Source organism: Oncorhynchus tshawytscha, linkage group LG06 (genome assembly GCF_018296145.1).
Source record: "Oncorhynchus tshawytscha isolate Ot180627B linkage group LG06, Otsh_v2.0, whole genome shotgun sequence".
Lineage (NCBI taxonomy): Eukaryota > Metazoa > Chordata > Actinopteri > Salmoniformes > Salmonidae > Oncorhynchus > Oncorhynchus tshawytscha.
The window spans coordinates 63,566,898-63,667,871 of NC_056434.1; the positions used below are offsets into that span (position 1 = coordinate 63,566,898).

The window sequence follows — 100,974 nt, forward strand, 5'->3', positions numbered from 1 at the left end:
ACAAGTATTATCTAACAATTCCACAACAAATACCTAATACACACAAATCTAAGTAAAGGAATGGAATAAGAATATATAAATATATGGATGAGCAATGTCAGAGCGGCATAGGCTAAGATGCAATAGATAGTATAGAATACAGTATATACACATGAGATGAGTAATGCAAGATATGTAAACATTATTAAAGTGGCATTATTAAAGTGACCAATGATTTCAAGTCTGTTTGTAGGCAGCAGCCTTTATGTGCTAGTGATGACTGTTTAACAATCTGATGGCCTTGAGATAGAAGCTGTTTTTCAGTCTCTTTGTCCCAGCTTTGATGTACTTGTACTGACCTCGCCTTCTGGATGGTAGCGGGGTGAACAGGCAGTGGCTCAGGTGGTTGTTCTCCTAGATTATCTTGTTGGCCTTCCTGTGACACTGTGTACTGTAGGTTTCATGGAGGGCAGGTAGTTTGCCCCCGGTCATGCGTTGTGCAGACCGCACCACCCTGAAGAGCCCTGCGGTTGTCGGCAGTTCAATTGCCTTACCAGGCGGTGATACAGCCCGACAGGATGCTCTCAATTGTGCATCTGTAAAAGTTTGTGAGGGTAAAAGTTTGTGCTTCCTGCCATCCAGGACCTCTATACCATGCGGCATCAGAGGAAGGCCCTAAAAATTGTCAAAGACTCCAGCCACCCAAGTCCTAGACGGTTCTCTCTGCTACTGCACAGCAAGTGGTACCTATGCACCAAGTCTGGAACCAACAAGACCCTGAACAGCTTCTACCACCAAGCCATAAGACTGCTAAATAGTTAGTTAAATAATTAACCAAATAGCTAGCCGGACTGCATTGACCTTTTTAGCACAAACTGTTTTGACTCATCACATAGTTTGCTGCTACTATTTATTATCTATCTTGTTGCCTAGTCACTTTAGTCCTAGTTATATGTACATACAGTATCTACCTCAATTACCTCGTACCCCTGCACATCGACTCGGTACTGGTAACCCGTGTATATAGCCAAGTTATCTTCAAATAATATTTTTGCAGGAATCTCCTTGCGAATGATTTTGCCTAAGATTGTATCTCCGCCGGGTTGGGCAACCTGAGCTTTTGCTATCTCATTCTGTAGTTTGATACCGGAGCTTCGGAGGAATCGTCAAAATCACAAAGCTGATTGTGGGATACTGAAGCCAACGGCTAACCGCTGCGGCACAGTTGTGATGAAAACGGTTTAAAAAACGACCAGCAGATGTCACTAAAGTGCATTGTGAAACTATAATAAAGCTCAGAGTAATGAACCGTTTTTCAAAACTTGAAAATAGGACCATGCCTCAGGACTACTTGGCTGGACTCCTGACTGTCCCCTCTGTTGTTGTGCTGCTGATCCAGTCTCTCTCTCGCTCTCTGATGTAAAAAAAAGGGCTTTATAAAATTGACTGAGGTGTTCTCTCATCTTTGTGTTATCTCCTCAAAGTTAGTTAGACGTTGGCCCCATAGAGATATCAATCATCAAACTAAATTGACCACAGTCAGTGTGCATTCCGAGACAAACAAACACCCATGTGTCAGTGGGCATTACTTGAAATGAAAATCCAACCCTCAAATATGAAATGCAATCGATTCCTTAAATCTCCAACATTCTTGTTTCGGAAAATACTGACTTCATGTTTTAAGTTATCCTACTTACACTTTTTTGTACATTTTGGGACTATGCTATGTTTATGACTACTACCAATGCTACGTTTTCAAGTTGGCTAGATCCAAGTTGGCTAGACTTCAAATTGGGAAATTGTTGAGTTGAATGAATGTTAGTTGAATTTGAAAAACAATGACTTTGCAACAACTAGCTGGGTTGAGCACACAGAGTTAAGTTTGCAGAGACCCGTAATGTAAAATACAGTGTTGGCTATGTGTCTCCTTATTACCGAATGTACCTTTACAACTAAAACATTTATTTCAGAGGATGAAGAATGATTCATTAAACAAATCAAATTTCAAATCAAAATCAAATGTATTTATATAGCCCTTCGTACATCAGCTGATATCTCAAAGTGTTGTACAGAAACCCAGCCGAAAACCCCAAACAGCAAGCAATGCAGGTGTAGAAGCAAAACTCCCTAGAAAGGCCAAAAACCTAGGAAGAAACCTAGAAAGGAACCATGCTATGAGGGGTGGCCAGTCCTCTTCTGGCTGTGCCGGGTGGAGATTATAACAGAACATGGCCAAGATGTTCAAATGTTCATAAATGACCAGCATGGTCAAATCATAATAATCATAATAAACAGGCAGAACAGTTGAAACTGGAGCAGCAGCACGGCCAGGTGGACTGGGGACAGCAAGGAGTCATCATGCCAGGTAGTCCTGAGGCATGGTCCTAGGGCTCAGGTCCTCCGAGAGAGAGAAAGAGAGAATTAGAGAGGGCATACTTAAATTCACACAGGACACCAGATAAGACAGGAGAAGTACTCCAGATATAACAAACTGACCCTAGCCCCCCGACACATAAACTACTGCAGCATAAATACTGGAGGCTGAGACAGGAGGGGTCAGGAGACACTGTGGCCCCATCCGATGATACCCCCGGACAGGGCCAAACAGAAACAGTAAGAGGATTAGTTCTAACCATGAGTAAAATTGTTTTACTTGTTTATCTGATCTGTGGCTAGTCAAATTTAATTGACTAAGAACAACATTATTAACATACTTGTCTCAACCAAAATAAAATAAAAATGTAATTTGTAAATGTCTAAATAATTTCAGACTGGGAGCTATACTGAGAGGAACAGAGTCTCGCACCATCTAAGCCCCAATGCTCCAGGCTAGTGGGTGGCCGAGTGGTACACAGCCCATCAGCAAGGACCTTTGGTGAGGGAAGAGAGCCAGCAGTCACTTAGTTAATACCGAGTCTCCTAGGTAAAAGCACTCTGCAGACCCTACAAAACCCCATTGTCCTGCCAAAAGAATAGGTCAGCTCTGGATACCGGTTAACTCTATGGCATAGACATGTCTCCCTGTCACTAACAAGAGGATTGTGAGTATGTGTGTATGTGTGTGTGTGTGTCTGCCTCTGATGCCGTTGTGGCAGATAGTGTTGTGTTGTTGCGGAGGCTACATCGAGGACAACACTCCTCGGTATCAGACGGATGCAGCTAGTGCAGCACTGGACTGGCCTGAGGCTGCAGGGGAAACCTGCTGCTCTGGACTGTGCTGACCACTCTGTCTCTCATTCCATGTACCAGAATGCTGCCATTGGCGAGGACATTCTAACCTTTACTGTTAAGGCGAAGCTGAAACTTCTACCAACAAAACATAACCTAGCACTCTGGTACCCTACAAACCATGACCCATTTTGTATTCTACAAGAGTCAAATGTCACAGAGTCTGTTGCCCATGTTGTGAATGGTTGCTGTTCATACAAGGATTTATACATTGCAAGACATTACCACCTTGTCGATCTGATAGCCAGCGAGGTGAGACAGGTCGTCTCACCAACAGCACGCATCCATAAACATTATTGTGTAAGAGGAAGCCGGTTTGATGTTGATGATGATGTGTTTTCCTGTGTGCCAAATATGCCAGATGTTGTTGTGGAGGGAAGCGAGAGGGAGGTTCTCATTTTGAATGTGGGCTGCTCATTTGACGGCTACATGGAGCAGGCCTTTGCCGACAAACTTCTAAAATACCAGTATCCTTGAGTGTTCATGCATACAGGGATCTTTAAAATGTTTGGATCCTGACACAAATATGCCAATGAGCATTTACACAGCTATACTATCTGAAGAGAGTCTAAGGTCAAAGGTTGTGTTGACCCTCCTTTGACCGTGGGGGAAGTTGTAGGGGACCTTGTTTTAGAGATAAGTGGTACAGTACCAAACGAATGGGCAGGTCAATAGGCATCGTTTGGTGTACTGTTTGTCCGTGTCCAACAGTGGGGGCAAACGCTACATTGAAATTCATGGAACTAGTACCACAGAATATGATGTTTTTTTTTGTTTTGTTTTTTACATTGCTCATAACTTCATAATACATTTGAACAGTATAAGACAAATAATCCTTTATGTAATGGCATTTGAGAAAATGTTTGAAACAATATTCCGAAAGGATTTAAAGGGTGAAATTATTTAACATAAATACCTTTTCATTTTAGACTTAAAGGGATTCTAGGGTACTTTTGTATACTTTTTAGCCAGTAGTTTTGAAAGTAGCTTTCACAAGAGAAAAGGTCTCTCTCTCTCTCTCTCTCTCTCTGCTGTGGTTGCATCTTGCTAGCTGTCACTCACATGGCGAGGGACTGAAGCTCATTGGCTGAACTCGAATTGCTAGGGGGCTGGCCAACGTGGGGGAAAATGAAAGGAAAATCGACAGAGAGAAAGAGAGGGTGAGGGTGGATGCAGGGATCATATCTCTCTCTCTTTCTCTTTGTTTCTCTCCCTTTCTCTCGGAAGGAGAGTTGCGTGGGAAGCACAACCAGGTTCCCCAATAGTCTTTCCAGGAACAACAGTGGTTGGCCTGCCAAGAGCGCCATCATCAGATAGACAGGGATCTGTGCTGAATGGAACAGAGTCTCCCAGCCATCTAAATCACAAAGCTCCAGGGTAGTGGTTGGCTGTGGGGGAAGAGGGACAGCTTGCCCATGCTCAGTGTTTTAGTTCATGCCCAGTCTCCTAGTTAAAAGCACTCTGCAGACCCTAGAAAACCCCATTGTCTTGCCAAAAGATTAGGCCAGCTCTGGATACCGGTTAACTATTTGGCAGAGACATGCCTCCTTTTCACTAACAAAGGGATTAGGGGTTAAATCTGGTGTGTGTGTGTGTGTGTGTGTGTGTGTGTGTGTGTGTGTGTGTGTGTGTGTGTGTGTGTGTGTGTGTGTGTGTGTGTGTGTGTGTGTGTGTTTGTGTTTTGGTTTTCTGTCCTTGTGGGGACCAGAATTACTGACAAGGAGATTGAAAGAAGGACAATTCTAACAAGTGGGGACAATTAGCTATTTTAGGTTTAGGGGTTATATTTTGGGTAACAATTAAGGTAAGGGGTCAAAGTTATGGTTTTGGTTAGGTTAAGAGTTAATAAACCTAATGTTAGGGTTAGGTTAAGGAAAATAAGATTTTGATTGGGAATCAATTGTTAGGTCCCCACAAGGATAGTAAAACAAACTTGTGTGTGTTTATTTGTGTAGATGGGAGTGGGTATACTGTCTGTGAGAGATACAGAGATCTACTGTGCTCATAAATCAATGGATGATCTTTGACCCTGTTTTTTTATCTCTTCCCTCACTGTTCCTCCTCCTTTCCCACTGATTCCCAGATTCACATATTGAGAACGTCAAATATTACAGTATTTACTAGATAGTATGTTGCTGACTTAATCACACCGAGTGTAATAGTGTCATGAAATGACGAAGATAAAATGATAACAAGGTCTTATTGTTGTACATTCCGCCATGAGAAGGCTTGCTCACACCTTTTTTGTACCAGTGTATTTTTAAGCATTTCACTTACCCTTGTTTGGAGTTTCACGGTTTACTCATAGGAGCATCGCGGTCAACATTGGAGTGTTACGATGGAGGGAATACGGGAGGACACCACTTCGCCAAATTCTCAACCCTTCATGAGAATGCAGGTATCAATAATTCAATGTACATTTCCATTGGCATTTGACCAGATTGAGGTGGGTGTTAAAAGGCCATGGAAGCAACGTGTGCCAGAATGGTTCGGGATGGAGACAAGGAGGACGTTTGTGGAGTGGTTGAAAAATGAGTTTTAATGACTCCAACCTAAGTGTATGTAAACTTCCCGACTTCAGCTGTACCTGCTATTGAGGGCTCACTGACTATTGAAGTTGAAGATTTAAACATTACTGTATCTATTGATTTGAATACTGGACTGTTACTGTTAAGAGGCTCATTCAGATGAGCGGACAGAACTTGAGTAACACGAGGAGCGGCGATGAGAGGAGCAGGCAGGCTACCAGAGTTCCCCCATCCCTTAAAACATTTTCTTTCCTTTTGTGGAGTCGATTCCACCCTAACCCCTTTAATGGGTGGCCTACCTCATTTTTGATACAATTCCAATCTACTTACTAAAGAAATCTTGACTCCTTGTGTTACTGTGATTCCAAACTGGTCACAAGAACTCAAACTTTCTACTGTTAAGCGTCCTGGTGCTCCAAACCTCCACCAGGTGGTGTAGTCAGGTTTTTATGACAATAGTACAGAAATATGCAAATGAGTGAGCTATACAGCTATACTATCTGAAGTAAGTCAAAGGATGTGTTGATCCTCCATTGACTGTGGGGGAAATTGTAGGGGACATCTTCATACAAGTTTAGAAATCAGTGGTGGGGGAACCTTCTACCTTCTATTTCCCGACCAACTAGGATCTGCCTGTTTAGAAAGCCAGTGCTCTCTCGCTCTGAAACACACACACACACACACACACACACACTTTCCCATCTCTATCCAGGCCTGACCGGCCAGTCTCATCTCTGATCCCCCTAGTGTCTTTATTGACTGACTGCCCAAGCCCCCAGATCATTGTTCCCTAGATAAACTGTAAGTCTACATCTATCCCCTTAGAGCGTCTGATTAGTAGCACGTCACAGACCTGGAGGTTTAATCCAGATCTTGGACTAGAAAAGAGCCAAGGGGAGGGAGGGGCCAGGGCTGGAGGCAGGTTGGATTTGAAGGCTGAGTGCCACCAGGCATGTACCCCAGGCTAATCCCGCCTTAAATAGCCCCAGGTAGGGATCTAGGGCAGCGCAGTTAACACCATGGGAGCGCTCTGAGCTGGCACACTGTCCAACACACTCCTGGACGTGCCACACACACAGGAGGAGCAGGGAGAGGACTTTTCGGAACTTATCTAGAGTGGATCCTTGGACTATAGCTGGTCCAGGATGAACTTTGCCGCCCAGTTCATCTACGCCAACTACGCCGGTGATGGATCGCCCAGGAGAGTGGGATTCAACGACAGTGAGAATGACCCCTTCTGGCAGAGGTGGGACACTACAGATTCATCCCCCACCCAGTTTACCCTACTAGACACAGAGGGATTCCCTACCTCAGCACCCCCCTCACCCCGAGGAGCCCCCAAAGCCTCCAGCTGTAGTGACTCCTGTAGTGATTAGTGATTCCTGCTGTGACTCCTGTAGCGCCTCATTCCCCTTCATTCTTCCCCTGCACCGCCTCTTCTCTCTACCCAAGGTCAACCATGCCCGCCAGTCACAACCTTAACCCTCCACCATCTTCCTTCTCCTTCTTCCCGTGCCAAAACAAATCTACCAAGTCATCTACATCCACCAGTAAACCACTGCCTCATCATCCAGCATCTCCTGTCCCCAAATCTAAAGCCTCTAAAGCCCTCTCTGATCCCCATCCTTCTCCACCTGAACCAGCCTCTCCACCCCATCGAGCCTCCCCTGCACCTGCTCTCCCCTGGTCCACAGTACCTGGCGCCACAATGGAAACTTAAAGTGTAGTTCAATTCTACCAGCTGGTTTGAATCATACCATGCAGTCTATCCATTTCAGCAGTGAATATTGTGAGCAAAATGTAGGAGCCTGTTGAGGGATACAAAATGGTCTATTACCTAATGGTTAATGTCAGTCTCTCCTCAACATTATAAAGTAAATTATACTGTCAATTTTCTATGACTGCATGCATTAGGTGTTAAAAATTATTCCTACAGTTGTGTCAAGTTGGCTTGATGTCCTTTGGGTGGTGGATCATTCTTGAAACACACAGGAAACGTATGAGTGTGAAAAACGCAGAAGCGTTGCAATTCTTGACACAAACCGGTGCGCCTGGCAGCTACTACCCTACCCCGTTCAAAGGCACTTAAATCTTTTGTCTTGCCCATTCACCCTCTAAATGGCGCACATACACAATACGTCTCAATTGTCTCAAGGCTTAAAAATCCTTCTTTAACCTGTCTCTTCCCCTTCATCTACACTACGCTATATTTTGATAACATTTTACAGACACCCAGCGTTATAACACGGTCATAACCATGACATTATGTCACAACAGCTGACATTAGTTGTCATAACCTGTCATAATATGGTGATAACACTGTCATGACCCATATATTTAGACCTGTTGTGACATCTATCTACCACCATAGTTATTTTATGGCTGGTTATGACACCTACATAAGAGTGTAAAAACCCACAAAACCGCCTACAAAACCGCCTACAAGGCAAAACATTCCGAAACACCGTAACCTAAAGTACATGTCAACAGTATGTTTGTCAAGTGTGTGTGTATGTATATATATCTCTTAATTTTTTTATTTTTTTATTGACCATATTAAATTAACATTTTAATTGTGCACACGTTAATGTCAGACATGCACCTACCCTAATGCTCTGTTGATGATGACTGGAATGAATGCAGGATAAGATTTCAGGAGCAGGACAAGACACCATCTTTGTACGTGATTGGCCTATCTGGCTTATATGATTACGATGGAAATCTTGACAGTGTCATAAAGTGCATTTTCTTAGTCCAAGTAAAGTGACACAGTATAGTCATGATGCTTCTTGACAGTGTTATAAAGTGTGTTTTCTACAAGTTATTTAAAATAGGATGAAAAACAACAAAGGATTTAAGAAACAAACTTTCAAACGAAAATATACTTCTTGGCAGGGAAAAAGTCATTGGAATTAAATGTGAGTTTTGACACTTATGTAGGTGTCATAACCAACCATTCAACCAATCCTTCCAACCATTCCCTAACCTTAGAGCCCTGTGTGTGTGTGTGTGTGAGAGAGAGAGAGAGAGAGAGAGAGAGCAGGTGTGCGTGCTTGAATGTGTGTGGTTAATAGGCCAAAACTCTGGTAATCATAAGGGACACCCTGGTGTACCTGGACATGGAAGGATCTGTGTAGATGATCTTCTAGTGTACAAAGAACAAGGTCACTGCCATCCCTCCCAGATAATGTAAAGCAGTGGCTTATTCCCACGTGTTCTCACACACACGTACAAACCTTACTCCCAAAACCTCCCCCCAGTCTATCAGAAGGCAAGGTGAACCGATTACCATATTATTTCCTATTAAATTCTTTCAGAAACAGAAATGATAAAGGTTAGGGCTCAATTTGGAATTTAGAAATTCTCTCCTCCTGCTCACTCTCGTCACTCTACACTATTAGAAAAAAAAGGTGCTATCTAGAACCTAAAAGGGTTCTTTGGCTGACCCCATAGTAGAAGAACCCATTTTGGTTCCAGGTAGAACACTTTTGGTTCCAGGTGGAACCCTTATGGCTTCCATCTGGGACCTTTTCCACAGAGGGTTCTAGATGGAACCAAAAAATGGTCCTACCTGGAACCAAAAAGGGTTATCCTACGGGGATAGCCAAAGAACCCTTTTGGAACCCTTTTTTTCTGAGAGATTGCAGCCCATTGCTAAGAGTGTTGACCTGAAATGCATGTGTATAATGGTAAGAGCTTTATCCAACACTACAGAAACCCAACCACTACTCTTCAAGCCCTGTTTCTCTCCCTCTCTCCACCAGCGAGGAGCAGCGTCTTGGGCCAACTAAACAGGGCTGCTCCACCTCCTCCAAGAGTACCTGCAACAAGGACGCCCCCGTCTGTAACGGGGTTGCGGGCTGGCGGCCCACCCTCATCCACCCAGAGCGCCTGAAGGACTTTGGTATTGAGGAGGAGGAGTGCCTCAATGGGGAAGTCAAAACGTTTGAGACCAAGGTGGTAGGCTCCCCTGAGATCCAGCTAATGGACCCACCCAAGACTAACAAGAAGAGAGGCAGCGAGCGCAAAGCAGTCCCACCACCCAAGCCTGAGTACCTCCGCTTCGAGGACATCAGTGCTGCAGCCTTCAAAATCCAGTCAGCGATGCAGAAGACCCCTTGTACGGTATGCCAACTCCAGTTCAGAGCCTTCTGTACACCCTTGGAAATAAGGTACTACCTATAACCATAAAGGGTTCTTTGGAAGTCCCCAGCCTGTAGGAGTCTAGGAGAACCATTTTGTATCCAGGTAAAACCTTTTTACCAAAGGGTTCTTAAAAATTGTTATTTTGTGGGGTTGAAGGTCAAAGAACCTTTTTATTTCTAGGTAGTAGTTTGTTTTCTAAAAGTAAATACTTTAGATGATGGCTCCTGCTTCATGCAGAAGCTTATTCACATTCTGCTTCTTTGTGTTCCCAGTACTCCAGACTGTCCAAACAGTATGGCATGGAGATCTTCCTAAAGAAGGAGCTCCTCCACTACACAGGCTCCGTAAAGGAGAGAGGCGTTTTATACCTACTCACCTCCCTCAACCAGGTATGAATCCCAATGCATTTCCAAAATCATCCCAGCTGGGGAACAGCTCATTTATCAAAACAAGTAACCAACAAGCTAACAAGTAGCTAACACATAGGGTTGCAAAATTCCTGGAACTTTCAATAAATTACCTGTTTTTCTCAAAATCCCAGTTGGACGAGTCCCGGAATCGGGAGGGAATAGGCAGGAAATCCGGAATTTTCCAACTTCCAATTTCTGAAAAACCGGGGAATTTATTGAAGGTTCCAGGAATTCTGCAACCCTGCTAACAAGAAGCCAACAAGAAGCTAACAAGCAAAATAAATAATAATCACTTGATCAGTTAGCTAACTCCTTTCCCTCTCCACAGGAGCAGCAGAAGAAGGGGGTGATCGTAGCTAAAGACTGTAGCTTCTCCATGGCCGTGGCTCACCATGCAGTGGAGTTGAGGATCCCAGTGTTTGTCATCATGCCAGCCAGCTGTGCCCAGCCCCACCTCAGGGTGTACCGAGACTACGGCGCCATGGTCATCTCCTATGGTAGTACCGCCAGGGACTCCCTGAACCACGCCCGCCACCTGGCCAAGGAGAACGGATACCTCTGCCTGGAAGAGTACGTCACCTTGGAGATAGACTGCTTTGGTGGTTACCCCACATAGATGGGTACCAGTCCCATAGCTCTCCTTTGTCTCAAAACATGTACTCTACAGTGGGGACAATGTGGCCCTGGTACATGGACACATGGTTATATTGTATCTCTCTCTGTCTTTCTATTTTCTCTCTTCCTCTTCTATCTCTCTCAGGGATGATAGTGTTGTGTACTTAGCAGGGCTGGGCACAGTAGGCATGGAGATCTATGAGCAGGTGCCCAAACTAGATGCAGTCATTGTGCCCACAGGTGGGCAGTGTAGTCTACTGGTCAGCACAGCAGCAGCCATCAAACACCTCAACTCACGCATCACTGTCATAGTAAGTGTTTCCTCACTTTCAATATTTGTTTAGTGTACTACTATTGTCACAGTGAGTAAGATGTAGCCATGCTCTCCAAAATAATATTGGGATTCATGTACCATGTTCTCTTTGACAGGGAGTTGAACCAGAAGGATTCCCGCTGCTACTACAGTCCCTCAAAACAGGCAGCCCAGTGGCTAGTGAACTTTACAACGTCCCCAACAGGAAGCTTTATGGAGGTGCTGTGCCCTTGTACCCCTGTAGGCTATCTATCTAAACACAAACCTACTCCCTGTGATATGGTCTTTCTTTTTCTTAAATAGATCTCAGTTGTCATGGCACAACTCACTGAACCTAACGCCTACATCCTGCTCTCTATCCCCAGATCTATTTGAGCACTCACTGGGGACCCACACCTTCCAGCTGGCTACGAAATATGTGGACAAAGTCGTTACTGTCAGGTACTACATCTCTATGGAATGGGCGGGTATCTCTCGCCACACATTTGCCATAGTCATAGTTTTCTACATATATGGACATAGACGTACCTCAGTTCCCCAGGGCCGCGAGTGTTTCCAGGACTCTAAATTGGTAGCACTAATGCACCCAACTTTAAAAAGGTTAGAAGCACCAAAGTATTTAGGAACACCAGAAAAGTGATTAGGCCCATATGAATCCTATCTTGGAGGAGCTATCAAAGATCCCCTTTCCTTTCTTTCAGGGCCATCTTACTGGGCAAGTTACCAGGTTGTTAGCCAGCTAGGTAACATGGGTTAGCGGCCCGCTTGACAAGGTTTATGATATTATCAAATGTGACCTGAGAATCTGCAGTAGACAGGGAAAAAATGTAGATCCTGTCATACGAGTTCTACATTTTGAACGGTTTGGGCCAGAGACGAGCAGTTCTATGCGTTGCAAAGGTTCTCACAGGTGGGGTTCTCACAGGTGGGGTGCAAAGGGAAGTGAACACTGCCGCTACCTCGCTCTCCAATCAAGGTGCTTGAACTGAGGCGCAAACAGAGTGTTGAAAAGCAAAAATGTGTGTCTGCCTTAGCCTTTTACAGATAGGAAAGAAGGAAGCTTTTGTATATTTCTACATGGTCTCTAATGGGTTCAGGGACTAATCTCAATGGGAATAAAACTCAAAACGTGATTAGTTGCAATAATCCAACCAATGGCCGGTCATTTTTAAATATTTAAAAGTCTCCTTTATTTTTGTCTTTAAGACCTAGAAAATATATAAGGGCCGATGATGGTTAAACGTCTAGTAATAAACAAGCACTTAAGAGTACCTGAATTTCCTCTCACTCTCACAGATGAGGTGAAATAAAACAATCTATTGACTTTGCTCGCTGCCATATGATACAAATGTAACAACAGCCAGAGCGTAGTGGACAAGAAACACAAATGTAACAACTTTAAAAAAATATATATATATATTTAACCTTTATTTAACTAGGCAAGTCAGTTAAGAACAAATTCTTATTTACAATGACGGCCTAACTTAGCTTGTTGCGTCTAACAACACAAATATAAATTTGCCATTCAATGTATTATCTGGGTAAATATGTTTCCAGACCCACTTCCAGCTCATACAGCTAAATATTTAGGAGCATATGGGAGCAGGATGGTCTCAAATTAGAGCCCAGAGTGCAGTAGAGTGTTTTGATAATATTATTGTCCTTTAGCACTGTTGTTGTTCTCTCTCTCTCTCTCTCTCTGAGACTCCCTGACCTCTATCTATTCTCCTCAGAGAAGAGGACTCTCTGGTAGCCATGCTGAGGTTTCAGGAGTTTGAACGCTCCACAGTGGACACAGAGGGAGCCATGGGACTAGCGGCCATCTTGGCTGGGCAACTACCAGAGCTAAAGGGCAAAAGGTGGGTTTACACACTGTCAGGGTGTTTTTACTGTACTAAAACATAGGAGTGAATCCTAAGACTTTGCCTCCCATTGACATACTGTAAATGCATGACTTAATGAAAATTGGACTTAAGTGGAAACTAGGATTCACACCATAGTGTCCAAAATGTAACCTGTTGATATTCCGATGAACTGATTCTGCATCTATCTCCTTGTCTGCCCGCTGCAGGGTAGCTGTGGTGGTTAGCAGTGCTAACATGGAGTTGGACCTGATCAGACAGTGTGTTGACCGCGCCCTGGTTCTGGATGACCGCGTCAGCAAGTTTACAGTGCAGCTGGGGGACTTTCCGGGGGACATGGCCAAGCTACTGGACATGCTGGCAAGAGAGGACATCAAGTGAGCTAAACACTAACAAAATAACAGATAGTTATGACCTATACTGTACATTTGAATATAAATACCCTATTGTATAAGAGGTTGATTTACTCTCTATTTATCTGGAACACACACGCACACGTCACACATATCAGTGTGTGGTCATACAGACTGACAATAACCCAGTACTGCCAGAGCTTATTGATCAACAAATTCCTGATATCTGTGCTACATATGGATGGAGATGAGTGTGTATAGTTAGATTACGGTGCGCATATTTAGACAACTCTCTCTTAGTGACAGTAATGCCACTGTGACCAATCTGTCCATGTGACCCTGTTCCCCCACATCCAATCACGTCAGAATAAGCCACAGGACAGGGGTAGGCTTTAACTGGCAGGATGATCAGTCTGGACATACAAATCCTCTAACACAAAGAACAATGTGAATTTAGTCTGCTCCTCTCTTCCTTCTCATCCACTGTTTCTTTCTCTTGTTGTTTTCATCCTCCATCTCACTATCTCTCTCAGGCTGTTGGATATTTGCCACCGGAGACACAGTGACAAAGGCAATCTCTTCAAGGCCCAGGTACGACAGCATTAGCCTTCATCCCACCTCCCTCACTTCTTCCCCCCGACATCCACTCAACTGCTTCTCCAATGACTGTACATATGAAGCGCTTCTCACACTGCCGCTGCAAATGAAACCCTGGCTCGTTGCCGCTGTGTTGGCAGTGCAGGGTGGTGTGAGAAAAGTGGTGGATTCCGGGTACAGTGCTGCTAGACAATGTGTCAATATGTGATTGATTTGGAAGTGGTTTATGACTCAGAATTTCTGATTGAGCCGTTGCCTACTAATGTCATGCCTAATATAAAGTTCTAGATGTGTGATGTCAACTGACTGTAAAGTTGGTAGCTGTAAAATAATTTATGTAAAGGTAAAGGTAGAATACTATGTTACCACAATGTAGCAGATTAAGGATAGTCATAGAATTCAGACAGACTGGAGTCAATTGGGATTTCAGGTGTGTTGGGAACGTGTTGGGTTGCAGGTTGACATAAAGTCCAGTCAACTTTGTTCTAAGGGCAGAAAGAATCTGATAGGTTTAGGGCAGCACAAATCTATTTCTTGAACTATATTGTTGGTTAAGGGCTTGTAAATGAGCATTTCACGGTAAGGTCTTCCCCTGTTTTATTCTGCGCATGTGACAAATAAAAATTGATTTGATTTATGTCATCAAAAAAAGCATAACCTTCATAATTTATAAAGGTCATGTTAACTGACTGATATTATCTCATAGAATTTATAAGATCTCCTAAGCCTGTTACCTCAGACCTTATTTTTGGCATTTATCCCAAAAACGCTATTCTTTCCCCCATTATTTTTCCTGTAGGAATGGTTGAAAAAAACAGAAGTAACTAATTTCGTTTTTTTAGGACTACAAGCTGGTGGGCTCTATTAACATTTGATGGGGAATATTTAAACAATGCTATGTAACCTAATGTCTAGAAGTAAAACAATATTCAAAATTCTAAAGGTTGACCTAACTCTAAAGATATGGGTGGAGTTTAACAGATGCACAACTTTTGAAAACATGGCACAGGTTAGAACTCAGAATCTTGTAAATAAAACTTTCATTTACATGTTGAATTGATTTGAAATCATTATTGTGCTACAGTAGTCAGACAAATGTGACAATATCTCTACGGTACAAATCAAATCAAATTTATTTATATAGCCCTTCGTACATCAGCTGATATCTCAAAGTGCTGTACAGAAACCCAGCCTAAAACCCCAAACAGCAAGCAATGCAGGTGTAGAAGCACGGTGGCTAGGAAAAACTCCCTAGAAAGGCCAAAACCTAGGAAGAAACCTAGAGAGGAACCAGGCTATGTGGGGTGGCCAGTCCTCTTCTGGCTGTGCCGGGTGGAGCTTATAACAGAATATGGTGAAGATGTTCAAATGTTCATAAATGACCAGCATGGTCAAATAATAATAATCACAGGCAGAACAGTTGAAACTGGAGCAGCAGCACGACCAGGTGGACTGGGGACAGCAAGGAGTCATCATGCCAGGTAGTCCTGAGGCATGGTCCTAGGGCTCAGGTCCTCCGAGAGAGAGAAAGAAAGAGAGAATTAGAGAGAGCATACTTAAATTCACACAGGACACCGGATAGGACAGGAGAACTACTCCAGATATAACAAACTGACCCTAGCCCCCCCGACACATACACTACTGCAGCATAAATACTGGTTGCTGAGACAGGAGGGGTCAGGAGACACTGTGGCCCCATCTGATGATACCCCCGGACAGGGCCAAACAGAAAGGATATAACCCCACACCACTAGAGGGATATCTTCAACCACCAACTTACCATCCTGAGACAAGGCCGAGTATAGCCCACAAAGATCTCCGCCATGGCACAACCCAAGGGGGGGCGCCAACCCAGACAGGAAGATCACATCAGTGACTCAACCTACTCAAGTGACGCACCCCTCCTAGGGACGACATGAAAGAGCACCAGTAAGCCAGTGACTCAGCCCCTGTAATAGGGTTAGAGGCAGAGAATCCCAGTGGAAAGAGGGGAACCGGCCAGGCAGACAGCAAGGGCGGTTCGTTGCTCCAGAGCCTTTCCGTTCACCTTCACACTCCTGGGCCAGACTACACTCAATCATATGACCCACTGAAGAGATGAGTCTTCAGTAAAGACTTAAAGGTTGAGACCGAGTTTGCGTCTCTCACATGGGTAGGCAGACCATTCCATAAAAATGGAGCTCTATAGGAGAAAGCCCTGCCTACAGCTGTTTGCTTAGAAATTCTACGGACAATTAGGAGGCCTGCGTCTTGTGACCGTAGCGTACGTGTAGGTATGTACGGCAGGACCAAATCAGAGAGATAGGTAGGAGCAAGCCCATGTAATGCTTGCAGGTTAGCAGCAAAACCTTGAAATCAGCCCTTGCCTTGACAGGAAGCCAGTGTAGGGAGGCTAGCACTGGAGTAATATGATCAAATCTTTTGGTTCTAGTCAGGATTCTAGCAGCCGTATTTAGCACTAACTGAAGTTTATTTAGTGCTTTATCCGGGTAGCCAGAAAGTAGAGCATTGCAGTAGTCTAACCTAGAAGCAAAAGCATGGATCACAGTATTATTTGAGACGACTGTACAACCATTAAGATTGTCAGATTCAACAGAAGATCTCTTTGTTTCTTGGGACCAAGAACAAGCATCTCTGTTTTGTCCGAGTTTAAAAGTAGAAACTGGTCTCCTGACTTGAAGCAAACAATAAAATGTAGCAAACTAGTAACATGCTAAGCTTTTCAGAGCAAGCTGGCTAGCTAAGCATTTAGAAACCTCTTAGCTACTCATGTTGACTTAATAAATAGAGCTAATATATAAGAAAGTCAGCTAGCATTTGCTTCATTGAAATGTTAAAGGTGCAATATATAACTTTTTTGGCAATCCGACCAAATTCACAAAGAAATGTGAGTTATAGATCTGTCATTCTCATTGAAAGCAAGTCCAAGAAGCGGTAGCTCTGTTCTATGTGCACTATTCCTATGCTTCCCGTTCTAAAGTTTAGTTTTTGCGTCTTTTACTTTTGGTTTTGTACACTAGCTTCAAACAGCGGAAAATACTATTTTCGTTTATGGAAAAGATATTTCACAGCGATTTCTGCATCTGACATCTTTACATTGAAGAAGCTATATGAACAAAAATGTGGATGGACAGTGAAGCTGCAGCAATGTAAAATGCTAAGCTAAACAGAGCTAGTAGATAGCTATCTCTTACTAACGTTGAGTCATAGAATAGAGCTAGATAACTAGGTCTCAAATATACCAGTAAGTCAACTCCCACTTAAAATATTTACTTGAGTAAGCAAATTATATCAACTTAAAAATTGGAATTAACTGTTATGCTTCCCTGGAGGAAGAAATGTAAAATGCTACGCTAAACTGAACTAACGGGATAAGCAAATTTTAAATCATAAATTAGAGCTAGCTAGCTGGGTCTCAAATATGCCAGTAAATTAGAAAATGATATGGAGCAAAAATAATTGGTAATATTAAGCCTAATAAATTAGAAATTGGAATACTCTGTTTAAATGCTGCTCCTGGGGCAGTAATATTAGTTTGGGTGAAGGTAACTATAGGATATAATTCAGATAAGTCATGGCTGCCTCTAGGGCAGTAAATACTACTTTTTGTGCTTGAAGTCTGCCCTTAGGACACCAAAGTGATCTTAGCCCAAACTAACATTACTGCCCCTGGGATAGCATTTAAACAGTGCATTCCAATGGCTTCAATGAGGGCAGTAAATCATTTTTTAAATTATCTTTAGCACTTCAAGTCTGCCCTTAGGGCACCAAGTGATCTTGACCCAAACTAACATTAATGCCCCTGGGATAGCATTTAAACAGTGCATTCAAATGGCTGCCCTGGGGGCAGTTCAGACTTTTTAAAATTACCTTTTGTGCTTGAAGTCTGTCCTTATGGCCTATAAGTAGTTTGACCCAAACTAACATTTCTGCCCCAATGGCAGCATAAACTGTAACTTGCTAGCTATTTCTATTTTATGATTCAACATTAGGAGATAGCTTAGCATTTTACGTTTCTGCCCCCAGGGAAGCATAACTGTCCATTCACATTTTTCAGTTTAAATGGCTTATTCAGTTAAATATTTTGATAAAGTGTGATCTGATTAACATTAGTAAGAGATAGCTAGCCAACTAGCACTGTTTAGCTTAGATATATTTACTCGGCTGCCCCCGGGGCAGCATCAAAAGCATCAAATCAAATTTTATTTGTCACATACACATGGTTAGCAGATGTTAATAATGCGAGTGTAGCAAAATGCTTGTGCTTCTAGTTCCGACAATGCAGTAATAACCAACGAGTAATCTAGCTAACAATTCCAAAACTACTACCTTATACACACAAGTGTAAAGGTTTTTTTAAAGGTTATATAGCTTATTCAATAAAGCAAATGTTAGCTGACTTACTATATATATTAGCTAGCGCTATCTATTTCATCAGCATGAGTAGTTAAAAAGGTTAGCTAGCAAGCGTGCTCTGATTAGTTTAGCATGTTGCTGCTATCTTGCTACATTTTAGTGTTTGCCTCAAGTCAGGACACAAGTTGCATTTTATAGATATTGTCACGTCTGACTACTGTAATGCAATAATGATTTCAAAATGTTACATGTAAATTAAAGTTTCATTTACAAGATTCTGAGTTCTAACCTGCGCTATACGGGCACAAAGCGAGACCCAAATGCAGACACAGGAGGCAGATGGTAGAGCTTCGATATTTATTATAACAAAGGGAGTAGGCAAAGGCAGGTGGGGGACAGGCGAGAGTTCATATACCAGGTCAGGCAGGTGGGTTCAGAGTCAGGACAGGCAAAGGTCGAAACCAGGAGGACGAGAAACAAACAGACTGGGGAAAAATAGGAGCAAGGAAAAACGCTGGTTGACTTGGCAAACAAGACGAACTCGCGAGAGTTCAGGAAACAGGATTATATATTAAGCGAACACCGGGAGGGGGTAGAGACAATCACAAGGACAGGTGAACCAGATCAGGGTGTGACACTAACCCATTGACCTTTTAGAAACCAATCAGATTATTTCTGCCCTTAGAAATAAATTGACTACATATTATGTCAATCTGCTGTTGGCAGGACAGATGCTACAACCACATAGCAATGATACGTTCTAAACATGTATGAGTGGGTCAATGTATAATTAGTTTAGACACTCCATTGTTTGTATACAGTTAACGGAGAGTCTGTGTATGTAGCACTATCAGTGAAAGATTATTAGGATTAAATCTGTGTTGTGTGCCCACAGGTGGAGTGTGTAGTGGAGACAAGGGATAAGACACAGAGCACTCAGCTCCGCAGGATACTTTCTGAGCGCTACCCCACACTACACTGGCTGGACCGGTGATCAACACTTGTCATGGCTCTCAATCTGACCATCCACACACACACACATGTACAGTACCAGACAAAAGTTTGGACACACCTACTCATTCAAGGGTTTTTATTTATTTGTACTATTTTCTACATTGTAGAATAATAGTGAATACATCAAAACTATGAAGTAACACATGGAATCATGTAGTAACCAAAAAAGTGTTGTGTTGAATGCCAAGAGTGTGCAAAGGGTGTTTACTTAAATAAATCAAAATACATTTTAGATTTTTCAAACACTTTTTTGGTTACTACATGATTCCATAAGTGTTATTTCATAGTTTATGTCTTCACTATTATTCTACAATGTAGAAAATAGTAAAAATAAAGAAAAACCCTTGAATGACTAGGTGTGTCCAAACTTTTGACTGGTACTGTATGTACGCACATGCACGTCACACCCACACTGAAACAGAAACTTTGAATATGTATCCAAACTAACATATAATACATGCAATTGAAATCTTTGCTGCAGAGAGGAGATAAAATTAAATATGGAAATACATGGCATTTACTGCATATTCTGTTATTAGGGAGCTCATGTGGTACTTTTAGGCCAGTATCACGGACACAGATTAAGCTCAGCTAGTCCTGGACTAAAAATCTATTTCAATGGAGATTCTCCATTGAGCATACTTTTTAGTCTGGAACTAGGCTTAATCTGTGCCTCAAACAGGCCCGTTGAGTGTGATAATGATTAACATTGACATTCCAGTGGGTCACGCCAGTGCATAAGCTACTGTCCGACGGTCTACTCATGGTTAGCCCCTAGTTAGGAGCTAGCGTTTTAATGTGGTTTCTCCTTACAAACCACTACTGTTCCATTTGAATTGTTGTACATATCTATATAACAACAGGGGCAGTGTCAATCAATCATCACAATTGTGTTCTGTAAATAAAAGATGATGATAATGATGTATTCAACAATTTGTTTTAGTAATTTTAATATCCAGTAAAGATGATAGGATCAGGTAAGGTCAGCCAATAGGATCAACTGCACAACACGTTATTCATAGCTGTGTTAGAGCATCTGCTTACCATCTACCCATCAATGAATTAGATTGTGGGAACTAAAGAAAGTCGGCCAACGGTTCCTTGTATAGAATCAGACCTGATCCTCTTACTCCCACTCCCTGTTGAGAGAGAGGATGAGAGAGAGAGAGATCTTGAAATTAAAGTTACCTCATAGTTCAGAAGATGACATCTTGTTGATTTAATGATTGGAGACAGCGCCAGAGGAGAGATGGGACGATTAAGACAGGCTAATTCCTAAATTCGTTAGCAGAGAACATTCTGACCCCGCCATGCTACTTTGGCCTGGTCAGTACTAAGAAACTTTGGCTTGGTCAGTACTAAGAAACAGTTTTTCACACACGACAGTGTCCAGGGTTTATCTAGAAAGGTGCAACAAACAAAAAACATCCAGTAGTAGTGGCAGTCCTGTGGGCGAAAACAGCTCGTTGATGAGAGGTCGAAGGAGAATGGTAAGAATCGTGCTAGCTAACAGGCGGGCCACAAATAGGCAAATAACAGCGCATTACAACAGTGGTGTGCAGAACGACATCTCGGAATGCAGAACTCGTCGGTCCTTGTCACAGATGGGCTGTTGCAGCTGATGAACACTCCGGGTTCCACTCCTATCGGCGGAAAAACAAGAAGCCGTCAGGGATTTTAGAACTACTTCAGATAAGGTCTGTGTTTTGTGTAGGCTTACACTGGCATGACATTTTGATAACCGTGCAAATCTCTCTTGGACAAGGTAACTTTTATCAATATGAACTGGTTCTGTAATTATCCCCCCTAAAATGAAATGCTAAATCAGCCACTAATGTGGCTATCATACAGAACTACACATCCTGTTGTCATCCCTAAAGGTACATTTCTCCATGCAAACTCTTATTGGCAAGTAGCAAGTAAACTAGCAAGTAGATATTATAGCCTTTTTAGTTTCTCGTGTAAATAACTTCTATAGTGTACTTCTCATGTGTATTCATGTTTAGCATTTCTCAAATTACCTAGCTAGCTACCTTGGCATTTTTTTATTACTATAATTGTTTTAATTACCCTCTGGCCTTTGTAGTGAACTAGCTAACCTTAGGTATCTCCGATCACAAGCAAGGATGGTTCTGTGCTATGTACCGGATTGTAACCACTACTCTGATAAGCACACAAGTGCATTTTATTGTTTTCCGACCTCTGTAATCGAGAGGTGTCGCTGGAGCTGTGTGATAAGGTAAGCCCTGTTTACTAGCTGCTAACAAGCTATTATGGTTAGGTCAAATATCTGTGGGTAGCTAGGTACTTATCAAATCAAATTTAAATTAATCACATACACATGGTTAGCAGATGTTAATGCGAGTGTAACGAAATGCTTGTGCTTCTAGTTCCGATCATGCAGTAATATCTAATATCTAAGTAATATAACCTAACAATTTTACAACAACTACCTTATACACACACAAGTGTAAAGGAATGAATACAAATATGTACATAAAAAATATATGAATAAGTGATGCCCGAACGGCATAGGCAAGATGCAGTTGATGGTATAGAGTACAGTATATCCATATGTGATGAGTAATGTAGGGTATGAAAACATTATATAAAGTGGCATTGTTTAAAGTGGCTAGTGATACATTTAATTACATCAAGATGGCAAGATGCAGTAGATGGTATAGCGTACAGTATATACACATTGGTTGGCTACATTAACTAACGTTGCATAGTATCTCACCGTGGTGTAGTCTGACTTTCCCGAAAGGCCTAATGTGAGAATGTGCCTGTTGTTAAGGGTTACGTCAATCGAATATGGTATCAGATTAAATATGACATTGAGTCACCGATTGTATACTATGTACTTTTTATTAGCTAAGCAATAAGTGGTAAATGCAATTTTCGTATATACGGGTTCGCTGTAACACCATGCAGGGTAGAACAGAGAACTGACTTGTTCCTGACAAAGTTATTATAATATATTCTGACAGAAGTAGTTCCTGCTTCTGAGCCGGTATGTCACAGAGTAGAGACTGGGCAGGGTTTAAACTCACTCAGCCTATCGTTGATTGTTGGCGCCAGAGCTGGTCCCAGCCCCCTAGGTGCTTCAGCGGTCAGTCGTTGTAGTTGTGTAGAATATCTATGCGCCCATGCTCGATACAGTTATCACACACCTGGCTCTTGTTATCTAACAAAAGACTGTTCTCGCAACACTACGTTCTGAATGTGCCCCCACAACTCATTGCACAGTTCCTGTCTTCATGTTATTCTGTATTTTTCCATCATGAGAAAGGCCCATGGCCCTGAAACTGTTAACAATGTCTCAAGTCAGCTATGTTGCATAACACATACACCCACACAAGCCAACAGCAAATAATATTCCATCACATATATGGTAACGGGCTAGTGTATAACACAAAACCTCACACTGTTGTTAGCGATTAGCACTAACTAGCTAACGTTAAATATCCCCTAGCTAGCATGTCACATCCCGTGGTGTCTGGGTAAAAGTCTGACTACACGAACGATGAGCTAACGTACCTAGCTAGCTAAGTGTTAGCTAAATATCCACGCCCTGGTGGGCTAACATTAGCTAGCATGTCACCACATGGAAAAGTGACTACACAAACAGTAAGGTAACATTAACTAGCTGGCTAGCTAGCTCAGGACTTGTGGGCTCAATGTTTTCCCGTAGAAAAAACAAATGGTTTTGTTCCACAAGTGCATCTGTACATGAATAATCAGATGACCTGTGAAGTCAGTTATACAGTGCATTCGGAAAGTATTCAGACTTTTTCCATCTTGTTACATTACAACCTTATTCTAAAATGGATTAAATTGTTTTTTCCCCCCTCATCAATCTACACATAATACCCCATAATGGCAAAGCAAAAACAGGTTTGTTTAAATTTTGCAGACGATCCCCCTTATCACTGTCGGACCTTCTCAGTGAACTCACGGCTGAGGGTTTTAACTTACCTCTTGAGAATTAAAATCAGAAGTCCAGTAGTATAGCTAATCGCAATACATCCTCTTCTTGCAAATAGTATCCTAGACTATCCTAATCATCTAGTTGAGCATTCCAGATAATTCCTCCATCCCTGCCAAAATGTCCCATCCACATAGTAGGATTTTGGATGTGTAGATAGACCAAAGCCCAGTCTATTTTACCATTAATACAGTCAAGTCTATTAATTAATATTTAACCTTTATTTAACTATGGGTTATGGTATTTTAATATACATTTTACCAATTTAGTAATCAATTTAACTTGCTAGTAAAATGATTTTTTTTTGTCTTTCAGATGGGCGGACTGGAAAACCAGTGACAACTTTTGGCTCTGCAGCTACCATTTTCCGGTGGGAAAGAGAAATTGACCTGTATTTACAAGAAAAGCTATCTATCTCATCCACCATGGCAGAATAAGAAGTTCCAGACTGTTGATTGGGAAACAAGAACAAATTATGAGCCATGAGGATTGGGTGTTGAGCGACCACTTGTCACATTGTCCAAGGTGGATGGAAATGGACATCCTGTGCCAGTGTGATCTGAACGCAAGCGTCCTGGTGTCCCTTTTATTTTATTTTTATTTAACTATTCAAGTCAGTTAAGAACAAATTCTTATTTACAATGTGGGCCTAACAAAAGGCATCCTGTGGGGACTGGGGCCTGGGATTAAATAAATATAACAAAAATATAATATTTTATAAACTTTTCACGAGGACAAGTTTGATAACTTGGGATTTTATCACTTGACATATTTTTATTTATTTTTTATTTCACCTTTATTTAACCAGGTAGGCAAGTTGAGAACAAGTTCTCATTTACAATTGCGACCTGGCCAAGATAAAGCAAAGCAGTTCGACACATACAACAACACAGAGTTACACATGGAGTAAAACAAACATACAGTCAATAATACAGTAGAAAAATAAGTCTATATACAATGTGAGAAAATGAGTTGAGATAAGGGAGGTAAAGGCAAAAAAAGGCCATGGTGGTGAAGTAAATACAATATAGCAAGTAAAACACTAGAATGGTAGATTTGCAGTGGAAGAATGTGCAAAGTAGAAATAAAAATAATGGGGTGCAAAGGAGCAAAATAAGTAAATAAATAAAATAAATACAGTAGGGAAATAGGTAGTTGTTTGGGCTAAATTATAAGTGGGCTATGTACAGGTACAGTAATCTGTGAGCTGCTCTGACAGCTGGTGCTTAAAGCTAGTGAGGGAGATAAGTGTTTCCAGTTTCAGAGATTTTTGTAGTTCGTTCCAGTCATTTGCAGCAGAGAACTGGAAGGAGAGGCGGCCAAAGAAATAATTGGTTTTGGGGGTGACCAGAGAGATATACCTGCTGGAGCGAGTGCTACAGGTGGGTGATGCTATGGTGACCAGCGAGCTGAGATAAGGGGGGACTTTACCTAGCAGGGTCTTGTAGATGACATGGAGACAGTGGGTTTGGCGACGAGTATGAAGCGAGGGCCAGCCAATTGAGAGCGTACAGGTCGCAATGGTGGTTAGTATATGGGGCTTTGGTGACAAAACGGATGGCACTGTGATAGACTGCATCCAATTTGTTGAGTAGGGTATTGGAGGCTATTTTGTAAATGACATCGCCGAAGTCGAGAATTGGTAGGATGGTCAGTTTTACAAGGGTATGTTTGGCAGCATGAGTGAAGGATGCTTTGTTGCAAAATAGGAAGCCAATTCTAGATTTAACTTTGGATTGGAGATGTTTGATGTGGGTCTGGAAGGAGAGTTAAGTCTAACCAGACACCTAGGTATTTGTAGTTGTCCATGTATTCTAAGTCAGAGCCGTCCAGAGTAGTGATGTTGGACAGGCGGGCAGGTGCAGGCAGCGATCGGTTGAAGAGCATGCATTTAGTTTTACTTGTATTTAAGAGCAATTGGAGGCCACGGAAGGAGAGTTGTATGGCATTGAAGCTTGCCTGGAGGGTTGTTAACACAGTGTCCAAAGAAGGGCCAGAAGTATACAGAATGGTGTCGTCTGCATAGAGGTGGATCAGAGACTCACCAGCAGCAAGCGCGACATCATTGATGTATACAGAGAAGAGGGTGGCAACAATTTTGGCAGATCATTTTAGAAAGAAAGGGTCCATATTGTCTAGCCCGGCTGATTTGTAGGGGTCCAGATTTTGCAGCTCTTTCAGAACATCAGCTGAGGGGGGGGGGGCACTCCGAATAAATACTGTGCCTTTGAAGATCCGCCTCTGGTCATGAAACTACAGTACAGGCTGGATGTCTAAACAAAGTCAATTCTTAAGATCAATAGATTTTTAGATTCATTCTCATCAATGACAACATTCTAGAACTGAGTTATCACTCATCTAAGTCTGGTATCCAGGGTAATCTGGTTAATGATTATATAATTGATTAAGTGGCTCTTTCCTTGTAGAATGTTGACAGCCGTATAGAACATATTGTATTGCTAAGATGCTCAAACTTAACTTAATAGCTACACTCACCGACACACGATAAACGTTATCCCTTATACTGACCAAACCAGTAAGTTGCCCCTCGCTATTGCTGCACTTCTCATCATGGCCAGACTTATAGTGGTCTTCGCCCCCTTTTATACTTATGCTCATCCTTGAAAAATGACATAAGGTCTGAAAGACACAAAAGTCGACATGCTGTACAAACAATTATCTAGGCTAATGATTTGTTGATCTACTGCTCTAACTAGCTAGCTAAGGTGTAGTCAGTGGCTAGCTAAGACCGAGATGGGACGGAAGAAGTTCAACACTATTCAATTAATTTCAATACAGCATATGGATTCATCATGGATTGGGCACAGGTCTCTGATCACGCTGGTGAACAGTAGCTGAAAGTGTCGGATAGAGATGATGTGCAGGAGCTTCCTGCAGGAATTTGTAGTCTTGCTAAGGTCTTCTCTGTTGCTAATTAGCATTTAATTTTTTTTTGAGTACATATTGATAAAACTCACCTTGTCAGAGCGAATTACACGGTTTGTCAAAAACGTCAGGCCTAGGTAAGCCAACACCAAACAAATACTTAGTTTGAAGTGTTTATAAAATTCACGATGTGAAAAATGAATGGTGAAAAAACGACTGGAACCATTTCTGTGTTTGACCGCTAGGTTTTATGGGTATAATGACGCGTCCACTGTGCCAGAGGGAAAGTGTTCAGACACATGCCACAGTTCTAGCTGGGCTACTAAAATGTTGCAGTGTGGGTTTCGTTTTTAAAGCTTGACAATGAATAACCATAAAACAAAACACCACGCAAAGGAGAAACATGTAGATCTATTACAGCAACAATTGAGCAGTAGCCTAGGCTGGCTACTCAACTAGGTTACCCATGTAATGCAAAAAAACAAACATGTTAAGTGTAGGATAAATGTTACAACAGCCTAGCTACATTTTTGTTATTTGGAGTTATTAAATACTTGTTGATTTGGGTCACAGCTTATTATGCACATCTGCAAGCACAGCGGCAAAGGCTGGACAAATATCATGTATCTCTCCTTTTGTTTTAATATGTAAAAAATGCTATATACAGCATCCTATGTTTTTAAGTGGACATATTTTTTCTAATAAAACAATGGCCAGTTTGGGTTGCAGTTTGTATGCATGTTTTTAGTTTAAACAAACTAATAAGCTATGTCTGGCCCTTGCGCTGATTGAGTTTGACACCTATAATCGTAACTAATATAATTCTGGAACGCATTAAAACCATCATCACATGTGCGCGTCATACGGTTTTATTTACAACCCATAAAATAGCACGAGTGGCGCAAGGCACTGCATTGCTGTGCCACTAGAGATTTGGGTTTCGAGTCCTAACTCTCGCAGGCGGCGCACAATTGGCACAGCTTTGTCAGGGTTAGTGGAGGGCTTGGCCGGGAGGGATATCCTTGTCCCATCGCGCACTAGCGACTCCTGTTGCGGACCGGGCGCAGTGCACGCTGACACGTTCCAGGTGTACGGTGTTTCCCCCTCCGGCTGGCTTCCGGGTTAAGTGGGCATCGTGTCAAGAAGAAGCAGCGCGGTTGTGGACTGTAACTACCAATTGGATGAAGGGGTTAAAAAAAGAAGATCGTTTACCAGCATCTTTCAGCCTTTTCATTCGTGTTGTGACTTTTAGCTAGCAAGCTAATTTACTTACCAGCATGCGCGAAAAAGCACACGGTGTTTTGACTGGATGCCATAGTGTTAATTTAACGGTACACTATTTTAGAAGAATGAACACATCCGACATCAGTGGCTGTTTTTTCTCTTCGGGTGGACAGGCTACACCGAAAATGAGGATTATGTATGTGAGTACTGTGCGCATTTCGAGCGAAATTCCTTTATCAATTGGGGAGAACATCCGATGGGTCTTGCCAGGAAGCTAATCCTGAAGACGGATGCAGTACCATCATTGACACTTCTCACCAGGATATGTGAAACAGTGCAAAGTACGATTGACTTAATATTGGTGTCTGATAAATCTAAAATATCGCAGAGTGTAGTAATAGGATATGGAATCAGTGATCATTTTATTACATTTTGCACAAGGATTTTTAAATATATATGTAAGTGTCACAAAACCGTTAGAATCAGAGGACTCAACAAATACTGTGTTGAAAAGTTTAGGGAGGAAGAGGGTAAAATTGACTGGTCACCTGTGCTAGATAGTGTAGCAGTAGACAGTGCCTGAGAAGTCTTTTAAATGTAGATTCCTTGATGTGGTGAATGTGACGGCTTCTATTAGATGGGTCAGGATAAAGCAGAGATCTAGCCCTTGGTTTATTCATGAGATTCTAAAATCTATCCAAGCAAGGAATAAGGCCTTTAAAAAATGTTAAAAATGTAAGAACTCTCAAGAACAGCATGATTTTGTCCTATATAAACGTCACAGAAATGAAGCACAGAGCAGGATGGATGAAGCTAAGGGTGGTTTCTTTGCTGAGAAAATAATTGACAGCAAAAATGACCCTAAAAAGCTTTGGAAATCATTTAATGAACTAGGCTGTAGTAGTACTACCAAAAACAAACTAAACAGCATTGGATTGAACGTCAAGGGGGAGGTGGTATATGAAAAAGCAGAGGTTGCCAATGAAACTCTTCTATTTTTTTTAAATGACTGGTTAAGCTGGTTAGCAAGCTGCCCACAAGTTCTGGTTTGTATGGAAGCAACCAAGTGAAGAAGTATTATGTAAAGTTAGGGGTTCAGCCAAACACTTTTTCTTTTGCAAAGGTAGCAACAGCCAAAATAGTCCGTATGCTGGCAGAGCTTAAATGCTCCCAAACCACAGGCCTGGATAATATTACTGCAAGGTTTCTTATAGATTCTGCTGAGCAAATTGGCCCTCATATTACATATATCGTTAATCTCTCTTGAACAAGGCACCTTTCCCAGGGACATGAAACAAGCTAAAGTTATACCTCTGTATAAATAGGGGATAAAGTCTGACCCTTAGAATTATAGGCCTGTATCTATCCTCTGTGTAACATCAAAGATCCTGGAGAGAGTTGTACATGAGCAAATGTATGAATATGTTAACAAACAGGGTCTAATGTATGATTTTCAGTCGGGTTTTAGAAAAACATACTGATTGTCTACTTTACGTGACTGACTTCAGCAGGAAAGAGATTGATGATGGAAATCTGTGGAATGGTACTGCATGACCTACAGCAGGCATTTGATACAGTTAACCACTGTCTCCTGATCTCCAAACTGGAAGCACTGGGGTTAAGCATTATCCCTCTAGGCTGGGTAAAGTCCTATTTATCAGGAAGGGAGCAAGTAATAGAGGTAATGGTTCACTGTCTCAAGCAAAACCAATGAGTTGTGGTGTTCCGGAGGGGAGCATGCTTGGGCCTTTGCTGTTTTTATTGTATATTAATGATATGAAAGATGCTTGTTTTTGCTGTATTTTTCTTTGTGGCAGACTCTACACTTCTGGTGTCTCACAAAAGTAAAACTATGTTGGAGAGCATACTTAGCACAGAGCTTGCTGGCAGAGCTTAAATGCTCCCAAACCACAGGCCTGGATAATATTACTGCAAGGTTTCTTATAGATTCTGCTGAGCAAATTGGCCCTCATATTACATATATCGTTAATCTACCATTAGCAAATGGCTTGGAGATAATAAGCTTGGAGATAATAATCTCTGCACTTATAGAAAACTGAAGCAATTATTTTTGGATCCAGACCTAAATTGTGTAGTTTGTCTGAAATCAGAGTGGAGTTAGGGGGTGAGGTGTTGACTACTAAAACCTCTGTTAACTACTTGGGATGTATCCTTGATGGAAGCTTGGGAGGTGTGAGCATGGCCAATAAAGGTGCTAGGGAAGGTTAACCTCTCTAGGGTACGTGGGACGGTAGCGTCCCACCTGTCAACAGCCAGTGAAACTGCAGGGCGCCAAATTCAAAACAACAGAAAACCCATAATTAAAATTCCTCATGTATGTTACACCATTTTAAAGATATATTTGTTGTAAATCCAGCCACAGTGTCCGATTTCAAAAAGGCTTTACGACGAAAGCAAACCGAACAATTATGTTAGGTCAGAGCCATGTCAAACGATGTATATCTAATAATAATAATATATAAGATATATTATCTTCAATAATGTTCCAACCGGAGAATTCCTTTGTCTTCAGAAATGCAATGGAATGCAGGTCGCTCTCACGTGAACAAACATGGTTCTAAAGACTGTTGACATCTAGTGGAAGCCTTAGGAAGTGCAACATGACCCCATAGACACTGTTTTCGATAGTGCAAGAGTCGAAAAACTACAAACCTCAGATTTCCCATTTCCTGGTTGGATTTTTTCTCAGGTTTTTGCCTGCCATGTGAGTTCTGTTATACTCACAGACCTCATTCAAACAGTTTTAGAAACTGCAGAGTGTTCTCTATCCAAATCTACTAATTATATGCATATTCTATTTATGGCAGAGTAGCAGGCAGTTTAATTTGGGCACGCTTTTCATCCAAAATTCCCAATGCTGCCCCCTACCCTAGAGAATTTAATACCAGGACTAAGTTTTTGGCTAGAAAGTCCAAGCTGCTTGATAAGGACTCCATGAGGACTCCATGAAAGTGATAGCTACTGCCCCCATTCAATGCCATTTGACTATACTAGTACTTCCTGAAGGGGAAGCTCCAGATAGCCCAGAATAAGCTGAACATGGTAGTATTGAAGGTGAGTCCATATACTCGTATAGGCAGGAGCTGCTTCCAGGAACTAAACTGGCTGCCTGTTGAGGCTAGGATGTCCCAGATTAGACTAGGTTTGGTTTACAGGATTATTTATGGTCCTGCGCCCAGATTTCTAAGTAATTACTTTCCCCGTGTTAGGGATGCACACAATCACTGCACCAGATCAGATCAAACAATGCCACTTAATATAATGTTTACATACCCTACATTACTCATCTCATATGTATATGTATATACTGTACTCTATATCATCTACTGCATCTTGCCATCTTTATGTAATACATGTATCACTAGCCACTTTAAACTATGCCACTTTTATACACTGCTCAAAAAAATAAAGGGAACACTAAAATAACACATCCTAGATCTGAATGAATTAAATATTCTTATTAAATACTTTTTTTCTTTACATAGTTGAATGTGCTGACAACAAAATCACACAAAAATTATCAATAGAAATCAAATTTATCAACCCATGGAGGTCTGGATTTGGAGTCACACTCAAAATTAAAGTGGAAAACCACACTACAGGCTGATCCAACTTTGATGTAATGTCCTTAAAACAAGTCAAAATGAGGCTCAGTAGTGTGTGTGGCCTCCACGTGTCTGTATGATCTCCCTACAATGCCTAGGCATGCTCCTGATGAGGTGGCGGATGGTCTCCTGAGGGATCTCCTCCCAGACCTGGACTAAAGCATCCGCCAACTCCTGGACAGTCTGTGGTGCAACGTGGCGTTGGTGGATGGAGCAAGACATGATGTCCCAGATGTGCTCAATTGGATTCAGGTCTGGGGAACGGGTGGGCCAGTGCATAGCATCAATGCCTTCCTCTTGCAGGAACTGCTGACACATTCCAGCCACATGAGGTCTAGCATTCTCTTGCATTAGGATGAACCCAGGGCCAACCGCACCAGCATATGGTCTCACAAGGGGTCTGAGGATCTCATCTCGGTAACTAATGGCAGTCAGGCTACCTCTGGTGAGCACATGGAGGCCTGTGCGGCCCCCCAAAGAAATGCCACTCCACACCATGACTGACCCACCGCCAAACCGGTCATGCTGGAGGATGTTGCAGGCAGCAGAACGTTCTCCACGGCGTCTCCAGACTCTGTCACGTCTGTCACATGTGCTCAGTGTGAACCTGCTTTCATCTGTGAAGAGCACAGGGCGCCAGTGGCGAATTTGCCAATCTTGGTGTTCTCTGGCAAATGCCAAACGTCCTGCACGGTGTTGGGCTGTAAGCACAACCCCCACCTGTGGACGTCAGGCCCTCATACCACCCTCATGGAGTCTGTTTCTGACCGTTTGAGCAGACACATGCACATTTGTGGCCTGCTGGAGGTCATTTTGCAGGGCTCTGGCAGTGCTCCTCCTGCTCCTTCTTGCACAAAGGCGGAGGTAGCGGTCCTGCTGCTGGGTTGTTGCCCTCCTACGGCCTCCTCCACGTCTCCTGATGTACTGGCCTGTCTCCTGGTAGTGCCTCCATGCTCTGGACACTACGCTGACAGACACAGCAAACCTTCTTGCCACAGCTCGCATTGATGTTCCATCCTGGATGAGCTGCACTGCCTGAGCCACTTGTGTGGGTTGTAGACTCTGTCTCATGCCACCACTAGAGTGAAAGCACCACCAGCATTCAAAAGTGACCAAAACATCAGCCAGGAAGCATAGGAACTGAGAAGTGGTCTGTGGTCACCACCTGCAGAACCACTCCTTTATTGGGGTTGTCTTGCTAATTGCCTATAATTTCCACCTGTTGTCTATTCCATTTGCACAACAGCATGTGAAATTTATTGTCAATCAGTGTTGCTTCCTAAGTGGACAGTTTGATTTCACAGAAGTGTGATTGACTTGGAGTTACATTGTGTTGTTTAAGTGTTCCCTTTATTTTTTTGAGCAGTGTATTTACATACCCTACATTACTCATCTCATATGTATATACTGTACTCGATACCATTTACTGCATCTTGCCTATGCCGTTCTGTACCATCTCTCATTCATATCTTTATGTACATATTCTTTATCCCTTTACACTTGTGTGTGTATAAGGTAGTAGTTGTGGAATTGTTAGGTTAGATTACTCGTTGGTTATTACTGCATTGTCGGAACTAGAAGCACAAGCATTTCGCTACACTCGCATTAACATCTGCTAACCATGTGTATGTGACAAATAAAATTTGATTTGAGATCAGGTGTTGCTGATGTGTGCTTATACAGGTACAGGAGTAATGCAGAGAAAGGTACTTTCTTGTATACTGGAGCCTCAGAATGGAATGAGTTGCCTCTGCCCATAAAAACAATGTTCCTCTCTGGGCAGCTTTAAAAATAAAGAAAAAATGTTTGTCTTCTGTACCCATATGAATAACCCCTATGATGTAACTGGAATGATGAGAGAGATGTTCTTCTGTTTAGGTTTTATTATTTCACTGCCATACTGTGTTCGATCTTGTCTAGCCATCTTGTCTCAAGAGGACCACAATGGAAATAAGTCCCAGACTTTATTGTGTGTTATCCTCGATGATTTTATTCATGTGCATGTATGGCTTTTTCAAGTTTTATGTGTGCTTGTTTTTTTTAAATGGTTGAATTATTAAACTAAACTAAAAAAGTGGTTCTTGCAAGCGTTGATCATAATAAGTATCAGTTTGATGAGTCTGACACTGTGGCTGTTTTCACTTCTGAATGCTATATTTTCTGTAACACACCTGATAGTCATTATGTTTTTTGTTCATCCATCCCTAAAGGACTGCGTGGTCAAGCTGACGTCTGCATTGGCCACGCAGTATGTATCTTGATACGGACACTGCAGAAGTCACGGCATTCATAGTTTTTGCTCTTCGTGGAGCAGCGCAGAGCAGTTGTCAAGGAAGTGAGTTTGTTTGTACAGGACCTCCCACCCCCACCTATTGTCAACCAATCATGTCAATGCGGAGATATATACGGATCCCTCCGCATTGTTACAACATTTGGGAGGCGCACAGCGATGAGGCAGAATTCTGCCTTTGCATGCTTCTGGAGGATCCGCTATTGCGTCAAACCCTCCATACAAAGCCTTCCACCACATTTTAGAATCAACCATAAGTTGGCTCGAAGCATCCTAGGTCGAACTGCCAGCACACAGCTGACACAAAGTAATGTCGTCCGCAAAAGGAGGTGCGGTGTGTATTGTACTTGTAATTTACCCCAGACAATCATATTCTGCCATTGTGTGGGTTGTTGTCTTACAGTTGATTTATTTAGCTTGTGTCATTGGGGCTAATCATGATGATTTTGGGGAACCACGATGATTCATTTTGTCTTCCCACTATCATCAAGCTGTTTCGATAGACAATTTAGAAAATGTAACATCTACTCTGCACAGTTTCCCAGGCAACCACCGGCAGCAGAAATGCTGTGATACAAAATCAGCTTTCCCTTGGGGATATGCTGTGAAGCCTGTGAAGACAGACCAAAGGGGGATATGCTGTGAAGACAGACACAACATACTGTAAGTCGTAGTTGTTCATTTCAAATCAATTGAGCATTTCAGGCACACAACTTCCAAATACAAACAATGACAATTTTCACAAAAAAGTGCACAACCAAATATTGCATATTTCAAATTGAGTACTTCAAAAATAGCTGAAAACTGTGCGTAGAATGAGTAGATCCCTACATCAACGAATTGATAACATCATAACTCAGAACAGTAAATAAAAGGAAATTATATTCACTACCCATTTAACACACATTTCCCTTTTCAAAAACATTACAGGCAATGGGGATGACTGAAGCAAAAGTGGGTGACTGAAGCCTGCTTGATTGAAGTGGGGTTTATGGGTGCCTCTCCCACTCCCCTCCCCATCAATCTCTGTAGTTGGTTGCATTTCCTAAAGTTTAAGTAATTCATGTGATATCCCATTTTGTCACTTTTTATATGTTTTTGCATTTGGATGGGAAATTAGTTTGACAAATTGTATGAATCAATGGAGTCCTGCACAGTGTAGGCCGGGCCAGGTGCCTATATTAGGCTTACTGCTCTAATATATTTTTTTTATGTCATGTTTCACTGTTATTTCTCAATATTTTGACTATGCTGGCCTATTTTTAAATGATCAAATACATGTCTGATCAACACATACAATTCTGAACATAGTCATAATGCCAATGCAGAGTCACCAATCATGGGCCATGATGATGTTATATGTCCTCGTCAGAGCTGTCCAAGCACACACGAAGACAGCGTAACAAGACAGAGGTGGAAAAAAACTAAGTAGCTGCAAAGAGCCAAGTTTGTTCATCAATCACATTTTTATTTGTCACGTGTTATAAACGAGAACTTCACTCTTCAACTCTCATCTTATCCCTTATCTATATCAATAGACTCGATTTGTGGATAAATCCCAAGCTTGTCCATGTTTAAAGGCAAATGTATTAATCTAATGTAATATAAGGCAAGTTAAGAAGCATCTGTATGAAACATCTGTAGTCTTTTTTCATAAAACAAGCGTAATGTAAAGAGTGATTTAAAATGGGCGATCTGAACTTAAAATTGGAGAATGCTCTAGCGTTATGATTAGAAAACATTTTGTAGGAAAACTTCATGCTTTTCCATCATGATATAAAACAAGACAATATTTTGTCATTTTGAACGTTGTGATAATCTCTGTTTAAACAGTGCATTGCATTTTGCCCTAAAATATGTTCTGGGTCAAAGAAGATCATTTATTTTCTGAGGAATGTTAGGTGTGTGGTGGGAAGCTTAACAATAGTTATGTTTTATGAAGAATTTTGACAGCTTGAATGTTTTTTTTTGTCTATGGTCCTCTCTGAGCGCTGTAAGCAAGCTGGAATCACTAATAACCATCTTGATCCCAAACATATAAAACAGTTAGCAGATAAAAGTTCACAGCATGCCATGGCCACTCATTATTTGCTGAGGAAGTGGTGGTGTCGTCTATGAAGACTATAGACTCTGTTCTGCAGCAGGGTCTCACTCATTATTTGCTGAGGAAGTGGTGGTGTCGTCTATGAAGACTATAGACTCTGTTCTGCAGCAGGGTCTTCCTGTTCTGTGTTGTTTGGGCCTGTGGTCAGGTTTGTATTTGAGAAGCAGGCTGAGAGGCAAAGCCAAACAGCACTGTCTAAACAAAATAGAGGCAAACTAGTCCTTGTGCCGTCCACCCCTTTTGTCACTGTGAAGACACACACACACACACACACACACACACAAGGCAGTTCAGTCTTCAGTGTCAATGACTACAGCATAATGGCCTTTAAGGTATTGAGTCGAGTCCAAATTGGCAAATATAAAGAGAGGTGACAGAAGCCTGTAAGATCTTAAATGTAACTAGACTTGCAGTTATACAGTGCCCCCTTCTGGACAAAACAAAACATGATGAGGGATGGTGCACTAGAAGAATCACAATACTATTGCATTTGGTAAAATCAACAGTACCTCTATTACTGCTTTCCTTTTCATAGGAGTTACGGTATTTAGCCTGTAATTTTTTGGGGGCAATGTTTATATTACCCCCTTACAAACAGACTCATTTTTACCACATTCTCATCTACATACACCTTTTATACCTCCCGTGCACATGCCGGGATGCCGGGGACGAGTAGTAGTAGTGGTGGGCGTCTATTTTAATAAATCCATTGAGAATATACACAATTAAAAATAAATCCATTATTATTAAAATCAACATAAGACTAACACAATTTGGAGTTTGCCAAAAGGCACCTAAAGGACTCTCAGACTTTGAGAAACAAGATTCTCTGGTCTGATGAAACCAAGATTGAACTCTGACCTGAATGCCAAGCATCACGTCTGGAGGCAATCTGGCACCATCCCTACGGTGAAGCATGGTGGTGGCAGCATCATGCTGTGTGAATGTTTTTCATAGGCAGGGACTGGAAGACTAGTCAGAATTGAGGGAAAGATGAAAGGTACAGAGAGATCCTTGATGAAAACCTGCTCAGGACCTCAGACTGGGACTAAGGTTCACATTCCACCAGGACAACGACCCTAAACACACACTGTCAAGACAATGCAGGAGTGGTTTCGGGGCAAGTCTGTTTCCATTGATCATTTTTGGAGAGACCTGAAAATAGCTGTGCAGTATCACTCCCCATCCAAGCTGACAGAGCTTGAGAGGATCTGCAGAAAAGAATGGGAGAAACTCCCCAAATACAGTTGTGCAAAGCTTGTAGCATCATACCCAAGAAGACTTGAGGCTGTAATTGCTGCCAAAAGTGCATCAACAAAGTACTGAGTAAAGGGTCTGAATACTTATGTAAATGTAATAGTTTAAAATGTTGTATACATTTGCAAATATTTCTAAAAACCTGTTTTTACTTTATCATTATGTGGTATTGTGTGTAGATTGAGGATTATTTTTTATTTATTTTTAATCCATTTTAGAATAAGGCTGTAATGTTACGAAATGTGAAAAGTCATTGGGTCTGAATACTTTTCAAAGGCACTGTAGGCCTATATATCAATCATGAACAGGATGATCTATATTGGATGCAATTTGAATGGAATTGATGGAGAGAAAGACAGAGTGGTCACTTGTGCACTGATTTAAAGCAACGATATAGTGTTTTGAAACTCAGCAGCTGTAATAAAAAATCTTTACAATTAAAAAAAACAAGGTGATCCTCAAAAGCCTGGTGGAGATGTCTATATTAGACATGCATTCAATCTCTTACTGTAGCACAGGCTATGTTGCAGCAAATGTAGGTCTACCTGTCACAATAAAAAAAAAACTTACCATGATGAGATGATAGGTCTACATACTGCGATGGGCTGTTGGTCCCCACCCTGGGCGTTGATGCTTCATCATGCAGTGACCAGAAAGATGGCCGTAGAGAATCCAGATTTAGACATCGCAAATAATTTAACAGTTCAATTTCACATCATGCTGTTCATAAAAAGAATTTATTATAATGTACCAGTTTCTCGCAGTTATTTATCCTGGGAAAAGGGAGTGGTTTTGGGTGGTAAATCTTGGTAACCGGGTTCCTGCCATTCAACCCTCTACATTGTTTTTAAAAGGTATCTGTGACCAACAGATGCATATCTGTATTCCCAGTCATGTGAAATCCATAAATAGGGCCTAATTATAATTTTTTAATTGATTGATTTCCTTTAACTCAGTAAAATCTTTGAAATTGTTGCATGTTGCAGTTATATTTTTGTTCAGTGTAGATGTGGTGTGGATATTAAAAGATAAAACCTACACTAGATAACCAGGCTACCAACATGCATATTGCATCCAAGTCACCCGTTCCACAGATTTTTGAAATGGACTTTGAACAAGATACTGCATTATCTATAGGGCTATCTTTGGCTGATTAATAGGCCTAGTAAGATAAATGTCAATGGCTACAAGAATATCATTACCTTTCCACTATGCAGCAGAACTCTAGTTACCCACTCAACCTGGACTCAGAGCATTTTGTATTATTCTGTACGTAAATCCGAGATCCTCCATTTAGTATGTTACATTTGGTATGGTTACATGAGACAGATGGTTAATTAAGGCAAAAATGAAAGTAGGTGGTTAGTCGGGGTGGATGGGGGTTGCGAATTCAAATCTCATCACAGACAACTTTAGCAACTTTTCAACTACTTGCTACTTTGCATGTTAGCTAACCCTTCCCCTAACCCTTTTAAACCTAACTCCTAAACTTAACCCCTAGCCTAGCTAACGTTAGCAAGCTAGCTAGAATTCATAACATATAATACGTTTTGATCATTTGTAACGTATTGTACATTTTGCAAATTCATAACATATTGTACGTTTGGAAATTCGTACCATATTATACGAATTGTAATATATCATACGAAATGTTTATTTTATTAATTTATTTTACCTTTATTTTACCAGATACGTTGACTGAGAACACACTCATTTACAGCAACAACCTGGGGAATATTTACGGGGGATGAATGAGCCAATTGGAAGCTGGGGATGATTAGGTGGCCATAATTGTATGAGGACCAGATTAGGGATTTAGCCAGGACACCGAGGTTGACACCCCTACTCTTACGATAAGTGCTATAGGATCTTTAGTGACCACAGAGAGTCCGGACACGCTTTTAATGTCCCATCCAAAAGACGGTACCCAACACCGGGCAATGTCCCCAATGACTGCCCTGGGGCATTGGATGTACAGTGAATTCAGAAAGTATTCAGACCCCTTGACTTTTCCCACATTTTGTTAAGTTACAGCCATATTCTAAAATGTATTAAATTGTTTTTTCCCTCAATCTAAGCACAATACCCAATCATGACAAAGCAAATATCACCTTTACATAAGTATTCAGACCTTAATGACAAAGAAAATATCACATTTACATAAGTATTCAGACCCTTTACTCAGTACTTTGTTGGCAGCGATTACAGCCTCCAATATTCTTGGGTATGACGCCACAAGCTTGGAACACCTGTATTTGGGGAGTTTCTCCCATTCATCTCTGCAGATCCTCTCAATCTCTGTCAGGTTGGATGGGGGAGCGTCGCTGCACAGCTATTTTCAGGTCTCTCCAGAGATGTTAGATCGGGTTCAAGACCTGGCTCTGGCTGATCCACTCAATGATATTCAGAGACTTGTCCTGAAGCAGCTCATGCATTGTCTTGTCTGTGTGCTTAGGTTTGTTGTCCTGTTGGAAGGTGAACCGTAGTCACAGTCTGAGGTCCTGAGCTCTCTGAAGCAGGTTTTCACCAAGGATCTCTCTGTACTTTGCTCCGTTCATCTTTCCCTCAATACTGACTAATCTCTCATTCCCTGCCGCTGAAAGACATCCCCACAGGATGATGCTGCCACCACCATGCTTCACCGTAGGGATGGTGCCAGGTTTCCCCCAGACGTGATGCTTGGCATTCAGGCCAAAGAGTTCAATCTTGGTTTCATCAGACCAGAGAATCTTGTTTCTTATGGACTAAGAGTCCTTTAGGTGCCTTTTTGCAAACTCCAAGCGGGCTGTGATGTGCCTTACTGAGGAGTGGCTTCTGTCTGGCCACTCTACCATAAATTCCTGATTGGTGGAGTACTGCAGAGATGGTTGTCCTTCTGGAAGGGTCTCCCATCTCCACAGACGAACTCTGGAGCTGTGTCAGAGTGACCATCGGGTTCTTGGTCACCTCCCTGACCAAGGCCCTTCTACCCCAATTGCTCCGTTTGGCTGGGCGGCCAGCTCTAGGAAGAGTCTTGATGGTTCCAAATTCTTCCATTTAAGAATGTTGGAGGCCACTGTGTTATTGGGGACCTTCAATGCTAGAGAAAAATGGTACCCTTTCCCAGATCTGTGCCTCGACACAATCCTGTCTCGGAGCTCTATGGACAATTCCATCGACATCATGGCTTGGTTTTTGCTCTAAAGTGCAGTGTCAACTGTGGGACTTTATATAGACAGGTGTGTGCCTTTCCAAATCATGTCCAATCAATTGAATTTACCACAGGTGAACTCCAATCAAGTTGTAGAAACATCTCAAGGATGATCAATGGAAACCGGATGCACCGGAGCTCAATTTCGAGTCTCATAGCAAAGGGTCTGAATACTTATGTAAATAAGGTTTCTTTTTTTACATTTGCAAACATTTCTGCTTTGCTTTGTCATTATGGGGTATTGTGTGTAGATTGATCAGGAATACAATTAATTTAATCCCTTTTAGAATAAGGCTGTAACATAACAAATAGTGGAAAAAGTCAAGTGATCTGAATACTTTCCGAATGCACTGTATCTATATTTTTTAGACCAGAGTAAAGAGTCCATACTGCTGACCCTCCACCACTTCCTGCAGCATCTGGTCTCCTATCCAAGGACCAACCCTGCTTCGCTGCAGAGGCAAGCCAGCAGTGGGATATAGGGTGGTGAACTGCTGCCTAAAATAGAAAATGGGAGATACACAAATTAATACATCCCATATGAAACGTAACATACCATACTAAATGGAGTGTATCGGATTTAAGTATAGACTAATACGAAATGCTCTGAGACCAGCTCGATACACTCTACACTCAGTAGGCCTTAACAGTTTTCCAGTTGTCCAACCATTTTATGCAAGTAAAGTACATGTCGGTTCAAAAAAAATGTCACGCCCGGCCTGATGGAAATGGAACATTTATCGGTAAACTTTCCAAATGTCGATAAAACAAGATACTCTAATCAAGGTGGGATATTTTTGTGTCGGTAAAATCAATTACGTGAGAAATGCCGGTGGTAATGGTATTAGGCCCAAATATTTCTATATCATATCGAAGTAAACTTGGAGCCACGCGATGATGTGATGTGTTGTGTGGTCCTACGAGTCGGGAAAACATGTAGTTTCTTAGGATACATATTAATTTATGATTTTACAATTTTCGCATTCCAATTGGATTGAAACCTAGCTAGTGATTGCAAAAATAGATACATGATTAGTCGGTCATTACAATGTCATTTATAAAATATGAAATGTTTAACTTTTTTTTAAATATTCAAATTAAGGTACATTTGCAGATAATTCATTCATATTTAACTCGCAAGGTTGATGACCTAGCTAAAAGTTAATTGAAAGCGCAACATCTAGGTTAACTTCAAAAGCAAAATAGCGTGCTACTACGCCATGGACTTCACGGGAATTGAATAATAAACAACAAAAATACATGTCTGAATAAATGACAGAAAATTGTCTGAGTTAGAGATCCATCCGGAGTCCATTCGTGGTAACACCGTGGCTATGTCTACGATACGGTGGCAGTGGCACAGAGTGAATTTAAGTTTGCTTTATAAATGCTGTGGTATTTCTTCAAAACCATTCACGTTTTGTGGCACTCACTTACTGTGAAAAACTAATTAAAATTGTACCTTTTTGTAATGACCACCCAGAAACAGTGTTGCATATTTTTGGCATTGTTTTCATGTAAGGAATCTGGCAGACATCAGTAGATGTATAATTGAACACATTTATGAAGATTGTACACTATATTATGGAGATGTGCTGCTTGGATTCTTAAGAGGCATAAGGTCCTTGTGTAATGTGATATTGTACCCCCTAGCCCAAATGTCCTTTGTATATTCTTGTGTTCCCCATGTACTTTTTGTATTGATTTGTCGTTAATAAAAATGTATAAAAATGAAATTAACATTTTAGAACAAACAAAAAAAAATAATAACAAAAACGTAGTAGACTGCTGTCTGTTTGATGTTCAGTGCTATTCGGGATTCTAAACCCTAACCATAACCCTTTATCTAACCTTAACAGTTTAAATAGTTAACTTCAATGGGGTATAGCATGGACCCTGTCTGAATAGGGTTAGGCTGTTGTGGGGTAAATCTTTCTTTCAGTCATATGATATCATCCAAGGAATGATAGGAATTGCTTTGAATGTGTGCATGCATTTTTTTTAAACAACATTTGAACATTTATAATATATAGGCTATATATTTATTTTGCTGATGCTTTGTGGGGTTTTTTCTATTCAAAGTTATAAGATTAAAGTTAAGTCAAAGTGGGAGATTATCCAACTTGTTTATTGACGTAGCCAAGATCTAAGCTAATGGTTCTACAGTAAGCCAGTCATGGGACCATTAAGTGTTTACAATCTTGTTAATGTCTCACCATCTGAAATGAAAATAATGAAACCATGAGGTCATTTCACCATTAGTCAAATGGCCCATTTGGTCAAACTGTTTATCATTACTCATTTACTCTCTGATCATTGCATGGTATGTGTCAGAAGTATTTAAATCTTGACAACAAACAAACTTAATTGACTCAAAGAATAGCCTACATGAGGCTGTTATGCAATAGAAACTATGTATATGTACAGTGCCTTGCGAAAGTATTCGGCCCCCTTGAACTTTGCGACCTTTTGCCACATTTCAGGCTTCAAACATAAAGATATAAAACTGTATTTTTTTGTGAAGAATCAACAACAAGTGGGACACAATCATAAAGTGGAACGACATTTATTGGATATTTCAAACTTTTTTAACAAATCAAAAACTGAAAAATTGGGCGTGCAAAATTATTCAGCCCCCTTAAGTTAGTACTTTGTAGCGCCACCTTTTGCTGCGATTACAGCTGTAAGTCGCTTGGGGTGTGTCTCTATCAGTTTTGCACATCGAGAGACTGAAATTTTTTTCCCATTCCTCCTTGCAAAACAGCTCGAGCTCAGTGAGGTTGGATGGAGAGCATTTGTGAACAGCAGTTTTCAGTTCTTTCCACAGATTCTCGATTGGATTCAGGTCTGGACTTTGACTTGGCCATTCTAACACCTGGATATGTTTATTTTTGAACCATTCCATTGTAGATTTTGCTTTATGTTTTGGATCATTGTCTTGTTGGAAGACAAATCTCCGTCCCAGTCTCAGGTCTTTTGCAGACTCCATCAGGTTTTCTTCCAGAATGGTCCTGTATTTGGCTCCATCCATCTTCCCATCAATTTTAACCATCTTCCCTGTCCCTGCTGAAGAAAAGCAGGCCCAAACCATGATGCTGCCACCACCATGTTTGACAGTGGGGATGGTGTGTTCACGGTGATGAGCTGTGTTGCTTTTACGCCAAACATAACGTTTTGCATTGTTGCCAAAAAGTTCAATTTTGGTTTCATCTGACCAGAGCACCTTCTTCCACATGTTTGGTGTGTCTCCCAGGTGGCTTGTGGCAAACTTTAAACGACACATTTTATGGATATCTTTAAGAAATGGCTTTCTTCTTGCCACTCTTCCATAAAGGCTAGATTTGTGCAATATAAGACTGATTGTTGTCCTATGGACAGAGTCTCCCATCTCAGCTGTAGATCTCTGCAGTTCATCCAGAATGATCATGGGCCTCTTGGCTGCATCTCTGATCAGTCTTCTCCTTGTATGAGCTGAAAGTTTAGAGGGACGGCCAGGTCTTGGTAGATTTGCAGTGGTCTGATACTCCTTCCATTTCAATATTATCGCTTGCACAGTGCTCCTTGGGATGTTTAAAGCTTGGGAAATCTTTTTCTATCCAAATCCGGCTTTAAACTTCTTCACAACAGTATCTCGGACCTGCCTGGTGTGTTCCTTGTTCTTCATGATGCTCTCTGCGCTTTTAACGGACCTCTGAGACTATCACAGTGCAGGTGCATTTATACAGAGACTTGATTACACACAGGTGGATTGTATTTATCATCATTAGTCATTTAGGTCAACATTTGATCATTCAGAGATCCTCACTGAACTTCTGGAGAGAGTTTGCTGCACTGAAAGTAAAGGGGCTGAATAATTTTGCCCGCCCAATTTTTCAGTTTTTGATTTGTTAAAAAAGTTTGAAATATCCAATAAATGTTGTTCCACTTCATGATTGTGTCCCACTTGTTGTTGATTCTTCACAAAAAAATACAGTTTTATATCTTTATGTTTGAAGCCTGAAATGTGGCAAAAGGTCGCAAAGTTCAAGGGGGCCGAATACTTTCGCAAGGCACTGTATGTGCTATGCATTGAACATCATATGATATATTCTGTTATGTGAAAATGCAAATGATATATATATAGACTATATATGTATTGAGGTGGACAATGCTGATTTTGCAAGGGGCTTGAAGGACAAAAATCCATGCATAATGTGTGATAGGATTAGGATGACCCCCAGAATGAATTGCTGTCAGGTACTGTACATTGGCCGAAAGAATGGAACTCTTGTGAGCCGTCCCAAAACATGGAGACGCTGATCCTGATTGTCCAGATAAGGAATGAAAAGACACTGAATCTCACCGGACAATATGAAAAGTGAGATAATTGTTGTTTATTGTATCTGATTACTTATTATTAATATATATCGGTAAGAGATAAAATGCCAAAATATATTACAGTATATTGTAATACTATTTACTGAATACTATTGTTTTTTTTTAACTACTTGTGTGTCAACTACCTGTGTGGGGTGTCCCTAAATTTCTTTCAGGGGCAATGGGTGCCATTGAGGTGAAACTGTCCTCTGGCTCAGTCTTTCCCATAGGCTATGAAGAAACCAGCAAGTCTGGACAAGTCTAACTCAGTGATGAGCTTGTTACCTACTATTAGTGGGTACAACCCCTGGCCTTTCCCTGTAATGGGCCTATACATCAATGATAGATGAGGCAGCATGTTGATAATGGTCCTATTAATTACCAAACAATTAAACATCCATGTTTTTTCTTATTTTGATAGCTTGTATTTGAAAAGAAAACAGCAGTTGTGAAAAAGTTGCCATTCATGAATGGCATTGTGCATTTCACAAAGAAGCCATGTGAGTTAATATTTCTTCATGCTAATTTTGTAAATGTTTGGGTAATTAAAATGCTCCATTGTGGTTGTTGACATAGCCATTAGCAAAGGACTTTCAGCGACTCCCCCGTAATCATTTTCAACATGCGCTGTTGAAATAATGTAAATTATTGAAATAATCCAAAATTGTTGTCTTGTTTTATAAGCCCTTCTGTAATTTATGACGCTTAATAATGGATATACTTGCACATCTATCTATTCCTGTTCACATATTGATTTGTGGTAGTGCAACAAAAAAATGCACTAAGCTCATACAAATTCCCTTCTCACTGCACACAAACCACTGGTTGATAAACACATACCAAAACACAAGTTATTGAATTGCTGGAAAAACAAATGTTAATGAATGCAAACAAACCATGAATTTGCACTGCAAAAAACAAAGCATTTATAATAGTTTGTTGACACAATGCCAAACACTAATGTTCATAAGGCACCTTGAAAATGCAGTAAATCAACTACACATTTGCTACACACAGGTAAGCATTTGTTACAGTTATACGGCACCTTGAGACAAAACGTTCAACTCGTCATAAATGTCCGATTTCATTCAGTAATGTATTTTATGTCTGATTCTTGTGTGCCAATGACCTTGCATGTGATGTGGATGATGTCGCTAGGGGTGGATGGGAGAGGGCCATTAGTCCAAAGTCCATTCAGATGATCTTAACCTCAGCAAATCAAAGACCCCCCTCCCCCCAATACAAATTTACATCACCTCAAACTGTCACCAGAAAAATCACACTACATCATCAGCACTTTATTTGAGGCGGAGGGTACTAGTCATGTGATCTGTATAAAATGGGCAGTCAGTACATTTGGGAGACAGAGCTCTTTCAGACACCTACAGATTCTTACACATCTTAAAAAGCGTCAGCCAAAAAGTATGTGGAAGAACACCAGTACTGGTAAGGAGAGGCCACTGGATGGCACAGAATATCGGTTGGATATCAAATCTGTATTTTTTTTTAGTAAGCCAGGTGAATCATAAATGATAATTGTTGTCATTTTGGGGGGGAAATGGAACCAAGTGGCTTCATTTTTATTCTTTAAAGCTGAACATTTGCTTTTGTAAAACATTGGATTTTTGTGGGTGAAAAATCTAAGGAACTTTACAGATTTTTGTCTTAACACGTTTTTTTTCTAAGTGTATCTAGAACCTAAAAGGGTTCTGCCGCTGTCCCATAGGAAAGCCCTTTAAAGAACCCTCCAGGTAGATTGGTTTTGGTTCCGCATAGAACCCTTTCTATAGAGGGTTCTACATGGAACCAAAAAGGGTTCTCCTATGGGGACAGCCGAAAAACCATTTTAGAACTTAGAGTGTATGGGGTTTGTTTGCCACTTGTAAATGCTGCAAAGTGATAGGCAATAATGTGTACAGTATGTGGCTCTCTTTGCTGGAGACAACCTCACTACATGATAAGACCCCCCCCCACCCCCACCATCTCTGTCCTGCCATGGCACCTGTCTCCCTCATATCTGACCTGTTTTCCCCTCAGATGACCCTAGACAGGTGGCAGTCACTGGAGCCTTGTCCCGGAGTACCAACCGCAGAAAGAGGACCAGCTTCACCAAAGAGCACGTGGCACTTCTCCGTGTCACATTTGAGACAGATCCTTACCCTGGCATCAGCCTGAGAGAGAGCCTGTCTCAGAACACAGGCCTACCTGAATCTCGCATCCAGGTAAGCAGCTAAACACACACACACACACACAAGGCTGTAGAATAAGGCTGTAACGTAACAAAATGTTGAGAAAGTCAAGGGGTTTGAATACTTCCTGAATGCACTGTATGCAGCATGTACACACACACACACACACACACAAGTGTAATGGGGGTTGTTTACATTACAGGGTCTCTGTTAAAATGTGGCCAGCATAGGTGCTGCTGATACTAGTATCAGGGTTTCTGTTTATCTTTTAAATCACTAAGATGATGTAAGCGGTTTTTATCTGTGGTATTGTTTGGTCTGACTGATAGACTGTACTACACTTATTGTAAACAGAGCAGACAACAGCAAGATAAGCCCCAACACTCTCATAATATTCTACAGGTGTTTGTTGGTGGGCTTGGGAAATTATTAGCATGGGCACAAAGCAGATAATAATAATCTTAGTCATTAGAGTCAACTAACTGCAACACAGTATCTGTTTGCATCGGATGTACATTCTAACTGCCATGTAATAACACAATTGTTTTGTCATCTCTCTCCAGGTGTGGTTCCAGAACAGGAGGGCTCGGACTATGAAGTATAAGGGAGCTAAGGCCGTGTGGCAGTCTGACTCTGGCTTCCACTCCCCTGGTGGGTTCACCCCTGTCCAGGACACAGTTTCCCAGCACCGCACCATGGGGACAGGGGCTACCCAGCCTGACCTGGCCCCTCTGTCCACCACCCCCTGCCTGTCCCCTGCCTACCCCATCCAGTTGAAGGAGGAGTTGGATGACTTTTTCTATGGATGCTGCCCTTCACCCTACACTGGAGTGGAGGAGACTGGCCACTACAACTCCCTGTTCGAACTGAAGCAAGCCAGGGTGCTGGGATACAGTGCCAGCCCACCACTGAATAGCCCCAGGCACCAGATGGTTCCAGGAGCCTGGCCCCAGGCGGGTGATCAGATGTCCCCAGTGCAGTCCACGTGGAGCCCCTTTCCTCTGGAGGTAAGGAAATGCAGCGCAGGCTCCAGCCAGGCCTTCCTTTACCCTAGCTCAGCTGAGCAGCAGCCCCTCTACAGCAACCCTCAGGAAGCCTATGGAGGCCCCATTACCCAGACCCAGGCCCCAGTCACCCCGGATTCCGGCTGCTGGGAGGTTGGACAAGAGAACACCCCTACGATGAAAGGCCAAGGTTCACAGTTGTATGGCTCCTGGAGCATGGATATGTCTACCCCAGAATACCCAGAGCTCCCTGTCCTGTCCTTGCAGGATATCCTGAGGGAGCTGGACGAAGGGTGCTGGGAGGGAAATAGCCTGAACAGCTACCCCAATGAGGATAATCTGGTTAACTGTTGAAAACTTTTTTTGGTGGAAAAACAAGAGGGTTTTACTGTATATCCTGTGTTGCTGGAATGTCAACTATGGACTACATGTTGACAGAAATTTTCTCAGAGAGAGAGAGAGGGGATCATCTTTAGGAATTCTACAACAATCATATTCATTCTCCCTCATGAACTTCATCCCACTTCATTTTACATTATCTATTTATATATCTATTTATTAAACTTTTGTTCTCTGTACTTAAATTCTAAATAAAATTTTATTAAAACAGAGTTTACATTTGTTTGTTTTATTCTGAATAACTTTTTCTGAAGAACTCATTGCATTACAACAGCTTTGATCAGTGGAGAACTGAACTGACCTTTGACTTCAGAGGAAGTAATATAATATATTGCTGATTTATAAAGTATTATGCCATAATGAAGGGTATTTCAAACAGGTCAAAGAGCCTAAGTAGGGCTTCAAGATGTTATGAGTAAGCCTTGAATTGACATTTCTTTACACTCATTTGCATTCGTCATGCATGTGATCAGTTGTCACTCATGCACAGCGTAAAGAAACACATCCACTAAGATGGTGGTTGTGAGTCACAGATTCATAGTATGCGAATCCGAGTAGCTGGTCATTGTAGGCCTACTGTATCAGTTATAATGCTGTTTCTGACCATAACTCTTAAGTTGTCCATACAAGCCGCTTTGTGAAGTGCCACATTGTTCTTGTGTCAAGTGTCCCGAGTGGCACAGTGGTCTAAGTCACTGCATCTCAGTGCAAGAGGTGTCACTCCAGTACCTCGTTCGAATCCAGGCTGCATCCGGCCGTGATTGGGAGTCCCATAGGGCAACACACAATTGGCCCAGCGTCGTCCGGGTTTGGCCGGGGTAGGCCGTTATTGTAAATAAGAATTTGTTCTTCACTGACTTGCCTCGTTACATTTTTAAAAAGAGTCACTGTTGGTCAATGATACTGATCGTACCGTATTTTTACAGCAGTTATGCAATTATGCCACTTGAGGTCATTAGAGAACCGTTTATTTTGAATTTCATGGTTACCTCTCAACTCGTCCAGATGTATTCAGAGATCTACTTTATCTATAGGTCTACTACATTAAGGTCTTGGTACATTTTACAACTAGCAACTTGAGACACAGGGAAAGTATCACTGTATGAGCTCAAGGACATGCTAGATGACCATAAATGACCAATTGAAATGATTATAAATCATAGGGTACATTTTATAGATTTTAGAAACTTGATTCTGATTCAATATTATGTATTTTCTCTATTTTGTTTGGTATTTATTTTATTTCTTGGACCATGTACACTTCTAATGCTTTCCTATGCTGAAATTTTCTCAGGTCGCTCGCTTGCAAAAATTCAACCCTCAAGAGACTTTCTTCCTACTAAAATAAAATATAAATACTTTGGAAAGAATGTATATTAGAAATGATTTAGCTAAAAAATCACGATTTAAAAAAATATATAAATAGGACAGTCTATGCCATCCATGGTTCTGTCGCTCCTGGATATGTCTTAAGATACTGTATGATTTCTATAGACACCATTGAAGATCCCACCGGTCAACCCATGACCTCACTACACCTCCCATAATACAGTGGCATCTACCAGATCAGCAGAGTAGGGAGATACATATTTCTGTTGCTAGGACCCAACATTTTCCTGTGGCTACCTCTGTAGTCACACCTACAGTGCCTTGCGAAAGTATTCGGCCCCCTTGAACTTTGCGACCTTTTGCCACATTTCAGGCTTCAAACATCAAGATATAAAACTGTATTTTTTTGTGAAGAATCAACAACAAGTGGGACACAATCATGAAGTGGAACGACATTTATTGGATATTTCAAACTTTTTTTAACAAATCAAAAACTGAAAAATTGGGCGTGCAAAATTATTCAGCCCCCTTAAGTTAGTACTTTGTAGCGCCACCTTTTGCTGCGATTACAGCTGTAAGTCGCTTGGGGTATGTCTCTATCAGTTTTGCACATCGAGAGACTGAAATTTTTTCCCATTCCTCCTTGCAAAACAGCTCGAGCTCAGTGAGGTTGGATGGAGAGCATTTGTGAACAGCAGTTTTCAGTTCTTTCCACAGATTCTCGATTGGATTCAGGTCTGGACTTTGACTTGCCATTCTAACACCTGGATATGTTTATTTTTGAACCATTCCATTGTAGATTTTGCTTTATGTTTTGGATCATTGTCTTGTTGGAAGACAAATCTCCATCCCAGTCTCAGGTCTTTTGCAGACTCCATCAGGTTTTCTTCCAGAATGGTCCTGTATTTGGCTCCATCCATCTTCCCATCAATTTTAACCATCTTCCCTGTCCCTGCTGAAGAAAAGCAGGCCCAAACCATGATGCTGCCACCACCATGTTTGACAGTGGGGATGGTGTGTTCACAGTGATGAGCTGTGTTGCTTTTACGCCAAACATAACGTTTTGCATTGTTGCCAAAAAGTTCAATTTTGGTTTCATCTGACCAGAGCACCTTCTTCCACATGTTTGGTGTGTCTCCCAGGTGGCTTGTGGCAAACTTTAAACGACACTTTTTATGGATATCTTTAAGAAATGGCTTTCTTGCCACTCTTCCATAAAGGCCAGATTTGTGCAATATAAGACTGATTGTTGTCCTATGGACAGAGTCTCCCACCTCAGCTGTAGATCTCTGCAGTTCATCCAGAGTGATCATGGGCCTCTTGGCTGCATCTCTGATCAGTCTTCTCCTTGTATGAGCTGAAAGTTTAGAGGGACGGCCAGGTCTTGGTAGATTTGCAGTGGTCTGATACTCCTTCCATTTCAATATTATCGCTTGCACAGTGCTCCTTGGGATGTTTAAAGCTTGGGAAATCTTTTTCTATCCAAATCCGGCTTTAAACTTCTTCACAACAGTATCTCGGACCTGCCTGGTGTGTTCCTTGTTCTTCATGATGCTCTCTGCGCTTTTAACGGACCTCTGAGACTATCACAGTGCAGGTGCATTTATACGGAGACTTGATTACACACAGGTGGATTGTATTTATCATCATTAGTCATTTAGGTCAACATTGGATCATTCAGAGATCCTCACTGAACTTCTGGAGAGAGTTTGCTGCACTGAAAGTAAAGGGGCTGAATAATTTTGCACGCCCAATTTTTCAGTTTTTGATTTGTTAAAAAAGTTTGAAATATCCAATAAATGTTATTCCACCTCATGATTGTGTCCCACTTGTTGTTGATTCTTCACAAAAAATACAGTTTTATATCTTTATGTTTGAAGCCTGAAATGTGGCAAAAGGTCGCAAAGTTCAAGGGGGCTGAATACTTTCGCAAGGCACTGTATAACCCACAAGGGAAAATGAGCTGTGAGACACAATCGAAAGAGAGACGCTCTCTCACACAGCAACACCATTCATTCACAGTAACGTCCCTCATTACACAGGTCATGGGAGGAACATGGAGGAAAATGTTTTGTGTGCAAAAGGTGAACATAACAAAAGGATTACTCACGTATAGTGATCTTTTGTAGTAGTGTAGGTAATGAGCCTTGATACCTCAGAGACCTCAAGAGGAGACAGAAATGCATGTACGTATGGACACATGCTTGCACACACACACGCACACACTGTTTTCCTATCCCTTTACGATCTGCATCAATCAATGGAAGTGAAGATGTGCAAAAAGACAGGAGAGAAATCCCAAAGCCGTGAGATGAGATCTTATGTAAATAAGAACTTGTAGTGCAGGACCACACTGAGGGTTTGGTGAAATTACAAGCCATATTCTTTAGTGAAGCCTGGGCTCATACCCTAGAACTGTGTGTGTGTGTGTGTGTGTGTGTGTGTGTGTACATGTTTGCATACAGTGCATTCAGGAAGTTTTCAAACCCCTTGACTTTTGCCACATGTTGTACGTTACATCCCTGTTCTAAAATTGATTCAATTGTTTTATTCCCTCATCAATCTACAAACAATACCCCATAATGACAAAGCAAAAACAAGTTTTCAGAAATGTTTGTGAACTGAAATATAACATTTCCATAAGTATTCAGACCCTTTGCTATGAGATTTGAAATTGAGCTCAGATGCCTCCTGTTTCCATTGATCATCCTTGAGATGTTTCTATAAAAACCAAGGCATGAGATTGAAGGGATTGTCCGTAGAGCTCTGAGACCCCAAGAACACAGTGGCCTCCATCATTCTTAAATGGAAGACGTTTGGAACCACCAAGACTCTTCTTGTAGCTGGCCTTCCGGCCAAACTGAGCAATCGGGGGCAAAGGGCCTTGGTCAGGGAGGTGACCATTAACCCGATGGTCACTCTGACAGAGCTCTAGTGTTCCTCCGTGGAGATGGGAGGTCCCTTACAGAAGGACAACCATCTCTGCAGCACTTCACCAATCAGGCCTTTATGGTAGAGTGGCCAGACGGAAGCCACTCCTTAGTAAAAGGCACATGACAGCCAGCTTGGAGTTTGCCAAAAGGCACCTAAAAACTCTCAGACCATGAGAAACAAGACTCTCTGGTAGGATGAAACCAAGATTAAACTCATTGGCCGGAATGCCAAGCGTCACGTCTGGGGGAAACTTGGCACCATCCCTACGGTGAAGCATGGTGAGACAACAACCCTAAGCACACAGCCAAGACAATGCAGGAGTAGCTTCGCCGGATTTGAACCCGTTCAAACATCTCTGGAGAGACCTGAAAATAGCTGTGCAGCAACACTCTCCATCAAACCTGACAGAGATTGAGAGGATCTGCAGAGAAGAATACAGGTGCTCCATGTCATACACAAGAAGACTCATGGCTGTAACCTCAGCTTCAACAAAGTACTGAGTAAAGGGTCTGAATACTTAAGTAAAATGTGATATTTCAGTTCAATTTTTTAAATAAATGCCCAAAACCTGTTTTTGCTTTGTCATTATGGGATATTGTTTGTAGATCGATGAGTGGGGGGAAAAAAACAATTTAATACATTTTAGAATAAGGCTGTAATGTAGCAAAATGCTGAAAAAGTCAAAGGGTCTGAATATTTTTCAGAATGCACTGTATGTTTGTGTGTGTACATACATATGTATGTGCGTGCTAACATGTGTGTGTCTGTGTGCACATGGAAAAAGGTCTTATCTAGAAATATGAAGAGCAAACCAATCCAATGATGAATCCGCCAAGAAAGTGCTGCAGACTTATCTGTTACCGAAGATACTGAGACACTGGGTTTAGATTCATTTCAATGGACTTTTCATTTCATTCCAGTTTTCTCAACAAGACTGGTCAATCGAAACAGTCAAACTCTGACTGTCAAAGAGGGGCTACTGGGACAGCAGCCCTGTCTTTTATAGATACCTTGACCTTTAAACCTAGTCCGGTTACAAAGAGACAGTTGATATTGAAGTCATCCACTGGGAAATAAGGTCAGCAGCCCACTAATGAACTCATGTAGCATACCAACATCAAATTTACACCAGTAGCCTAGCTTAGGCCTACTAGTCATGCTCTGTAAAATGAAGCAAGGTTTTATATACATATATACATATATAGCAAATTAATATATGCATTATATGTGTATTCATTAGACTACATAAAAACAATGCAGGTAGTCTCATTTGGAATTTGACTAAATGCTGTTACTTATCTTCTCTGATTGGTTCATAGCACCTACTATGCTACATGTTTTGAACAGCAAGTACGAGGTAATTGTTTGATCACGTGAAAGCTGCCGCAACTGGCTGGGTTCCTTTTGCATAGGCTGGTGCCCCGGGTGGACGGAGTTTACACATACCATTCCATTGGTTTTGACAAAATTCTCCATTCACCCGGGGCACCGGGCCATCCAAAACGAACAGGCCCCTTGTCAAACGATATGGTAGCGCTACAGCGGAGGTTGAAAGCTACAGCTTCGTAGCTCAGGGGAGCCACGCCCCTTGATGCTGATTGTACAGTTGTACAATCTGGCTAGGGACTATCAACAAAGTGGATATGACGTATAGGGATGTTGTGTGGGAGAATGTATGCATTTGTGCACATGTGGCATATGCTATCAAATGGAAGTAGGGTAGGAGAGAGAAGTCCAGGACATCATATGTGTAACAATACAGCTGTTCCCACCACTATCAAACAGATGTGTGTGTATGTGCGCTTGCGTGCAAGTGTGTTTGTTTGCTTGTTCTTCCTCCTTGAAGATAATGGGTCTGGGTGCGCTAATTCAAGGAGACAACCCACACCTGTCCAAGTGCAACACAGAGGCCAAGTCTTCTCTTCCTGTATACTGTATTTGCACAGCATCCACTCCCTGTGGTGTCTCCATCTGCAAGATGATCACGCTACTCTCTCCCCTCCCTCTTCAGGTCATCATGACATTATTGTCATACTTTTGTTTTGGCTAATGATTCTGGGCAATTATGCCAACATTTGGGATTCATTAGGACTAAAACCATAGAGAACGTATCTGGATTTAACACCATTATACGTAGGGTATAGGCTATGACTAAAATGGTGTGTTTGAAGATGCAAATCAAGTGTAATAACGATTAAACAAATGCTATTTGGAGACACTTCAACAATATAGCAAAGAAGTTAGCCTAATATCAATAAACTATCCACAATCTATGGATTTTTACCAAAACCCATTGGTCTCAGATATAGCCCCGCCTCTACAACAAGCGAACTCACCTTTTCTATAGTGCCAATGCAAACTAGGCGAGAGACCGAGAGTCAAGGGGCGAACTGGGGAACAGGCTAAGCAGCGGGCTTCCAAGCGCGTCTCGCAAATACATCAACGATAGGGCGGGGGACTGGGGCGAACCCGTTTCGACTGCTGAGACTTTCTAGACTTTGCTGAACCGGTAAATAGCCACTCGGCACAGTGCCTGTGCTTTTTGTGTATGCAGTGTGGAAATAAAACCCCTTTAAGGCCACATTTGCGAACTGGACAGGAGGAAGGAGAAATGGAGTTTCCATTGGTTTCGGTGAGTCGAGCATTTGGTCTCCGTCTCTGGTAATGCCAGTGGTGTGGGGATCTCCGTGCAGCTCAGGAAAACAGGGCGTCGGAGGATGGTGGTAATGATAGGATCATCATGGCAAACGGAACTGGTACTCTTATGTTGAAATGCGTTGTGGTTGGAGACGGTGCTGTGGGCAAAACGTGTCTGTTGATGAGCTATGCCAACGACGCCTTTCCAGAGGAGTATGTGCCCACTGTGTTTGACCATTATGCAGGTAAGATGATTTTGGAACATGTCATGATCTTACATGAACATTTAGGCTGTGTGTGGTGTGGTGTGGTGTGTGTGTGTGTGTGTGAGAGAGAGGGAGATCTCGAATTGAATCATTTCCAGTTACCTGATCCTTCCTAATAAAATCTGACACTCTGGTAATCTAGTTACTGTTGCATGAGTTTAATCTCTATGCCAATTTGTTTGAATAGTCCCTACATTCCAATGTTCAGGGGAAAGTGAAGTGTGTGTTTGAATGTAGTGCAATGCTTTACCTTTTCTACTTTCTTTGTCTCAGATTGCATAGGAATACATCTGTTTCTATAAGCAAAACCACTTGGGATAAGAGATCCCTCTGTCTCTCTCTAAACAAGCCTTTTTCATTGCTTTGCAGTGAGTGTCAATGTTGGCGGAAAGCAGTACTTATTGGGACTGTATGACACAGCTGGTCAGGTACAGTGAGTTTATTTTTACTCTGGCTGGTTGCCAAGCATGCCACGTCCAAGGACACAACCTCTCCCGATGTGCTCCCCCCATGTGCCCCCCCACTGTTAACCAATGGTGCTCTAGACACACCCACAAGCTTGAAATTCTGATCACTCTAAACTGCAACAGGTGACGGTTTTCTCCACATTGCTCTAGTTTCCAGTCAGTCTGGTGTGTGATAGACCGTGGTTGTAGGCCTCGTTAAGCATTTCAATAGGTCTATTATGTAGAGAACAGGGGTCCTATGTCCAGTAGGGAGGTTGTCACTGTCTTGTTTATGGGTTGGTTCTTTACAATGTAGCATTCAAATCTGCAAGTGAATCACTCAACTCTCACTGTACACAGCAGCACGCAGTCAAATGTGCACAGCCATAACATTTTCACTCCCTGTCAGCAAGCTCTCGTGTAAACACACACTCACGTTCTCCTCTAAGACATTTACCTCTGTTTTTCCAAGCTGGGTCTGAAAGTTAAGGCATGTCACATGCAGCGACGAATTGCTAACACTCTTCCCCCGAACCCAATTATTTTGAACTGTGTAAAGTCCAAATAGGTCCTGAAGTGAAACATTATTCGTCTGGTGAATAAGTTTTGAGGTTGAGAAATAATACTATAAGGCCCATTTGTTTGTTCATTAATCAAATATAAGTACATGAATAGTTTAGCTATTGTCTCCAACAATCCCAAATAATTATTCCCACTCGAATCTGTGCCTACCATAACTAATTCTTTAGAGAAACTATATGATCTTAAAACTACATTTCAGTAGTGTTTCACACAGCTTTTCGTTGCTCTTTGGTGTTTGATTGCAATTCCATATCTGGAGCCTTTTTTGTTTTCTAATTCAGACCGTCTGTGAAATTGAGAAGTTTCCCAGATGTCGACTGTGGGCGCAGAGGCCACAGAGAGTAGTTACTTCTCTTCAAACGCAGCCCCTCCACTCCTCCACCTCGGCTGATCTCTTTATGCTTTTGAGCACAAGGCCAGCTGGTAATGTTTATAACTTCAGCATCTGATCAAAGAAGGGAGTGCTAGAGGGAGGGAATAGAGACCGAGGGGCTGGCTGAGACAGGGGAAAAAACAGAGTGAGTGGGGAGCGAAAAACTGCATATCTGCTCTGGAACCCTGTAATACAGCCCAATAGGAGGCTCGGGCCAGGGGTGTGGAAGAATGCAATGCTAAATACTATACCCCCTCCTCTGTTGAGGAACCTCATCCAACCCAGCCACCCACCCGCTAATTCACACTCTCCTGCTACAGTCCCCACCTTCTGCTCTGCATCAGACATGTTTTATTGGCTCCAAAGACCTTTTAATACTTATGCCCCTGGCAGAGCTGAAGCTCCTGGAATCGTCAGCTGTTTCATAGGGGAAGATGATTAACCATTTGCTCAAAGAGAAGAGAAATGAGTCTCTCATTTCGTCTGTGTAACACTTATTCCACCACCTGTGTATTTCATACATCTATACGTAACACGTTCAGTCACATTTCTTAGCTCTTGAACATGTGGGCCAAGAACAGAAGGAACAGAATGGAATATACTTTATTGATTTGTTCATTCATCCTCTCCCTGGCTGATGCACTAATCATAGAAAGCTAGCATTGCTGCTGTGGATAGGAGGGGGAAGCAGGAAGTGGATGTTAAGTGCTGTTGTACCCATGGCAACACTGGGCTCTCTCTACTCACTCTTCACTCGTTCCCTTTTTTTGCTGCTCAGTTTCTCATTTGCTCACTCCCTCCTGCACTCGCACTCCTCACACTCAGTTGCACATGTCTCCGTCACTGTTCTGTGATGCCCCCACTCCCACCCCCCCCCCTTTTGTTTTGTATAGTGCCTCATTAGGTTTTGTGCCCTCCCTGAGATGTGACCCCTAGACATCCCAGCAGGGGGTAGAGTAAAGTGGGCTCTGCTCTGCTGCTGCCACGGGGCCTTGTTCCTCTCCACTCAGCTGAACACCAATGGCAGCACTAGACATGTCGTTCACATTTGAACACTACAGCTAGATGGAGGTTGCTGAAGGATGTTTTAAACTGTTTCACCATTGACCACCATAGGTCTAAAGCTCCATTATTTGGCATGTGATGTAATCACCTTGAATGGGATACCTCAGTCTGAACTATCACTTTAGTCCCCATGTTGGTAAATGCTCAGACAGTTTTGGGGATGTACTGTAATATGAAATGCAGTTACTAGCTGGCAATCAACTACCAGTAAGTTACTGTACAATTCACAGTAACCCTTTTACAGTGCAGTGTTCAGACAGTTTTGAGGATGGGCCATGAAGCGTAGTGCCTGCGCTTGTTATTCTCCTTGTGGCTATGTTGGAACAGGCGTCTCTGACACAGCCGCGAGGAGGAGGGACTCGCTGATAACATAGACTGTCATGTCAGTGACTCGACACACTCACAGCTGAGATCACATACCCAGCCAAGTAGAAATGCCATAGAAAGCCTCGCCCTGATCGAAATGTAAGAACCCGTATGGGGAGAGCGGTTGGAATATGCCCTGCTATGAGTACCTTTATTAGTTTCTTAACCCTTAGCCTACAATTTCTGCTCCCCTGTGGAAATCGAATTAACATAATAAAAAATATCCAGCAAAATCTGTTGGTTTTAACTAGAGATCTGTTTGTTTGCATGGACTGCGTCTAGGGTTGCACATTTTGGGGAATATTCAGATATGGGAATTAACAGGAATATATGGGAATTAACGGGCATATAGGAATTAACGGAAATATATGCAAATTTATATTAATACCATTTTAATGTAATATTTTTTGCATGGGATATTTACCATATCATATGGAGACAAACATTTTTCCTTATTTTAAGTAGACATAATTGCAAATGATTACATCCTTCCAATAGAAAAATAACAAAATAATTTGTTACGAATTGAACTTTAATTAAATGAGTTGACTCTTCACATGGGATGATTTCACTGAACAAAAGGGAATATTGAATGATCCCCAATGATCCATCGCATCTCCCAAAAACATTTTCAACATAAATCTGTAAAATGATAACCTAGAAACTAAAGCTTTGGTTGTCTTCCTCTCAGGCTTCCATGTAATCTCCCTGGACCTCCTCAATGTCCACCTCTTGAACATCAGACTCTGAGGCCTCATCTTCACTGTCACTTTCCAACCTTGTTGAGGATGGCTCGTTGTCAGGCTCAAAAAGCCTCAAATTTCCCAGATGACCACCAATTTTTCAACCCTTGTATGTTGAAGGCAACAGGGGAAAGAGCCTCAGATCCCCATAGTCCCTTGCACCAGGTGGCTGATGAAATATGTTGGCACGTCTGCCATATTGCATCTCCATCCCAAAGCCCTTGCTTGGAAGTGTACTTTGCCAGACTGCCAAGAACCTTGCCCTCATCCAGGCCAAGGTGGTGAGACACGGTAGTGATGACACCATAGGCCTTGTTCATCTCTGCACCAGACATGATGCTCTTGCCAGCATACTTGGGGTCCAACATATATGCTGGGGCGTGTATGGGCTTCAGACAGAAGTCTTCACGCTTTTTGATGTATTTCAGAACTGCAGTTTCCTCTGCTTGGAGCAACAATGAAATGGGCAGGGCAGTACGGATTTCTTCTCTTACATCTGCAAGCAGAGTCTGAACATCAGACAGGATGGCATTGTCTCACTCAATCTGTGCAATGGCTACTGCTATAGGTTTCAGGCTCCTTACCACTCTCTCCCAAAATAAGTTATCCAGGTGGATCCTCTTGATGGGACTGTCCATATCGGCAGACTGTGATATGGACATTTCTTGGCGAAACATGATAACACCACCCCAATGGGTGTTGCTGGGCAGCTTCAATGGGGTGCTCCTATTCTTCTCACTGTGCTTGGAGAGGTAGATTGCTGCTATAACTTGATGACCCTTCACATACCTAACCATGGCTCTCTTGTAGAGTGTATCCATTGTTGTCAGAGCCATGATGTCCTTGAGGAGCAGATTCAATGCATGAGCAGCACAGCCAATGGGTGTGATGTGAGGGTAGGACTCTTCCACTTTAGACCAAGCAGCCTTCATGTTCGCAGCATTGTGTGTCACCAGTGCAAATACCTACTGTGGTCCAAGGTCATTGATGACTGCCTTCAGCTCATCTGCAATGTAGAGACCGGTGTGTCTGTTGTCCCTTGTGTCTGTGCTCTTGTAGAATACTGGTTGAGGGGTGGAGATGATGTAGTTAATTATTCCTTGCCCACAAACAATCAACCACCCATCAGAGATGACTACAATACAGTCTACTTTCTCTATGATTTGCTTGACCTTCACTTGAACTCTGTTGAACTCTGCACCCAGCAAATGAGTAGATAAAGCATGTCTGGTTGGTGGGGTGCATGCTGGGCAAAGAACATTCAGAAATCCCTTCCAATACACATTGCCTGTGTGCATCAGAGGTGAACCAGTTGCATACACAGCTTGAGCAAGACATTCATCAGCATTTCTCTGACTACATTCCTCCATTGAGTCAAAAAAACTTTGATTCCAGGAGGCCCATGAGCTGTTGCTATCCATAATGTGTCTGATTTACTTTTGTCAGAGGTTGCTTGTTGTGAGCGCTGAGGGAACTTTATGCACTTGGCCAGATGATTCTGCATCTTTGTTGCATTCTTCACTTATGATTTGGCACAATATTTGCAAATGTACACAGCTTTTCCTTCTACATTAGCTGCAGTGAAATGTCTCCACATATCAGATAGTGCCCTTGGCATTTCCTGTAAAGATTAGAATAAAAATTAGTTTAAAAAATTATTACAATTCCATGTACAGATAAACAGTTAGATTAAACAACTCCTTTGAGAGAAATGTTTTAAAATGAAACATGTATGGAAACGGGTGAATTAACACTCCTCGGTTATCAGGCTCAAGCAAGCTAAAACTCACATGGTATCAACAACTAAGTAGCAGGAATTGTTAACAAGTTAGAAATTATTTAAACACACTTTGCTGTAGGCTACTATTTACTAATTAACAAAAAATCATGTATGTCATAAAATACATTCACCCCACCCAGAATTGTAATCAAAACTTACCAGAAAGCATGTCGTCCTTGGCTCAGACAGTGTAGTAGTGTGGGCTCAATAGCATCTCATTAGTGTGCAAGATCTTGAGAATCAGCTGTACATGTGATGGAAGAATGCACTGTGAATGCAAAGGGTTGCAATTCCATTGAATTGGGGATAGTTTAACCAAAATATGCCACAAGACCTAGAATTGCTTCATGTGTATCCCTCAAAAAAAGGTCAAAAAAAGGTTCACTGTTATAAGCTAAGTTTTTTTTCTTTGAATGAATTTAAGAAAAATTCCTCAAATTCCAGGGCTTAGTTTCCGGAAAAATTCCAGAAATTTACTGGAAAGTGTCCGACCCTTTGCAACCCAAACTGCGTCTCAATCCACCGCATCCTTCCGCATATGCGGTGAAAGGTGGCAGAGCTAGAGCTGTGCTTATCAGATCATGAGACATCCCGAAGAATCAGCCTCCTCAAGAAAACATCTGTAGCATCCAAACGTTTTGGCCTACAAACTGTTGTGACCACTCAATTGAAAGACGAGATACCATCACGTACATGATGTTCTCCATGTTTCTCTAGGATACTCACAAGAATCATCTGAAGGTCCCTGGTACCAGTTTTATAAAATCAAATGGAGATATTTTAGGCACTAAACTAAGGGGATAAATACATGATTTTCTTTCATCTCTCAGATATAGGACACTTCAAACAAACGTCATTATGATTTCCCTGTTGTTCCATGTAGTGACTATTTTGTTCAATGCATTTATATTGGCTAATAGCAGTAATGCCATTCTGTGTTTCATCCAACAATTTGTTTACATTTTTACATTTTATACCTTAAGGGGTCTTAATTCAAAATCAAATAGCCAAACAATCATTGGTTTAACCATCTTAAAACAACCCCCCTCTCCCCAGGCATAGACAGAGCTTAGACTCTTTACGAGAAACCCTCTTCTGTCTACCCCTTTGGTGGCCCCCTTTGTATTTTTATGCTTCCTTCTCCCTCCTTCATACTATTTACTGTACACGCTTACATTGTGGAAACATTTATGAAATGCGATGGGGATAAAAGAATGGAGGAACTAGAGATCGCTCCCCCTTCAGAAGACAAGCATGTATGGTCAATTCTTCATGGGTACCTAGCTACCAACTTCTTCGTTGCTGGCTGGCTGGCTAGCTGGCTGGCTGGCTGGCTGGCTAGCTGGCTGGCTGGCTAGCTGGCTGGCTGGCTAGCTGGCTGGCTAACCAACAGTAGTAGTTAGCCAGTTCACTCTATTGACTTACTAAGGGCTTGCAATCTACACACAGTGGGTATTGAGGCAGGTAAACATACCAAAATGTACACAGAATGTAATTAACGTTTTCAAGATACAATATTGTAGTCAGGCAACATATAAGATGTGAATGGGCAGCATTTTAATATTTTGTCTTGCTTCAGCTCAAATAATGGAGGGTCTATCATGGTCCACACAGACCAACACAGTTGTGAAGAGGGCACAACAAAGCTTTTCTCCCTCAGGAGTATGAAACGATTTGGCACTGGCCCCCGGATCCTCAAAGTTCTACAGCTCCACCATTAAGAGCAACTTGACTGGCTGCATCATATCTTGGTATGGCAACTGCTTAGCATCTGACCGCAAGGTGATACATAGGGTACTGCGTAGAAGTGCAAAAAGTTTGGAACCACCAAGACCCTTCCTAGTGCTGGCAGCCTGGCCAAACTGACCAATCGGTGGAGAAGGGCCTTGGTCAGGGAGGTGACCAAGAACCCTATGGTCACTCTGACTGAGCTCCAGAGTTCCTCTGTGGAGATGTGAGAACCTTCCAAAAGGACAACCATCTCTGCAGCACTCCAGTAATCAGGCCTTTATGGTAGAGTGGCCAGACGGAAGCCACTCCTCAGTAAGGCACATGTCAGCCTGCTTGGTATTTGCCAAAAGGCACTCAGACCATGAGAAACAAACAAGATTCTCTGGTCTGATGAAACCAAGATTGAATTCTTTGGCCTGAATGCCAAGCGTCACGTCTGGAGGAAACCTGGCACCATTGCTACGGTGAAGCATGGTGATGGCAGCATCATACAGGATTCGAGGGAAAGCTAAACGGGGCAAATACAGAGAGCTCCTTGATGAAAACCTGCTCCAGAGCAGGAGTGGCTTCGGGACAGGTCTCTGAATGTTCTTGAGTGGCCCAACCAGAACCCTGGACTTGAACCAGATCAAACATCTCTGGAGAGACCTGAAAATAGCTGTGCAGCGACGCTCCCCATCCAACCTGACAGAGCTTGAGGATCTGCAGAGAAGAATGGGAGGAACTCCCCAAAATACAGGTGTGCCAAGCTGGTAGCGTCATACCCAAGATGACCCGAGGCTGTAATCGCTGCCAAAGGTGCTTCAACAAAATACTGAGTAAAGGGCCTGAATACTTATGTAAATATCCGTATTTTTTTTAATTCAAAATGTGTAAAAATGTCAACGTGTTTTTGCTTTGTCATTATGGGGCATTGTGTGTAGATTGAGGGGGGCGGCTGTAACGTAACAAAATGTGGAAAAGGTCAAGGGGTCTGAATACTTTGAGTTCTCGTTTCTCATTGTGTATTTATTATTACTTTTATTACATGTTAATACTTTTCTTTCTCTTCTTTCTCTCTGCATTGTTGGGAGGGGCCTCGAAGTAAGCATTTCACTGTTAGTCTACACCCGTTGTTTACGAAGCATGTGACAAATGCAATTTGATTTTTACATGCGTTTGAAATGGACTAGAAAGCAGAAGTATCCACATATTTTCTGTAAGACATCAGCTAAGCTTCATGAAGGCTATTTCTATTTCAGTCAGTTCTTGAAACCACTGCTCTCACAATAACCTTTATTTATTTAACTAGGCAAATCATTTAAGAACAAATTCTTATTGACAATGACAACCCACTGTTCCACCATAGGCCAACTGCCTTGTTCAGGGGCAGGATGACAGATTTTTATCTTGTCAGCTCGGGGATTCGATCCAGCAACCTTTCGGTTACTCTAACCACTAAGTTACTTACCGCCCCCAAGTGGTAGTAACAGATGCTATCATGGCATCGCCACTAGGTCATCCAAGACTTCTTAATTATCCAGTGCACAGAATTTAATTCACTTAGATTTTTCTGTTTTTTACCTGATCAATGTTAAGTTAGTTTGTTGAGCTAGTCAGACAGTCATATTAACGATGATTTACTTCCTTCAAGCTTGCCACCTTGTCCATCACCAGTCTTTGTGTGCACTCTGCATGTATAAACTCGGGTCATTCAGAGTGTGCCGGTGGTGTAGAAGGACATCCTCTCAGAATTGGGTATCAGGGAGCAATGAGGAAATGCTTGATCTCATTTACACAGACCGGACCATGTTGGATATGTGAATTAGCTATTGCCGCCACACAATAAACTGAGGCCTATCGGAGATGGCAGTTTGTCTGATGCCTTCCGCACTGCTTCCTGTAAAGTACTGCTAATGGGAAATAATGCCCAATAGCCACAGTCAGAGAGAGACAGAGAGAAAAGCTGCTATCTGATGAAGGTCATCTGTAGAAATCGGCACATCCCTCCATTTCAAAACTAAATTCTAATGGCTAAATGTTTATCACTCCCTTCATATAAAAGTGTTCATTGTTCTCATAAAACAGCCTGGTAGCTTGGCAGTGTGCTGTGTTGTGTTGTGCATGGTGAAGTCCGGTAGATAAGCACAGAATAAGTTTGCTCTCCTCTCTGCCTCAGTGAGGAGGAGTAAAAAGATAGCTGCATTTGGAGCTCATTTTTCATACGGTTTAATAATTCATGAGTATTAACTCTGAGGATGTGGTAGTCTTTTGGTGGATATTATGTAAGGAAGGCTGTTGCTCTCTTTCTCCCCAGTGTCTTTGTTCCCCTCCCCTAACTTCTCCCTCTCCTGTGTCTCTTATTACCCGCCCTTACATTTCTCCAGGAGGACTATGACCGCTTGAGGCCTTTGTCGTACCCCATGACCGATGTCTTCCTCATCTGCTTTTCTGTGGTCAACCCGGCTAGTTTCCAGAATGTGAGGGAGGAGTGGGTCACCGAGCTGCAGGAGTATGCCCCAAGTGTCCCCTACCTCCTCATAGGCACTCAGGTGAGCCACCCCACCCATAGCCTGTCTCTATACTTTGTCCTGGCCATTTCACATGCTGAGTTTCACAGAGTGTATTGTATTCACCTGGCATGTGCTATCCTCATCCACCCTACTCATTCTCACGCCCTACTTCACATTGACAGGGGAGGTGGATTATAAAACTGAGCCTCCACTTAAATGTACTATACACTGGTTTATTTAATTCTTAAGACCATTCACGAACATGCATAAAGAAATATAGGTATATAGTTCCGAATCATTAAAAAGTAGATGGAACTTAATAGTAAGAGTAAATTGAACTTTTTAGTAACTCTCAAATACTTTCCAAAAGATCAAACCACACTTATGGGTGTCCCTCCGCCAGCAATTCCCTGGCCACCAGAAATAGAAAATGTCCATATTGGTGGTGGTAAGTTTAGTGGAGTGGGCCTGTGATTTATCGTTCTTTCGGCTGATATTTACTTCTCTTGTCAGTCCCACCGTAACTCACATTCTCACACTGCATGCTGATGTGGGCCCAATCAATTCACATACTGATGTGGACCCAATCAATTCACAGATGACCAGAGCCACAAATCAAACACTACCACAGAAGTGTTAATGAATGTTTGTCTCAATAAAGAGTTTGTTACACGTATCAGTTGGGCATGTGTGGTAAAGTAGTGTCCCCCCCTTAATCATATAACAATTAACTTTTACCAGTTGAATGTAGACACAAGACTTTTGTATAACCATTTTTCTGAAATAATTAATTAAAATGTGCAAATGAGTCAATATTTCATTAAATGCGTTTTAATCACCATTTTATTTCAGCGGGCTCTCTCTATTGGGCTGGGTACTGATAGGGGAAACTTTGAGTTCAAGCTTTTATTTTAGGCTATTTACAGAAACATAAGCCCTAGATGCTTTGCTAGCAATAGACAAGAAATCTACAGGGGCCGGCCAATTGGATCCCGGTCTGCTTAAGTGTGCAGCGCCTATCGTTGTTGGCTCAATAACCCAAATATTTTAGTTTTATTTAACATTGTTATCTGGAAATATTCCAAAAATATGGAAATCCGCTCTTGTGCTGCCACTCCATAAGGGTGGAGAAAGTAGAGCTCTTAACAATTATCGCCCCATTTTCGCGTCTAGCTAAGATTCTTGAATCCTTGGTAAAGTGCAGCTGCTGCTACTCTTAAAAGTTTGGATGCCATCTACCATAGTGCCCTTTGTTTTGTTACAGGTGAGAGTTTTGATTCACATCACTGAATCCTGCATCAAAAGGTTGGCTGGACTTCGCTAAAAACCTGTAGATCTCTACATTTGGCCCTACTTCATAAACTTCCATCTTCTCTAACTGTGCTAAGTGTGCTAAGTAAATCTAACTGTGCTAACTAAGTATAGACACCTGAGTTGCCTTACCTGTTCATAGGATTGGTTAACCCTTAAGGTTCGTAGGGTCTCCACTGAGCTAGGTAAATCTGATTTTTAGTTTAAATGTTTTCAAATTGATAAAAAATAAGAAACAGATGCCTTATTTACATAAGAATTCAGACCCTTTGCTATGAGACTTGTAATTGAGCTCAGGTGCATCCTGTTTCCACTGATCATCCTTGATGTTTCTACAACTTGATTGGAGTCAATCTACGGTAAATTCAGATTGGACTTAATTTGGACAGGCACACACCTGTCTATATAAGGTCACACAGTTGACAGTGCATGTCCAAAAATAAAGCCATGAGGTCGAAGGAATTGTCCGTAGGGCTCCGAGGCAGGATTGTGTCAAGGCACGGATCTGGGGAAGGGTGCCCAAAAAATTGCTGCAGCATTAAAGGTCCCCAATAACACAGTGGCCTCTATTATTCTTAAATGGAAGAAGTTTGGAACCCCAAGACTCTTCCTAGAGCTGGCCGTCTGGCCAAACTGAGCAATCGGGGGAGAAGGGCCTTGGTCAGGGAGGTGACCAAAAACTCGATGGTAACTCTGACAGAGCTCCAGAGTTCCTGTGTGGAGATTGGAGAACCTTTCAAAAGTACAACTATCTCTGCAGCACTCCACCAATCAGGCCTTTATGGTAGAGTGGCCAGACGGAAGCCACTCCACAGTAAAAGGCACATGGCAGCCAAAGAACACTCTTTCTACAGTGAAGAGGAAACTCCGCGATGCTGGCCTTCTAGGCAGAGTTGCAAAGAGAGCCATATCTCAGACTAGCCAATAAAAATAAAAGATTAAGATGGGCAAAAGAACAGACACTGGACAGAGGGAACTCTGCCTAGAAGGCCAGCATTCCGGAGTCGTCACTACACTGTTGACTTTGAGACTGGTGTTTTGCGGTTACTATTTAATGAAGCTGCCAGTTGAGGACTTGTGAGGCATCTGTTTCTCAAACGAGTCACTTTAATGTACTTGTCCTCTTGCTCAGTTGTGCACCGGGGCCTCCCACTCTTTCTATTCTGGTTAGAGCTAGTTTGCGATGTTCTGTGAAGGGAGTAGTACACAGCGTTGTATGAGATCTTCAGTTTCTTGGCAATTTCTCGCATGGAATAGCCTTAATTTCTCAGAACAAGAATACTCTGACTGGTTTCAGAAGAAAGTTATTTGTTTCTGGCCATTTTGAGCCTGTCATCGAACCCACAAATGCTGATGCTCCAGATACTCAACTAGTCTAAAGAAGGCCAGTTTTATTGCTTCTTTAAATCAGGTCAACAGTTTTCAGCTGTGTTAACATAATTGTAAAAGGGTTTTCTAATGCTCAATTAGCCTTTCAAAATGATCAACTTGGATTAGCTAACAATGTGCCTTTGGGACACCGGAGTGATGGTTGCTGATAATGGATCTCTGTACGCCTATGTAGATATACCATTAAAAATCAGCTGTTTTCAGCTATGATTGTTAATGTGGTAAATGACTGTCTACACTGTATTTCTGACCAATTTGGTATTTTAAAATGGGCAAAAAAATGTGCTTTTCTTTCCCAAGCAAGGAAATTTCTATGTGACCCCAAACTTTTGAACGGTAGTATATTATTTACAACATATCAAATTCTCTCTTGGCAAGATATATATATATATATAATATTTTTGGTTGAACTGGAGATGTGAATTCAGGACATCAATTATTAATTTGTAGACCAACTGGAATTAAAGCCAGACTCAGTGGCACAAATGGAATCTCCTTTAAATGTTTGCTTGTGTTGTTAACCAAACATTTTTGTAATCCAGTAAATAGCCTTCAATTTAAGGCTATTTTACAAACTAATGTAACAATATATATTTTTTAACTTGTTAAATGAGTAAAACACTATGGACACAGAGGTTACTGCAACAAAGATATTCTTAATCATAGAAAGTGTGCATGTTCAAGATAGCATGCAAAAGTAGCAGGTCTGTGGAGATCTTCACAATTGCGTTTGAATAAATCTGTGCAGAATCTCAAATGGCATTGATCAGTTGCATGACGTACTTGAATGATCTCAATTGCAGTCGAGGTCATTTGTTGTGCTAGATGGAGCACGGTGATAACGTTGTCGTGTAAATAAACTAAATATCTGACACTGTTCCCCTTTTTGAACTTTTGGTTTTTAAATGGTTGAAAGTGCAGCAATAATGTGAGAGAATTAAACCAAAAATCTGACATTGAGAATTTGGTTGTTGTTTTTGATGGTTGAAAAGATGGTCATAACACATTGTTAAATTCTCAAACTTTTGGCTATCTTTTTGAGTGGGTGAAAATAGGTTGTATTCTCATTGATCAAACGTATTAACTAAATATTACCAAATGATTCGCTTTGAAATGATGTGGTGTGCCCAGTGGGTAGTTGAATGAACAAGTTGTTCACTCAAGTGAATAAGTTGCTCAAGATTGGCTGTGCTGATTGGAAATGTTGTCTCTCCCTGTTTCAGATTGACCTGCGTGATGACCCCAAGACCATTGCCAAACTGAATGACATGAAGGAAAAACCCATCACCACAGAGCAGGGCCAGAAGCTAGCCAGGGAGGTACGTACCACTGTGGGGCCAGGAGGGAGGTTAGAAGGAATGTTTAGTGTGTAGGAGAGACAACTTTACACAGATGGTCTGTCCCTCATCAAACCAATTCTGTATTAAAATTATTATAAAGCTAGAATATATTCAGTTTTGGGCATTTGTTGATTGAGTCTCACACACTTGGCTTCCTCCCCAAGCTAGCTTGGTGATGAGGTTTAATCCTATGTTGATAGTTTTGAGTGACAGCCTGTTCCTCTCCAGATTGGTGCGTGTGTCTACGTGGAATGCTCGGCTCTCACCCAGAAAGGACTGAAAACTGTGTTTGATGAGGCCATTATCGCTATCCTGAACCCCAAGAGGAAAAAGGGAGTCTTGAAGAGAAGACTGGGGCCACGCTATATCAACTGCTGCCTCATCACGTGAGAGATGCAAACATCCAAAAACACCTGGGTCGTATTTATTAGGGCATGCAATGGAAAATGTTTTAAAACATGTGAAAACGGAAAACAAAAACAAGCATTTCTTATTGGACAAGATCAGGAAGCCCCACCCTGTTTCAGGCTGTTTTCTTCCATTTGGTGCCTAATGAATACAAACCAGAACGAATGACAGAGACCGCGGAGAGGACATAAAAGGGGGGAGAGAGGCTGAAGGACCGACATGGACAAGGACCCTATTTTTAGTTCGGGGCTCTTGAGCGGTTTTGTGTCTCCTGCTGTCGACCAATGGAGTTAGGGGGCAGCTTTACTACCAAAGGAGCACAATACCCAAGTCAACAACGCCCTTCAGTAAGACTTTATTTGCCTTTATAAGTACTTTTAAAAAACATGCTGTAAGCTGTCAGAAAACCCATAGGTATCACGTGCCCATTTAACTCCTAATATGACATGTATTTTTTAATAATATATGCTGTAGCAATTAACGAATGGGTTGATTGCATTTATTGAAGGCGCTTTCCATCAAGCCTCCAAGCGCTTTACATTGTGTGTTTGAGTAACTCACCTCAGCCACAACCAATGAAATACTTTGTTTAAAAGAACAGGCTATTCCCCTCAACTATGGGGAGTTGTCTTTTTTTTCTTCTACTAATCCCATCTTTTATAACATTATCTGCTCTTCTTGCTCAGTTTGCGGTGCTTGCAGTATTATTACTAAACTTGGCCTTGAATTAATCAGTAACCCAATGGTGCCCAAATAATTGAATGCACACAGCTGCGTGGGATACAGACTCTTTGGGGAGAGAGGCACACAACATGAAGCACACTCCACATACCTATCCTTGTCCAATAAAGCACAGTTAAAAGTCGACCCGCAAACCCCTACCATTAGCATTATCGTGCTGACCAGAACATACTGTGTGTTAATGGCTGCAGAAGCAGTCCATCCCAATTCAGCTCAGTTCGGCTTGGCTCAGTAGTGTGAAAATGTTGTCATTGAAGCACAGAACATACCATGGTTACAACATCCACCCCCAAAAGGCCAAGGGGGTGCATGCATGAGCACAATAAGCCTTTTATTTTTTATATTTTTTAAAGCTTTAATGTATATGGTGCTCCTCTCTTTCTTGTTCTCTGTCCCAGCCTGCTGTGCTGTGTAGTGTTTTCCCTAGAAGAGCGGGGTGGATTATTGAGTGTTGACATTCTCTATTTACCAGGAAGTTGTGGCACATGCTGCTACTGAGGTAAACTGAATGGATCTATAGCGGTGCAGAAACAAGTGCAGCTTCTGGTTAATCCTTTTCTCTACCCAATAAATGTGTTTTACTATCTAAAGCCTTTCTTTGGGGTCTTCTCTGAGGATGTGTTACAGGACATTATGATGTATAGATGTTGTTTTTATAAGTACAGTATTGGGCACGCTTGCTTTGGATCCGTTGCTAGCTAGGCCGTGGTGACCTCGTACAGGAAGGAGTGTCTTCGAAGTGTGTCACACATGTGATTCCTCCCGAAACCCAGAACAACAAAGACCATGATTCACACAATGTAATCCATAGAACAGTAATTTGAGGAAGGATTGTTGAAATGACATTTTGTATCTAAAAGCATAATTGAGAAATAATTGATCCAAGTTTAAGACTCTATGGTGTTTAATCTGTAGGTGCTACAAAGCAAACATTGGTGTCATGTGAAGCTTTACAGCTTGCTCAGTAATATGAGTAGTATTTTGTATTTTTTTTTAAATTTGGCTAATTGTTTAATATTTTCTAATGGCATCTCTGCTACTTTTAAAGTTAAGATCCAATTTGTAAGCATTTTCCAAGAGTGAATGTGAAAATGGTCACCCTCTGCTGGTAATTTGCAGTATGTGCAATGTTACAAGTATTGTAAAAGGAGGGCTGTTATTTGTTACATTGCCTACTATGCCAATTTATCTCTATAAAATGGGCCATAACTTTAAAACTAGCAGAGATCCCACCCTGGAACTTTGATATGCCGGTAGAGTATATTATGTTCAACATTTTTTTTTTTTAAATGTGCCTAATCAAATAGTTTTCAATATTCATGTTTATTTTTCAATATTCATAAATTATGTAAATGTTTTTTTTTTATTCACATCAAAAAAATACTCATTACAGAGCAAGCGGTGAAGCTTCAAATTACCCAAATATTTGCTTTGTAGCATCTACATTTTCCAAGGTAATGTAATGTAATCGAACGACTGGATCGCTTCTCTAGCAACTAAAATATGAGAAAGTATGATTTCGATTATATAACTGAAAATATGAACGGGGGAAAAGTGTTTCTACCGATAAATGTCTGCTTTCATGTTTTTCTTTGGCAACTGTGGTATAAGTGGGAGAAACGCCTCCGTTCTGTACATTACCTTGGAAAAATTAACTCCGCAAAGGGACTGGGCTCCGCCTCATCCCGCTGTGTCATCCATTACATCCAAGGTAATGTTGTCACGAGAATTATGTTCTCAGTGTTCATAAACCCAATTGAATTGATTACCCTGCCTGATACCCAGAATTTGTAGGAAACTGGCTGGAATGAATCAGACGGAGGCCCAGCTACAATTGTCAGGAATGTTTATTTAGAGAGCTCTCCTTATAATTTCCGGTACATTGGTCTACATTTCGTCAAATGTCCCTCCTCCTCTCAGATACAATGGCAACATAGTTCACAAGTCTTCTCCAACTCATACATTGTCTGCCACCTGTTAAACAATCTACTACAAGCCCAAGGTCTCTCCCCTCCCTGGGTGGGGACAGAATGTCCTGTAAGGAACACAGTAGTCCAGCCTGTTTGACGATAGCTCCATTTCACACTTGCACCCTGCTCACATACTAAAAAGGATCAGGAAGTCCTTGTTCTAATTCTTGACTAAAACTACACACATTAGATTTAGTTTTATGATTCTAATAAGTTTCATACAGTGACAGGGTAGTATTCTGTTTAGTTAAAGCTCTACGTTAAATGTATACATTTTAGTCATTATTCATAAATTTCATAACAAATGTACAGAACGTCGGTGTTTATCCCTTATACTTTTAGATTAAAATGGTCAACAATCCTTCCTCCATAGGACTATTCTATGGATTAGTAAATGGTTCCGAAATGACCATCTTAATGCTTGAGGAAAAAATACCTCCAGACAAAGATCTCGATGACCAGAATCATATATTATATGGTTTGGGTCAGGTCACATGCTCAGGAAAAACTCCTGGCCCTATATGTGTCATTAACTGCTTCAAAGTATGAATATATGGAATGACCAGACAAGATCACAGAAAGCTGAACCAGATTCATTCTTTAAGGGCAACTTCAAAGCTAAATCAATCATTGAGAGCTTGAGACAAGGTTCTATCTGCAAAAAGATTATTCTGAGATAATTGGCTTTATCATTCTGAACCCTCGTTGGTTTGTTTTATCTTGTATTCTCTTGAACTTAACAAGAATTGGGGAAATTTAGAGTATTATATAGGTAGAGAACATTGAACAGAACAAGGCTACGTCAATAATAAAATGTTGACAAAAACGCAGATAGAACCTTACAATACCAAGCTCTCGTCATGTTGATTTGCAGAAATGTTCATCTCGGAACCCAGGACTAGATTTACGCACACACTGGCCAGCTGCTTGATCATGAGAGACTACAGAAAAAATCTACATTTTTAAGCTGAGGGAATAGATTCAAGAACAGTCCACAAAATCCAGATAAGACATTAGGTTAGGCCCTAAGACCCAACCCAGATGAGTATTTGTGTGGTCTCAAGACCACAAGGTCAATTTAAGAACTCCATCTCAGGCAGAGGAACTGCTGTGTGACGGTTCAAACATACATTGAACCTTCCATCAAAAAGTTAGACTTCTCTTGCGCAACATCAGTTAAACTAACGGCAACACCCTGTGTCAGTGGAGTAAAGATATCTTAAACACTATTGTATAAATAGACCAGACAAATTCCTGGGGGGGACTAATAAGATGACTCATGTAAAATATACTGTGTGTGTGAAATGTATATTGGTTCAGAACTTTTGAGAGACTGCACAGTTAAGAATATATGGCAAATAGAAATCAAACTGGATGGTCTTCCGAAATAGATGGGAGGGGTTGAAGGTAGCTGAAGGATAGAAGTAAAAACAAATGAAAGATAACTATTGGAAAATAGATTGTGTACATCATTTATATAGTATGTATAATCTGGAAGTAGAAGCCTAAGTGTTGTTCATTAGTTTACTCCAGTTAGGCGAGGGGTATATATATATTTTTAAATATGTGTGTGGTGTACAGTGCATTCGGAAAGTATTCAGACAAATCTACTTAAATCTATGGCAAAACCTGAAAATGGTTGTCTAGCAATGATCAACAACCAATTTCACAGAATTTTGAAAAGAATACTGGCCAAATGTCGCACAATCCAGGTGTGAAAGACACAGCTGTAATCCCTGCCCAAAGTGCTTCTACACGGTATTGACTCAGGGGTGTGAATACTTAAACAATTCAGCGACTGAAACGAATACATCAGATTACAAATATTTAAAGGAGAGCAAATCAATATACAATCCTGAAATCAGCTGTAACTGTCAATAGTAAAACCATGTTAGTGAACCTGAATCTGGAAAATTGATAAAGTTGCTTATGTACATGGTAGACTCCTCCTCACCCTATTCACGTTGTGCAATGTTTATGTCCTGGTACTGGGTTACCTTCCAGCGACTCCTCAGACACTTGTGTGCATCGCAGAGCAAAAACAAGAATGACAAATGTTCGTGAGAGTCTTATCTGTCGATGTTGGTGACGTGGCTCAAACGGTTCAGTCTGGACAGACGGTTTTGTGAGAAGACCTCTTCGAAATTTGGACGCGGGCGTCAAACGTCAGACGACTGCCGTAGAGTTTGTGGATGTCGTAGGGCAAAACAAGCGACACTGGTGGGGTCTCATGAGTTGCCAGCTCAAACGTTTTGGGTTTTGCATACGATTTTGTGACAATTTCTTGCCTGGATTCCCATGTGTAGAAAAACGAGGCCCCGTGTTATGGAATAGACGCCAGCTTTATATCGGCAGAAAGAGGGGATGGAGCTAAAGCCACTGCAAGAAACGGTAAGTCTCTAGCATGTTCAAAATGGCGTCACGTGTGACGCGCGGGTACGTCAATCAACTCCTCTCCGCCGAAAAGAGTCTCTCCTCTGCTTGTTGAGGCGAAGGGTGGTGGTCGGGGGCGGCAAGTACAAATCTTTATCTATGCCGGGTGAGTCTCGCATGTCTCACCAGTGTCCAATACAGAGGAACACAAGATGAAGTCTTCATCAAAGTCAAACAGTTACAGGGACACTTTTACATGTCATGATCACTTACTCTATTGATTTACTTCTTTGTTAATGTTTTTGCCCAGTTGTATCGGTTAGAGAACACATTCTTAGTTTGACTAATTTCTAAGAAGGTTCTTAAAAGCTATTTTTCTCAATGCTTCATTGTGATAGCTGATGTGTGGTGAATTTTGTGTCACAAATGATGGCTGTGCTTTGTCGAGGTTATAATGTGAAGGGATTTGAGGGAAAATGCCATTGTGTCCATTTTGTATTATTTTTATACCAAAAATCATTGTCATTATTATGGTTATTGTAAATTGTATTAGTACTGTATTTGTAGCAGTTGGAGGGGAAGTAAAAACAATTATTGTCAATCGTGACCAGTTTGAGATTATGTAGCTACAGTAAATAGAGAAACTCCAAACATGATGACTTTCCATGGTCATCTACTACCAGTGCTTGACTTGAGCCGGAGCTCACCGAAGCGGAGTACCGGCACCTCAAATTCTCTACTGCTTGAGCTCCTGTTCTTCTTATAAAATACTATTTCAGTCCAAGTCAAGTCTATTACTGTTAAATCAGATCAGATACCACTGTCTGCTGCCGGTCTCCCCTCCTACGGGACGAAATAGTTCCATCCCCAGCTTAAACCCAAAGTGTTACTGAAGATCCAGCCATATGTTTGGTACAGTATATGCATGGAATGGTCAAATCAGAGTTCAGCTCCTGCTCCTAGGAATCTCTGACTTGTACAGTTACTTGAAACATGAAGTGTGACGTACTTCATGTAAAGCCTAGGTTAAGTCAGATCAAAGTTGTGTTTTCTGGATATAATGTAAGATCAGACCCACACAAAAAGAGATTATTGTGAAGTGAACAATAGCTCATATTGATGTGACGTAGTGGACAAATACATGAAACTTTGAGTTAACAGCCTTAGTGAGCATAACATGTTATTTTAAGATGATTTAAAAATATATATATCTAATCTATGATTCGCAACTCGTGATCCGTGCAGAGCAACTGTGGTATGCCATTTGATGAACATCCCATACATGAACTATTCAAGGATGGACAGTACATATTGGCAGTATTGGCATTGGTTCTCAGACCTACGGCCAGTTATAAATCGGGTTGCTATCGTCTCTTTGACTGGCAAGCAGTCACATTATCTGTAAAAACCCAAGTGGATATTGCAGAGTGAAACAAGTAATATTAGCGATGAAACCCACAGAACAATCTCATCAAACCTTTAAACTTTCTTCAGAATGTTTGACTATTGTGAATGACTTGCCGGAGGATCGTTAATGTCACATGCCAGCCTGATTGCCAGCGTGTTGCACATGCACAACTAATGTTCACATGCACAACTAGTTTTCACATGCACAACTAATTTAGCATAGGTGAGTTCCAAAACTGTCTCTGCATGATCACATGTACTTGGTGTGCCTGCCATCCAGTGGCAAAAGGAAATCATTTGGTTCCACTTTAAATGAATTACAACTTATAAAAGGCTTTATATAGCATACTTTGTCTTCATAAGCACAACATAAATGCTTCACAAATCATCTATAAGCTTAAGTCATGCTTTAATGGTGGTTAAACCTTTTCATTTAAAATATGGAGGAAGACAAGTGTTTCCGATGAGGTCATCTGGTGTGTATCGTGATTTTAACCAGCTATAATCAGGCGTGCCTACTCATAATTGGTTAAAATCGCAGTTTCACTGTACAAGTAAATACTTGGGGGAGTCTGTTGATGTTGGGGTGGTGGTGGATGTGATGAATGTGAAGTAGATTTTTAAATCTAATTGAACCAGATTCTCCCTATATGTACTTAGATTTGTCCTGTCAAAAACAATCAAATATGTAAGAGGATCAGAACTCTGATCTCATTTTAAAAAATATCCTTTTCTCCTTTAAAAAAATAAATATATATATATATATATATATAATTGTATGCTAAGAGGAAGGTTAGAGGTACAGTAGGTGACAATATTGGGATATACCTTTCTCATTTCGATCAAACAATACCATATCGAATTATATCTGTTGGTTCCTACCAATAGTTATTAGTGTGCTTGCTGAAGCTAACGCAATATAATGTGGAAAAAGTCGAGGGGTGTTAATACTTTCCGAAGGCACTGTAAATGGGAAGGTGCACACAGCACAGAAGGAGCGAAGGAGACGAGACCAAAAATACAACATGAGAACAAGCAGACATAAACGCTCATGAAAACGAAGAAAAAAAAAGATACAGGCATTTGGAATATCGTGCTAAAACATACATTCGAATAAATCAAATTAATTTGATATATCGCCCAGCCCTAGGAGAGGTGGGGTTCTAGTCAGGCTCAGGTGGAGAGCAAACCATCCACTGCTTCCGAGTATATTACTCGCTAAAGTTCAGTCTCTGCACAATAAAGTAGATGAGCTCTGGGCGAGGATCTCCTTTCAGAGATACATAAGGGACTGTAACATACTCTGTTTTATGGAATCATGGCTCTCCGGATATATTGTCCCCGTCCATACAGCCAGCGGGATTCTCTGTTCATCGCAAGGACAGGAAGAAAGAACTCTCTGGGGGGGGGAAGGCAGAGGGGTATGTCTCATGATAAACTACTCATGGTGGGATTGTGGTAATGTACAGGAACTCAAATCCTTTTGTTCTCCGGATCTGGAACACGGCACCATCAAATGCAGAATGCATTAGATCAAGATTATTTTCTTCGGTGATTGTCACTGCCGTGTATATTCCCTCCTAAGCCGACTTCACTGGACTTTGGAAACTGCATATCCTGAGGCCGCATTTATTGTAGCTGGGGATTTTAATAAAGGAAATCTAAGGAAAACGCTCCAGAAATTCTACCAACACGTGCTATACGTGGAGAGAACAAGTTTGACCATTGTAGCCTTCCCAGAGGGGATAGTAACAAGGTCCCCCCCTCCCCCTCCCTCCCTTCGGCAAATCAGATCACACCTCGATCCTGCTCCTCCCTGCCAATAGGCAGAAACTTAAACAGGAAGCACCTGTGATAAGGACTGTTCAAGGTTGGTCTGACAAATCGGAATCTATGCTTCAAGACTGTTTTCATTACGCAGACTAGAAAATGTTCCGCATCGCCTCTGGGAATAGTATCGACGTATACACTGACTCTGTGACTGGGTTCATCAGGAAGCACATAGAGAACGTTGTTCCTACTGTGATAATTCTAACTTTTCCAAATCAAAAAAACGTATTCAAGCAACACCGAAAGCGCGAACCACCACATTTAACCATAGCAAGGTGACTGGGAGCATGGATGTGTACAGACTAGCTATGACCTCTGTAAGGCATTCAAAGAGGCAAAACAACAGTACAGGGACAAAGTGGAGTCACAACTCAACTGGGTCCTAGACTTCCTGACGGGCCGACCCCAGTTGGTGAAGGTAGTCAACAACACCTTCGCCATGCTGATCCTCAACACGGTGGCCCCATAGGGATGTGTGCTCAGCCCCCTCCTGTACTCCCAGTTAGTGTCATATCCATGAAGATTGGAGGCTGTAATCATTGCCAAAATGCAATTGTGACATTTCAGTGTTTTTTAAAAATAAATTGGCAAAAAATTCTAAAACAGTTTTTGCTTTGTCATTATGGGGTATTGTGTGTAAATTGAGGGGGGGGGGGACTATTTCATACTTTTTAGAATAAGGCTGTAAAACATTTGGGAAAAAGTCAAGGGTTCTGAATATGCACTGTAAACACTGCTCGCTCTGATATTTCTTAATTACTTAATTTTTTATGTGTGCATTGTTATTGTACTGCTAGATATTTCTGCACTGTTGGCGCTAGAAACATAAGCATTTCGCTGCACTTGTGATAACATCAGCAAACCTGTGTAGGCGACCAATAAACGTTGATTTGATTTTGACAAATACACCTGCCCTGCGCCAGGCTAGAACTCTTTCACACTTTATAAAGCACAGCTTTTGGGGGGAAATTGACATCGGGGTTTATTTTAGAAAGCCTTTATACATTTGTTATAATTGGGGCCAATAAGGCCAATCTACAGTATTAAGGTTGGTGGTGGGGAATGAACTATCGTTGATGGGATGAACAGAAAACTCTTGACAATACACAGGAAGGAGAAAGGAGACTGGCGGCTAACCCGGTGAGCTCTAATGAAACAAGATTAATTGCTTGAATGCACATCATATTATGATGCAGGTCATGCATTGTATCGCACTATAGCTGGTTCATTGGTTCAGTAAACATGCCCACATATTTTATCAGTAATGGATGTGCATTCACATCTTCACAAATGACTCATTGCTGGTGATTTTGGCCTATTTGACCCTTCTTACTATCTCTGTGATACTGTAGCAATATCGCTAATACACTTTCTGTCTTAACCCCTCTAGATGGCAACATTTCCTTTTTTCATTAGGACTAAAGAAGCACATAAAGCAGACCGATCTCACATATTCATGGCCAAACACAAACCCAGACCAAAACACAAGTATATAAAACCACGGTTATCTACGCAAATGAGTTTCATTGGTTCTTAAAGAATATACCATGATTGCGTATAGACTAGTTTTGTGGTTGAAAGTCTTCCAACTCCCTTCTAATCAGAGCTGAAGAATTATGACTCTTCATTGAATTCCCATCTAACTAAATCTGCTGAGCCAGAACTTTACAGAACTTTATTGTAGCCAAACAATGCTTTACACCATTCAAGATACTCATCCCTACATGTCCAGTGGCATGACACTGATAGTCAGAGGAGTTGGCTATAACACATGCAGAGCTGGGCCAGGCTAACATACTTGTCTGGTTACCCAGACTCCTGGGTAACCTGACTCCTACAGTCAAACGCTATGCCACACCCATGGACGTTAGTTTCTTCTCCGCAACGAGTCTGGATCTGAGTACCTCCCAGACCTGTCACAAAATGTGAACACATTCGGGGTCATCTGTTTGGTCCAGAAACCGATGGGTTAGGCCAGAACCAAAACCCACATTGGTAAAGCAGTGGTTTGAAAATGTGTAATTGGCATTGATACTCTGATTGGTTAGACTTTGTTTTGACCAACTCATGCCCCTGGTCACCAAAAATGACTTCAATGATGGCAGTCTCAGACTAAAGTATGTAGCGAACGACAGAGCAGCAGAATAACTTAGTGTGAGTTGTCAGGCTACTAACATACCCCATCTAAAAAGGAATGATCACTAACTTGGCAGCCCTTGACTTCCAAACCAGTCTTAACTATTCTGGTTTACTGGAGGGGACATTCAGAATCGGCATGCCCATTTCAATTCAATTAGGAGTGCCGGTCCTTGATTGTAAGCACTTGGCGCACATTTAAATTCAAATGTAGTAAGGTCTGACATCTATATTAGCCAACAAACTTTAAAGCAAATCTGGCAATTACACAAAATGAATCATAAATAAATGGTGTAAAACAGATCTAAGAACCTTGTTTGTGGTAAAAAAGTAACTAGGACCTCAAAGTTGAACTGCAATTTCTGTCAAACATGCCATGAAAACCTTTGAAAGTTCTGCATCAGCCTGCTTTGGAGAGGTTCAAATAATGTAATGTATGGTCTTCTAAATAGTCTCTCATTCGCACACCTATTACACCATCACATTGTCTTCTGTACCTCATTGCACAATAGATCAGTCTAGTGCAGTTATCTGATTGTTTACATTAGGCCTACTAAGAATGTATAAGGCCTCAGAATGCTTGCAAATCAATTAATGTTCTTCCTCTTACAGTACCAGTCAAAAGTTTGGACACACCTACACATTCAAGGGTTTTTGTTTTTACTATTTTCTACACTGTAGAATAATAGTGAAGACATCAACACTATGAAATAACACACGAAATCATGTAGTAACCAAAAAAGTGATTGGCAAGCGTGTGTAAAGCTTCACCCAAATTATACAATTACATATTGGTTTCCTTACCCTGTAAGCAGTCTACGGACAAGGTAGGACAGCAATTCCTACCACATTACTCACAGCACTTCCTGTTGCTCACAGTGACCGTGTTCAAGAGCATCAAAACCCTGATGTATCATGAGTAAATTGTGATTGACTTACAAGTAATATTGACTAGTTATTTATGATGCAAGGGGATTTGCAGATCAGTCAGCCTTGGCTCGCCTTTAAAGTCGGCTGCAATGACGAACATGCCAATTGTGTCCCATCACATGGTCATTAATACTCTTGACTCCAACAGATGACATCCCCTGTAGGTGGCTGGGTATGAATGCTCCTCTGAGACCATTGTGATCCGATTTATTAGTGTGTACTGTGTAAGCGAGATTTAATTATACTATATGGCCATATGGGTATAGCTGGGGCTGTTCACTCTTACTTCATGTTTTCATCCCACCCTCATCACACCCTACATATCGCACCTTTCTCACAGAATGTCATTGTTAGTGGTTGTCAACATTGCACACAGAAAAAAAAATAGTCTATGGTTTCAAAATGAATGTATTATTGAAGGGTCTTCAAGTAGTGGTTCTCCAGTTGAGCTGGTCTGCGATTCACTTACACCTGTGACCCGCTGGTCTATCGTCTCTCTGGCACCTTCGGGGGATGGGTGGAGTGAGATGGTAATGAGAGACTAGCGGGCCATAAACTTGCTCCTCAAACTAGCATGACCTCTCCAGGCCACTGATTGGTTGCTATTGGTCAGGTTGGCAGTCCTTTTGCCTGCTCAGGTCAGTGCCTTGTTAGTCTCTCTCCAAGTGGACATGTGTGATGGAGTGCGTGGGCCCACCGGGACACACCATTAGCAGTGGGAATTCTCAACAAAGGTCTTATTGCGTCTCATTACAGATTTACTACATCTCAATGCCAACAGTTAAACTGAAAAAACTAATTGATTGAGTGGACAATGTGATGTATTATTAGTAGGCTATTTAAATCAGCAGGCCCCCAGACTAACCAGTTCCCCTGTTGGCACTGATGCCACTAACTGTTTCAGTTGGTGGCACCAGCCCATGATTTGGTCACACCCCAAAATATGTGTATAAAGTCATTCCCAATGCTTAATAAGAAGTGTCATTTAGAATACTGAGATGGTATTCAATAAATAAGTTACGTCCAACATGTCCAAGCAGGATTGCAAGATATTGAGATATGCAACCTAATCATGTGACTGTCATGAATTTTGGGTTGACAATTAGGCTATTATTGTTATATTTTACCATCAAAAAAGGCCTCCAGATGTTTTGGGGTTCTATAGAGATGAATTTAACTTAATCATTTTGTGCACTAATATGACATATAGGCCTGATTCAATTAGTGCTAACTCACCACCTGAGAAATGGGAACTCTAGGGCCCTATCATTTCTATTTAGTTTATTTTCTCACACTTTTTTGGAAGAAAAACGACAACATCGGATGTTCTACATCCACAACAATGCTTAAATCACAGCAGGAGAAAATGTGCGAAAAGTTGAATAATTTTGAATTCAAGTGCACACCCATAGAATTAGATGAATAGGATCTCCATGTGCATACCTAGACGCTGTTGTTTTGTAGCGCACATGATGGTAGATTTTGACAAACAACTACTCAATGGAATGATGCAAATAATCCGGATATTGTTACGCTATGTATGCATACAGTTGAAGTCGGAAGTTTACATACACTTAGGTTTGAGTCATTAAAACTCGTTTTTTCAAACACTCCACAAATTTCTTGTTAACAAAGTATAGTTTTGGCAAGTCGGTTAGGACATCTACTTAGTGCATGACACAAGTAATCTTTCCAACAATTGTTTACAGACAGATTATTTCACTTATAATTCACTGTATCACAATTCCAGTGGGTCAGAAGTTTACATACCCTAAGATGTCTGTGCCTTTAAACAGCTTGGGAAATTCCAGAAAATGATGTCATGGCTTTAGAAGCTTCTGATAGGCTAATTGACATCCTTTGAGTCAATTGGAGGTGTACCTGTGGATGTATTTCAAGGCCTACCTTCAAACTCAGTGCCTCTTTGCTTGACATCATGGGAAAATCAAAAGAAATCAGCCAAGACCTCAGAAAAAAACATTGGAGACCTCCACAAGTCTGGTTCATCCTTGGGAGCAATTTCCAAATGCCTGAAGGTACCACATTCATCTGTACAAACAATAGTACGCAAGTATAAACACCATGGGACCATGCAGCCGTCATACCGCTCAGTAAGGAGACGTGTTCTGTCTCCTAGAGATGAACGTACTTTGTTTTGCGAAAAGTGCAAATCAATACCAGAACAACAGCAAAGGACCTTGTGAAGATGCTGGAGGAAACAGGTACAAAAGTATTTATATCCACAGTAAAATGAGTCCTATATGGACATAACCTGAAAGGCCACTTTGCAAGAAAGAAGCCACTGCTCCAAAACCGCCATAAAAAAAGCCAGACTATGGTTTGCAACTCCACATGGGTACAAAGATCGTACTTTTTGGAGAAATGTCCTCTGGTCTGATGAAACAAAAATAGAACTGTTTGGCCATAATGACCATCGTTATGTTTGGAGGGAAAAGGGGGATGGTTGCAAGCCGAAGAACACCATCCCAACTGTGAAGCACGGGCGTGGCAGCATCATGTTGTGTTGTGCTTTGCTGCAAGAGGGACTGGTGCACTTCATAAAATAGATGGCATCATGAGGCAGGAAAACTATGTGGATATATTGAAGCAACATCTTAAGACATCAGTCAGGAAGTTAGAGCTTGGTCGCAAACCTTGACTTTGTTGTCCTGAGCCATTTTGCCACAACTTTGAAAGTATGCTTGGGGTCATTGTCCATTTGGAAGACCCATTTGCGACCAAGCGTTAACTTTTTTTTGCAAGCCTCCCTCTTTTTCCTCCAAACATAACGATGGTCATTATGGCCAAACAGTTATATTTTTGTTTCATCAGACCAGAGGACATTTCTCCAAAAAGTACGATCTTTGTACCCATGTGAAGTTGCAAACCGTAGTCTGGCCTTTCTATGGCGGTTTTGGAGCAGTGGCTTCTTCCTTGCTTAGCGGCCTTTCAGGTTATGTCGAAATAATGTGACATTTGACATTCTTAAAAAAGTGGTGATCCTAACTGTCCGAATACAGGGAATTATTTACTAGGATTAAACATCAGGAATTGTTGAAAAACTGAGTTTAAAAGTATTTGGTTAAGGTGTGTATGTAAACCTCCAACTTCAACTGTATTCAGAGCCATATCCCTGTAATGCTTAAATAATATCTTCTGTCAAGTGTTGTGGTTGCAGGTTCACATGGCACATCTAAAGCCTTTTCTTTTGCTGTGTTTCTATAGGCCTTCAAGTGCTAACAGTCAGTATATAAATAATGTGTGTGAAATGCTTGATAGTGTATGTGATGTAAACAGAGTCTACTTTCTTGGGGACCTGAATATTGACTGGTTTTCATCAAGCTGTCTGCTCAAGAGGAAGCTTCTTATTGTAACCAGTGCCTGTAATCTGGTTCAGGTTATTAATCAACCGAGCAGGGTGTTTACAAACACTATATGAACAAGATCATCCACGTGTATCGATCACATTTTTACTAATACTGTAGAACTTTGTTCTATTTTTATTTATTTCACCTTTTTTTAACCAGGAAAAGACCATTGAGACCCAGTGTCTCTTTTTTCAAGGGAGACCTGGCCAAGAAGGCAGCAACAATCAATACATTACATAATTAAAACATACGACAATAAGATCCAGACTAAAAAAAGCATTCACACTCCCCTGTAACGGTCTCCCATCAATATTTTAAATTCATTCAGTGGCACTAACATATCTAGATGAAGCATGGATTGTAGACTATTCCATGCCTCTGGTGCAAAAGAAGAGAAGGCAGTCTTGCCTAATACTGTGAATGTCCTGGGGACTTTAAGTAGCAACCACCTAGCAGACCGGGTATGGTAACTGCTGGTGGTGAAGGAGACCAGACTATAGAGGGAGTTTACCCAAAAGGGCTTTGTAGATGAACTCCTAAAAATGTATATTTCTGTGCATATAAAGTGAGGTCCAACCTACCATTGGTACAATGTGCAATGGTGGGGGAGTGACTTGGCATTTGCAATAAAGCACAAGGATGCATGATAAACAGAGTCCAGTCTCTGTAAGATGTAGGAGGTTGCATGCATATACAACAAGTCACCATAATCAATTACAGAGAGAAAAGTGGCGTGAACAAGCTTAAATAAAAACACAATTTCAATGTAAGCTTTGTCACAAGATTATCCACATGAACTTTAAAGGACAACTTGTCATCCAACCAAATACCTAGGTATTTGTAGGATGACACTTTTTCAATGGATAAGCCACCAGATGTGACAATGCTAACATTCTCCGGCAGAGTTATATGTCTGGTAAAGGTCATGAATTTAGTTTTTTTGTACATTCAAGACCATAAAGGGAGGCCTGCAGTGACTGAAAATCAGTCTGGAGCTCTTCAACAGCCTGAACCAGAGAAGGAGCACATGAACATGACTATCGTCTGCATATAGATGTAACTTTGCTGGTTGCATCCCATTTCCCAAATCATTAATAAAAATTGAAAACACAGGACCTAAAAATGGAACTCTGGGGCACACCTCTATTAATATCAAGAAAGCTAGACTTGTGATTGTCAGTATATAAACACACACACTGTGTTCTTTCAGAAAGATAGTTCCTAAACCAATTTACTGCCCCTTCACTGTCACCAATGAGTCTAGCTAGCAACAATTCATGGTCAACTGAATCAAAGGCCTTTGATAAATCCACAAACAGAGCAGCACAATGTTGCTTTTTATCAAGTGCATTAATGATGTAATTTGCCACTGCCATAGCTGTGCCCCGATCTAAAGCCAGACTGAACCCCACTCAGTAGGTTATTTTTAAATAAGATGTTTTAACTGCGAGTTCACTAGGGATTCATAGACTTTGGCCAGGATAGGGAGTTTAGAGATAGGACGATAGTTATTAGCATCTGAGGGGTCTCCACCCTTTAGCAGTGGGAGGACTGATTTCCAAATGCTGGGTATGGAATTGGTCAAGAGATTCAAGTTGAAAATGTGAGTCACAGGTTCAGCAATACCAGCTGCTATCTTTAAGAGGTAGGTGGTCCAGGTTGTCTGGACCTGCAGACTTTTTAGTGTCTGTAGCCTTTAGTGCTTTATAGACCTCAGTATAAGAAACAGGCTGAAATTTAAAATGGTTCACATGTGAGCCTATATCATAGTTGACTGTAACAGACCTTACATTAGAGACCTGGGCCCCACCATTATCAAAAACTGAACCAGTGGATATGAAGTGCTTGTTAAAAAAAAAGTGTTTGTTGGGGCAGCAGGTAGCTTAGTGGTTAGAGCATTGGGCCAGTAACAGAAACATTGCTAGATCGAATCCCTGAGCTGACAAGGCAAAAATATGTCTTTCTGCCCCTGAACAAGGCAGTTAACCCACTGTTCCTAGGCTGTCATTCATTGTAAGTAAGAATTTGTTCTTAACTGACTCATTAGAATCCATCATTAAATGGTCAGGAAGGCCAGAGGATAGATTAAAACCTGACACTGATTTGATTAGCTTCCAGAACTTGGTAGGGTTGTTTAGGTTCTCTGTGACTGCATTTGAATAGTCATCTGATTTGGACTTCCTGATAAATCCTGTGCATTTGTTTCTTAGCACTCTAGGGACATCAGAGACTGTAACGTTCTCTCCTTCACGGAAACATGGCTAACTGGAGAGACGCAATCCGAAGCGGTGCAGCCAGCGGGTTTCTCCACGCATCGCGCCGACAGAAACGAACATCTTTCTGGTAAGAAGAGGGGCGGGGGCGTATGCCTTATGGCCAACGTGACATGGTGTGATGAAAGAAACATACAGGAACTCAAATCCTTCTGTTCACCTGATTTAGAAATCCTCACAATCAAATGTAGACCGCATTATCTACCAAGAGAATTCTCTTCGATTATAATCACAGCCGTATATATATCCCCCAAGCAGACACATCGATGGCTCTGAACAAACTTTATTTAACTCTCTGCAAACTGTAAACGATTTATCCGGAGGCTGCATTCATTGTAGCTGGGGATTTTAACAAGGCTAATCTGAAAACAAGACTCCCTAAATTTTATCAGCATATCGATTGCGCAACCAGGGGTGGAAAGACCCTGGATCATTGTTACTCTAACTTCCGCGACGCATATAAGGCCCTGCCCCGCCCCCCTTTCGGAAAAGCTGACCACGACTACATTTTGTTGATCCCTGCCTACAGACAGAAACTAAAACAAGAAGCTCCCACGCTGAGGTCTGTCCAACGCTGGTCCGACCAAGCTGACTCCACACTCCAAGACTGCTTCCATCACGTGGACTGGGAGATGTTTCGTATTGCGTCAGACAACAACATTGACGAATACGCTGATTCGGTGTGCGAGTTCATTAGAACGTGCGTTGAAGATGTCGTTCCCATAGCAATGATTAAAACATTCCCTAACCAGAAACCGTGGATTGATGGCAGCATTCGTGTGGAACTGAAGGCGCGAACCACTGCTTTTAATCAGGGCAAGGTGTCTGGTAACATGACTGAATACAAACAGTGCAGCTATTCCCTCCGCAAGGCTATCAAACAAGTTAAGCGCCAGTACAGAGACAAAGTAGAATCTCAATTCAACGGCTCAGACACAAGAGGTATGTGGCAGGGTCTACAGTCAATCACGGACTACAGGAAGAAACCCAGCCCAGTCACGGACCAGGATGTCTTGCTCCCAGGCAGAATAAATAACTTTTTTGCCCGCTTTGAGGACAATACAGTGCCACTGACACGGCCTGCAACGAAAACATGCGGTCTCTCCTTCACTGCAGCCGAAGTGAGTAAGACATTTAAACGTGTTAACCCTCGCAAGGCTGCAGGCCCAGACGGCATCCCCAGCCGCGCCCTCAGAGCATGCGCAGACCAGCTGGCCGGTGTGTTTACGGACATATTCAACCAATCCCTATACCAGTCTGCTGTTCCCACATGCTTCAAGAGGGCCACCATTGTTCCTGTTCCCAAGAAAGCTAAGGTAACTGAGCTAAACGACTACCGCCCGTAGCACTCACATCCGTCATCATGAAGTGCTTTGAGAGACTAGTCAAGGACCATATCACCTCCACCCTACCTGACACCCTTGACCCACTCCAATTTGCTTACCGCCCAAATAGGTCCACAGACGATGCAATCTCAACCACACTGCACACTGCCCTAACCCATCTGGACAAGAGGAATACCTATGTGAGAATGCTGTTCATCGACTACAGCTCGGCATTCAACACCATAGTACCCTCCAAGCTCGTCATCAAGCTCGAGACCCTGGGTCTCGACCCCGCCCTGTGCAACTGGGTACTGGACTTCCTGACGGGCCGCCCCCAGGTGGTGAGGGTAGGCAACAACATCTCCTCCCCGCTGATCCTCAACACTGGGGCCCCACAAGGGTGCGTTCTGAGCCCTCTCCTGTACTCCCTGTTTACCCACGACTGCGTGGCCACGCACGCCTCCAACTCAATCATCAAGTTTGCGGATGACACAACAGTGGTAGGCTTGATTACCAACAACGACGAGACGGTCTACAGGGAGGAGGTGAGGGCCCTCGGAGTTTGGTGTCAGGAAAATAACCTCACACTCAACGTCAACAAAACTAAGGAGATGATTGTGGACTTCAGGAAACAGCAGAGGGAACACCCCCATCCACATCGATGGAACAGTAGTGGAGAGGGTAGCAAGTTTTAAGTTCCTCGGCATACACATCACAGACAAACTGAATTGGTCCACTCACACAGACAGCATCGTGAGGAAGGCGCAGCAGCGCCTCTTCAACCTCAGGAGGCTGAAGAAATGCGTCTTGTCACCAAAAGCACTCACAAACTTCTACAGATGCACAATCGAGAGCATCCTGGCGGGCTGTATCACCGCCTGGTATGGCAACTGCACTGCCCTCAACCGTAAGGCTCTCCAGAGGGTAGTGAGGTCTGCACAACGCATCACCGGGGGCAAACTACCTGCCCTCCAGGACACCTACACCACCCGATGCTACAGGAAGGCCATAAAGATCATCAAGGACATCAACCACCCGAGCCACTGCCTGTTCACCCCGCTGTCATCCAGAAGGCGAGGTCAGTACAGGTGCATCAAAGCTGGGACCGAGAGACTGAAAAACAGCTTCTATCTCAAGGCCATCAGACTGTTAAACAGCCACCACTAACATTGAGTGGCTACTGCCAACACACTGTCAATGACACTGACTCTACTCCAGCCACTTTAATCATGGGAATTGATGGGAAATGATGTAAATATATCACTAGCCACTTTAAACAATGCCACCTTATATAATGTTACTTACCCTACATTATTCATCTCATATGCATACGTAGATACTGTACTCTATATCATCGACTGCATCCTTATGTAATACATGTATCACTAGCCACTTTAACTATGCCATTTGGTTTACATACTCATCTCATATGTATATACTGTACTCGATATCATCTACTGTATCTTGCCTATGCTGCTCTGTACCATCACTCATTCATATATCCTTATGTACATATTCTTTATCCCCTTACACTGTGTATAAGACAGTAGTTTTTTTTTTTGAATTGTTAGTTAGATTACTTGTTCGTTATTACTGCATTGTCGGAACTAGAGGTACAAGCATTTCGCTACACTCGCATTAACATCTGCTAACCATGTGTGTATGTGACAAATAAAATTTGATTTGATTTGATTAGCTTGAGGCCAAGATATATTTATATTTCCAATATATTCTGCCGAGTATTCTGACAACCAGGGATTGTCCCTTCCACCGATTCTAAATTTATTCAAAGTGCATGTTCAACACAAATGGACACATTTCATATAAAAATAGTCCCAGGCAGTGACAACATTGAGAATCAGACTTACTCTGTCAATATTATGGTACGGATCATGTAACTGTCTAAAATGTATTTTACAAATATAATTGGGTTTGGTCATTTTTGTATTTCTAACACAAGCAATTGCACAGTGATCACTGACATCATTACAGAACATCCCAGTCCATGTGTATTTGTGAGGGGTATTCGTTAGAATAATGTCCAATGGCGTTGATTTGTTAGGTGCTCTGGGATTCGGTCTTGTAAGGGCATTAATGAATTGAGCGAGATTCAGAGTCACACATTTCTTTAAAAGAGTCCGATACAGGATGTAAGCATGTCCCAGTTCAAATCTCCTAAAATAATGAATTTAGAGTAATTTAGCTTGTGCAGGAGTTAAGTGCGTCTCCCGAAGCCGAGGTGATACAGTGATGTGGAAGTCCTTATATTGCGTTCACTTTAACCGCAAGCAATTCAAAATGTTTGGCTTTGGTAATCGAGAGAATTTCAGATGTGTTAAACTCGGATTTCACATGAATTGCAACCCCTCCTCCTTTACTCATCTGATCCGTTCTAAAAAAAACGTGTACCCATCAATAGAAATCCGTTTATTTGACACGTAATGGTTTCTAATTTGTCTTTTTGGCCCATATTCTAATCATATCTATTTTTGTGAATAGACTTCGGACATTAACATGCAAGAGGCCAAAACCTGCTCTGTTTCGGTAGAGTCGGTAGAGATTGCATGGCATCTACCGGCCCAGAGTTTGGTCGCACATTACCAGAGATCAACAATAAAAGCATAAAAATATATCTAATTTGCCCAATGCGGGAGGACTTGGTGGAGCCAGCACCATTGTCAATAAAACGAACTGAGTCTTTCGACACAGAAAAAAAGTCATACAATAGTTTGAGATTTTGGAAGTATGCTATCAAGTGTAGTAGGTCCATTTGCGTTTGAGAGTGGTACAAATGTAATTGCATAGAGAGACCAAGTTCCTGGTGGTATTGACATGATGGTCTCAGAGTGTTTGCAAATTGTATGGCATAAGACAAATAAAATTCACTCACCCATTGATCATTCAGCCTATTTAATGCAGGATGGCATTGAGTAAAGTGCAGGCACAGTAACAGATACATAACGGCGGTTTTTAGAGCTATTTCAGCAATGACCAGTAAACGTAAACTGCAATGACCAGTAAACGTTGTGTAGAACGTAGATTTTCCCACGGCCCATCAGGTTTTCCAATCCGATAACCGCTTCTCCGGTTCTAGCCTTCAAGTGCGCATCTGCGCTCGCTTAGCAGGCCTTGCGCGCAGACAAGCGCTCCTAACTCGGAGAGCTCCAACTCCAGCAAGGTGTAGAAAAAAATAAAGGCCGTCTCAATCGGAAATCTTTGTACAAGTAAAATAGAGGCTGAGATCTAAAAATAATAGTTGTTATATACAGCATCCACCTTAACATAAAATATTTGCTTCTGTAAACAGGATCGGGGTCATTAAAAACTCTGATCTCAAGGATCACACATACAAACGGACAGACTGATTGGCTACCATCTTGGATTTGGGGACCTTCAAATGCTGCAGAAATCTACCCATTGGATGCAGTGATCACAATATAGTGGCTATATCCAGGAAAGCCAAAGTTCAAACAGCTGGGGCTAAAATAGTGTATTGGAGATCATACAAAACATTTTGCTGTGACTTATGTGGATGATGTAAACAAATATATTTGTTGGTCTGATATGATTAATGAGGAGCATCCAGATGCTGCACTTGATGAATTTATGAAATTGCTTCATCAAATTATTGATAAACATAAACCTGTTAAGAAACTGACTGTTGGAACTGTTAAGGCTCCATGAATTGATGAGGAATTGAAAAACTTTATGGTTGAAAGAGATGGGGCAAGCAGAGTGGCTAATAAGTCTGGCTGCACATCTTCCTGGCTGATTTACTGCAAATTGAGAAATTATGTGACTAAACTCAACAAAAAGAAGAAGAAACTGTATTATGAAGCCAAGATCAATGATGGAAAAAAACTTTGTACTACTTTAAATTAAATTATGTGCAGAAAGACAAATTCAACTCCATCTTTCATCAAATCAGATGGCTTATTCATCACAAAACCATTTGATGTTGCCAATTATTTGAATGATTACTTCATTGGCAAAGTGGGCAAACTTAGGCAGGAAATGCCAACAAACAGTGAGCAATTGTATTCATGCATAAAAAAAACTATTAATGAAAGAAAAACATTGCAAGTTAGAATTTTGTAAAGATATTTTGGGAGAGGTGGGAAATTATTGTTATTGATCAATAATGACATTGACAACTTAGATGAAAAGCTACTGAGGATGGTAGCTAACTCTATAGCCACTCCTATCTGTCATATTTTGAATCTGAGCCAAGAGGAAAGTCTTTGTCCTCGAGTCTGATGGGAAGCAAAAGTAATGGTAAAGCGTGGTAAAGCGGTTTTTACTGGTTCTAACAGAGGAGCTATAAGCTTGCTGCCAGCTCTTAGCAAACTGTTGGAAAACAATTCTGTTTGACCAAATACAATGCTATTTCTCTGTAAACAAATGAACAAAAGACTTTCAGCATGTTTATAGAGAAGGGCACTCAACATGTACTGCACGGACACAAATGACTGATGATTGGTTGAAAGAAATTGATAATAAGAAGATTGTGGGAGTGGTACTGTTAGATTTCAGTGCAGCCTTTGACATTATTGACCATAACCTGTTGTTGAAAAAACGTATGTGTTATGGTTTGTCAACCTCTACCATATTGTTGGATTCAGAGCTATCTATCTAATAGAACTCAAAGGGTTTTCTTTATTGGAAGCTTCTCTAATGTCAAACATGTAAAGTGTGGTGTACCGCAGGGCTGCTCTCTAGGCACTCTACTCTTGTCTATTTTTTTTACCAATGATCTGCCACTGGCATTAAACAAAGCATGTGTGTCCATGTATGCTGATGATTCAACCATATACGCATCATTAACCACAGCTAATGAAGTCACTGAAACCCTTAAAGAGTAGCTGTCTGTTTTGGAATGGGTGGCCAGTAATAAACTGGTACTGAACATCTCTAAAACTAAGAGCATTGTATTTGGTACAAATCATTCCTTAAGTTTTAGACCTCAGCTGAATCTGGTAATGAATGGTGTGGCTTTTGAACAAGTTGATAAGACAAGTTGATAAATTACTTCCCGTTACCTTACATTGCAAACTGTCATGGTCAAAACATATAGATTCAATGCTTGTAAAGATGGGGAGAGGTCTGTCCGTAATATGCTCTGCTTTTTGAGACCACACTCCAAAAAGCAAGTTCTGCAGGCTCTAGTTTTGCCTAATCTTGATTAGTGTCCAGTCATGTGTTCCAGTGCTGCAAGGAAACACCTAGTTAAGCTGAGGCTGGCATAGAACAGAGGGGCATGTTTTTCTCCTCATTGTAATCAGAGGGCTGATAAATACTATACATGCCAGTCTCTCTTGGCTACAAGTTGAGGAGAGACTGACTGCATCACTTCTTCTTTTTCTGAGAAACATTGTGTTGGAAATCCCAAATTGTTTGCATAATCAATTTACACACAGCTCTGACACACATACTTACCCCACCAGACATGCCACCAGGGGTCTTTTCACAGCCCTAAATCCAGAACAAATTCAAGAAAGTGTACAGTATTATATAGATCCCTTATTGCATGGAACTTCCTTCCATCTCATATTGCTCAAATAAACAGCAAAACTGGTTTAAAAAAACAGATAAAGCAACACCTCACGGCACAACAACTCTCCCCTATTTTGACCATGATAGTTTGTGTGTATGCATTGATATATAGGCTACGTGTGCCATTCATTTTTTTTAAATGTAGTTCTGTCCTTGAGCTGTTCTTGTCTAGTGATGTTCTGTATTTTGTCATGTTTCATGTTTTGTGTGGACCCCAGGAAGAGTACCTGCTGCTTTTGCAACAGCTAATGGGAATCCTAATAATATACCAAATACATCCACAGTGCGATTTCAATTGATGTCATTTTTTGTCAAATTTAAAAATGATTGTCTTTTGTTGAATTTATATAAAAACATTCCAAACAGGTTAAGCATTATCTGATCGAAATAGACCATGATTACACTATTTGTTTCCGTTTGCATCAGTTTAAATGAAGGACTTTTATTTTGAAGTCGAAACGCAAATTCCACTATTGTGGCTAAACGTTATTGTGGCTAGCTTGACATAGGTTACTCTGGCAGTGCTGACCGCTGCTGGAAACAACGGCTCTCCAGATTACCTTGTTTTCCGTGTGGAGGCATGCATCGAAAACTTGTGTTAGCGTGCAGCTACAAGGGACACATATAGGTGAATTCATATATTTGCAAGCTATTCATCTGACTGATAAAGAAAATGCCATTAACTTGCCAGCTATCTTGAAAATGCTGGGGTAAAAAAGCTAGCTAACTCCCACCATCAGAGTTCACTTTAGCTGGCTGTGAAAAAAAATGAAAAAAGGTTAACTTTAGCTGGCTAAGTGGACTGTAGAAAAGAACTAGCTATATTTTAAAAAGATTAGCTAGTTACTGACCTTTCAACAGTTTTTGTCAAACTAACTTAGTTCACCTGCCTGTTTGATGTATTGGTGACTGAAAGTTGTCAAGAAAAATGTCCCTCCTAATTTTACTGCAAATCGTCTGTTTTCATATAATTTGGCTCATTATGCTTGTGCACATTTACATGTTCCATTAGCTAGTTAGCTAAATTACTGACATGTTAACTAATTCTTCATGTTTTTATTGCATTTCAGGTAGAGTGGCATTACTGACAAGCCAGAATGCTGACAGGCCAGGGCCCATATTCACAAAGAATCTCAGGAGTATTGATTTAAGGATAAATTATGCCTTCAAAATCAAATCAAATTGTATTAGACACTGTGCAGAAAACAGGTGTAGTAGACCTTAGTGAAATGCTTACTTACGAGCCCCTAACCAACAGTGCAGTACAATAAGAAATAAAAGTAACAAGTAATACTGTGGCTTTCACACAGAGTACAATTACATTGACAAGGGGGAGGTTATCCTAGATCACTATCCTTACTCTGAGACACTTTGTAAATATGGGCCCTGGAAGAAAACTCTTGCCCAATACATCGCACAGCAGTCACTTTAACCCTGTTCTAAGGTCCTGTGGTAGACAACCCTGTTCCTGGAGTCCCGCAGGATTTTGACCCAACTAGGCTCTAAACCAGGGGGTGTTTTCAGTTCGCTTGAACGTTTGCTACGTTGCTGAACGGGTTTGTACAGAACGACATGTTTTCCCAAAACGTTTTTTTGAACAGACAGATGTGTTTGCTCCGTTCAGTGGGTGTGCCGGGGTGTGGCTTGAAGCAACAAGTGGCGTATTTAAAGGGCAGCGGTGCATTTTAAACCCACAACCTAACCCTTACCCATTTTTCAACTGGTTGTTTAGTACAGCACCACTTCCGTTCAATTTAAAGTTCTATCACATTTTTATGAACGGAACGCAGCCCTTACCAAAGCCTAAATTCAACACACCTGGTCTTCCAGGTCGGTTAAATCAAAAACACGTAGTGCCTGGGGCCCTCAAAGCCCAGGGACGCCTACCCCTGCCCTAGAGGTATTAGTCCATGCTTATGAACTGAATATTGTTTCTAAATTTCCATATATTGATGACACTAACAACAACAAAAAGTTGAATTGTTCAGCAACGTGCAGTAAATGTTATCATGGCTTTGGTGATGAAAGGTACATAATACATTGTCATCTCATCTTCAAGTTGCCTGACTGAATACAGTGGCTTTCAGTGGTACTGGAAGCAAGGGCCTTACCTGGGAGTAGAGCACGTCTCTTTCTCTCTCTCTTGCAGCAATTCTGTCAACATGTCTTGTATGTAACCATTCAAATTCATACAAACTGCTACTGATCAAATCAAATCAAATGTATTTATATAGCCCTTCGTACATCAGCTGATATCTCAAAGTGCTGTACAGAAACCCAGCCTAAAACCCCAAACAGCAAGCAATGCAGGTGTAGAAGCACGGCGGCTAGGAAAACCTCCCTAGAAAGGCCAAAACCTTGGAAGAAACCTAGAGAGGAACCAGGCTATGTGGGGTGGCCAGTCCTCTTCTGGCTGTGCTGGGTGGAGATTATAACAGAACATGGCCAAGATGTTCAAATGTTCATAAATGACCAGCATGGTCCAATAATAATAAGGCAGAACAGTTGAAACTGGAGCAGCAGCACGGCCAGGTGGACTGGGGATAGCAAGGAGTCATCATGTCAGGTAGTCCTGAGGCATGGTCCTAGGGCACAGGTCCTCCGAGAGAGAGAAAGAAAGAGAGAATTAGAGAGAGCACACTTAAATTCACACAGGACACGAATAGGACAGGAGAAGTACTCCAGATATAACAAACTGACCCTAGCCCCCCGACATATAAACTACTGCAGCATAAATACTGGAGGCTGAGACAGGAGGGGTCAGGAGACACTGTGGCCCCATCCGAGGACACCCCCGGACAGGGCCAAACAGGAAGGATATAAGCCCACCCACTTTGCCAAAGCACAGCCCCCACACCACTAGAGGGATATCTTCAAACACCAACTTACCATCCTGAGACAAGGCTGAGTATAGCCCACAAAGATCTCCGCCACAGCACAACCCAAGGGGGGGGGCGCCAACCCAGACAGGATGATCACATCAGTGACTCAACCCACTCAGGTGACGCACCCCTCCCAGGGACGGTATAAGAGAGCCCCAGTAAGCCAGTGACTCAGCCCCTGTAATAGGGCTAGAGGCAGAGAATCCCAGTGGAAAGAGGGGAACCGGCCAGGCAGAGACAGCAAGGGCGGTTCGTTGCTCCAGAGCCTTTCCGTTCACCTTCCCACTCCTGGGCCAGACTACACTCAATCATATGACCCACTGAAGAGATGAGTCTTCAGTAAAGACTTAAAGGTTGAGACCGAGTTTGCGTCTCTGACATGGGTAGGCAGACCGTTCCATAAAAATGGAGCTCTATAGGAGAAAGCCCTGCCTCCAGCTGTTTGCTTAGAAATTCTAGGGACAATTAGGAGGCCTGCGTCTTGTGACCGTAGCGTACGTGTAGGTATGTACGGCAGGACCAAATCAGAGAGATAGGTAGGAGCAAGCCCATGTAATGCTTTGTAGGTTAGCAGTAAAACCTTGAAATCAGCCCTTGCTTTGACAGGAAGCCAGTGTAGAGAGGCTAGCACTGGAGTAATATGATCAAATTTTTGGTTCTAGTCAGGATTCTAGCAGCCGTATTTAGCACCAACTGAAGTTTATTTAGTGCTTTATCCGGGTAGCCGGAAAGTAGAGCATTGCAGTAGTCTTACCTAGAAGTGACAAAAGCATGGATTAATTTTTCTGCATCATTTTTGGACAGAAAGTTTCTGATTTTTGCAATGTTACGTAGATGGAAAAAAGCTGTCCTTGAAATGGTCTTGATATGTTCTTCAAAAGAGAGATCAGGGTCCAGAGTAACGCCGAGGTCCTTCACAGTTTTCACTGACTTATATTAAATTTGTCTACTTGTCCCATTCTTCAATTTTGTCTAGGATATATTTTAGTTGACACATAACATGAATAAAAATGTATTCACAAAAGACACAAGACTTGCATTGACTTTAGACCTTTTTAATCATAAGCTAAGTGTTGTCTTTGTGTTTAAGTTACTGTAAAATCTAGTGTGAAGACCAATGTGAAACATGCTAATGAAAGTAATTTTTTTGTAATTAACAAAATGAAAATGACTTTATACAAAACTTTATTGCATTTGGTCATCCCCAAAGGGGTGCACAACTTAATATTAGCAAGGTGTTAATGTTTTGTACACCTTATATTATGGCACCACGTCTCATCTCTAACAATTGTTAAGGTGAAAAGAAAATCTCTATTGTGGCTAGCTTCACATAGGTGATTTACTCAATCATGACATCATGCTCCTCCTTTTTTGACTGTATTTAGCTAGCTGCTAGCTTAGATGCCTGTGATTGGTTGCAAAATAAGGTCTCAACAAACTGCTTCAAAGATGGATGTTGAGAATTAGTTTATTGACAATCCTATTCATTAAGTATCCACTGTATTGCTTAATAATAAGTTATCCAGCTAACATAAGATTGCTAACATGCATTGCTTCTGACACATGACGCGGTCCTGCTTGTTTTGCCAAAAACATAATTTACATGAGCCAAGTGATAACTGAGCAATAGATTTCAACCAATGGAACTTTTAAAGATAATTAACAATATGTAAATAATTAAAACAAAAGCAAACAAAGTTCAGAACTATTGCCTTTTTGAGTGAATTTTGTAGATTTTGTACAAAGTTGTAGAACTTTGTAGGCCCTGTGGAAGTTCTTCGTCCAAAGCTTGTAGAACGCATGCACTGAAACAATTAGAAAACAAAAACAAAATTAGGATACTGAAAACATTTTATATTTTGGCATTTTAAAACAGTAAACTCAGTGGCTAATGGGTGGGTTTGGCTTTGGAAAAATTGGGTCAGCTGTTTTGAGTTTCCTTGATGTTGCTATGCTTCTCACTGAAACTGGCATTTTATATATTTTTCAACAAGGAAACAATGTTTCTGCCTTGAATTAATGCAATATAAACAAATGATGTAGCTAGCATAAACTGGGATTTAGGCCTACTAAATATACTTTTAAATGTGTGGCCAACCGTTCCTTGCGAGCCACAGCCTAACCTCAACACAATTGATTCAAACTAATCAACTAATTATGACATTCAATCTAGACTTGGGACTTCATCATTAAGAGACAGACTTGGGACTTCATCATTAAGAGACAGTTGTATACTAGTTGCCTCTTCTTCCTAACTCAGGTGCATACAGCGTGAATGGAAGAAAAACAAGATAATGTAACGAACCTGAGTTTATAGCGCGGATATCGACTCTGCCGCACGAGCATACTTTTGCGGCACAGTCGATAGCGCGCTGGACTTCGGGCTAGAAGGTCGAGGGTTCGAGTCCTACGCCCTGCTTGTTTCATTACAATAATATTGAGTTATGCCTAATATGGCAATTTATTTTTCAAAACCAATTATTGTTAATTTACATCTCAAAGCCATGTGACCACCATTTGCCTCATGCAGCGTGACACATCTCCTTCGCGTAGAGATGACCAGGGTGTTGATTGTGGCCTGTGTAATATTGTCACACTCCTCTTCAATGGCTGTGTGCAGTTGCCGCTATAGTCAGCGTACATCGTTGTCACGATATTATCTAAAGTAACGTCAGTCAGCATAGCTAATATAACTAACGCGTTAGTAAATCCGCTACAATCATGCAGTAATGTTAGTGTACAGTCAGTAAGCAGTTACACCAGTGGGTCCCTTGGAAGACTTCCATGTTGTGCTGGAAAGTCATAGCCAGCTAGCTAACATAACATCCCTCTGAGTAGGGTGTTTCAAATATTATTGCCACAGATTCACCACTAGTGGCAAACATTTGCAAAGTTCTGGCAACATTTTGTGGCACACTATTTAGTTTGCAGCTAATTTGCCATAAACTTGTGGGAAATTTGTGATAACAAATTCATTTTTGTAAGGGTCAAGGTCTGGCTGTAAAACGTGGCTAGCTAGCTACTGCAGCTAGCCAATTTGACTTTATCAGTTGTAGCCAAGCTAGCTTGCTTGATACTCACTCAATAACTTTAGCATACCGTGATTTTCTGGGCAATCCCGGTCGATTTATAAAATAGAATCTACTATATATGGCTGTAGTCCTGTGTCTTATTGTCAAAAGAAACCCACTCATAACAGAGACAGGCATGGTTGTGTTCCAAAACTGTTCACCCGTTTTTACGTCAAACAAGGACAATGTTCCATTTGTTATTTTAGAGTGTTTTAATTGTGTGTGTGTGTGTGGCACAGCCGGATATATATGGATTTTTATCTCCACCCCCCCCCCAAAAGGTGACATATCATATTGATACATAGCTATATGCGCTAATCATTATTGTTTGGGGGGATGCTAATGTGAAACATGGCCTTAAACACCATTGTGTCATCCTGAACGCAGCCCAGGCAAATGCAATCGAGCAACATGCGGTGGCATTGATCAACCAACGTTGCGCTAGACACCACCCACATACGTTTGCTTGACACCACTTCATTATCATGTTGGAGGAAGAAACTCATATGTAAATATATAAATGAATAAAATGAAAGGTGGGACTAATTATTTATCTATGTGTGTATTTATGGACATGTATTTATTTTTTTATGTATTCATCTATTTATGTGTGCATTTATTTATTTATTTCTAATAACGGCAGATTTGGTCCTCCATACGCTACTTTCTAATTAATGAGAACGTTTTTGGGAAAACCTTTCTCCATTTACCAGAAGAACGTTATCATTAGCATCGCTAATGGCTACAGTGATAGACATACAGACACACACACACACAAAACGGGCATTGCAGTGTCGTTGCCTCTTCAGAAACTTGCAGGAAATCGAATCACTGACGCATTCTGTTCATGTCTTATTATGAATTTGGGCAAATGAATACAATTTCTAACGAGTTTAATACATTTCATTGATTTCCTACGAAGTTTAATAGGCTACTACTACCCAATGAGGCCTAGCACACTCGCCGATGTGCAGCTTCAAAGCCATATCAGATACACTATACAGTATATACAAAAGTATGTGGACACCCCTTCAAATTAGTGGATTCGGCTATCATCAGGAGCTTCATGAAATGGGTTTCCATGGCTGAGCAGCCACACACACGCCTAAGATCACCATGCGCAATGCCAAGTGTCATTTGGAGTGGTGTAAAGCTCGCTGCCATTGTACTCTGGAGCAGTGAAAACGCGTTGTCTGGAGTGATGAATCACGCTTCACCATCTGGCAGTACGACGGACGAATCTGGGTTTGGCAGATGCCAGGAGAACGCTACATGGCCCAATGTATAGTGCCAACTAGAAAGTTTGGTGGAGGAGGAATAATGTCTGGGGCTGTTTTTCATGGTTCGGGTTAGGCTCCTTAGTTCCAGTGAAGGGAAATTCTAATGCTACAATGACATTCTAGACGATTCTGTGCTTCCAACGTTATGGCAACTGTTTGGTGAAGGCCCTTTCCTGTTTCAGCATGGCAATGCCCCCTGTGTACAAAGCAAGGTCCATACAGAAATGGTTTGTCGAGATCAGTGTGGAAGAACTTGATGGCGTGCACAGAGCTCTGACCTCAACCCCATCGAACACCTTTAGAACGAATTGGAACACCGACTGTAAGCCAGGCCTAATCGGCCAACATCAGTGCCTGATCTCCCTAATGCTCTTGTGGCTGAATGGAATCAAGTCCCTGCAACAATGTTCCAACATCTAGTGGAAAGCCTTTCCAGAAGAGTAGAGGCTGTTATAGCAGCAAAGGGGGACCAACTCAATATTAATGCCCATGATTTTGGAATGAGATGTTCGATGAGCAGGTGTCCACATACACTACATGACCAAAAGTTTTTTATTGTAAAACAGTGTGAAACAGGCAGTGGCTGGGCAGACACTTTCATTACAGGAATCATGAGGATAATGCACTTTACTGTTTGAACAAATAATGGTTTTATCTGCCGACAAAATAGGATTTGATTGAGGTGAGTAGGTTTAATGTACAGATCGCAGCATTGCACAGCCAAGTGAA

General features: G+C 41.6%; 3 protein-coding genes across 3 annotated transcripts; all 3 read left to right on the top strand.

Annotated features, from left to right (window-relative positions):
- The first annotated feature begins 6,741 nt into the window (after positions 1-6,741).
- Positions 6,742-19,482, top strand: LOC112252854 (serine racemase-like). The gene is made up of 11 exons (XM_024424526.2): positions 6,742-6,981; positions 9,500-9,860; positions 10,154-10,270; positions 10,620-10,861; positions 11,052-11,217; positions 11,336-11,438; positions 11,585-11,660; positions 12,953-13,078; positions 13,291-13,458; positions 13,968-14,025; positions 19,283-19,482. Exons 1-11 carry the CDS (start codon positions 6,881-6,883, stop codon positions 19,379-19,381), a joined length of 1,617 nt encoding a protein of 538 aa, XP_024280294.1. The 5' UTR covers positions 6,742-6,880; the 3' UTR covers positions 19,382-19,482.
- Positions 19,483-26,762: 7,280 nt separating this feature from the next.
- On the top strand, positions 26,763-48,126 carry mxtx1 (mix-type homeobox gene 1). The gene is made up of 4 exons (XM_042322766.1): positions 26,763-26,771; positions 27,621-27,699; positions 46,360-46,544; positions 47,075-48,126. Exons 1-4 carry the CDS (start codon positions 26,763-26,765, stop codon positions 47,867-47,869), a joined length of 1,068 nt encoding a protein of 355 aa, XP_042178700.1. The 3' UTR covers positions 47,870-48,126.
- A 6,377-nt stretch (positions 48,127-54,503) lies between these two features.
- LOC112252855 (rho-related GTP-binding protein RhoQ) lies at positions 54,504-70,437 on the top strand. Its single transcript, XM_024424527.2, has 5 exons — positions 54,504-55,059; positions 55,450-55,508; positions 64,533-64,697; positions 68,582-68,677; positions 68,927-70,437. Exons 1-5 carry the CDS (start codon positions 54,918-54,920, stop codon positions 69,086-69,088), a joined length of 624 nt encoding a protein of 207 aa, XP_024280295.1. The 5' UTR covers positions 54,504-54,917; the 3' UTR covers positions 69,089-70,437.
- Positions 70,438-100,974: the final 30,537 nt, after the last annotated feature.

What these genes read in the sequence shown, in the direction of transcription:
- mxtx1 (XM_042322766.1), top strand. An exon ending in CGAAAATGAGGATTATGTAT is followed by an intron (nt 27,700 to 46,359) that starts GTGAGTACTGTG and finishes TTTTCCCCTCAG; the next exon opens with ATGACCCTAGACAGGTGGCA. An exon ending in TACCTGAATCTCGCATCCAG is followed by an intron (nt 46,545 to 47,074) that starts GTAAGCAGCTAA and finishes ATCTCTCTCCAG; the next exon opens with GTGTGGTTCCAGAACAGGAG.
- LOC112252855 (XM_024424527.2), top strand. Translation starts at nt 54,918, where the DNA reads ATGGCAAACGGAACTGGTACTCTTATGTTGAAATGCGTTGTGGTTGGA. An exon ending in TGTGTTTGACCATTATGCAG is followed by an intron (nt 55,060 to 55,449) that starts GTAAGATGATTT and finishes ATTGCTTTGCAG; the next exon opens with TGAGTGTCAATGTTGGCGGA. An exon ending in TGTATGACACAGCTGGTCAG is followed by an intron (nt 55,509 to 64,532) that starts GTACAGTGAGTT and finishes ACATTTCTCCAG; the next exon opens with GAGGACTATGACCGCTTGAG.
- LOC112252854 (XM_024424526.2), top strand. Translation starts at nt 6,881, where the DNA reads ATGAACTTTGCCGCCCAGTTCATCTACGCCAACTACGCCGGTGATGGA. An exon ending in AATGACCCCTTCTGGCAGAG is followed by an intron (nt 6,982 to 9,499) that starts GTGGGACACTAC and finishes TCTCTCCACCAG; the next exon opens with CGAGGAGCAGCGTCTTGGGC. An exon ending in TACTCACCTCCCTCAACCAG is followed by an intron (nt 10,271 to 10,619) that starts GTATGAATCCCA and finishes CCCTCTCCACAG; the next exon opens with GAGCAGCAGAAGAAGGGGGT.